Raw genomic sequence first — 112,653 nt, 5'->3', positions numbered from 1 at the left:
GTTACACCTGCTGTAAACAGTAGGCTTAAAGCAAGTAGTGATACATGTCCTGAGTAGCTTCATAGCCAGGAAAAGAATAATAATACATACTATGACAATCATAATCATTTGTAAGCAAAACGGGAAAAAAATGTCTGATCTTGTAGCCATTTCACCCTTTTGGGAAATTGTGTGTGTGTGTGCCTCTACTTCTCCAGAGCTGTTGATATAAGTGCAGCAAGTAGTGCGAGCAATAACATAAATGCTTCCTTGTTTAACCAACAAAAATATGAGGCAATTCTGTTATCTAATATTATATGGGCTAGGAATTTAGGGATGTCTGTTATGCTGCAATGCTTTTTTTCAGTTTCCTCAACTATTTGACCAATGGTGAGTGATAGATTTCTAATCATATCTCTGTTTACACATACTCCTGCATTAGGAACCAAGATTGCCAAAAGATTTTGTCATGAGATATCTTGGTATCTTGCTAACATGGATCTCTTGACTCTGTAATGAAGAGAGAAAGGAGGTTCATCTACTTACTTATGTATAGACAATGGAGTAACATATTATCCTAGTAAAAATAAACCTTCTATTTGCCAGCTAGTAAGACTATGTGCCCATCTTTAGGAAAGTGGATCAATTCCAATACCACATGAAGACAAAACATGGGGGAGCACAAGTGATCCCTCCTAGAGTGCTCTCATTGATAGCTTCATCAGTTGGAAGTTTTGTTAATGCGGTATTAAACCATGGGTCATTTCTCTTGTAGGCTTTCCAAAACCTATGTGTATGGTATTTGATGTAAGGGAGTTGCTGGCATAATTTTCTTGCGTTTTTCTCTTTAAGACATTTGTTAATTAAGTAAGGAACAGAGTGAGGTGTCCTAGGGTAAGTTGTGTCAGGTCTCTAAGGATCATGGATAGTATCAAACAAAGGATAGACAAATTAATATGTTAAAGAATTTGAACCTGAAAGGTTAGGCCAGAGGGAGGTCAGTCAAGGTGGGTGGTAATGTTAGAAACATCTGAAAAGTCATAATATAGGTGTTAGGAGGGGCCAAATTGGTCTTGTACTGATGGAGGAATTTGATGACAAATCCAACAGTCAGTTAGATTGCCTCCAGGAGCTATACTCTGTGACAACTTTACTAAAGAATTTTCTTTCCATTTTGAACATTGCATCAAAAGTATAGCTAGAAGTAAAACAATAACTTTCAATTTTGATAGGGAGATGAGTATTTGGTAAACAGTACAATTGAATTAATAGGATGAGTCTTACAGGCCCAGTCCAGATTCTTGGGTCAGCTGTCTACCATTGATGTCATCTTTTTGTCCTGGTGTGGATGTCATCTGAGGTCAGAAGTCTTTTCTATAGAACAGTCAGGTGCAGAGGCTTTCTTAAGTCAGAAATATTAATTCAAGAGTCAATTCCCATAAATTTCACTGTACATGAGCTACTTAAGAATACCTGATAAGGATCCTTTCATCTAGGTTGGAGAGTCCTTTATATGATGTCTTTTCCAGTAAGCATGATCTCCTGGATGCAGGTCATGTGTCATCTGATCTTCATCCAAAGATAGATTACTGTGATCAGCTTCAGAAGCAAGCTTAGAATATCCTTTCAATAATTCAATAAACTTTACAATAATGTAACATAGCAACAAAGAGGCATCTTGGATGTAGGTAGTAAATAGAAAACCTCGGTATATACAAAACTTCAATATCCACAAAGATATATTATGGAAAAATAATTTTTCTCTCTAAATTATCTTCATTTTTCACCAAATATAGTCAAATTAAGACTGATTTTTTTTTTTTTTTGTTGCTTATTTATTTATTTATTTATTTATTTATTTTTTTTTTTTTTAAACATCTTTATTGGGGTATAATTGCTTTACAATGGTGTGTTAGTTTCTGCTTTACAACAAAGTGAATCAGCTATACATATACATATGTTCCCATATGTCTTCCCTCTTGCGTCTCCCTCCCTCCCACTCTCCCCATCCCACCCTTCCAGGCTGTCACAAAGCACCGAGCTAATATCCCTGTGCCTTGCGGCTGCTTCCCCCCAGCTATCTACCTTACTACGTTTGTTAGTGTGTATATGTCCATGACTCTCTCTCGCCCTGTCAAAACTCACCCTTCCCCCTCCCCATATCCTTAAGTCCGTTCTCCAGTAGGTCTGCGTCTTTATTCCTATCTTACCCCTAGGTTCTTCATGACATTTTTTTCCCTTAAATTCCATATATATGTGTTAGCATACGGTATTTGTCTTTGTCTTTCTGACTTACTTCACTCTGTATGACAGATTCTAGGTCTATCCATCTCATTACAAATAGCTCAATTTCATTTCTTTTTAAGGCTGAGTAATATTCCATTGTGTATATGTGCCACATCTTCTTTATCCATTCATCCGATGATGGGCGCTTAGGTTGTTTCCATGTCCTGGCTATTGTAAATAGAGCTGCAATGAACATTTTGGTACATGACTCTCTTTGAATTTTGGTTTTCTCAGGGTATATGCCAAGTAGTGGGATTGCTGGGTCATATGGTAATTCTATTTGTAGTTTTTTAAGGAACCTCCATACTGTTCTCCACAGTGGCTGAACCAATTCACATTCCCACCAGCAGTGCAAGAGTGTCCCCTTTTCTCCACACCCTCTCCAGCATTTATTGTTTCTTGATTTTTTGATGATGGCCATTCTGACTGGTGTGAGATGATATCTCATTGTAGTTTTGATTTGCATTTCTCTAATGATTAATGATGTTGAGCATTCTTTCATGTGTTTGTTGGCATTCTGTATATCTTCTTTGGAGAAATGTCTATTTAGGTCTTCTGCCCATTTTTGGATGGGGTTGTTTGTTTTTTTGTTATTGAGCTGCATGAGCTGCTTGTAAATTTTGGAGATTAATCCTTTGTCAGTTGCTTCATTTGCAAATGTTTTCTCCCATTCTGAGGGTTGTCTTTTGGTCTTGGTTATGGTTTCCTTTGCTGTGCAAAAGCTTTGAAGTTTCATTAGGTCCCATTTGTTTATTTTTGTTTTTATTTCCATTACTCTAGGAGGTGGGTCAGAAAGGATCTTGCTGTGATTTATGTCATAGAGTGTTCTTCCTATGTTTTCTTCTAAGAGTTTGATAGTTTCTGGCCTTACATTTAGGTCTTTAATCCATTTTGAGCTTATTTTTGTGTATGGTGTTAGGGAGTGATCTAATCTCATACTTTTACATGTACCTGTCCAGTTTTCCCAGCACCATTTATTGAAGAGGCTGTCCTTTCTCCACTGTACATTCCTGCCTCCTTTATCAAAGATAAGGTGTCCATATGTGCGTGGGTTTATCTCTGGGCTTTCTATCCTGTTCCACTGATCTGTCTTTCTGTTTTTGTGCCAGTACCATACTGTCTTGATTACTGTTGCTTTGTAATATAGTCTGAAGTCAGGGAGCCTGATTCCTCCAGCTCCTTTTTTCGTTCTCAAGATTGCTTTGGCTATTCGGGGTCTTTTGTGTTTCCATACAAATTGCGAAATTTTTTGTTCTAGTTCTGTGAAAAATGCCAGTGGTAGTTTGATAGGGATTGCATTGAATCTGTAGATTGCTTTGGGTAGTAGAGTCATTTTCACAATGTTGATTCTTCCCATCCAAGAACATGGTATATCTCTCCATCTATTTGTATCATCTTTAATTTCTTTCATCAGTGTCTTATAATTTTCTGCATACAGGTCTTTCGTATCCTTAGGTAGGTTTATTCCTAGATATTTTATTCTTTTTGTTGCAATGGTAAATGGGAGTGTTTTCTTGATTTCACTTTCAGATTTTTCATCATTAGTATATAGGAATGCCAGAGATTTCTGTGCATTAATTTTGTATCCTGCTACTTTACCAAATTCATTGATTAGCTCTAGTAGTTTTCTGGTAGCATCTTTAGGATTCTCTATGTATAGTATCATGTCATCTGCAAACAGTGACAGCTTTACTTCTTCTTGTCCAATTTGGATTCCTTTTATTTCCTTTTCTTCTCTGATTGCTGTGGCTAAAACTTCCAAAACTATGTTGAATAAGAGTGGTGAGAGTGGGCAACCTTGTCTTGTTCCTGATCTTAGTGGAAATGCTTTCAGTTTTTCACCATTGAGGATGATGTTTGCTGTGGGCTTGTCATATATGGCTTTTATTATGTTTAGGAAAGTTCCCTCTATGCCTACTTTCTGGAGGGTTTTTATCATAAATGGTGTTGAATTTTGTCGAAAGCTTTCTCTGCATCTATTGAGATGATCATATGGTTTTTCTCCTTCAATTTGTTAATATAGTTTATCACATTGATAGATTTGCGTATATTGAAGAATCCTTGCATTCCTGGAATAAACCCCACTTGATCATGGTGTATGATCCTTTTAATGTGCTGTTGGATTCTGTTTGCTAGTATTTTGTTGAGGATTTTTGCATCTATGTTCATCAGTGATATTGGCCTGTAGTTTTCTTTCTTTGTGACATCCTTGTCTGGTTTTGGTATCAAGGTGATGGTGGCTTCGTAGAAGGAATTTGGGAGTGTTCCTCCCTCTGCTATATTTTGGAAGAGTTTGAGAAGGATAGGTGTTAGCTCTTCTCTAAACGTTTGATAGAATTCACCTGTGAAGCCATCTGGTCCTGGGCTTTTGTTTGTTGGAAGGTTTTTAATCACAGTTTCAATTTCAGTGCTTGTGATTGGTCTGTTCATATTTTCTATTTCTTCCTGATTCAGTCTTGGCAGGTTGTGCATTTCTAAGAATTTGTCCATTTCTTCCATATTGTCCATTTTATTGGCATAGAGTTGCTTGTAGTAATCTCTCATGATTTTTTTTATTTCTGCAGTGTCAGTTGTTACTTCTCCTTTTTCATTTCTAATTCTATTGATTTGAGTCTTCTCCCTTTTTTTCTTGATGAGTCTGGCTAGTGGTTTATCTATTTTGTTTATCTTCTCAAAGAACCAGCTTTTAGTTTTATTGATCTTTGCTATTGTTTCCTTCATTTCTTTTTCATTTATTTCTGATCTGATTTTTATGATTTCTTTCCTTCTGCTAGCTTTGGGGTTTTTTTGTTCTTCTTTCTCTAATTGCTTGAGGTGCAAGGTTAGGTTGTTTATTCGAGATGTTTCCTGCTTCTTAAGGTGGGCTTGTATTGCTATAAACTTCCCCCTTAGAACTGCTTTTGCTGCATCCCATAGGTTTTGGGTCGTTGTGTCTCCATTGTCATTTGTTTCTAGGTATTTTTTTATTTCCTCTTTGATTTCTTCAGTGATCACTTCATTATTAAGTAGTGTATTGTTTAGCCTCCATGTGTTTGTATTTTTTACAGATCTTTTCCTGTAATTGATATCTAGTCTCATGGCGTTGTGGTCGGAAAAGATACTTGATACAATTTCAGTTTTCTTAAATTTACCAAGGCTTGATTTGTGACCCAAGATATGATCTATCCTGGAGAATGTTCCATGAGCACTTGAGAAAAATGTGTATTCTGTTGTTTTTGGATGGAGTGTCCTATAAATATCAATTAAGTCCATCTTGTTTAATGTATCATTTAAAGCTTGTGTTTCCTTATTTATTTTCATTTTGGATGATCTGTCCATGGGTGAAAGTGGGGTGTTAAAGTCCCCTACTATGAATGTGTTACTGTTGATCTCCCCTTTTATGGTTGTTAGTATTTGCCTTATGTATTGAGGTGCTCCTATGTTGGGTGCATAAATATTTACAATTGTTATATCTTCTTCTTGGATCGATCCCTTGATCATTATGTAGTGTCCTTCTTTGTCCCTTTTAATAGTCCTTATTTTAAAGTCTATTTTGTCTGATATGAGAATTGCTACTCCAGCTTTCTTTTGGTTTCCATTTGCATGGAATATCTTTTTCCATCCCCTTACTTTCAGTCTGTATGTGTCTCTAGTTCTGAAGTGGGTCTCTTGTAGACAGCATATATAAGGGTCTTGTTTTTGTATCCATTCAGCCAATCTGTGTCTTTTGGTGGGAGCATTTAGTCCATTTACATTTAAGGTAATTATTGATATGTATGTTCCTATTTCCATTTTATATATTGTTTTGGGTTCGCTACTATAGGTCATTTCCTTCTCTTGTGTTTCGTGTCTAGAGAAGTTCCTTTACCATTTGTTGTAAAGCTGGTTTGGTGGTGCTGAACTCTCTCAGCTTTTGCTTGTCTGTAAAGGTTTTAATTTCTCCATCAAATGTGAATGAGATCCTTGCTGGGTAGAGTAGTCTTGGTTTCAGGCTATTCTCCTTCATCACTTTCAGTATGTCCTGCCACTCCCTTCTGGCTTGTAGGGTTTCTGCTGAGAGATCAGCTGTTAACCTTATGGGGATTCCCTTGTGTGTTATTTGTTGTTTTTCCCTTGCTGCTTTTAATATGCTTTCTTTGTATTTAATTTTTGACAGTTTGATTAATATGTGTCTTGGCGTGTTTCTCCTTGTATTTATCCTGTATGGGACCCTCTGTGCTTCCTGGACTTGATTAACTATTTCCTTTCCCATATTAGGGAAGTTTTCAACTATGATCTCTTCAAATATTTTCTCAGTCCCTTTCTTTCTTTCTTCTTCTTCTGGAACCCCTATAATTCGAATGTTGGTGCGTTTCATGTTGTCCCAGAGGTCTCTGAGACTGTCCTCAGTTCTTTTCATTCTTTTTTCTTTATTCTGCTCTGCAGTAGTTATTTCCACTACTTTATCTTCCAGGTCACTTATCCGTTCTTCTGCCTCAGTTATTCTGCTATTGATCCTATCTAGAGTGATTTTAATTTCATTTATTGCATTGTTCATCGTTGCTTGTTTCATCTTTAGTTCTTGTAGGTCCTTGTTAACTGTTTCTTGCATTTTGTCCATTCTACTTCCAAGATTTCGGATCATCCTTACTATCATTATTCTGAATTCTTTTTCAGGTAGATTGCCTATTTCCTCTTCATTTGTTAGGTCTGGTGGGTTTTTATCCTGCTCCTTCATCTGCTGTGTGTTTTTCTGTCTTCTCATTTTGCTTATCTTACTGTGTTTGGGGTCTCCTTTTTGCAGGCTGCACTTTCGTAGTTCCCGTTGTTTTTGATGTCTGTCTCCAGTGGCTAAGGTTGTTTCAGTGGGTTGTGTAGGCTTCCTGGTGGAGGGGACTAGTGCCTGTGTTGTGCTGGATGAGGCTGGATCTTGTCTCTCTAGTGGGCAGGTTCACGTCTGGTGGTGTGTTTTGGGGTGTCTGTGGCCTTATTATGATTTTAGGCAGCCTCTCTGCTAAAGGGTGGGGTTGTGTTCCTGTTTTGCTAGTTGTTTGGCATAGGTTGTCCAGCACTGTGGCTTGCTGGTCGTTGAGTGAAGCTGGGTGCTGGTGTTAAGATGGAGGTCTCTGGGATATTTCCACCGTTTAATATTATGTGGAGCTGGGAGGTCTCTTGTTGACCAGTGTCCTGAAGTTGGCTCTCCTACCTCAGAGGCAGAGCCCTGACTCCTGGCTGGAGCACCAAGAGCCTTTCATCCACACAGCTCAGAATAAAAGGGAGAAAAAGTAGGGAGAATTAGTAGAAGTATGAGTAAAGAAAGAAGGAAAGGAGGAAAGGAAGGAAGGAAGAAAGAAGCAAAGAAGGAAAGAAAGGAGGGAGGGAGGGAGGGAGGGAGGAAGGAAGGAAGGAGGGAAAGAAGGAAAAAAGACAGAAAGGAAGATGATACAGTAAAAATAAAATAAAGTATAATATAGTTATTGAATTAAAAAATATTTAGAAAAAAAAAAAAAAAGGGACGGATAGAACCTTAGGACAAATGTTGGAAGCAAAGCTATACAGAGAAAATCTTACACAGAAGCATACACATACACCTTCACAAAAAGAGGTAAAGGGGGAAAAATCATAAATCCTGCTCCCTGAGACCACCTCCTCAATTTGGGGTGATTCGTTGTCTAAAGGAGGGAGGGAAGGAAGGAAAGAAAGAAAGAACGAAGGTAAAGTATAATAAAGTTATTACAATTAAACTTAATTATTAAGAAAAAGAATTTTTTAAAAAAAGTCATGGACGGATAGAGCCCTAGGACAAATGGTGGAAGCTAGAGTATACAGACTAGATGTCACACAGGAGCATACACGTACACCTTCACAAAAAGAGGAAAAGGGAAAAAAATCATAGATTTCGCTCCTAAATTCCACCTCTTCAATTTGGGATCATTCCTTGTCTATTCAGGTATTCCACAGATGCAGGGTATATCAAGTTGATTGTGGAGCTTTAATCCGCTGCTTCTGTGGCTGCTGGGAGAGATTTCCCTTTCTCTTCTTTGTTTTCACAGCTCACAGGAGCTCAGCTTTGGATTTGGCCCTGCCTCTGCGTGTAGGTCGCTGGAGGGCGTCTGTTTTTTCGCTCAGACAGGACGGGGTTAAAGGAGCCGCTGATTCGGGGCCTCCGGCTCACTCAGGCCGGGGGTTGGGGGATGGGGGAAGGAGGGGCACTGCGTGCGGGGCCGGCCTGCGGCGGCAGAGGCAGCGTGACGTTGCGGCAGAGGCCGGCGTGACGTTGCACCAGCCTGAGGCCCGCCGTGCGCTGTCCCGGGGAAGTTGTCCCTGGATCCCGGGAACCTGGCAGTGGCGGGCTGCACAGGCTCCGCGGAAGAGGGGTGTGGAGAGTGACCTGTGCTCGCACACAGGCCCCTTGGTGGCGGCAGCAGCAGCCTTAGCGTCTCCCGCCCGTCTCTGGGGTCCGCGGTTTTAGCCGCGGCTCGCGCCCGTCTCTGGGGTTTGCGCTTTCAGCCGCGGCTTGCGCCCGTCTCGGGGGCTTGCGCCCTCAGCCGCGGCTCGCGCCCGTCTCTGGGGTTTGTGCTTTCAGCCGCGGCTCGCGCCCGTCTCGGGGGCTCGCGCCCTCAGCCGCGGCTCGCGCCCGTCTCTGGGGTTCGCGCTTTTAGCCGCGGCTCGCGCCCGTCTCTGGAGTTCCTTTAAGCAGCGCTCTTAGACCCCTCTCCTCGCGCACCAGGAGACAAAGAGGGAAGAAAAAGTCTCTTGCCTCTTCGGCCGGTGCAGGCTTTTCCCCGAACTCCCTCCCGGCTAGTCGTGGTGCACTAACCCCTTCAGGCTATGTTCAAGCCGCCAACCCCAGTCCTCTCCCTGAGCTCCGTCCAAAACCAAAACCCTAGCCTCAGCTCGCAGCCCCGCCCGCCCCGGTGGGTGAGCAGCAAGCCTCTCGGGTTGGTGAGTGCTGGTCGGCACCGATCTTCTGTGCAGGAATCTCCCCGCTTTGCCCTCCGCACCCGTCGCTGTGCACTACTCCGCGGTCCCGAAACTCCCCCCTCTGCCTCCCGCAGTCTCCGCCCGCGGAGGGGCTTCCTAGTGTGTGGAAACTTTTCCTCCTTCACAGCTCCCTCCCACTGGTGCAGGTGCCGTCCTTATTCTTTTGTCTCTGTTTTTTTCTTTTGCCCTACCCAGTTACGTGGGGAGTTTCTTGCCTTTTGGGAGGTCTGAGGTCTTCTGCCAGCCTTCAGTAGGAGTTCTATAGGAGTTGTTCCACGTGTGGATGTATTTCTGGTGTATCCGTGGGGAGTGAGGCGATCTCCGCGTCTTACTCTTCCGCCATCTTCAAGGTCCCCCAAGACTGATTTATTTTCAAAAATAAGTCTGATTTCAATAAACTTGGCCTGATTATTTACATAAGTGGAATTGATCGTATAGGTTCTTTTAAATTTGGCTTTGCTGGAACTTTACAAGAGGAATCTCAAATTGAACTTTAAAAGTCCTCTCAAGACGAGGAAAGCCATGCCAAGAACTTGCCATCAGATTCTGCCTGCAATACCTACAGGTTTAGGTGTATACCTCTCTTCTTGAAGTCTAAAATATCTTGAGGTTCCTGCACCTGCCTGGAAGTGGTCTTACTTATTCACCTGGAAATGCTGCTGGGAACCTAAGGATTTCCAATCTCTGGAGGGATCAAGTAGAGAGGAAAGATAAATGCTTCAATCTGCTTATAAAGATATAATTGCTGTAAGTTGTAATTAGCTTAAGAGGAAAGGTTCCCTTATGTCTGGAAGACAAAAATTAAAAGCCAGTAATATTTCAGACAAAAAGTCATAAAAATTGTATTTACCAGTTCATTCAATCCCATGTAATTAATTTTCGTTCTGCTCAAGTCCAGTTTTTCCATTAGTTTTATTGACCTTGCCTGAAGATTGAAGGTGACAGTGACAGTGATAATTTCAAGAAATTTTCAAGTTTTTTTTTTTAAGACTCATATGATTTGCCCAATGAAGTGAGTGTCTTGATCACTGGGGATTGTGGAAAATATTCTCCAAGTGGAAAATACATTTTCTAACAGTTTCTTTACCATTGTGACATCATCAGCCTTGCAGAAAGAGAAGGCTTTAACCCATCACATGAAAAATGGGGTTCGTCAGAGAACTGGGAAGAATCCAGTAGCCATCTTGGGTTTCCCATAACCCTGACTGTTTAATTCACAGGTATTGCTTACCCACCTTAATATCTCTCATTTAGGAACAGACTGTTGCCTTGTTACAAGGACATCAGGGTGGCAAAATCCTGACAATAAGGGGTCAATTTTCTTGCAGAATTGGAATGGATTTTATCTATACAGATTCTGTTATTGTTGCCTTTGCATGAAAGTCATCTAGGGCATTCTCCTGATACTTGGGTTCAGTCCCTTTAGTATAAGCCTCAATTTTGATGACAACATAACATTTTATGTCAGGACATATAAGACTTCCAGGAATTTCATATAATTTCTGGAACTCATAATATACACTTATGTAGATATAACATGAAGAAGACTTAACATTACCTTTTATTTGACAATGCTTCCCACATAATTTAACATACTGAATAAACCTAATTAGTTTAATATCTCTCTTTGAGATGCTTCAGGACAAAAATCACTTTCTTTTCCCTTAACAAAATGCATTTTCATTCTTCATAATTTCTTTTACTGAAAACACACATCTTATTTTCATTGTATACTGAAATATTTCTCTTATTATTTCTAATATCTTTAATTACTTATACATTATCAATTTTAACCTTTAAAAAAAACCTTAATCTCTGGCAAAAACCAAGATGCAAGCAATTGTGAGCAGCATTTCCTGATTGGCAAACTTGTGAACATATTCCATAATCTCTAAAAACATACATTCTCTCATAACCCAATTTCTTCCCTCAATGGGGTACAAGACGTCTTTCCAACATACTCAAGCATCTTTAGTTTTTCTCTAATAAGGAGACAAAAGTAGGTAAATTTAGACTTTCTTAGCAATTAATGTTTTAGTATTTTACCTTAATTGGAAGTGATCTGTATATTCAATGAACTCTTATCATTTAGCTTAATCTAGGAAAATTCTAAAGTTTCAAGTCTGGAGAAACTATTTTTAGGTAGACATACCACAAAACAATCATTCTTAAAGAGTTCACTTAAAAACTTTTATCCCATTTATCCTCTATTTATTACTTACAAAAATATCATCTTACCAAGTTAATTTTCTTGTTGACAAATTTTGTAACAGAGATAATATGAGCTTATTGACTTTTAGTAAACCTAGGTAAAAGTATTATACTTAATGTTTATGACTCTAAAGACATGTCTGTATTAATCAAACCAAAAACTTATACTTGTTTTCATTCATTAAAGATTAATCCTAGATCATATGATCTTTTAAAGATTTGAGGATAGTTTTTTGTTATATTTGGAAATATTTGATTTGGGGGTAGAGTTAAGATGGTGGAGTAGGAGGATGTGGAGTTTGTGTCTCCTCACAAGTACAAGAATGCATCAGAGCAATTCTCCCAGAGCACCTACTGAGCACTAATGAGGGACCTCAGACACCTAAGGGGACGGGAGGAATCCCCGCACAACTGGGTAGGATGTGAGAGAGAAGGAAGGTGTAAAGAAAAGTGGAGGCGGGATGGGACCAGCACCCCTGAGGTGGGGCTGGGAGAGAAGAGAGGGGATCACCAGGGACAGAGAGGGACCTTCAGGGGATAGGGGGTTTGGAGGGGAATGCAGCAGTCAGTCAGTGGAGGGTAGGACAGAGTGGGACCTATGTACATGGTCCATGCCACAGCCCTGCACACCCCAGCCTGAGCTGTGTTCCCTGGTAGGGAGGGAGGCTGGGTGCCAGAGAGTGGAATTTGGAGGGTGGACCCAGGCAGAGGATGGCTGTTGGTGGTGGGGAGGCAGCATGGGGCAGCAGGAAGTGAGGCACCATTGATGAGTGGAGCACAATTGGCAGGGCCTCCATTGTGGCACCCTTCTCCACCTGCTGGCCCAACCTCCTTGGGCAGTGGCACAGGTGCACACCTGATCTGGCTCATCCTCCCCTCAAGCCAGGTTCTCCTCTGCCTGCTCAGGCCCTGGTGAGCCTGCTAGTGTCCTGGGCCTGAGCCCCACACCAGCCAAAGCCTCTGCAGACCACATGGGTACTGGAGCTGAGCCCTGCTACCACCAAGGTCTCCTCTGGCCATGGGGGTCCCAGTGGACCCAAGCACCGCACACCCCACAAAGCCTCAACAGGCTGCATGGGTCCTGGTGGCCCATGTGTGTCCCCTGATGGGGCCTCCTCTGGCCTTATGGGTCCAGGCAGACTGAGCACTGCCCACCTTCAAGGCCTCCTCTGGCTTCGCAAGCCCCTGCAGGCACACACATGGAAGCCTGCACCCCAGCTGGTTTACACAGGCACGTGTGCTCTGGGCCAGCTTCAGGAGCAGATGCTGGTTGAAAGGAATTCACGCAGAGGTGAGGCTGACACAGCAGGTCCAGAGACCTACCTAGAGGTCTTGGAGGGCCAGCTGGGGAGGCAGAGTTGCATGCACTTCACCGTGGGAACAAGGACACTCATAGTGGAGGTACCAGGGAATTGTTTAAAATTAATTAATTAATTATTTTTGCTGTTGTTGTGTTTTGTTTTTTTGTTTCATTTTCATTTCTATTTTTTCTAATATATTTTTAACTTTTTAAATTTTATTTTATTCTTTGTTATTGTTCTGTTCTTTTTTTGTTGTCTGTTTTTTGTTGTTTTGGTTTTTGTTTTCTGTTGGTTTGTTCTTTGGATATTTGTGTGTTGTTTTCTTTCATTGTGTTTTTTATTTTCTTTTCTTTTTATGTTCTTTTATTAATTCTTTTTTATTTTTGTTTTTGTCATCTTTATGTGTTTGTCTTTTGTTCTCTTAGCTTTTCTTTTATTTTCTTTTTAATTTTCTTTTATTTTTTGTATTCTGTTTATGTTAGTTTTGTTTTTATTATTGGTTTTGGTTTTGAACTCTCTTGTTTGTTTGGGTGTCTTCTGGTTTTATGCTTTCTTTGTGATTTTTTTTTCTTGTTGTTGTTGTTTGCTTGTTGCTTTGCTTTTTGTTTGCTTGGATTTGTTTTTCTAATTTGTTTTGGGTTTTATTTGTCTGTTTGTTTTCTTTTCTTTTTTGTTTGTGTGTTTGTTCGGTTTTGTTTTTATTATTTGCATTGGTCTTTGTCTGTTTGCTGTTTGTTTTTTACTTGCCATGCCATGCAACCTGTGGGGTCTTGGTTCCCAGGCCAAGGGTCAGGTCTGAGCCCCTGTGGTGGGAGCGCCAAGTCCAAGACACTAGACTAACAGAGAACTTCAGGCACCTGGGAATACAAATCGGTGTGAGCTCTCCCAGAGGTCCTCATCTCAGCACCAAGACCTGACTCCACCCAACAGCCTACAAGCTCCTGTGCAGGAAGCCTCAGGCTGAACTACCAGCAAAACAGGAACACAGCTCCACCCATCAACAAAAATGAGACAATAGAAAAATATGTCACAGATGAAGGAACAAGGTAAAAATCCACAAGACCAAATAAATGAAGAAGAAATAGGTAATCTACCTAAAAAAGAATTCAGAGTAATGATAGTAAAGATGATCCAAAATCTCAGAAATAGAATGGAGGCACAGATCAAGAAAATACAAGAAATGTTTAACAAGGACCCAGAAGAACTAAAGAACAAACGGTGATGAACAACACTATAAGTGAAATGAAAAATACACTAGAAGGAATCAATAGCAGAATAACTGAGGCAGAAGAACAAATAAGTGAGCTGGAAGATAGAATTGTGGAAATAACTGCCACAGAGCAGAATAAAGAAAAAGGAATAAAAAGAAATGAGGAGAGTTTCAGAGACCTCTGAGACAACATTAAGCTCACCAACATTCAAATTATAGGGGTCCCAGAAGAGGAAGAGAAAGAAAAATGGTCTGAGAAAATATTTGAAGAGATTATAGTCAAAAACTTCCCTAAAAAGGGAAAGGAAATAGTCAATCAAGTCCAAGAAACGCAGAGAGTCTCATACAAGATAAACCCAAGGAGAAACACACCAAGACATATATTAATCAAATTATCAAAAGTTAAATACAAAGAAAAAATATTAAAAGCAACAAGGGAAAACAAAAATTAACATACAAAGGAATTCCCATAAGGTTATCAGCTGATTTTTCAGCAGAAACTCCACAGACCAGAAGGGAGTCACAGGTTATATTTAAAGTGATGAAAGGGAAAAACTACAAGCAACATTAATCTACCCAGCAAGGATATCACTCAGATTCAACAGAGAAATCAAAAGCTTTTCAGACAAGCAAAAGCTAAGAGAATTCAGCACCACCAGACCAGCTTTACAACAAATGCTAAAGGAAATTCTCTAGGTGAGAAACACAAGAGAAGAAAAAGACCTTCAAAACCAAACCCAAAGCAATTAAGAAAATGGTAATAGGAACATACATATTGATAATTACCTTAAATGTAAATGGACTAAATGCTCCAACCCAAAGATACAGACTGGCTGAATGGATACAAAAACAAGACCCATAAATATGCTGTCTACAAGAGACCCACTTCAGACCTAGGGACACATGCAGACTGAAAGTGAGGGGATGGGAAAAGATATTCCATGCAAATGGAAAGCAAAAGAAAGCTGCAGTAGCAATACTCATATCAGACAAAATAGACTTTAAAATAAAGTCTGTTACAAGAGACAAGGAAGGACACTACATAATGATCAAGGGATCAATCCAAGAAGAGGACATAACAACTATAAATATTTATGCACCTAACATAGGAGCACCACAATACATAAGACAAATGTTAACAGCCATAAAAGGTGAAATCAAGAGTAACACATTAATAGTGGGGGACTTTAGCAGCACACTTACACCAATGGATAGATTATCCAGACAGAAAATTAATAAGGAAACACAAGCTTTAAGTGGCATAATATACCAGATAGGTTTAATTGATATTTATAGAACATTCCACCCAAAAGTGGCAGAATACACTTTCTTCTCAAGTGCACGTGAAACATTCTCCAGGATAGATCACATCTTGGGTCACAAGTCAAGCCTCAGTAAATTTAAGAAAATAGAAATTGTATCAAGCATCTTTACTGACCACGACATTATGAGATTAGAAATCAATTACAGGAAAAAAAAACTGTAAAAATCACAAACACATGGAGGCTAAACAATAGCTACTAAATAACCAAGATCACTGAAGAAATCAAAAAGGAAATTTAAAAAATGCCTAGAAAAAAATGACAATGAGTACACAATGACCCAAAACCTATGAGATGTAGCAAAAGCAGTTCTAAGAGGGAAGTTTATAGCCATACAATTCTATCTCAAGAAACAAGAAAAAATCTCATATAAACAACCTAACCTTACACCTAAAGCAACTAGAAAAAGAAGAACAAAGAAAACCCAAAGATAGTAGAAGGAAAGAAATCATAAAAATCAGAGCAGAAATAAGTGAAACAGAAATGAAGAAAACAATAGCAAAGATCAATGAAACTAAAAGCTTGTTCTTTGAGAAGATAAACAAAACTGAAAAACCTGTATCCAGACTCATCAAGAAAAAGAGGGGTGAGGACTCAAATCAATCAAGTTAGAAATGAAAAAGGAGAAATTACAATTGACACCACAGAAATATAAAGGATCATAAGAGACTATTATAAGAAACTATACACCAATAAAATGGAAAACATGAAAGAAATGGACAATTTCTTAGAAAAGTACCACCTTCTAAGACTGAACCAGGAAGAAATAGAAAATATAAACAGATCAATCATAAGTAATGAAATTGAAACTGTGATTAAAAATCTTCCAACAAACAAAAGTCCAGGACCAGGTGGCTTCACAGGTGAAATCTATCAAAATTTAGAGAAGAGCTAACACTGATACTTCTCAAACTCTTCCAAAACATTGCAGAGGAGGGAACACTCCCAAGCTCATTCTACAAGGCCACCATCACCGTGACACCAAAACCAGATAACGATACTACAAAAATAGAATATTATAGACAAATATCACTGATGAACTTAGACACAAAAATCCTCAACAGAATACTAGGAAACAGAATCCAACAACACATTAAAAGAATCATACACCATAATTAAATGAGACTAATCCAAGGGATGCAAGGATTCTTGAAAATGCACAAATCAATCAATGTGACACACCATATTAACAAATTAAAGAATAAAACCCATATGATCATCTCAATCGATGCAGAAAAGATATTGACAAAACTCAACACCCATTTATGATAAAAAAATAAAAACAACTCTCCAGAAAGTGGGCACACAGGGAACCTACCTCAACATAATAAAGGTCATATACGACAAACCCACAGCAAACATCATTCTGAATGGTGAAAAACTGAAACCATACTAAGATCAGGAACAAGACAAGGATGTCCACGTTCACTACTGTTATTCAACATAGTTTTGGTAGTCCTCGCCAAGGCAATCAGAGAAGAAAAAGAAATAAAAGGAAAACAAATTGGAAAAGAAGAAGTAAAACTGTCACTGTTTGCAGATAACATGATACTATACACAGAGAATCCTAAAGATGCCTCCAGAAAACTATTAGAACTAATCAGTGAATTTGGTAAGGTTGCAAGAAACCAAATTAATGCACAGAAATCTCTTCCATTCATATACACTAACAATGAAAGATCAGAAAGAGAAATTAAGGAAACACTCCAATTTACCATTGTGACCAAAAAAATAAAATACCTAGGAATAAACCTACCAAAGGAAGGAAAAGACCTGTACTCAGAAAACTATAAGATACTGTTGAAAGAAATCAAAGACAACACAAACAGATGGAGAAATATACCATGTTCTTGGATTAGAAGAATCAATATTGTCAAAATGACTATACTACCCAAAGCAATCTACAGATTCAATGCAATCCCTATCAAATTACCAATAGCATCTTTCTCAGAATTAGAAAAAAATTTTTTACAATTTGTATGGAAACACAAAAGACCTCGAATAGCCAAGGCAATCTTGAGAAAGAAAAACAGCTGCAGGAATCAGGCTCCCTGACTTCAGACTATATTACAAAGCCACAGTAATCAAGACAATATGGTACTGGCACAAAAACAGAAAAATAGATTAATGGAACAGGTTAGAAAGCCAAGAGATAAATCCACTCACCTATGGTCACCTAATCTATGACAAAGGATGCAAGAATAGACAATGGAGTAAAGACAGTCTCTTCAATAAGTGATGCTGGGAAAACTGGACAGATACATGTAAAAGAATAGAATTAGAACACTCCCTAACACCATACACAAAAGTAAACTCAAAATGGATTAAAGACCTAAATATGACTGGACACTATAAAACTCTTAGAGGAAAATATAGGCAGAACACTCTATGACATAAATCACAGCAAGATCTTTTTTGACCTACCTCCTAGAGTAATGAAAATTAAAACAAAAATAAACAAATGGGACCTAATTAAACTTAAAAGCTTTTTCACAGCAAAGGAAACCACAAACAAGACAAAAAGACAACCCTGGAATGGGAGAAAATATTTGCAAACAAAGCAACTGACAAGGGATTAAGCTCCAAAATATACAAACAGCTCATGCAGCTCAATATCAAAAAAACAAACAACCCAATCCAAAAATGGGCTGAAGACCTAAACAGACATTTCTCCAAAGACATACAGATGGCCAACAAACATGTGAAAAGATGCTCAACATCATTAATTATTAGAGAAATGAAAATCAAAACTACAATGAGGTATCACCTCACACCAGTCAGCACGAACATCATCAAAAAAAACTACAAAGAGTAAGTGCTGGAGATGGTGTGGAGAAAAGGGAACCCTCCTGGACTGTTGGTGGGTATGTAAATTGATACAGCCACTATGGAGAACAGTGTGGAGGTTCCTCAAAAAACTACAAATAGAACTACCATATGACACAGCAATCCCACTACTGGGCATATACCCTGAGTAAACCATAATTCAAAAAGAGTCATGTACCAAAATGTTCATTGCAGCTCTATTTACAATAGCCAGGAGATGGAAACAACCTAAGTGTCCATCATCGGATGAATGGATAAAGAAGATGTGGCACATATATACAATGGAATATTACTCAGCCATAAAAAGAAACAAAATTGAGTTATTTATAGTGAGGTGGATGGACCTAGAGTCTGTCATACAGAGTGAAGTAAGTCAGAAAGAGAAAGACAAATACCGTATGCTAACACATATATATGGAATCTAAGAAAAAAAAATGTCATGAAGAACCTAGGGGTAAGACAGGAATAAAGACACAGACCTACTAAAGAATGGACTTGAGGATATGGGGAGGGGGAAGGTTAAGCTGTGAGAAAGTGAGACAGTGGCATGGACATATATACACTACCAAATGTAAAATAGATAGCTAGTGGGAAGCAGCTGCAAAGCACAGGTAGATCAGCTCAGTGCTCTGTGACCACCTAGAGTGGTGGGATAGGGAGGGTAGGAGGGAGGGAGATGCAAGAGGGAAGAGATATGGGAACATATGTATATGTATAACTGATTCCCTTTGTTATAAAGCAGAAACTAACACACGATTGTAAAGTAATTATACCCCAATAAAGATGTTAAAATGAAAAATACTAGATGGAAAGTGCTTCAGTCATATTTGTCTTAAAAAAATAAAAAATAAGAAAAAAATAAAGCAGAAACAAACACACCATTGTTAAGCAATTATACCCCAATAAAGATGTTAAAAAAACTACAAACAGTAAGTGCTGGAGATGGTGTGGAGAAAAGGGAACCCTCCCGGACTGTTGGTGGGAATGTAAATTGATACAGCCACTATGTAGAACAGTATGGATGTTCCTTAAAAAACTAAAAATAGAACTACCGTAGGAGCCAGCAACCCCACTCCTGGGCATATACCCAGAGAAAATCATAATTCCAGAAGATACACACACCCCAATGTTCATTGCAGCTCTATTTACAATAGCCAGGACATGGAAACCACCTAAATATCCATCAGCAGAGGAATGGCTAAAGAAGGTATGGTACATATACAATGGAATGTTACTCAGCCATAAAAATGAAAGAAATTGTGCCATTTGCAGAGACATGGATGGACCTAGAGACTGTCATACAGAGTGAAGTAAGTCAGAAAGAGAAAATCAAATATCCTATATTAATGCATATATGTGGAATCTAGAAAAATGGTATATATGAACCTATTTGCAAAGCAGAAATAGAGACACATGTATGAAATAAATGTATGGACACCAAGGGGGAAAAGGGGGTGGGATGAATTGGGAGATTGGGATTGACATATATCCACTATTGATACTAAGTATAAAATACATAACTAATGAGAACCTACTGTATAGCACAGGGAACTCTACTCAGTGCTCTCTGGTGACCTAAATGGGAAGGAAATCCAAAAAAGAGGGGTTATATGTATACATATAGCTGATTCATTTCTCTGTACAGCAGAAACTAACACAACATTGTAAAACAACTATACCCTAATAAAAAGTTTTAAAAATAAAAAGTAAAAAGAAATATTTGATTTAGGAATTCTCTGACAGTCCAGTGGTTAGGACACCATGCTCCACTGCAGGGAGCATGAGTTTGATCCCTGGCTGGGGAAATAAGATCCCACATGCTGCGCAGAGCGGCCAAAAAAAAAAGAAATATTGATCTGTAAGTGCCAATATTTAAGTCAACTAGTAGAGCTCTTTTAAAAATTAATTTTTATATCATCTGGAGGTAGAAACATCATATTTATAATGTGCACACAGACATACATACATCCAGCTAGACACAGAGATCTCATAGTTTTCCTGCTTGAGTTTTAAAAGGCCTCTTTTCCCTTTTTTTTTTTTTTTTTTTTTTTAAGTTTTAGGTTCTACTAATTGAGCCAGGGCTACGTAGTCTCAGGCAATGTGGGCTATGTTTACATTTCAAGGACATGATACGAGTTATAATTTCCAATATTCTCCTAGGTGTGCTTTTGTTCTCTCAGGGTCAGAATTTTAAAAAGATGTTTTATCAAGGCAGCTTATTCTAACTGTGCGCACAAAAGAACAGTTTTGGAATTTCAAAAGTGTCCCATCCTGGCCATTGTAGGGCTAGTAAGTACTTGCAAGTATTAGCTCTGTACCAATTGTACATGAACCTAACTGGAGTTCCAGTGGGTGGCTTCCTGTCCAGGAGCTGGTAGGCATTAAAAGCACAATTTCCCACCCTTAGTTTTGTTTTTTTTAGTTTCATTTTACTATAAAGGACAAATATTTCCAATATGCCACTTTTTAAAAAGAGGTCAGCCAACTCAGTTCACTCCAAAGTTCCTTCTAGGCTTTTTCTGCCTAGAAATTCCCTCTAGGTTCTCTGCCTAGTAACTTTCCCCTAGGTTCCTTCCACTAGGAAATGTACTGGTTTGTTATCTTAAGACTCCAAGTCTTAAGATAACAAACAGCTCAAATAAAATTCATGGACTGTCACTTAATGCAAGGAGACCCAGATACCAGGAAAAACTCACTGAAGCACCTGAAAGGTGCTATGAAGCTGGAGGGGCTCACGGGGCCCGTTCTTTGTACCAAGCGCTGGTCCAAAGTAGACTCCAGGCAATTTCAGGTGGGTTTCTCTGACATGCTACGGGCTATGCCAAGCAATGTCATTGGAAATAATCAATAAACAATCTATAATAGGAATAGAAAAGTGTTTTATTTGGCCCAAATTGAGGACTATAGTTGGGGAGATAACCTCTCCAATAACTCTGAGAAACCACTCTGGAGAAGCATGGTTTTCAGCACTTTTACATCTTGTCAGAACAAAGAACATCAAACAAGTCAGGCATACATTCTTTCAAGGTTTCAAAACTAAACAGATCAGCACAGCACATACACAGCGAATCAATAAGTCCTTGGCACCTGGGAAGGGCATCTTATAATCGAAGGAATACCAGCACTGCCATCCCAGGAAAGGAGGCATTTAATCTTTATTTTTAATATGGACATTCTTCTAATCAATGCACCCTTTAATGATTAAAGCAGATGTTTGATAGACCACAAACAGGCTGTTTTATCGATAGTTTAGCATAAAGTTTAAGCTAAATCATTTATAAGCCAGAATGATTTCCCCGTACTTCAATATGTGAAAATTTCTTCCATTCCAGAGATGACAAGAGGATGGAGATCAGTGGGCAGTGCAGTGTCCTGCAAAGAGCTCCAGCTCTGGGGTCACTTGGATGTAGTATGAATCCCAACTCTGGCATCTATTAGTGGAGCAGCCTAGGGTTAGTCACTTAACACTTCTGAACTTCAGAAAAATTTTAAAAATAGGATCTACAAGGCTGAGATGTTTTTAAATTTAAGATTATGATCTATGTGAGATATGTGTGTGTGTGTGTGTGTGTGTGTGTGTCTGCACATATTTTCCCTAGGAGCAATGGTTCGTTATTGGCTAATTCAGTGTTCATGGCAACTTTATAGAACATAATTCCCATGAATAATAAGAATCAACTGTATATGATATGTTTCTACTACTAATTCTCAATTTACCAATTTTAGACATCATCTGTGGACTTCCACGTGTAATAGATGAGTATTAAGTTCTCTTATAAAACTCCCACCTCCCAATACAGGTATATTTAGACTTATTTTTATTTTAGTTCTTCTCTTGGTTACTTTTGTTACTTCAAGTAATATAATAAAACCTTGATTACTTGCTTATCAACCATATCTTTGGCATCTCACAATGTAACATGAGCCTTTTAGCACCTCTAACATTTGCCTTCATCTATTCTTTCTTTCTTCTACCCTCAAATTCTGTCACCTGTGCCTTTATTTTTGCATTGTTGATGTTGACTGGAGGGCTTTTACCCCAACTACTTCTCTAAACTCTCTGACATAAATTGGGTGTTGTTCAAGTCAGTACAATTCTGACACTGGCCACCTGGAGTAGCAGCAGACCCCACAGGTTTAAGAACTCAGTCCCACAAGACTGCCCTCACTTCAGATGGCAGTTCCAAGAATTGCATCCCCAAGTTGCCTGTACTCTGTGACTTGGTTACAAAGTCATGGTTTCCCACAATCCCCCTCCCTCAGTGCCCAATAATTTGCTAGAAAGACTCAGAGAACTCAGAAAAAACGCTGTACTTACTACTCCAGTTAATAAGGAAGCATACAAATGAACAGGCAGATGAAGAAGTACGGAGCATGAGGTCCAGAAGGATGGCAAGTGCAGGGGCCTCTGTCCCTGTGGAGTTGGGGTGCACCACCCTCCTAGCATGTGGATGTGTTCACCAATTCAGAAGTTCTCCAAAACCCATCACTGAAGGGTTTTTATGGAGGTTTCAATATATAGGCATGATTGTGGCAGTTGGTGATTAACTCAAACTCCGGCTCCTAATGATTAGAGGGTAGTAGTGAAAGTTCCAAGATTTTAATCAAGGCCTGGTCTTTCTGGCAAGCAGCCCCCAGCCTGCAGCTATCCAAGGCCCTGCCAAGAGCCACCAGTTACAATGAAAGACACTCCTGTCACCCTTATCACTCAGGAAATTCCAAGGGTTTTAATAACTGTGTGTCAGGAACCGGATAAAGACCAAATATCTTTCTTATTATATCACACTGACAATGTTTACATTCTGTTTCATAGCTATAATTAAGTCTTATTTGCTTTGTTCATAGATTAATTTTTTAAATTGCAAAAGTTATATTTCCTTTTTCACGTCCATTTGCTTTCCTGAATTTTCTAAATGAGTTTATTTTTTTTTGCCCTACTTTTCTTTACCATATCCCAAATCTTTTTCCGAATTTCTCATAACATCAGATATTCTACGATGTCTTCTTTTGCCCCAGAGAACTCCTCCCAGGGCAGTCAATTCTCCTTCGCTTTTCTGGATTGGATCTACTGTTTCCTGCATCCTAGGTCTTCCTCTCTCTTGATTCACTTCCTTGTTTTCTAGAGCTCATTTTGAGAATGTTTCTAAGACAGGTTTTGTGAGAATTAAATTTTCTTAGTCCCAGCATGTCTGAAGCATATTTGATTGTTGGTCTGACTGGGTATAGAGTGTTCATTTGGGTTCTTTTGTAGATAAGCTGTTTTTTCTTCCTAAAAGCTTTTAGGTTTTTTATATTTCCACAGTGATCTTCATTTCACAATGCTGTACTTTGGTGTAGCTATCTCATTTATTTGATGGGTATCCAGTAAACTCTTTAAACTGGAGGTTCATGTTCCACATTTCTGGGCAGTTTCTCACATTATTTCTGTGAGAATTTACCCCACTGTATTTTTGCTCTTCTCTTGTATTGACCCTCTAGGTTTCTTATCCTTTTACTCATTTTTTGTGTTAAATTTTCTCATGTCAATTATTTCAATAAAACTGGAAAAAATAATAAAATAAAATAAAATAAGGATTTTTTAAAGTTTGTTTCTCTCTTATATTGGAGGATTTCCTTAAATGTTTGATAGCATTTGAGAATGAGGATATAGTTTTTTGATCTATTTGGGAGGTTTCACTGATACGCTTTGCTTTAGGGTAATTGAGTGGGGAGTTGGCCTTAATACCAAGTAACGTTTTCAAAGGAAACATTTAACTTTTTTTTTAATAAATTTATTTATTTTATTTTTGGCTGCCTTGGGTCTTTGTTGCTGCACGTGGGCTTTTCTCTAGTTGCGGCGAGCGGGAGCTCCTCTTCGCTGTGGTGTGCGGGCTTCTCATTGGGTAGCTTCTCTTGTTGCAGAGCACAGGCTCTAGGTGCGCGGGCTTCAGTAGTTGTGGCACTCGGGCTCAGTAGTTGTGTCTCGCGGGCTCTAGAACACAGGCTCAGTAGTTGTGGCGCATGGGCTTAGTTGCTCCACTTCATGTGAGATCTTCCCAGAGCAGGGCTCGAACCTATGTCCCCTGCATTGGCAGGTGGATTCTTAATCACTGCACCACCAGGGAATCCCAGAAACATTTAACTTCTAAGGACCAGAGCCCTCTGGATTTGGGCCCACAGGGTGTAGATCTGGCAGCCATATATTCACCCTGAATGTGACAGTGAGGGGACTGACTATTCTTTATAGAGACTTTCTATTCATTCCCTTGTTTTTGACAACACATTTCGTATCCACTGTCTGTCACACCTGATATTTCCAGGACTTGAGTTTCTCTGAGAATATTCTGGAAAGCCTCAGTTACATTCCCATTTTCACTCCTAGACTATGAATTTCACTACTCTGCTTCATTACTAACCATTTCTTCTTCAATTTTCTATCTTCTAGGAAATCTTGAAATCTCTTATTGGCTGATGGCCTTTCTCCTGTTAACCTTTGTCATTGTAGGTTTATACATTTTTATTCTTATACTATAATTTTAGCAGGGAGTCAATAGGAAGGAAAGATAAGTATGAGTTTTCAATCAACTATCTTTAACCAAAAATCAAAATATGAAATTATATTTAGAAAAATAAAGGACCAAGACCGTTCTCACACTCAGCATTCTGGATTTTTCAAAATCATACCTGCTACTATAATAATAGCTAGTGTTTATTGAACATATATTACAAGAAAGCAGGACAGAAATCATTCCAATATTTCCAGACCACCTTACACCTGCATTGGGATTTGGAAAGAGCTCACTGTGAACCTTTTCCTAACCTGGGTGTAAACTGTCACATTTTCCCTGTGGTGCAGTCTGAAAAAGATAATAAATTCCTACGGGTTCACCTAAATGACAATTCCTCCCCTTCTTTGGTCCCTTACCTCTGAGCAAGAAAGGAGGAGAGGTGAGCACAGTCTTACCTCACTGGGATGAGATGCAACAGCCTCAGAGTCTCCAATTCCTCCTCTTTCCCAGAGAACACCCCCACTCTTTCTTATTTACTTATTACTCTAGTAATAAATAAAGTTATTGAACATTTTCCATGTTTCAGGTTCTGTGCTCTGTGCTTCAGGAACATTCTCTCATTTCACAGCACCTTACGAGATGGGTATTATTACTCCCATTTTACAGAACCAGAAACTGAGATCAGACAGATCTCTGTTTCGTCAGAGATCCAGATTAAAACATGCCCAAGCCCTCTGATCTGTTGTGTCAGCAGTACCAACAGGTGAACCCAAATTTGTCAGTTTTTAAGTCCTTAACCATCATGCTATAAATTCACTGCTGGGGTAAAAATACCAGACATGGGCTCCAAACCCCAAGCCAGTTTGAAAACTCTGGGTTACAACAAACAACCATCTGTACGTGGACTTTTCTCCCCCTGCTCACTGGAGGTCATAGCTGAATCCAGAACCCTGAACCCTCCTTATCCTCTTAGTGAGTTGCTGCAGGGTCAGAGCATGTTCCTGCCACCACCTTCCTCCTCTTCCTCACTTTGAATAATTTTAGACTTATAGTAAAGTTGCAGAAATGGTACACAGAGAACTTGTCTACCCTTGTACATAACCACAATACACTTATGGAAACCAGGAAATTAGTATTGAAATAATACTATTAACTAACCTACTGCCCTGTTCACATTTCACAGGCCTTCCCCACCGCTGTCCACTCTCCATTCCAGGACTAAATCCAGGATCTCACATGGCATTTAGTTGTCACTTGAGTCTCCTCTGATCTGACACAGTCTCTCAGTTTTTCTGTCTCTCATTCTCACTTCTGAAGAATATTAACTACTTATTTCATAAACTATCTTCCAATTTGGGTTTGACATTTTCTCATGATTAAATTGAGGTTTATATTTTGGGCAAGAACACTACAGAAGTGATGCTGTGTCTTCTCAGGTGTGTGAGGTCAATATGCATCATTACAGATGATGTTCATTTTGATCACTTGATTAAGGTGATAACTGCCAGTTTTCTCCACTCTGAAGTTACTAGGTATCTTTCCCTATGTAATTGACAAATGCTTTGTAGGGAGATATTCTGAGACTACAAATATCCTGTTTCTCAACATAATTTTACTCATTTATTTTATAATCCATCAATGATTCTTGCCTATGATTATCAGGTGGAAACCTCAGGTACATCTTGTCTTTGCATCTCACTCACTTCCAAATTAAAGTGTCTATGTGCGCCCGAGGGAAAGGGTCTAGGTCATAGGCCTGTGCCCTAGCCGCAAGAGAGGTTGAGAATTTGAGCTCTGATTTCTAGACTGAAATAATAACATAAGAATTTCTACAAATATGTAAAGATGACTTTCCAAGGGTGGTAGGCAGCCATGAATATGAATGATGTCCACTACGATAACTAAGATATTTTAAAGTGAGAAAACAAAACACAGAAAAATATATGTATAGAATACTACCATATAAAATTAAATAGTCTATGCACAAAAACTATCTCTGGAAGGTTCAAGAGGAAATAGTAACAGTTTTCTCCGGGGAAGGGAACTTCATTATCAGAAGAGGACGAAGACTTAATTATCAGTGTATATTCTTTTGTACCCTTTGATTGAGATGGATGCTAAGGAAGGAAGAAGAAAGAAAGAAGGGGGGAAGGGAGGGAGGGAGGCACCATCTTTCTTGCTCCTCTCACTCTCAACAGCAAGGAGCAAGGCCTCCTTTGCTCTTCCTCACACTTCTTCATCCGGTGCCTGTCGATACATCAAGACACACCTCTTTATCCTGTCAGGGAGAACATTTTAGAACTTGCCTGGGCATAGAAAGTGCTCATTATTTGTACAGCTGGAAAGGAGGGTATAGCTATAATAGGCACATTCTGCTTCTTTGCACTCAATAGAACACGTTGTCCACAAACGTGAACACAACTGCTGAGTCCCAAGGACTCAGTGCAAACAAAAATACATTTTCGGTGACTCTTGTCATTTCTTAGTTGCCAGACTTGCAGAATGTTTATAAGCTGAATGCACAACACAGAAGTTTACACTGGGTAATGGCCTATTTGTTTTGTCAAATAAAAGCATCAATCCAGAAAAAACACCTCTTTTCTCCTTCTAGCAGCTTTCTCATTCTCTCTAAGTTAATTATAAAGAATTTTTTAAACTTTGAGGGCTCATGTGGTGGAAGTAGAAAGGTGTTAGAGGAAGAAAGTCACTTGTGCTTCACAGGTTGAAGTAGCCAGGATGGTCAAAGGCCCTCTACTGCTGTATTTCCCTTTTCTGTTCAGTGATTAAGAACATGGACACATCTCTCATCCATTCCAATGTATTTATTACCAAGCTCATACTGCTCGCCACATGACAGGCCAATAAATCGAGAAACAAGCTATTGGTGCAAGGAATAGCGAATTTACTTAGAAATCCAGCAGACTAAGAAGATGGTATACTAGTGTCCCAAAGAACCATCTTCCTGGAGTTAGAATTCAGGCTTCTTTTACAGTAAAAGAGGAGCAGTGTGGCTGGTTGTTTCAAACTTCTTGGTGCTGGAATCCTTTGTGCTTGCAGCTATCCATGTAGGTCAGGTCACCATGTTCCTGTAAACCTCCAACAAGGTTCCTGTAAACCTCTGTTCCAGAACATTTTATCTCTACATGAATGAGACGTGTTATATCTTTAAAGGGAGGCAGAGCCTTGAGAATGGGCTATCATGTACATTTCAGGTTTGTTCTTTTCTGTTACACACTCATATCCCACATGATAATGCAAACATGACTAACTTACCTATTCAGGGTAATGATTCTCAGGCCAGCTTTGCCATATATAAGTATCTGATAATAGTTATTGTTTCAATATTTGCACCATGAACATGGAAATTTTTAAGATCAGGAAATACATCTCTTGAAGTGCAATAACTATCTGCTAACTAAAAAATACCTTAAAACATTTTTCTAGAGACTACAGGTTATTGTAGGCAAATAAATCTTCCAATTCCATCTCAAAACGCATCTCCTCTCTGAAGCCTTTTCTCATACTCCCCACCACACCACACAACTGGGAGAGGTACACACCTGGGAGAGGTACACATCCCTCCTCTGTATTCCTTCGTATCATATTATGATATGAAGATAAAGTCTGTGCCTAATCTGAGCATTCTCAGCACTTGTTTTGGTGTCTAGCTCACAGTTATACAGTGGCTGAATGAATAAATAAGCTTATTCATTGCTTGATGAGTATGTATGGATTAAATAACAGACTCAAAATGTTGATTCTGCTTGTTTTTTAAGAGGGATTAAGGTGAATATTGCTTGTTTATATATGTATGAAATTTTGAAGTCGAGAATATACTTTTTAATACACTTCTAAACTAGAACCTTAGGGGATGAGTTGGACCTGCATCACAATAATAACTAGGTAGTAAAAAAAAAAAAAAAAAAAGCCTAGGACATTCAATATGGATGAAACTAAAAAATATAATGCTGGACAAAAAAAACCAGACACAAAATAGCATGCATCATCCAACTCCATTTATATATGGTACAAACATCAGCAAAACCCATCTGAGGATTAGAAGTCAGGATAGTGGTTACTCTTGGTGAGGGGTCGTAGTAACTAAAAGGTGGGATTAGGGGACTTCTGGGGACTGGCAATGTCCTGTTTCTTGATCGGAATTTCATTACAACACAGGTGTGTTCAATATGTGACAATTCATCAGCTGTATATTTATGATTTGTGTTCTTGCGTATAAATATATAATATTTCCATTAAAAAGCTTAAAAAAGAATTTAGGCCAAGCAGAAAGCTTAAAACCAGTTAAATTCTTTAGCGCAATCCAGATATTTTCAACTAAAATGGAAAACCAATTTGGCATAAAGAAAACTGTTACTGCTTCCTGATCATATCCAAGATCCTGAAGACAGTCTATGGTCTAGTCAACCATGCACAGTCTCCAGAAAGCAAGTCTTAGACACTTTCTGCCCCAAATAAGTGCATATTTGCTCAGTCGGTATTAGGCATGTGGGGAAGTCAGATCAGAAGACAGCTGACCACTTTCCTATAGCTGACAAACTCTACCAAATTAGGAAATTCAGTTTCAAATTTTTTAATCATTTTAATTATAAAATCCCATATTTGCTGACGGTTGTTCAACTGACCTTTTAAAATTAAATGTAAAGTACTTTCAAAACCATAATAATGGCTGAATATGGTAATGTCCAAGCAAAACAAAGATTCCATTTCTAAATTTTACACCATCTTAAATTAATATTTAAGTTATCAAAAGCTTTATGTACTTGACAAAAATCGCTAAAGACTATTATACTGCATAAAACTCCTCCATGGACTGAATGCAGTTCTGGTGGTGGGAATTCCATCCCTTTACCCATTTTACAGATGAGAAAACTATAATTTCCAGTCTATTTTATAACCACTGTATCCTCAAAGCTCAACCCCAGGCCTGGTGCACAGTAAACACTCAACAAAAGTGTGTAATTTGGGCGAAGGAGGCTTGGAGAGGTTGTGTAACTTCCCCAAGGTCACCCACCCTTCCTGCTCTCTTCGGATGAATCCCACAGGAGGGTGAGCGGAGCGCTGGGTGGTGAATGTGAGGTGAGCCACCCAGACTTCCGCGAGGGGCGGGGCCTTGGGTTCCCCCAGGGTTTTCCATCGTGCATGTTTGGGGTGCCTCACCCTTCTCAGGGGTTTACACCACCCTCTTACTCAGAGATGAACCTCTTTTGTTTCTTCCACCTGGCGACCACAGGTCCTCCAGGCTCTCTAGAGGGGAGGCGGTTGTTCCCGCCTGAAGCCGGGGCTCCTGGCGCGTGGACGCACCCCGGGGTGTGAGTGACTGGTACACCCTGAGGGCGGGGAAGTAGCAGGATCTTAATCACCGGGCTAGTACTGGGCGGGCCTCGGGGAACCGGGAAACTGGAGGCGGTCTAAGGGAGGGTGGGCAGGATGAGAGGTCGCAAGAGGGGCACGGGGCTGAGCCTCCGCCGGATTCTCCCCGCCCTCTCGCCGCGCGGTAGCCGGGCGACCACCCTTTGCCCGTAAAGTCTGCGGAGCGCCTCCTCCTCGGGCAGCGGGACCTGGCAGGCGGGGGCTGGGCGTGCAGCCGCCTGCACGCTGTGCTGGCCGGCCTTGCCCCGGGGGCCGCGCGGGGCGGAGACTGGGCGGCGGGGGCGGGTGCCTGTCTAGGTGGCAGGTCCGCGCGCAGCCCTCGCCAGCCGAACCTCGCGGAGCAGCTGCCGCCACCGCGCGCCCCTGGCTCGGCCGCAGTGGCCTCTGGCCGGGTCTCCAGGGGACAGCGACTCCGCACGCCGCAGGCTCCGGAAAGGAGGTGGGTGGCGAGGGGCCGGGACCAGGCTGGGAGGGGAGGCTGCGATGGGCACCGCTGGTTCCCGAGACCCCCGCCCCTGCCTTTCTACAGCCCCTTGCACTTAAATGGCTGGTGGATTAAAAACCGCGTCCTTGGCTTGTGACCACCTTCTCCGTCCTTGCGTATCTGGCTGCGCAAAATAAACTGTCCGTCCAGCCGCGGGGGTGGGGGGTAGGGGCAGGTTTATGCCCACCCACCACACTCCCCTGGGCCCCAGGACCCTGCAGAGCTGGCAAAAGACAGGCCAGAGGCCTTTATGGGGGTAGGGGGCAGGTTTTTACCCACCCATCACACTCCCCTGGGCCCCAGGACCCTGCAGAGCTGGCAAAAGACAGGCCAGAGGCCTTCGGACCCACTCACTCTCTGATCTTCCAGGGGAAGCGTTGGGTCTATTTCCCGCATCATTCTCTCTGTCTGCCTGCCTGCGTCTGTCTGTCTTTCTTGATTGAGTTTTCTATAAAGGACCCGAGGAAGTGGGCAACTGGGCTTCCCCAGAGGAAGGCAGGTCTGGTGGTGCGCTTTGCTTCTTGTTCTGGTCTTTAACTTAGATGTGCTTTCCTCAACAAGTAACAGCTTGCTGAACGTGAGAAGTTCGCTCAAAAAGGCGCAGAAAAGATAGGAGAGGAATGTGGGGAAACCAGATTGCCTAATTTTAGCCAGAATTTCGTTGTAAGGGAATCACCATTTATTGCCTAAATGAGAAGTGTTTTGATTGCCCAGGTTAGGAAAAGAAAAAACCCTCTGTCTGATTGCTCACGAAACAAGCAGTAAGGAGTCATCTTAAAAGTAAGGTTATTTTCTTTGTGTACAAAACATTTTAAATAACAAAACCTCAAATCATAGCATTTTAGAAATTGTAAGGATCTTAAAGTCAAATACTTCAATGGCGTGTTATGAGTTTGTCTATGAAAGAGTTATCTTTATTGTGTCCTCACTGGGAAAGATTTATGTTAGTAGGAATGCTTAGTGAAGGTACTGAGAGTTTAGCTAAGAGTTTTAAGAGTTGTACAATAGATCCTTGTAGCTTATTTTATTTTTTAAAAATTTTTTTTATTGGAGTAAAATTGCTTTACAATGTTGTGTTAGTTTTGGCTGCTTATTTATTTTATACATAATAGTTTGTACCTCAATTTCCTACCCCTATCTTGCCCCTCCCCCCTTTCCTCTCCCCACTGGTAACCACTAGTTTGTTCTCTATATCTGTGAGTCTGTTTCCTTTTTGTTATATTCACTAGTTTGTTTTATTTTTTTAGATTCCACATATAAGTGATATTGTACAGTATTTGTATTTCTCTGTCTGACTTATTTCACTCAGCATAATACCCTCCAAGTCCATCCATGCTGTTGCAAACAGCAAAATTTCATTATTTTTTTATGGCTAATATTCCATTCCACATCTTCTTTGTCCACTCATCTGTTGATGGACACTTAAGTTGCTTCCATATCTATTGTAAATAATGCTGCTGCGAACATTGGAGTGCATGTATCTTTTCTAATTGGTGTTTTCAGTTGTTTTGTTTTGTTTTGTTTTGTTTCTGATATATACACAGGAGTGTTATTGCTGGGTCATGTGGTAGTTCTATTTTTAGTTTTTCGAGAAACCGCCATACTGTTTTCCACAGTGGCTACACCAATTTACATTCCCACCAACTGTGTAGGAGGGTTCCCTTTTCTCCACATCCTTGCCAACATTTGTTATATGTAGTCTTTTTGATAATAGCCATTCTGACAGGTATGAGGCAATATCTCACTGTGGTTTTAATTTGCATTTTCCTGATGATTAACATGTGGAGCATCTTTTCCTGTGCCTGTTGGCCATCTATATGTCTACTTTGGAGAAATGTCTATTTAGGTCTTCTGCCCATTTTTTTAATGGGCTGTGTTGTTTTTGCTTTTGTTTTTGTTTTTTACTTGAGCTGTATAAGCTGTTTGTATATTTTGGAAATTAACCCCTTGTCTTTCGCATCTTTTACAAATATTTTCTTCCATTCCATAGGTTGTCTTTTAATTTTGTTTATGGTTTCCTTTGCCATACAAAAGCTTTTAAGTCTAATTAGGTCCCATTTGTTTATTTTTGCTTTTATTTCATTTGCTTTAGGAGACAGATCAAAAAAAATATTGCTACAATTCAAGTCAAGGAGTGGTCTGCCTATGGTTTCTTCTAGGAGTTTTATGGTTTCTGATTATATTTAGGTCTTTAATCCATTTTGAGTTTATTTTTGTATGTTATTAGAGAGTGTTCTAATTTCATTCTTTTACATGTAGCTGTCCAGTTTTCCCAGCACCACTTATTGAAGAGACTGTTTTTTCTCCATTGTATATTCTTGTCTCCCTTGTTGTGGATTAATTGACAAGTGTGTGGGTTTATTTTTGGGCTCTCTGTTCTATTCCATTGATCTATGTGTATGTTTTTGTGCCAGTCCCATACTGTTTCAATTACTATAACTTTGTAGTATAGTCTGAAGTCAGAGAGCATGATTCCTCCAGCTCTCTTCTTTTTCAAGATCATTTTGGCTATTCGGGGTCTTTCATGTTTCCATACAAATTTTAAAATTATTTGTTCTAGTTCTGTGAAAAATGCTGTTGCTATTTTGACAGAGATTGCATTGACTCTGTAGATTGCCTTGGGTAGTATGGTCATTTTAACAATATTAATTCTTCTAATCCATGAATATGGTATATCTTTCCATCTATTTGTGTTGTCTTCAATTTCTTTCTTCAGTGTCTTATAGTTTTCCAAGTATAGATCTTTTACCTCCTTAGGTTGGTTTATTACTAGGTATTTCATTCTTTTTGATGTAGTGGTAAATATTATTGTTTCCTTAATTTCTCTGATAATTCATTGTTCGTGTATAGAAGTGCAGCAGATTACTCTCTATATATTTTGTGGTCTGCAACATTACTGAATTCATTGATGAGCTCTAGTAGTTTTCTGGTGGCATCTTTAGGATTTTTTATGTATAGTGTCATGTCATCTGCAAACAGTGACAGTTTTATTGCTTCCTTTCCAATTTAGCTTCCTTTTATTTCTTTATCTTGTCTGATTGCTGTGGCTAGGTCTTCCAATACTGTGTTGTATAAAAGTGGCTAGAGTGGGCATCCTTGTCTTGTTCCTGATCTTAGAGGGAAATACTTTCAGCTTTTCACCATTGGGTATGATTTTAGCTGTGGGTTCATCATATATGGCCTTTATTATGTTAAGGTACGTTCCCTCTATGCCCACTTTCTGCAGACCTTCTCAGAGGTCACCATAGTCCTGGCTTAATAAGTGATCTAGTTAATTTGAAGGGAGGAAATGAGTCCTGGAGCTAATTTTTCAAGTAGCTATTGCAATTTGAGGGTATGAGAGGAAGACCAGCATTAGCTGGAGCTTGTTATGAATGCAGGGTTTCCACATCCACCCCAGACCTGCTGACTAGAACCTGCATGTTAATAAGATCCTGCTGAATAGGATCTGCACATTAATAAGGTTCTCAGGGTTCATGTGCACCTTCCATTAGAGAAGCCCTTTCCTGGGCCGTTTGCATGCACAGATGTTTCTCAAAAACAGGCCTTATGAAAACATAGATTTCTCATAAGCTGTCTTTACCTGGAAAAATGAAAAATACTTGTTATCACTTAAATGACTTATTTTTATTTTAAATCTTAAGATAGCCAAGAGAGGTAGTATCATTTGCTTTCTATTTAAGAGAGAGCTGACATTTTTAAGTTCTGCCAATTTGGAATCCCAGTGTTCCTATTACCCCCACAACACTCAGTTCTTATACTGCTTAGCTTCTTTCATCATAGTTCCTCCAACGAGGAGAACACTATGGGTTTGAAGTTCTCACCCCTAACTGTACTTTGAAGAGTGGGTTTGTATGTCTGTCACGCCTGTTTTAAATCTGTTGCTAAAGGTGTGTCCAAAAACTTAATTGATGCACTTGTTTATCAACCTCTATATGATATAAAACAGTTATTCAAGTAAATCAAATATGTGGCAATAACTAATGACCTGCATCTCTATGTGCTTAAGATAAAACTACGCTATATGACTAAAAAAGAAACGGTTTTGCTCTATTTTTATTTTTTGAATTTTCATACCAGAAGATGTCATCAGTATTTATGGGAGGAATGTAATAATACATATGTATATACATTAGAGATAAATTTTTTTTAATATTTATTTATTTGGTTATGCTGGGTCTTAGTTGTAGCAGGCAGGCTCCTTAGTTGTGGCTCAAGGGCTCCTTAGTTACAGCTTGCTGGCTCCTTAGTTGTAGCATACAAACTCATTGTGGCTTGCATGTGAGATCTAGTTCCCTGACCAGGGATCGAACCCTGGCCCCCTGCATTGGGAGCACTGAGTCTTAACCACTGCACCACCAGGGAAGTACCAAGATAAAGATTTTAATTTCCTTTTTTTAAATCAGTTCTACTGAGATATAATTTTCAAACAGCAAAATACATCAAAGTGTACATTTAAATTCAATGCATTTTATTGTATACAAATTATACTTCAATAAAGTTGACTTTTTTTAAGTGTCAAGGATTGCCATGATTTGTTACCTATTGCTAAAATAGTTCAGAGAAGGTCAAGAAGAGTCAGTAGAGAGGGATGGATGCACTGGGCAGGCACAGAAAATAGCCAGGTGGACCTGGGAGGGTGGAAAAGTGAAGTACATAAATTTAGAAGGCCTGAGATGATTTTTATAAGACTTTTTGTCTTTAAAGTTAAGATGCTGAATTTAATATCAGGAGCCCTGTGGCATTTTTGAAGAGGGGGCTAAAATGGGGGAAAAAAAGTTTTGCTCTGCAAGGTCTGCTTGGCGAGTCCCAGCCTCCTTCTGATCTATCTGCCTTTTTACGCAAAGACACCTGCATTTGCCACAATGCTCTCATCCAGTGACTTTGCGTCTGCTTCTTGGGAGCTCGTGATCCAAGTTGACCATCCAAATGAAGAGGAGCAGAAGGATGTCACACTGAGAGTGTCTGGAGACCTGCACATTGGGGGAGTGATGCTCAAGTTAGTGGAACAGATCAGTAAGTTGCTGCTTCTTTATGGTTTCTCTACATTTGAAACCCTCTCTGTTGCATCACCACTAAATGGCTGAACTGGATTATCTGACCATCTAAATTTTTTTGATCATCCATCTTGTAATGGTCCCTGCCTGCAAGAGGAAGAGAAATGGGAAGCCCTGAAGGAGCCCAAACCACCCCCTGACCCCCAATGTGAAAATTTGAGTCTTTGGTGGCAAACGAAAGCTACCCAGTAGGTGTAAAAACCTATTTGCACAAGAACAGGACCCCTTCCATGGTGACTTTAGACCACACCTGGGGCCTTAGATTATTGTGTGATTCTCTGTTAATGCTTGATTGCTCCGAGATGCAGGCGGCCTGGTGCCAATATGTCTTTTAATATTGTCCACCATTTGCTACTCACCCTGTTTAAAACAAGGAAAGAAGTCTTCAGGGTCAGAGTCTTCACATCACGAGTCAACATGAGGTACCTAGAATTTAATAATGTTCTATTTTCTTTGTATTTATTTTTTGTCTTCTACTTAAGACCACAGATGTTAGCTTATCATTTACACTAGTGATATAAAGTATTTTTAAGTAAGCGTTCATTGGAGTATCATATACGTACAGAAAAGTGCACTTATTATAAGTGTACAGTTCAGTGAATTTTCACAAAGTCATATAACCACCACCCAGATCAAGAAAGAGAACATTACCTGTTCCCCCACCCAAGTCCCGCACCTAACCCCTCCCAGCCACTGCCCCACCAAGGGTAACCACTATCCTGAATTCTTACTCCATAGGAGTAAACTGTACAGTAAACTGTATATAAGTGGAATTATACAGGATAATATACTCTTAGGCATCTGCTTTCTTTCCTGCCACATTATGTCTGTGAGATTTAACCATGCTATTGCATATAGTTTGGGTTCATTGATTCTCATTGCAGTATAATATTCCATTGTATGACTATGCCACAATTTATCCATTTACCTGTTGATAGATATTTGGATTGTTTCCATTTGGGGGCTTTTACAGATAGTACCATCTTTTGGTCTATATAGTACACGCATTTCTAATGGGTATATAGCTCAGAGAAAAGTTACTGAATAGGACTTTCCAAAATAGTTATAGCATTTATACTTCTAATAGCACTGAGAGAAACATTTTCTAATTTAAATAGAGAGAAAGAAAGAGGGAGAAACTATTTTTTAAGTAAATAAAAATACCGGTGGCTCTTAATTTAGCAAAATAAAAGATTGAATATTGACTCTAACATTGGCAAAGGGGAAAGATTCAACCTAGATACCAAGGGGCATTGAAGAAGGGGAAGAATTCAATGTTGATGCTACCATTAAGAGAGAAAATATTCAGCTCTGATTTCAGTGTAAACACTTTGGAAATTGGGAATATGGTGGAGCTAATAAGAGATGGACATTCCTGAGAAGAGTGAAATGTCAGCTTCCCAGTACTTCTGCGTGCAGTTTGATTGGGAGCTGTTGATATTCCCTTGTGGAAAGATTCATTTCTATTAGAGAAATAATCTTGATTAAACAGAGGTGATGCTCCTGGCCTTCCCAGAAAGGACCATGGCACCAAGGGACTTGGGAGAAGATAACTTTAGTATTTCATCAGGAACAAAAATTGTATGTCTCTCTTCCTTCCATAGTATTTAAATATAAAGAAGGTAAGGTTCAGTCTGTCTTCTACCTGCCCCGCCTTAGGGACTTTGACAAGAAGCCAAGAATGATGAAACCTTGGACTGTAAGAGGAGGTGGGAGCTGAAGACCAGCGTTGGCTTCAGTTTTGCACACAAGGAACTTGACTCTGGGGTGCGAGTGCTCACTCTCACTTTACTGCACTGTGTTCTCCGTTCTTGCAGACATAGCCCAGGACTGGTCAGACTTTGCCCTTTGGTGGGAACAGAAGCACTGCTGGCTTCTGAAAACGCACTGGACCCTGGACAAATGTGGGGTCCAGGCAGATGCAAAGCTTCTCTTCACCCCTCAGCATAAAATGCTTCGCCTCCGCCTGCCCAACGTGAAGACAGTGCGACTGCGAGTCAGCTTCTCGGCCGTGGTCTTCAGAGCGGTCAGCGACATCTGCAGAGCCCTGAGTGAGTTTCCGCAGGCGCCTGCGCCCTCTGGACTCTCAGCAGAGGAGAACGGGAAAACGCGTGCACTTCTGTCCACAAGCAGTTGGCTTTACAGAACATGTGCCTTATTAGGAGCATACTTTTCGAGCGCAGTTCTGGAGACTTTAGCCATTTAAGTGAAGTTAAACCAAACGGAAAATTATTGGAATAAATCAGATTCACTTCCACAAAGCTTAAAACTATTTCAAAGAGATTTGTAAACAGAAGAGACAACTCCATTAAGATTTCCCCCCCAAAACTCATTTCTCTAAGCCATACTGAAATCATCATTATATTTAAGACAAAAAAAGAGTTCCATTAAATTATTATCACCATAGAGCCAATGTGTCTTTATTGTTTTTGAGATAATGGTGATGCAATGTCTTAATTGCTTCCCTAATATTTGGCTCCAGTAAATAACTCTGTCCACAAACATCATTTGTGGAGTTTATTTTAAGCAGGAAAGTACACTTAATTATGGATCAGAAACTTTAACAGCCATTAGAGACAACACTGTCCAAACCATTGCTTCTTCCTGGGACTTCCATAATAGGAGCAAACCCTGGGTCAGGAAGGTGTTCTTATTTTATATTTTTTGAAAGTGTGTAGGTATATTCTTGAGTTCCAAGGCAAAGATTTAGTATTTGAACACAGTATATACAGTATGTGAGTGAGTGATCTATCTCCCCATTAAACTGTAAACTGCTCATTCATTCCTTCAACAAATATATACGTATTGGTTTGGCAGGCACTAGGATGAGTGCTAGGGATGGGTTAAGCAAAAAAACAGACCAAAATCTCTGCCCTCCTTGAGCTTACGGTGTAACATACAGAGACAGAAAATAAATCATGTAAAAAAATAAGATGTTAAAAGGAGATAGGTAGTGGAGAAAAAAAGGAAAAAGTATATAGTGTACACAGGATTGAGACTGCCACTGTTGGGTAGGGCAGGTTGGTATAGTATTAAATAAGGTGAAGACAGAACCATTTCTTGAACATGGCTGTGTTCCTAACACCTAGGAGAATGTCTGGCACCCATCAACTGCTTAGTAACTGCTTGTTTGTTTGTTTGTTTTTTTGCTTGTTTGTTTTTTAACACCTTCATTGGAGTATAATTGCTTTAAAATGGTGTGTTAGTTTCTGCTTTATAACAAAGTGAATCAGTTATACATATACATATGTTCCCATATCTCTTCCCTCTTGCGTCTCCCTCCCTCCCACCCTCGCTATCCCACCCCTCTAGGTGGTCACAAACCACCTAGCTGATCTCCCCGTGCTATGTGGCTGCTTCCCACTAGCTATCTATTTTACATTTGGTAGTGTATATATGTCCATGCCACTTTCTTACTTTGTCACAGCTTACCCTTCGCCCTCGCCATATCCTCAAGTCCATGCTCTAGTAGGTCTGTGTCTTTATTCCCGTCTTACCACTAGGTACTTCATGACCTTTCCTTTTTCTTTTTTTTTTCCTTATATTCCATGTAAGTGTGTTAACATACAGTATTTGTTTTTCTCTTTCTGACTTATTTCATGCTGTATGACACTCTAGCTCCATCCACCTCACTACAAATAACTCAATTTCGTTTCTCTTCATGGCTGAGTAATATTCCATTGTATATATCTTCCACATCTGCTTTATCCATTCATCTGTTGATGGACACTTAGGTTGCTTCCATGTCCTGGCTATTGTAAATAGAGCTGCAGTGAACATTTTGGAACATGACTCTTTTTGAATTATGGTTTTCTCAGGGTGTATGCCCAGTAGTGGGATTGCTGGGTCATATGGAACTTCTATTTGTAGTTTTTTAAGGAACCTCCATACTGTTCTCCATAGTGGCTGTACCAATTTATATTCCCACCAACAGTGCAAGAGTGTTCCCTTTTCTCCACACCCTCTCCAACATTGATTGTTTCTAGATCTTTTGATGATGGCCATTCTAACTGATGTGAGATGATATCTCATTGTAGTTTTGATTTGCATTTCTCTAATGATTAATGATGTTGACCATTCTTTCATGTGCTTGCGTGCAGTCTCTATATCTTCTTTGGAGAAATGTCTATTTAGGTCTTCTGCCCATTTTTGGATTGGGTTGTTTGTTTTTCTGTTATTGAGCTGCATGAGCTGCTTGTAAACTTTGGAGATTAATCCTTTGTCAGTTGCTTCATTAGCAAATATTTTCTCCCATTCTGAGGGTTGTCTTTTGGTCTTGTTTATGGTTTCCTTTGCTGTGCAAAAGCTTTGAAGTTCCATTCGTCCCATTTGTTTATTTTTGTTTTTATTTCCATGTCTCTAGGAGGTGGGTCAAAAAGGATCTTGCTGTGACTTATGTCATAGAGCATTCTGCCCATGTTTTCCTCTAAGAGTTTGATAGTTTCTGGCCTTACATTTAGGTCTTTAATCCATTTTGAGCTTATTTTTATGTATGGTGTTAGGGAGTCTTCTAATTTCATACTTTTACATGTATCTGTCCAGTTTTCCCAGCACCACTTATTGAAGAGGCTGTCTTTTCTCCACTGTATATTCTTGCCTCCTTTATCAAAGATAAGGTGACCATATGTGCATGGGTTTACTATGGGCTTTCTATCCTGTTCCATTGATCTATATTTCTGTTTTTGTGCCAGTACCATACTGTCTTCATTACTGTAGCTTTGTAGTATAGTCTAAAGTCAGGAAACGTGATTCCTCCAGCTCCATTTTTCGTTCTCAAGATTGCTTTGGCTATTTGGGGTCTTTTGTGTTTCCATACAAATTGTGAAATTTTTTGTTCTAGTTCTGTGAAAAATGTCAGTGGTAGTTTGATAGGGATTGCATTGAATCTGTAGATTGCTTTGGGAATTGAGTCATTTTCACAATGTTGATTTTTTCCAATCCAAGAACATGGTATATCTCTCCATCTATTTGTATCATCTTTAATTTCTTTCATCAGTGTCTTACAATTTTCTGCATACAGGTCTCTTGTCTCCTTAGGTAGGCTTATTTCTAGATATTTTATTCTTTTTGTTGCAATGTTTAATGGGAGTGTTTTCTTGATTTCACTTTCAGATTTTTCATCATTAGTGTATAAGAATGCCAGAGATTTCTGTGCATTAATTTTGTATCCTGCTACTTTACCAATTCATTGATTAGCTCTAGTAGTTTTCTGATAGAATCTTTAGGATTCTCTAAGTAGAGTATCATGTCATTTGCAAACAGTGACAGCTTTACTTCTTCTTTTCCGATTTGGATTCCTTTTATTTCTTTTTCTGCTCTGATTGCTGTGGCTAAAACTTCCAAAACTATGTTGAATAAGAGTGGTGAGAGTGGGCAACTTTGTCTGGTTCCTGATCTTAGTGGAAACGCTTTCAGTTTTTTACCATTGAGGAAAATTGTTGGCTGTGGGTTTGTTATATATGGCCTTTATTATGTTGAGGAAAGTTCCCACTGTGCCTACTTTCTACAGGATTTTTATCATAAATGGGTGTTGAATTTTGTTGAAAGCTTTCTCTGCATCTTTTGAGATGATCATATGGTTTTTCTCTTTCAATTTGTTAATATGGTGTATCCCGTTGATTGATTTGTGTATATTAAAGAATCCTTGCATTCCTGGAATAAACCCCACTTGATTATGGTGTATGATCCTTTTAATGTGCTGTTGGATTCTGTTTGCTAGTATTTTGTTGAGGATTTTTGCATCTATGTTCATCAGTGATATTGGCCTGTAGTTTTCTTTCTTTGTGACATCTTTGTCTGGTTTCGGTATCAGGGTGATGGTGGCCTCGTAGAATGACTTTGGCAGTGTTCCTCCCTCTGCTATATTTTGGAAGAGTTTGAGAAGGATAGGTGTTAGCTCTCCTCTAAATGTTTGATGGAATTTGCCTGTGAAGCCATCTGGTCCTGGGCTTTTGTTTGTTGGAAGATTTTTAATCACAGTTTCAATTTCAGTGCTTGTGATTGGTCTGTTTATATTTTCTATTTCTTCCTGATTCAGTCTTGGAAGGTTGTGCTTTTCTAAGGATTTGTCCACTTCTTCCAGGTTGTCCATTTTATTGGCATATATTTGATTGTAGTAATGTTTCATGATCTTTTGTATTTCTGCAGTGACAGTTGTTACTTCTCCTTTTTCATTTCTAATTCTATTGATTTGAGTCTTCTCCCTTTTTTTCTTGATGAGTCTGGCTAATGGTTTATCAATTTTTGTTATCTTCTCAAAGAACCAGTTTTTAGTTTTATTGATCTTTGCTATCATTTCCTTCATTTCTTTTTCATTTATTTCTGATCTGATCTTTATGATTTCTTTCCTTCTGCTAAATTTGGGGTTTTGTTTGTTCTTCTTTCTCTAATTTCTTTAGGTGCAAGGTTGGGTTGTTTATTTGAGATGTTTCCTGTTTCTTAAGGTAGGATTGTATTGCTATAAACTTCCCTCTTAGAACTGCTTTTGCTGCATTCCATAGGTTTTGGGTTGCCATGTCTCCATTGTCATTTGTTTCCAGGTTTTTTTTATTTCCTCTTTGATTTCTTCAGTGATCACTCCATTATTAAGTAGTGTATTGTTTAGCCTCCATGTGTTTGTATTTTTTACAGATCTTTTCCTGTAATTGATATCTAGCTTCATAGCATTGTGGTCGGAAAAGATTCTTCATACAATTTCAATTTTCTCAAATTTACCAAGGCTTGATTTGTGACCCAAGATATGATCTATCCTGGAGAATATTCCATGAGCACATGAGAAAAATGTCTATTCCGTTGTTTTGGGATGGAACGTCCTATAAATATCAATGAAGTCCATCTTGTTTAATGTATCATTTAAAGCTTGTGTTTCCTTATTTATTTTCATTTTGGATGATCTGTCCATTGGTGAAATTGGGGTGTTAAAGTCCCCTACTATGATCATGTTACTGTCGATTTCCCCCTTTGTGGCTGTTAGCATTTTCCTTATGTATTTAGGTGCTCCTATGTGGGTGCATAAATATTTACAATTGTTATATCTTCTTCTTTGATTGATCCCTTGATCATTATGTACTGCCGTTCTTTGTCTCTTGTAACAGTCTTTATTTTAAAGTCTATTTTGTCTGATATGAAAACTGCTACTCCAGCTTTCTTTTGATTTCCATTTGCATGGAATATCTTTTTCCATCCCCTCACTTTCAGTCTGTATGTGTCCCTTGGTCTGAAGTGGGTCTCTTGTAGACAGCATATATATATGGTTCTTGTTCTTGTATCCATTCAGCCAGTCTGTGTCTTTTGGTGGGAACATTTAATCCATTTACATTTAAGGTAATTATCGGTATGTTGGTTCCTGTTCCCATTTTCTTAATTGTTTTGGGTTTGTTATTGTAGGTCTTTTCCTTCTCTGTGTTTCTTGCCTAGAGAAGTTCCTTTAGCATTTGTTGTAAAGCTGGTTTAGTGGTGCTGAACTCTCTCAGCTTTTGCTTGTCTGTAAAAATTTTAATTGCTCCATCAAATCTGAATGAGATCCTTGCTGGATAGAGTAATCTTGGTTGTAGTTTTTTCTCCTTCAACACTTTAAATATGCCCTGTCACTCCCTCCTGGCTTGCAGAGTTCCTGCAAAAGATCAGCTGTCAACCTTATGGGGATTCCCTTGTGTGTTATTTGTTGTTATTCCCTTGCTGCTTTTAATATATTTTCTTTGCAGTTAATTTTTGATAGTTTGATTAATATGTGTCTTGGGTGTTTCTCCTTGGATTTATCCTGTATGGGACTCTCTGTGCTTCCTGGACTTGATTAATTATTTCCTTTCCCACATTAGGGAAGTTTTCAACTATAATCTCTTCAAATATTTTCTCAGTCCCTTTCTTTTTCTCTTCTTCTTCTGAGAACCCTATAATTTGAATGTTGGTGCGTTTAATGTTGTCTCAGAGGTCTCTGAGACTGTCCTCAGTTCTCTCATTCTTTTTTCTTTATTCTGCTCTGCAGTAGTTATTTCCACTATTTTATCTTCCAGGTCACTTATCTGTTCTTCTGCCTCAGTTATTCTGCCATGGATCCCTTCTAGAGTATTTTTCATTTCATTTATTGTGTTGTTCATCGTTGCTTGTTTCCTCTTTAGTTCTTCTAGATCCTTGTTAAATGTTTCTTGCATTTTCTCTATTCTATTTCCAAGATTTTGGATCATATTTACTATCATTATTCTGAATTCTTTTTCAGGTAGACTGCCTGTTTCCTCTTCATTTTTTCGGTCTGATGGGTTTTTACCTTGTTCCTTTATCTGCTGTGTGATTTTCTGTCTTCTCATTTTGCTTATCTTACTGTGTTTGGGGTCTCCTTTTTGCAGGCTGCAGGATAGTAGTTCCTGTTGTTTTTGGTGTCTGTCCCCAGTGGTTAAGGTTGGTTCAGTGTGTTGTGTTGGCTTCCTGGTGGAGGGGACTAGTGCCTGTGTTCTGGTGGATGAGGCTGGATCTTGTCTTTCTGGTGGGCAGGTCCACGTCTGGGGCTGTGTTTTGGGGTGTCTGTGGCCTTATTATGATTTTAGGCAGCCTCTCTGCTAATGCATGCAGTTGTGTTCCTGCCTTGCTAGTTGTTTGGCATAGGGTGTCCAACACTGTTTCTTGCTGGTTGTTGAGTGAAGCTGGGTCTTGTTGTTGAGATGGAGATATTTGGGAGATTTTCACTGTTTGATATTTCGTGGAGCTGGGAGGTCTCTTGTGGACCAGTGTCCTGAAGTTGGCTCTCCCACCTCAGAGGCACAGCGCTGATGCCTGGCTGGGGCACCAAGAGCCTTTCATCCACACGGCTCAGAATAAAAGGGAGAAAAACTGTGCTTCCCTGGTGGTGCAGTGGTTGAGAGTCCACCTGCCAATGCAGGGGACACAGGTTCATGCCCCAGTCCGGGAAGATCCCACATGCCACAGAGCAGCTGGGTTCGTGAGCCATGGCCACTGAGCCTGCACGTCTGGGGCCTGTGCTCCACAACGGGAGAGGCCACAACAGTGAGAGGCCCGTGTTCTGCAAAAAAAAATTTAAAAAAGAAAGGAGAAAAAGAAGAAAGAAAGAACGAGGATAAAATAAAAGTAAGATAAATAAAATAAAATTATTAAAATAAGAATAATTATTAAGAAAAAAAATTTTTTCAGTAAAAAAAACGGAAGGACAGAACCCTAGGACAAATGGTGAAAGTAAACTTTTACAGACAAAATCTCACACAGAAGCATACACATACACACTCACAAAAAGAGGAAAAGGGGAAAAAATAATATATCTTGCTCCCAAAGTCCACCTCAATTGGGATGATTCATTTTCTACTCAGGTATTCCACAGATGCAGGGTACATCAAGTTGATTTTGGAGATTTAATCCGCTGCTCCTGAGGCTGCTGGGAGAGATTTCCCTTTCTCTTCTTTGTTCCCACAGCTTCCGGGGTTCAGCTTTGGATTTGGCCCCGCTTCTGCATGTAGGTCACTTGAGGGTGACTGTTCTTCGCTCAGAGAGGATGGGGTAAAGGAGCAGCTGATTCAGGGGCTCTGGCTCACTCAGGCCGGGAGTAGGGAGGGGTACGGAGGCGGGTTGAGCCTGCGGTGGCAGAGGCCAGCATGATGTTGCACGAGCCTGAGGTGCGCTGTACATTCTCCCAGGGAATTTGTCCCTGGATCACGGGACCCTGACAGTGGCGGGCTGCACAGGCTCCTGGGTGGGGAGGTGTGGATAGTGACCTGTGCTTGCTCACAAGGCTTCTTGGTGGCAGCAGCAGGAGCCTTATCATCCCATGCCCGTCTCTGGGGTCCATGCTTTTAGCCGCGGTTTACACCCGTTTCTGGAGCTCCTTTAAGCGGCGCTGTTAATCCCCTCTCTTCGCGCACCAGGAAACAAAGAGGCAAGAAAAAGTCTCTTGCCTCTTTGGCAGGTCCAGACTTTTTCCCAGACTCCCTCCCTGCTAGCAGTGGTGCACTATCCCCTTCAGGCTGTGTTCACGCCGCCAACCCCAGTCCTCTCCCTGGGATCCAACCAAAGCCCGAGACAGCTCCCAGTCCCCGCCTGTCCCGGCGGGTGAGCAGACAAGCCTCTCAAGCTGGTGAGTGCTGGTAGGCACCGGCCCTCTATGCGGGAATCTCTCCGTTTTGTCCTCCACACCCCTATTGCTCCGTTCTCCTCCGCAGCCCCAAAGCTTCCCCCTACGCCACATGCAGTCTCCGCCCGCGAAGGGGCTTCCTAGTTTGTGGAAACCTTTCCTTCTTCACAGCTCCCTCCTACTGGTGCAGATCCCGTCCCTATTCTTTTGTCTCTGTTTTTTCTTTTTTCTTTTGCCCTACCCACGTAAGCGGGGAGTTTCTTGCCTTTTGGGAGGTCTGAGGTTTTCTGCCAGTGTTCAGTGGGTGTTCTATAAGAGCAGTTCCACGTGTAGATGTATTTCTGACGTATCTGTGGGGAGGAAGGTGATCTCTGCGTTTTATTCTTCCGCCATCTTCCTCAACTCCAGTAACTGGTTGTTGACTGAGCAAATGAATGGAAGCTTCCATTACAAAACATAAGTTCCAGAATTGTCCCTGATGCATGGTGAGCAAATGACAAGCACAGGGCACCTTGCTTTCAGGAATATTCTATAGAAAATTTGAAAACAGAGTAAATGAGTAAATAAAATTCTACATACCACAGTGGACTGGAAGCACACATTGTAGCTGGGGCCGAAAACTTGGAAGTTTTGAAATAAACAGAAACATTCATACATTCTTTTCTTTTCCAGATTACACCTTCATGGTAGTTCTAAAGGACTCAACTTGGCATTTCTAATAAATCCTTTTTTTTTCTTTTTGACCATGCCACATAGCTTGCGGGATCTCAGTTCCCCAACCAGAGATTACGCAGTCCACAGCAGTGAAAGGGCCGAGTCCTAACCACTGGACCACCAGGGAATTCCCTAATAATCACTTTCTATATGTGACCAATTGAAACTAAATCAAATTTAGCAATAGGATTTTTTTCCCTCGAAGAAAAGACAAGACACAAATCTTGGGCTTGGAGATATCGGTGTTTTGTTTTGTTTTGTTTGTTGGTAAAGTTTCAAAATTTTGATTCATTTCCAGGTTTTGTGTATAAATTATGCATTTGGAATGGTCACAGGTGTGTGTTGCAACCTGATAGTCAGGCTTGGTTAAAGGGAGGGAATCGAGCCCAGTTGCCAGCCTCAGCCTCAGCACCAAGCAGTGTTTGAACTAAGAGGTAGGAGGACCTATGGAATCAGTGCATTTACCTCCAGGAAAGCTGCCCAGAAACTCTAATATCCACATTCCTTGGCTTTTACCTAGGATCCTAGCAGCACAGTGTGTTTATAAAGTTATCAGTTCTGATTGGAAATGGCAGTTATAAGTATATTTGATTAATGGAGGAAAATGGGGACTATCTTCTTAGTTTGAGTACTCCAGAAGCAGACCTGAGATAAGAATTCAAGTACAAATATTATTTATTTGGAAGGTGATGCCAGGAAACACTGGCTGGGAGTGGGAAAACGAGACTGGGAAAAGAAGGCCACTAATGAGCAAGTATCACTGATCAAGTCACACTTTGGGCAACTGGGGACCTCTGGGAGGCAGTGTGGACATGTCTTGGAGCTGTGCCACCCAAGGGGCAAGGGAGCTGGGGTGTTAATACACCATTCTCATCAGTCATTGAGTCATCAAGGGCTGTTCTTGGGGACCGTTAATTCACTGAACTTATGTGGCCTGTTGCATCTGTATCTGAGCAGTGTGGACTCTGGCATCCAGAGCAAGCCCTTGGGTAGAGAGACACATCCTAGCTGCCATTGGAAGGGGGTCAGAGCTCACTGAAATGGTGATGGCCAAGGGGTGGGTGGGGCACCTACCATGTCTGCCTCGGGGATGAAAGTAGCTGTTGGGCAGAGAAAGGCTCTGAAGACCGCTGGTCCATAAAGGAAAAAAGATGGGGTCTTTTGTTGTTGCTTAAAAACCTAAAAACAGAAAAGGAAGGAAGGGAGGGAGGAAGGAAAGAAGCAAGGAGGGAGGGGAAAACGTAGTCAATAGATGACACAAGCATAGGAAAATGCTGAGAGCAGTTTAAGCAGAGTGACGATCACAGGAAGGAGCCACTATACTATTCCCTTCACATTGGATATGTTTGAAATATTTTCACAGTAGATTAAAAAACAAACTAGAAATTTTCCTAGACTGAATCTCCCTCCACTATCTGACCCACACACACACCCATTTTGGGAGTCACTTATCCCCTTCAATTTCTTCAAAAGGAATGCGATTTAGTTCCATTTATCTCTCAGGAATTTCCTGAGAAATGGTTTCAGATGCCCAACATGACTCTTGAGTCTTAGAAGGAATTTTCTTTTTACTTTTTGCATGTTTTCTTTCTTTTTTATATATTTTTTATTTTTTAGATATTAGAAGAGCAGAAGAAGTTTCCTTGTTAAAGCCTTCTGGTGAATATTTTAAAAAGAAGAAAAGAAAAGAAAAAAATAATAAGGAGCCCATAATTGAAGATATTTTAAGCCTGGAGTGTTCTCCAACAAATTCAGGTCCGCCAGGTAAGATTTATGATAGGTGTTTTGTTGTTTTAATTCATTATTAAATCCAAGCATTTCTTAAATTCTTAAGTCCCAAGAACTCTCCTCCCCTCTGGTCACCTTTCTTCTCTCCCCCAAACAAAGAAGGACTAAAATTGAAGATTCCAGTGATGAGGATAGAATATCCAACTAATTTTAGAACTAACAGAAATTTTTTGACAAGGTATGTTGTATGGCTCATTATTTTAATTGTATGTATTAGGTCACGGATGAATGTAAAACTTTAGTAGAATTGGCCATGAATTTGTGGGATAAAGGAAATTTGTTAGATCACTCGGATATACTTCTCTTCCTGATTCTACCTTCATATGACTCTTTCCTGAACTCAATTTAAATTTTGAGTTGGGCATGTAACAGGAGGGGCAGTAAAAATTCTGTAAAAGACATCATCCTTTTATTTTTACAGTCGTACATCAGAGCTGTTGCAGACCACAGCAATAAAGAAAGTCACACGAATTTTTTTTGTTTCCCAGCTCATATAAAAGTTTACACTCTAGGACTTCCCTGGTGGCGCAGTGGTTGAGAGTCTGCCTGCTGATGCAGGGGACATGGGTTCGTGCCCTGGTCCAGGAAGATCCCACATGCTGCAGAGCAGCTGGGCCCGTGAGCCATGGTCGCTGAGCCTGCGCGTCTAGAGCCTCTGCTCCACAGCAGGACAGGCCACAACAGTGAGAGGCCCACGTACGCAAAAAAAAAAAAAGCTAAAAGTTTACACTCTACTGTTACTATTAAGTGTGCAATAGCATTATGTCTTTAAAAAATGTACATACCTTAATTAAAAAATACTTTATTTATAAAAATGCTAACATAATCTGAGCCTTCAGCAAGTCATAGCAGTAACATCAAAGATCACTGATCACTGACCCCCATGACAAACATAATAATAATGGAAAAGCTTAAAATATTAGAATTACCAAAATGTGACACAGAGACACGAAGTGAGCAAATGCCATTGGAAAAATGGCTCCAATAGACTTGCTCAACACACAGTTGCCACAAACCTTTAATTTCTAAAAAAACAAAAAACCAGTATCTGCAAAGCACAATAAAATAAGATATGCCTATATATAAGAATTAATCCCGGTCGGAGGAAGATGGCGGAAGAGTAAGACGCAGAGATCACCTTCCTCCCCACAGATACACCAGAAATACATCTACACGTGGAACTGCTCCTATAGAACACCCACTGAACACTGGCAGAAAACCTCATCTCCCAAAAGGCAAGAAGCTCCCCACATACCTGGGTAGGGCAAAAGAAAAAAGAAAAAACAGAGAGAAAAGAATTGGGACAGGACCTGCACCAGTGGGAGGGAGCTGTGAAGGAGGAAAGGTTTCCACACACGAGGAAGCCCCTTCGCGGGCAGAGACTGCAGGTGGCGAAGGGGGGAAGCTTCAGAGCCGCAGAGGAGAGCACAGCAACAGGGGGGTGGAGGGCAAAGCGGGGAGATTCTCACACAGAGGATCAGAGCTGACTGGCACTCACCAGCCCGAGAGGTTTGTCTGCTCACCTGCTGGGGCGGGCAAGGCTGGGAGCTGAGGCTCAGGCTTCAGTTGGAGCGCAGGGAGAGGACTGGGGTTTGCGGCATGAACACAGCCTGCAGGGGGTTAGTAGTGCACCACGGCTAGCCGGGAGGGAGCCCGGGAAAAGTCTGGACCTGCCAAAGAGTCAAGAGACTTTTTCTTCCCTCTTTGTTTCCTGGTGCACGAGGAGAGGGGATTAAGAGCACTGCTTAAAGGAGCTCCAGAGACGGGTGGGAGCCGCGTCTAACAGCGCGGAACCCAGAGACAGGCATGAGATGCTAAGGCTGCTGCTGCCGCCACCAAGAAGCCTCTGTGCGAGCACAGATCACTCTCCACACCTCCCTTCCGGAGAGCCTGTGCAGCCCAACACTGCCAGGGTCCCAGGATCCAGGGACAACTTCCCTGGGAGAACGCACGGCACACCTCAGGCTGGTGCAACGTCCCACCCTCCTCTACCGCTGCAGGCTCACCCCACATCGTACCCCTCCCTCCTCCTGGCCTGAGTGAGTCAAGAGGTCCCGAGTCAGCTGCTCCTTTAACCCTGTCTTGTCTGAGTGAAGAACAGACACCCTCCGGTGACCTACACGCAGAGGCAGGGCCAAATCCAAAGCTGAGCCCCGGGAGCTGTGCGAACAAAGAAGAGAAAGGGAAATCTCTCCCAGCAGCCTCAGGAGTAGCATACTAAATCTCCACAATCAACTTGATGTACCCTGCATCTGTGGAATACAAGAATAGGCAACGAATCATCCCAAATTGAGGAGGTGGACTTTGAGAGCCAGATTTATTACTTTTTCCCCTTTTCCTCTTTTTGCGAGTGTGTATGTGTATTCTTCTGTGTAAGATTTTGTCTCTATAGCTTTGCTTTCACCATTTCTCCTAGGGTTCTATAGTTCTGTAGTTTTGTTGTTGTTGTTGTTTTGGTACTTTTTAAAAAATTTTTTTTCTTAATAATTATTTTTTATTTTAATAACTTTTTTTTTTTTTTTTGCGGTATGCCCACCTCTCACTGTTGTGGCCTCTCCCATTGCGGAGCACAGGCTCAGGATGCGCAGGCTCAGCGGCCATGGCTCAGGGGCCCAGCCACTCCGCAGCATGTGGGATCTTCCCAGACCGGGGCATGAACCCATGTCCCCTGCATCGGCAGGCGGACTCTCAACCACTGCGCCACCAAGGAAGCCCTTATTTTATTTTATCTTACTTTATTTTATATTACATTCTTTCTTTCTTTCTTTCTTTCTTTCTAATTTTTCTCCCTTTTATTCTGAGCCATGTGGATGAAAGCCTCTTGATGCTGCAGCCAGGAGTCAGTGCTGTGCCTCTGAGGTGGGAGAGCCAACTTCAGGACACTCGTCCACATGAAACCTCCCAGCTCCACATAATATCAAATGGCAAAAATCTCCCCGAGATCTCCATCTCAACACCAGCACCCAGCTTCATTCAACAACCAGCAAGCTACAGTGCTATACACCCTATGCCAAACAACTAGCGACACAGGACCACAACCCCACCCATTAGCAGAGAGGCTGTCTAAACTCATAGCAAGCCCACAGACACCCCAAAACACACCCACAGACGTGGACCTGCCCACTAGAAAGAAAAGATCAAGGCTCATTCACCAGAACACAGGCACTAGTCCCCTCCACCAGGAAGCCTACACAACATACTGAACCCACTTTAGCCACTGGGGACAAACACCAAAAACAACGGGAACTATGAACCTGCAGCCTGCAAAAAGGAGACCCCAAACACAGTAAGATGAGCAAAATGAGAAGACAGAAAATCACACAGCAGATGAAGGAGCAAGATAAAATCCACCAGACAGAATAAATGAAGAGGAAATAGGCAGTCTACCTGAAAAAGAATTCAGAATAGTGATAATAAATATGATCCAAAATCTTGGAAGTAGAATAGAGAAAATGCAAGAAACATTTAACAAGGACTTAGAAGAACTAAAGAGGATATAAGCAATGATGAACAACACAATAAATGAAATGAAAAATACTCTAGATGGGATCAATAGCAGAATAACTGAGGCAGAAGAACAGATAAGTGACCTGGAAGATAAAATAGTGGAAATAACTACTGCAGAGCTGAATAAAGCAAATAGAATAAAAACAACAGAGAACAGTCTCAGAGACCTCTGGGACAACATTAAATGCACCAACATTCGAATTATAGGGGTGCCAGAAGAAGAAGAGAAAAAGAAAGGACTGAGAAAATATTTGAAGAGATTATAGTTGAAAACTTCCCTAATATGGGAAGGAAAATAATTAATCAAGTCCAGGAAGCACAGAGAGTTCCATACAGGATAAATCCAAGGAGAAACACACCAAGACACATATTAATCAAACTGTCAAAAATTAAATACAAAGAAGACATATTAAAAGCAGCAAGGGAAAAGCAACAAATAACACACAAGGGAATCCCCATAAGGTTAACAGCTGATCTTTCAGCAGAAACTCTGCAAGCCAGAAGGGACTGGTAGGACAAATTTAAAGTGATGCAGGAGAGAAACCTACAACCAAGATTACTCTACCCAGCAAGGATCTCATTCAGATTTGATGGAGAAATTAAAACCTTTACAGACAAGCAAAAGCTGAGAGAGTTCAGCACCACCAAACCAGCTTTACAGCAAATGCTAAAGGAACTTCTCTAGGCAAGAAACACAAGAGAAGGAAAAGACCTACAATAACAAACCCAAAACAATTAAGAAAATGGGAACAGGAACCAACATACCGATAATTACCTTAAATGTAAATGGATTAAATGCTCCCACCAAAAGACACAGACTGGCTGAATGGATACAAAAACAAGAACCATATCTATGCTGTCTACAAGAGACCCACTTCAGACCTAGGGACACATACAGACTGAAAGTGAGGGGATAGAAAAAGATATTCCATGCAAATGGAAACCAAAAGAAAGCTGGAGTAGCAATTCTCATATCAGACAAAATAGACTTTAAGGTAAAGACTATTAGAAGAGACAAAGAAGGACACCACATAATGATCAAGGGATCGATCCACGAAGAAGATATAACAATTGTAAATATTTATGCACCCAACATAGGAGCATCTCAATACATAAGGCAAATACTAACAGCCATAGAGGGGGAAATCGACAGTAACACATTCATAGTAGGGGACTTTAACACCCCACTTTCACCAATAGACAGATCATCCAAAGTGAAAAAAAATAAGGAAACACAAGCTTTAAATGATACATTAAACGAGATGGACTTAATTGATATCTATAGGACATTCCATCCGAAAACAACAGAATACACGTTTTTCTCAAGTGCTCATGGATCATTCTACAGAATACATCATATCTTGGGTCACAAATCAAGCCTTGGTAAATTTAAGAAAATTGAAATCGTATCTGGTATGTTTTCTGACCACAATGCTATGAGACTAGATATCAATTACAGGAATAGATCTGTGAAAAATACAAACATATGGAGGCTAAACAATACACTACTGAATAATGAAGTGATCACAGAAGAAATCAAAGAGAAAATAAAATAATACCTAGAAACAAATGACAATGGAGACATGACAACCCAAAACCTATGGGATGCAGCAAAAGCAGTTCTAAGACGGAAGCTTATAGCAATACAATCCTACCTTAAGAAACAGAAAATATCTCGAATAAACAACCTAACCTTGCACCTAAAGCAATTAGAGAAATAAAAACAAAAAAATCCCACAGTTAGCAGAAGGAAAGAAATCATAAAAATCAGATCAGAAATAAATGAGAAAGAAATGAAGGAAATGATAGCAAAGCTCAATAAAACTAAAACCTGGTTCTTTGAGAAGATAAACAAAATTGATAAACTATTAGACACACTCATCAAGAAAAAAATGGAGAAGACTCAAATCAATAGAATTAGAAATGAGAAAGGAGAAGTAACAACTGACACTGCTGAAATACAAAAGATCATGAGAGATTACTACAAGCAACTCTATGCCAATAAAATGGACAACCTGGAAGAAATGGACAAATTCTTAGAAATGCACAACCTGCCAAGACTGAATCAGGAAGAAATAGAAAATATGAACAGACCAATCACAAGCACTGAAATTGAAACTGTGATTAAAAATCTGCCAACAAACAAAAGCCCAGGACCAGATGGTTTCACAGGCAAATTCTATCAAACATTTAGAGAAGATCTAACACCTATCCTTCTCAAACTCTTCCAAAATACAGCAGAGGGAGGAACACTGCCAAAGTCATTCTACGAGGCCACCATCACCTTGATACCAAAACCAGACAAGGATGTCACAAAGAAAGAAAACTACAGGCCAATATCACTGATGAACATAGATGCAAAAATCCTCAACAAAATACTAGCAAACAGAATCCAACAGCACATTAAAAGGATCATACACCATGATCAAGTGGGGTTAATTCCAGGCATGCAAGGATTCTTCAATATACGCAAATCAATCAACGTGATACACCATATTAACAAATTGAAGGAGAAAACCATATGATCATCTCAATAGATGCAGAGAAAGCTTTTGGCAAAATTCGTCACCCATTTATAATAAAATCCCTGTAGAATGTAAGCTTAGAGGGAACTTTTCTCAACATAATAAAGGCCATATATGACAAACCCACAGCCAACATTGTCCTCAATGGTGAAAAACTGAAAGCATTTCCGCTAAGATCAGGAACAAGACAAGGTAGCTCACTCTCACCAGTCTTATTCAACATAGGTTTGGAAGTTTTACCCATAGCACAGAGAAGAAAAGGAAATAAAAGGAATCCAAAATGGAAATGAAGACGTAAAGCTGTCACTGTTTGCAAATGACATGATACTATACATAGAGAATCCTAAAGATGCTACCAGAAAACTACTAGAGCTCATCAATGCATTTGGTAAAGTAGCAGGATACAAAATTAATGCACAGAAATCTCTGGCATTCCTATACACTAATGATGAAAAATCTGTAAGTGAAATCAAAAAAACACTCCCATTTACCATTGCAACAAAAAGAATAAAATATCTAGGAATAAACCTACCTATGAAGACAACAGATCTGTATGCAGAAAATTATAAGACACTGATGAAATAAATTAAAGGTGATACAAATAGATGGAGAGTTATACCATGTTCTTGGATTGGAAGAATCAACATTGTGAAAATGACTCTACTACCCAAAGTAATCTACAGATTCAGTGCAATCCCTATCAAACTAACACTGGCATTTTTAACAGAACTAGAGCAAAAAAATTCACAGTTTGTGTGGAAACAGAAAAGACCCTGAATAGCCAAAACTATCTTGAGAACGAAAAAAGGAGCTGGAGGAAGCAGGCTCCCTGACGTCAGGCTATACTACAAAGCTACAGTAATCAAGACAGTATGGTGTTGGCACAAAAACAGAAATATAGAATCAATGGAACAGGATAGAATGCCCAGAGATAAACCCACACACATATTGTCACCTTATCTTTGATAAAGGAGGCAGGAATGTACAGTGGAGAAAGGACAGCCTCTTCAGTAAGTGGTGATAGGGAAACTGGTCAGGTACATGTAAAAGTATGAGATTAGAACAATCCCTAACACCATACACAAAAATAAGTTTAAAATGGATTAAAGACCTAAATGTAAGGCCAGAAACTATCAAACTCTTAGTGGAAAACATCGGCAGAACACTCTATGACATAAATCACAGCAAGATCCTTTTTGACCCACCTCCTAGAGAAAAGGAAATAAAAACAAAGATAAACAAATGGGACCTAATGAAACTTCAAAGCTTTTGCACAGCAAAGGAAACCATAAACAAGACCGAAAGACAACCCTTAGAATGGGAGAAAATATTTGCAAAGGAAGCAACTGACAAAGGATTAATCTCCAAAATTTACAAGCAGCTCATGCAGCTCAATAACAAAAAAACAAACAACCCAATCCAAAAATGGGCAGAAGACCTAAATAGACATTTCTCCAAAGAAGACACACAGATGGCCAACAAACACATGAATGAATGCTCAACATCATTAATCATTAGAGAAATGCAAATCAAAACTACAATGAGATATCATCTCACACCGGTCAGAATGGCCATCATCAAAAAATCTAGAAATAATAAATGCTGGAGAGTGTGTGGAGAAAAGGGAACACTCTTGCACTGCTGGTGAGAATGTGAATTGGTACAGCCACTATGAAGCACAGTATGGAGGTTCCTCAAAAAACTGCAAATAGTACTACCATATGACCCAGCAATCCCACTACTGGGCATACACCCTGAGAAAACCATAATTCAAAAAGAGTCATGTACCAAAATGTTCATTGCAGCTCTATTTACAATAGCCAGGAGATGGAAACAACCTAAGTGTCCATCATCGGATGAATGGATAAAGAAGATGTGGCTCATATATACAATGGAATATTACTCAGGCATAAAAAGAAACGAAATTTAGTTATTTGTAGTGAGGTGGATGGACGTAGAGTCTGTCATACAGAGTGAAATAAGTCATAAAGAGAAAGACAAATACCATATGCTAACACATATATATGGAATCTAAGAAAAAAAATGTCATGAAGAACCTAGGGGTAAGATGGGAATAAAGACACAGACCTACTAGAGAATGGACTTGAGGATATGCAGAGGAGAAGGGTAAGCTGTGACAAAGTGAGAGAGAGGCATGGACATATATACACTACCAAATGTAAAATAGATAGCTAGTGGGAAGCAGCTGCATAGCACATGGAGATCAGCTCGGTGCTTTGTGACCACCTGGATGGGTGGGATAAGGAGGGTGGGAGGGTGGGTGACGCAAGAGGGAGGAGATATGGGAACATATATGTATGTATAACTGATTCACTTTGTTATAAAGCAGAAACTAACACACCATTGTAAAGCAATTATACTCCAATAAAGATGTAAAAAAACGAAAAAATAATCTCTAGCTTGCTTGCAACTCTGAGGGCTTCTTGCATAGTATATTGCAATGCAAAGAATGAAAAGGATTATTTATGCTTTCCTTATGCAAATTAGAGTCAGATGATTTATAAACCGTCAACTAGCTGGTTTCTTAAAATTTTAAATACTGTGATTTGTTTAGGGGATTTCCCAAAAAAATATAGTGTATTCATGCATTCTGCGAGAGCTCCAGTTTTCTAATAGTGCCAGAACTCACTACTGAAATAGGAGAATTTTGAATTATTGAGGAGATAGTCCCACATCTGTCTGGGTTGATTTTGGAAGTTTTTACAGCCTATGAGTTCCCAAGCTTCCCAGGAGCTAAATATTCAGACAGGAGTTTTACCTATGTTTAACTTCTCTCCCCATCACTCATGACTTATCTGATTATTTTCAATGTTAACAAACATTTAACTTCAAAATCCATTTTAGTACAAGCAATATTGGTAATTATTTTTCTAAAGATTCCTACCCCAAATCTCATATCCTAGTTCATTCTCTCCTTTGCTTTGCAGTAAGTCCTGGCTTATACAGTAGAACCATGACCCCCACATATGACCCCATCAACGGAACGCCAGCATCATCCACAATGACTTGGTTCAGTGACAGCCCTTTGACTGAACAAAACTGCAGTATCCTCGCATTCAGCCAGCCCCCTCAGGCACCAGAAGCTCTTGCTGACATGTACCAGCCTCGGTCTCTGGTTGACAAAGCCAAGCTTAACGCAGGGTAAGGACATGACTTGGTTTTGCGTCTCTGTGAACTGATGTTGATATAGTAAGAGAGATGCTGCAGGGATGGGGGAAGGGGTGTTTCATTTTTAAGTTAGCATGCCTAGGGATTGTATACTATTCACAAAAGTCAGTGCTGATTTTAGCAACAAAAGGGAAAAATGCAGCCTTTCATCATTTCAATACATTTAAAGTGTAACAACATTTACTCACTGGGTTAATTCAACGGTTTACCGTATGTGAATACTAATTCTTTGACCATACACGTGTGCAAAGTGTATTTTATGGAATGTAGAACAGCTTATAAGTGGGTTGGTCCCCATGGAGCAGCAGGGGAGACCCAAGGTGACCTCACTGTCTTTTGTAGAGCACTCCTCCATTCTGTGATCCAACAAGTGAGTCCTTCAGCTTTTGTATGAAGTGGTCTCAGAAAACACAATTTATTTCTCAAACCACCATCTATTTCACTCCCTGTTGTCAACCAAGTCAAGTCAAGTTTGTTAACAGCATTCCACTCCCTGTGAGATCTGGCCCTGAAGATGTCCATCTGTCCGTCCTGCTGTGCTGTCATGCACCCCATCCCCCCACGTGCATGCTCACTCTTGTGTCACCGCCTCACCTCCAGCTTTTCCCCTGCTCCAGAACCCTCTCCTTCCCTCCTCCTCTACCAGCCCATCCCTGTTTGTCCTTTAAAGCCCAGCCGCATACAGTCTTCTTCTGAGATGTCACCATTCAAGATCAGTCACTTCCCTTGAGTTCTGTTCTTTGGCTCCAGTGTTACCTTGTTCCTTTAGTATAAGCCTTGGTTACCCCACAGGACTGTCAATTCCTTTAGGTTGGAGACTGCATCTTGGTTATTCTTATTCTCCCAAAAGGGAATATATAATATGTAATAGAATATTACATATATGAGTATATATAATCAATATATGTAAACATATATAAAATACTTGATAGAATTTCAAACCATTTTCCTTCAGTGGTATTGGATGCCCTTCATTCCCACCTTGTTTTGTTGTTAACTTTTCATCACACCTCACCATTGCCAGTATTTATCTTTCAAACACTAGAATTGTGCTACCCAGTACAGGAGTCACTAGCCGCATATGGACATTTACATTTATGTTTGAATATAATTAAAATTAAAATGTGGCACTAGCCACATTTAAACCTTCAGTAACCACATGTGGCTAATGACTACTCAGTTGGGCAGGGCAATATAGAATATTTCCATCGTTACAGAAAGTTCTACATAGAACTTTCTGTAAGATAGAGCCAGTTCTGGGTTGGACCACCTAGTGTAGAAGTGGTCAGCAGTCAGCAAATACATGCAGAACAAGTACATACAATAGTCACCAAGCGCAGATTCTAATTCTGGCTCCACCACGAGGCATGTGACCTTGAACATATCACTTAATGCTGCTGAGGCTCATTTTCCTCATCCGTAAAACTGAGAAAATAAGAACTGCCCTGGGGGACTTCCCTGGTGGTCCAGTGGGTGAGACTCTGTGCTCCCAATGCAGGGGGCCCTGGTTCAATCCCTGGTCAGAGAACTAGATCCCGCATGCTGCAACTAAGAGCCCGCATGCCGCAACTAAAGATCCCACATGCTGCAACTGAGTCCACATGCCACCACTAAAGATCCCACATGCCGCAACTAAGACCTGGTGCAGCCAAAATAAATAAAACTAAATTGTAAAAAATTAACTCAAAAAAAAATAAAAATAAGAACTGCCCTGGCTCCTTCATTTGGTTACTTTAAAGTGTCAGTGAGAAAATATATACAAACAAAAAAGCAGTTGGAAAGCTGTATGATAAAATGGAGATATAAGCTATTATCAAGTCATCTCCCTTACTGAGTTTTGGTTATATTACTAACCCGGACTTTGTTCAAGGGTGTATATATACACACATATACATTTAGATATACATGTATATGTATATAAAAACACATTGTATAATACTATAATTATGTATGTAAAATTGATTGACTTTTAAAACTCATCCTGTTGTTTTCCAGTTGGCTAGACTCCTCACGTTCCCTTATGGAGCAAGGCATCCAGGAGGATGAGCAGCTGCTGTTACGATTTAAATACTACACTTTCTTTGACTTGAATCCCAAAGTAAGATACTTTTTCTGTATTCTGTCTCTCCCTTTTTTTTTTAATGTGAATGCATGAAAGTGTAAAATTGAGTTATTTAGTTTTCAAAATTAGGATTAATTTATGTAACCTTCTGTTTAGCTCTGTAGGGTTAGACCAATAAATGTATACTGGTCTCTGGATTTTCATCTGTTTGTCTCTAGCGAGCATGGTAGGCTACCCCTGAGTTAGGGGAGTCGCTAAGGGTCTTCACTCATGGCATGTGCTGTCCCTCTCCATTCACGGTGAAGCAGGAACAAAAAGAGAGTGACTCACAGAGTTGGAGCCCTTCATGCTTAGGAAGGAGGGAGTTGTCAAGGCCCAGGTTAAAAGGGAAGGGGTTTTGGCAAAGAAGCCAGGACCTCATGATAGCACACACCTGGCTCCCCACTGCGGTGCTGAATGAGTCTTGGGTGATGAGACAGAGGGATTATCTGGATAAATAAAGACCCCCAGCTGGTTTCCAACTCTCATTTTAAGTGCACATCTCCCACCTGAAGTTTCCTAGGACAGCTGAATGGTGAAATAAGTCCTCTGAACATCTGCCCCTTCCTTGTCCCAATTCTCCCTTTTGTAGAGTTGTGAATCGGCACTTAAAGTGGCCCAAAGTAGAAAACACACACTGGGTCACCAGTCCTCTGAGTGCACAGCATGATGGTATCCTTCCCATCCCAGTTCCGAGCTGACTGCTAATTCTTCAATTATCACCGGGCACTTGTTCAAGGGGCCTGCCTCGGGTCACCTTTTCTGCACCCATTCCTTCCTCATCCACGGCAGTGTTTCCGCCTCTTGTGTCACTGTCTTCTGCTTGGTCCTCATTTTGTCTGGTTTCCAGAGGCCCATCTGGACTCCCACTGCTTACCTAACTGGCATCTGCTTCAAAATAAGCCCTCTTCCTTGTTTCTGTGGAGCTCTTGCTCAGTCTTTGACTGAGATCCAACTTACTGCCCATGGGCCTAGCTTGCATCTGGAGTACATCACTTCCAGTGAATCATGGTAAGAAAGCAAACTTTAGGTCTTCTTTGATAAAATCTTCAGGAGAAATTACTGTTACGGCTTCTCTTAACCAATTGTTTTGATTTTCTTAAGGGCAATGTGAATTATACAATTATTCAGGTTTTCCTTTTTGTGTTGCCTGCTAGAACCAAATATTTACACTTTCTGTAACCTCACTTTTTAGCCTCATTCCTGACTCAGCTTTACTCTTTCCTTGCCTAGTTCCTAGGTAACTTAATCTACCTTATTGTATGCTATCTATTCTAATAAACTGCCTTAAATTTTTTTCTGAAACTAGATAACACATAAATAAAACATACTTATGCATTTTCTAATTGCTAAGTCAGGAATGTGGCCCCAACTTATCTCTTCAGACTTGTGCCCCTGTTGTTTTATTTATTCAATTATTTATCGAACAACTACGGTGTGCCAAGAACTAAAATAGAAGTTGAGGGCCCAAAACAGCTGGACGTTAGAATAACGTTTTCAAATTTATGAAATAAAATACATAGGATTACAAAATGGAACTATATTGAACTATAGTAACCAAAATATTTTTCAAAATGGATATAAGTAACATATCTGTTTAATTAGTTGATATCAAAGTGATAATGAATGTGAGCATTGTTTGAAAATAGCAACTGTGATACAATATGAAAAATCTGTGATTCTGGTAGTCATGAAGTCACAAGTGCTCTGTAGTACTGTGGTTTGTGGCCTACATTCACCATGGAAGGAAATGCTAAATTTCCATTAAAAGCCGGTGCAAATGGAGGTGTAGTTTTTTCTAATCCAGGCTTATGGACCACCTGATTTAGACTCCCAAATCCAAGAATCGCAGGTTCAGAAACCCTGCCCTAAGATCGCATTCTGGTCTTATTCCTTCCAGAAAGGAGCTTTTCTCTACTCTTGGTCACACTGGCCCATCTCTTCTCTGAGCCACAACTGAGTGTAATTTCAGGACTCACACCTCTAATTGTACCAAATTCATGGATTTTCTCTACAAATAAGCTTCAAACTCCTTGGAGTTATGGAACACTTCTGATATTTCCTTTACCCTCAACCCCTACGTGCTGCAAGGATGCTGGGAGAGTCAGACTTTCCTAGTCGCCTCCTCTAGGATGGGATCAGCTGGTCCTTGGAGACCCTCCTATCAATTTCCTTGCCAAGAGATTCCCCATTAAAACCCTTGCTTTGGCAATTGAGCTCAATGTTAAAAGTAAACTCAGTCATCTACTGCTTAAAATAATAGTCAGGAACATGTAAGTGACATCACAGTCAAGGAATTCAGACATGGCAGATCATCAGCATAAATATCAAACATGGAGGGGCAGTGTTAAAAATGTGTTGTCTAAAAAGTGGAAGATTAAAAGGAATCATTCTTCCAGAAGGAGACAAGAACCCGGAAGGCAAATGTTACTGGGGCTGTTGTCCTAGGCTCTTTGCCACCAGCCCCTGCTTGCTTAATTGGTAAGGAGTTCTGTGTCCATAGCCTATGAACAAAATGTTTCTGAATCTAACAGCCAAATAGCAGCTGTCAACCCAAAGGTGACAGGAAAACTCAAGCTGGTGGGATAGGACTTTGGGGTGCAGGATGATTCCCCAACCACTCTAGAGTTGTGGCAGCCCTCCCTTCTCTGCCCTCCTAAAGTACAGAGTGCTATAAATGAAACCAAGTTTAAGGCTCCTGGGTAGAGGGATATAGAAACTTAAGATAGAGTTTGTGCTTTCAAAGAATCTACAATCAAATCAAGAAGAGCAAAGATAGCACCCATGAAACCACTGCAAACATACAAGGTATCCTACATTTAGGAGTTAAATCATATAATAGGACCAGGGAGCTTCTCTTCTCTGGCTTTCAGAGGAGAGATCCAAGCAAGCTGTAGAGCTGAGGCAACAGGCACTGATTAAAATCTCAGATGTATGAAAGTACTAGAATACATTTCAAATATGATATACTTTAAAAATGCAAAATCCAGAATCCATAAAGAGAATATTGGTACATTTTAATTAAAAAATGAAAATTTTATGCATGACAAAAAAACTATAAATGAAGTTAAAAAAAAGTCATTGCAACACATACTACAAACAAAAGGCCAGTCTCTAATATATCAAGAGCTCTTCCAAATCAATAATAAAATACCAACAACCCAGTAGACTAATGAGCAAAGGATGTGAACACATAGTTCATAGAAAAGGAACTACAATGGCTCTTATAAGGTCTTATACTGGCAAAGATCAAAAAGTTTCATGCACTATCTTAGTTAGCAAGAGTATGGGGAAATAGACTCTCTCATACATACACTGCTTGTAGGTCAAATTATGAATTAATCTAGCCTCTGTGGAAGGCAATTTGGCAATATCTATCAGAATTACCATTCTGCATGGCTTTGACCCAGAAAATCCACCCCTTGATATTTATACCACAGTTATACTCAAATATGTGAGTTGATATGTCTGTACACAAGAACAGTTATTACATTATTTGTTTTAGGGAAAAATTGGAAACACCTAAACATCCATCAATAGGGAACTGGTTAAATACGTTATGGTCCATTCATATAGTGTTTTGATTAGGAGGAATGAATCAGCTTTCTTTTGATGGGGAGCATATTCAGGGAATATTACTGAATGAAAAAGAACAAGGTACAAAACAATCGGTAGAGAAACTACACTTTGTGGGGAACAAGGAAGGGAAAGAGACTGACTTTTTATTGTACACCCCTTGTCCCTTTTGAATTCATTCAAAATGAATTCCATCATTATATACTCTTTTGCCCAATTTAAGTGCATTTTAAAATGTGTGCATTTAAAAAAAACAAAAAAACTTTTGTGACTCCAGTAGTTTATAGTATTTTTTTAAATGTTCACTAGAGAAAAGGTACATCAGTCTTAATAAGAGGCCTAGAAGATACTAAAACTTGCTATCCAACTGGGGACTTCCCTGGTGGTCCAGTGATTAAGAATCCACCTTCCAATGCAGGGGACACAGGTTTGAGCCCTGGTCCGGGAAGATCCCACATGCTGCAGAACAACTAAGCTCGTGCACCACGACTACTGAGCCTGCGTGCCGCAACTACTGAGCCCACATGTCACAACTACTGATGCCCGCACACCTAGAGCCCATGCTCTGCAACAAGAGAAGCCACCGTGATGAGAAGCCCGCACACCTAAACGAAGAGTAGCCCACGCTTGCAGCAACTAGAGAAAACCTGTGCACAGAAATGAAGATCCAGCACAGCCAAAATAATTAATTAATTTAAAAAACTTGCTACCCAAGTTTTTAGGGAATCACTTAAGAGTGATTAGATCCAAATAGTAATCCTTTCCTGAGAGCATGAAAACTATGGGAGGTAGGTTTTGTTCTTTTTTATATTGTTGGTTGGTGGAAGGATGGAAGGGTTTACTGAATTGACTAGATAGGGAGAAACAGGGATTCAAGCAGTGGAGTTGGCAGAAACCACGTGCTTTGGTGGTTTCTATTTTCAATTAACCAGGAGACAAAGGAAATTGAGGGCCAAGGAGAGGGCAGCAGTAGCCAGTTCCCACCAGGGAAAAATTTGTTTCTGAGTAGCTGAAACCACTGAAAGAGTTCAAAGGAAAAAAGCTTTTGGGACACCTGTTAATGAATGAACCTGTGAAGACCCAGGACCTTGTGCTGTCTCAGAGCCTCAGTGGGAATGTGAACAAGCCTCCAAAGAGGAAAATCCAGAGCTCTGTGGATGCCGCAGAGGAATCCAGGTTCCTCAGCAGGAGCCAGGCTGGCCCGGCCTCTTCTCTTGATGTTAGTCTGTAAATGCAGGCAACTCTTGTTTAACCAATATTCTGTCAAAGAGGTTTTTTTTAATCTGGCTTGGGGTGGAGGTTAAGTATTTTTAGGTGAGAAAGCTCTTATTAAATTTTTTAAATCTTTACTGACTGCATTTGAGAGAGAAGCCTTACAGGGTGATTTAACTTACTCTCACTAAAACCCCTACAGCAGACAGAGAGGGAGAAATAGATGATTGACTGATAGATAGATAGATAGACAAATATGACAGTTTGTTAGTCCAATTCAGATTTCGGCAACCACACATACTATTTAGATTTTGTGTTTCAGCTGTGAATTAAAGGCAGGGGCCTCTGGGGGAGTGGGTTGGGGGTTGCTTGCCTGGTTTTGGTGTGCACTGTGTGTGTGGTTTGTTTAGTTGTCATGTCTTTGGATTACAGTATAATTGACATGCCATAATATTTACCCATTGTAAGTGTACAATGTGATTTTCAGTGAATTTATATAGTTGTGCAACCATCACCACAATCTAGTTTTAAAACACTTGTGTCACCCAAAAATGTTTCCTCATACCCATTTGTGGTCAGTCCCTGCCCCCAGCCCCAGCCTGCACCTGGTCTGCTTTCTGTCTTGAGTTTTGCCTTTTCTAGAAATTTCACATATGGAATCATACAGTGTGTAATCTTGTATCTGGACTCTCAGCATGATGACTTTGAAGGTTATCTGTGTTTTTGCTGGAGTGGTGTCCTATCATGTGGATGGACACATTTGGATACACTTGTTTATCCATTTTCCAGTTGAGGGACATTGGGTTGTTTCTGGTTTGGAGCTGTTATGAATGATGCTACCATGAATGTTTTTATGCGTGTCATATTTTAGTTTGTTTTTGGAGGATTCTGGGGCAAATTCCTGAGGGTTTCTATGACACCTGTCGAAGTTCACAAAACAAGGACAGACTTTCTTAAGATTCTTATTATTCCAGCCTCCTGAGAACCACACCCCTGGATCTGCATTTGCCCTCCTTTCCAAGCAGCTTTAGAAATGCTGAGAAGGAGGGAGCCTGTGGACAGGTCATGATCCCACTGGCCTAAGAGCAGCACCGCTTGCCAGGCTCGGGCTCACTGCGGATTTTGACCTTCCCTGTCACCTTTTTCCCTAGTGTGCATAAAGTTAATGCAAAACAAAAAACAAACTCATGCCAACCAACCCGTGATAAACCTGTTTAGATACTCTTATCTTTCTATTTCTCCCCCATGTTATCTTTAACATTTTATCTTTTTTAAAGGATACAGTAAAGTATAGCCTCAATATGAAAAAAAGAAAAAGAAAAGAAAATCAAACATAGGAGAGTTATTGTTTTATTGGTACAGAATTCCAGTTTTGTAAGATGAAATGAGTTCTGGAGACAGATGGTGGTAATGGTTGCACAGCAACGCAAGTGTACTTAATGCCACTGAACCATACACTTAAAAATGGCTAATACTAAAAAGGAATTATTTAGAGTAAAAATGGAAAATAGTCCTTTACCATGACCTTTCCCCTGAGAACTAGCCACAGTTAACAGCTTAATGATTAATCATTCATGCAGAGTTTTTCACATACATTTATAAACGTATTTTTGAACAGATTTTTAGGATGTTTTCTTCCTACATAAATAGGATCATGTATTTGCTGTGTAGCTCACTTCTTTTTATTTTTTTATTTTTATTTTTTTTTTTGCGGTACGCGGGCCTCTCACTGTTGTGGCCTCTCCCGTTGCAGAGCACAGGCTCCGGACACGCAGGCCCAGCGGCCATGGCCCACGGGCCCAGCCGCCACGCGGCCTGTGGGATCTTCCCGGACCGGGGCACGAACCCACATCCCCTGCATCAGCAGGCGGACTCTCAACCACTGCACCACCAGGGAAGCCCTCACTTCTTTTTATTTCATAATATATCACAGCCATCTTTTCATGTCAGCATATGTGTCTGACTCACTTTTTTTAACTAGTACAAAATAATCAGAGGAAAGGCTATAGTTTATCAGGACCTGTGGGTTGCTTGAAATTTTTCCTGTTTCAAAAACTGTGAACATTCTTGTACAAGTGTCTTTGATGAGTGCTTTGCATTTCTTTAGAATAGTAACTGATGTTTGAACATGCTCATGAAAGGGCAAAAAAAACATTTAAATATCCCACCAAAGTTCTTCCTACTGATCTCATGTGTGTAAGTGCCCGTTTGCACCACATCCTCACCAATACCAGCCATTACCAGTACTTACAGCCTGGGTAAATCTCATAAGAAAATAGAAATTATGTCATCTTGTTTTTTGGGGTTTTTTCTAATAAATTTATTTATTTACTTTTGGTTGTGTTGGGTCTTCGTTGCTGTGTGCAGGCTTTCTCTAGTTGCGGTGAGTGGGGGCTACTCTTCGTTGTGGTGTGCGGACTTCCCATTGCAGTGGCTTCTCTTGTTGTGGAGCATGGACTGTAGGCGCACGGGCTTCAGTAACTGCAGCACGTAGGCTCAGTAGTTGTGGCGCACAGGCTTAGTTGCTCCACGGCATGTGGGATCTTCCCAGACCAGGGCTCGAACCTGTGTCCCCTGCGTTGGCAGGTGGATTCTTAACCACTATGCCACCAGGGAAGCCCTATGTCTTCTTGTTTTAATTTTAATTCTCTGATTACTAGTGAGGTTGAGAATCTTTTCTAATGTTTATGTGGCCATTTTGGTTTCTTCTGTGAATTGCCTGTTGATATATATATTTGCCCCATCTTCTATTGAACTCTTTATATTTTTCGTATTTATTTATAGGAGCACTTTGTGTGTAATGGATATTACCTTTTTTTATTGCAGATATTTCCTTTCAATCTATACCTTATAAACATATAATCTTATTCAGGGGATTTTTCACTTTAAAATGTTTAGTTATTGGGCTTCCCTGGTAGCGCAGTGGTTGAGAGTCCACCTGCCGATGCAGGGGACACGGGTTCGTGCCCCGGTCTGGGAAGATCCCAAATGCTGGGGAGAGGCTGGTCCCGTGAGCCATGGCCGCTGAGCCTGCGCGTCCGGAGCCTGTGCTCCGCAATGGGAAAGGGCACAACAGTGAGAGGCCCGCGTACCGCAAAAAAAAAAAAAAAAAGATTAGTTATTGATTGTCAAGTCAGCCTTATACAGCATAACCTAAAGTTTTCCTGTCTTGCTTAGAAAGGGCTTCCTTGCTGAAAAATTACAAAAAGTTTTCTCTCATGTTTCCTTCTAATAGTTTCGATTGTTATCTTTAGATTTTTTACAACTGCTTTTAGATATATAATTCACATAATACCATGCATTTCACATACCAACATTTCACCCATTTAATATGTACAAATCAATGGTTTTTAGTATATTCACAGAGTTGTGCAACCAACACCACTATCTAATTTCAGAGCATTTTCATCATCCCACCAAGAAGTCCATCACCCATTTGGAGTCTCTTCCCATTTCCCTCCAACCCTCCTAATCCTAAGCAACCATCAGTCTACTTTCTGTCTCTATGGATTTGCTTATTCTGGACATTTCATGTAAATGGAGTTATACAATATACAAACTATGTGGTACTTTGTGACAGTTTCTTTCACTTAGCCTAGTATTTTCAAGGTCTATTCATATTGTAGCATGTATCAGTATTTCATTTCTTTTCATTGCCAAATAATATTCCATTATATATATATGTATTTATGCATTTGTCAGCTGACAGACATCTGGATTATTTCTACTTTTTCGCTATTATGAAAAATACTGCTGTAAACATTCATGTACAAGTCTGGGTTTTGTTTTGTTTTTTTGACTTTTTAAAATTAATGTAAAATATACAAAACATAACATTTGCCATTTTAACCATTTTTAGGTCTACAATTCAGTGGCATTAAGTACATTCACAGTGTTGTGCAACTATCACCACTATTTTCAGAACTATTTTATCATCCTGTACAGAAACGCTGTACCCATTAAACAAAGCTCCCCATTCTCCCCTTCCTCCAGCCCCTAGTAACCTCTATCCTACTTTCCGTCTGTATGAATTTGCCTAGTCTAGGTACTTCATGTAAGTGGAACCATACAATAATTGTCCTTTTGTGTCTGTCTGATTTCACTGAGCATAATGTCTTCAAGGTTCATTTATGTTATAGCATGTATCAGAATTCCTTTCCTTTTCAAGGCTGAATAATACTCCATTGTATTCCATTGTATGTATTGGATATACATTACATTTTGTTTATTCAATCATCTATTGATAGATACTTTGGTTGTTTCTAGCTTTTGACAATTGTGAATAATGCTACTATGAACATTGGTGTAATAGTATTTGTTTGAGTCCCGGTTTTCAATTTTTTTTCAGTATATACTTATGAGTGGAATTGCTGGATCATATTCTATGTTCAGCTTTTTCAGAAACTGCCAAACTGTTTCCCATGGAGGCTACACCATTTTACATTCCCACCAGCAATGCACAGGGGTTCCAATTTGTCCACATTCTCACCAATATTTGTTATTATCTGTCCTTTAGATTAGATTCATCCTAGTGAATGTGAAGTGGTATCTCATTGTGGTTTTGCATGTTTAGATTCTTTAATCTATCTGTAATTTATGTATTTTGGATGTGTAAGATTGTTTTGTGATTTTCGATTTTTGTTCTCCAAATTGCTTGGCATTTTTAACACTGTTATAGTGCTGAATTCTTTCTTCCCCTGCTGATAAAATGCCATTTTCTTTTATATTAAATTATATACATACATAGGTCTGTTGCTGGATATTGATTTACTGACATTTTGTGAATTGCTATACCAATACCACACTATTTTAGTTGCTGCCACTTTATTATATATTTTAATATCTGGGAGGACAAGTGTCTCCCCAGCATTGTTCGTTTTCAAAATGTTCTTGGAGATATTTGAACATTGTCTCTTCCAGCCCAACTTGATCAGCTTGCATGAAGTTCCACTAAAATCCCCTGTCAGATTCTGATTAGATTTACAGAGTCTACAGATCAGCCTGGGGACCCCTTCTCCTTATACTTCTTATCACATAAACCATTTCACTACCTGTGTTTCCCAACAATAGAAGTGTGATAAGAAAGGGAAAATACTGGAATCTAAGATGGGTCAGTTTGGCCCCTTCAAGAAGCTCTGGAAAATATTTTGAGAAAGAAAGTTCTTAATTCTGAAGTAAAATGAGCTGGGGCAGTGGAAAGATAGAGGGGTTTCTTTCCGTTACCTGAACTAAAGTTTATTGCATCTGATTAACAAGGATTGGCCTCAGTTATTCTAGATCTTTTGTACTGTGGAATGTAAATATGCCCCCTCATACATACACACACATATATCTCTTTCTTTCTCTAGTACGATGCTGTCCGAATAAACCAACTTTATGAACAAGCCAGGTGGGCCATTCTCTTAGAAGAAATTGACTGCACGGAGGAAGAAATGTTGATCTTTGCAGCACTACAGGTATGGGAACCTCGGTACCTTTCTCTGAAAGGAGACAAAGCAAATTTGTTCTCCTTAAAGTTTCATTTTCTTCATACTGATTGTTTTTCTTTGAAAAAGAGCTGAAAATGAGGGTAGTAAATTATTTAAAATATTCCTCATAACCCATCCACATGCACATCTTATGAGGCATCAGTCTTGCCGTCCTCATCTCTTCTGCACTACAAGGTCAACCAGTGATGGGAAAGAACTGAGTTGGAACATGACTAACCATAAATCTCAAAATAATTTAAATTATATTTCATTTTCCTTACATAGCTGGGGGATCTCCTTCCAGGAGATGTTCAGTATTACAGGGGAATTGTCTTCAAAGAAGAAATGGCCGATGGATTCCCTTGTGTTTATAACATTCCTAAAACCTCTGTTTTTGTTGTAGTATCACATTAGCAAACTGTCGTTGTCTACTGAAATACAGGATTTTACAAATGAGTCTGAGGTCGACGAAGTAGAAGCAGCACTTTCTAATTTGGAAGTGACCCTGGAAGGTGGAAAAGCAGACAACACTTTGGTATGAATTTTTCTGATAACTCGGAATTGTGGCTTTGCTCTGATTGACAAACATAGATGAGTTTTTTTATTATTATAAATAAGGGAATATTTTGTCTGATTTTGAAAAATAGAAAATACTCTCTTCATCTGACAAACTTAAACCTAGCAAGAACTGACTAGCTTTTCTCAGGTCGCTCTGTAAGAGACGGTAAGGTATTTTCATCACTCTCAATGACGATTGTTTTATATTGTATTTCTTCTTAAAGATAAGCTAGCTTGTATGAGGGAAAGACTGCTGAGGGCTCCATTTCACTAGTGTGGAACATGAATTGGCCCTTTAACTTAAGTCTAGAAGAATGAGGTAGCCGTGAAAGTAGAGAAACCATATGATCTGTTGACTTAGTCATACATTTCAACTGGGCAAGGTTGGACATTGTAAAAAGTTCCTGAACATTTTGACTTTAGTAAATAAAGAAAAACTCTCCAGTAAAACAAAGAAATAACACTGTTTTATCATCTTTATTGCTCCTTACCCAAGAAATGTGGCTGAATGTCAGCTTTATAATTGCAATGCCCCTCCTTGTTTGATTCATTCATTGGGAGCCACTCTTTTGTATAATTTCTTCAGTCATTAGTTTAATCACATTGAATCAGAGAGGTAGAGTCATTGTAATTGGCTATAAATAGTAATAGATAAAAATGAGTCATTATATAGTTTTGTATTTAATGTGTGTTCTATTATGGTTAAATTCCTTAAAATAGGAAATTGGTATCATGCCAAAGCAAATACTTCATACAAACTGAATTCCCAGGTTCTGTAGAGATTCAGGCCCTGAATCACATTTATTAGAGACATGGGCCCCATGAAACTGGACTTCTCTTTTGTCTACATCCTCCACTAAATACTTACAATGGAAAAGTCATCCTTCTTAGAATAAATAAAAAATTCCCTTCTTACCTCCCTCAGTATTTTTATTTGATGCCAAACAATAGTCTTTTCAGTTTGAAAAAAGGCACCAACCTACACTGCAGAATGAACTTTGAACGAGATTCCTTCTGAGAGTTTAATCAGTGAACTAGATATAGCAAGACTTATCCACTCTGATGTAAACATTGTAAAATATTTTGTTAATACATAAAAGTAGTAGTTTTTTTATAAATTTATTTCTTTTATTTATTTCTTTTTGGCTGCATTGGGTCTTTGTTGCTGCACGTGGGCTTTCTCTAGTTGCAGCTATCAGGGGCTACTCTCCATTGCGGTATGCAGGCTTCTTATTGTGGTGGCTTCTCTTGTTGAGTAGCATGGGCTCTAGGCACGCGGGCTTCAGTAGTTGTGGCACGTGGGCTCAGTAGTTGTGGTGCACGGGCTTAGTTGCTCTGCGGCATGCGGGATCTTCCCAGACCAGAGCTCGAACCCGTGTCCCCTGCATTGGCAGGTGGATTCTTAACCACTGCACAACCAGGGAAGCCCCAAATTAGTAGTTTCTAACTCAAATTTTTAACTTGAGTGATAGTGTGTGGTAGTTTTTAAAATCTTTTTTCATTTGTGTAATATATGACACAGAAAAGTAAAAAATACAAAAACGTACAGCTTAACAAATTAGTATTAATTTATCACCCAAGTCACCACCCAAATCAAGAACTAGAACTTTACCAATCACTCCAGAAGTCCCACATGTGCCCGATCCTAGTCCTAACCCTCCCCCACCTCACCCCCAAGGTAACAACTGGAAATGTAGCTGGTGTGACTGAGGAACTGAGTTTTTCAATTTATTTAATTTTAATTAATTCTAATGTAAATAGCTACACATGGCGGGTGGCTAAAGTGTGGGACAGTGCAGGTACAGAGTATCAGCACCACCTGTCTAATTACTGCTTGTCAAATGTTATCTGCTTTTCCTCAGGAGGACATTACTGATATCCCTAAACTTGCAGATAATCTCAGATTATTTAGGTAAGTCACCCTTGAAGAGGAAAGAAGTTACACAAAATCTTGCAGGTAAAGAGTCTAGGAGTTTAAATTGAACATCCATTAGGCAGGTTCATTGTTCAAAGGTAAGAGCATGAGCTTTGGCATCAGGCAATGGATGGAGTCCTAGCTCCACTATGCATATCAGCTGGGTGACCTCAGGTATTGTCCTTATGTCCCTGAGCCTCAGTTTCCTGATCTATAAAGTGGGGATATACCTTCCCTTAGGCTTGTTGGGAGAATTAAATTAGATGATGCATATGAAGCATTGAGCATGGTGCCTGGCTCATTAAATGGTAGTGTAAACACGGCTGGTGTCAGTGATACTGAACACATATGCCAGACTGGAATTCTTTCTATGGTCCACCTGCTCAGGACTCTCACACTATTTGAAAGCTCTTTCATGGTTTAAAAATCAGTTGTCTCTAGAACTTTGATCCTGGGCTTATAGAGAGTAGTCACCTTAGTTTATCTACCTTCACCTGTTAAAGTATTTCTGATAAACTCCCCAGTCACCTCAGGTCAATCTGAAACTGTTAAAAAGGCAGAGAAGTTTTTTACCTTCTTCATGGGAAGAAAGGGCTGCCACATTTGTGATGGTGCCAAGGTGGGTTAGGATGAAAAGAGTAGGGTCCTTTTGAAGTTCTATCAGTTACTTTATGGTTTGTTGACTTTTCTTAACAAGCTGACACTTCACTGAGTCAGTTGGCTTGAAAAGAAACACAAGTCGCTTTTTTTAACATATGATGCAAAGAAAGACTTGGAAAGAATGAACAATGAATCAGCTATAAATGAGAAACAAGCGTCTGAAGGTAACAATATTTGTCACTGGATTTCTACAAGGTTTTTTTTTTTAGTGTGATTTTAGCAGATGGTTCCAAACAATAGGGTCATTCATTTAACTTCCGTGGCATAAATAGTTGCAACCATGCATATTGTTATAGTCAGAGCTACAGAAAAAAAATAAGGATTTGAATCCACAAATATATCTTAATAAATTATTAATAATTGTTCTTAAAAGAAATTCATTTGCCGTTTTCTCTATATAGAGCAAATTGAGCTCTTCACAAACCAAATAATGACAATATTCTTCCTATAGATGTTTTTGATGAAGGAAGCGATATCCTGAAACTAAGCCCTGAATCCGTATCACTTTAGGGTGATTATTATGCTAAAACTCACAAAGTTGTCCTCATATTTCACCAGTGGCTACTTTATCTACCAAAGGTTTCAAGGCACTGAATGTATAATATAATATGGTTTCTGGAAGAAAATAATAAAGGAGGAAGGGGGGGGGATGAAACAGAAAAGGAGAAGGGAAGGGAGGAAAGATGTTGGAGAGTGGAGCTCTTCTGCTAGTGGGTGTGTGACCCTTATAGACCCTTCATTTCTCTGGGCCTCCTTTCCTCAGCAGGAGAAGAGCATTGAACTAACCCTTTGATTTTTAATTTTTTTTTTCTTTGACAGTGAATCTTTTTTTTTCCCCCTAAACACATCTATTGAACCACTATATAAATAGTGAACTTCACTTCCTAGCAACATGGCCTCTGATCTGGTGCAAATCTCAGTCTCACTATAAATTCATTTGAATGTTGGGTAAGATAAAAAGAATTGTCAATACAAAGTTGATCTTGAAGTGAGACTGGGAAATCTCAGCTTGCAGGAAACAAAGAGGGAACTAGTTCTACAAATGAAGCTTCAGCTGCACAGGGGGATTTGGCCATGAACATTGATTCTCATGGCTCAGGGCTGGAATTTTAATCCCCATACAGGATTCAAGGTGGGGTTGCCTCCTGTAAAGTTATGAGCCAGGACTGAAGCTGCTGCCTAAAGCCAGAAACTTGCAAGAGCTGCCTTCTCTGCTTAACAGGGAGTAGAAAAACTGCCATCAGTCAAAGGAAGAGTAAGTTCATCCTTGCATAGAGTGCTGTGTGGGGAGATGAAATGTCTCTTGAAAAGTCAGAGCCAAGGTCTGTGCCACACACAGATGTAGATCTAAATTTAAATGTCTTATATGATAAGAGAATTCTGAAAAATAAAACACAAACTGGTCCAGAACCACAAAAGCTATGAAACCCTAGCAAATGTAATTGCAAAAATACTTGGAGGGAAATATTCACAATCTAGCATGCGTGGACCTTCTACAGAAAACAGCAACACCCCCAAAACAAACAAACAAACAACCTCCCAATAAAAATTACTAACCATGTGAGTTCATGAACCACCATAAAGAAAAGTCAGTAGGCCCAGTAAATAAGAGGATTAGCCATTTTAATAATTTTAGGTAATAGAACAATTTGAAGAAACCATAAAATGAGTATGTTTAGAATCATTAAGTACATTGAAAGGTAAAAATTGTAATGAAAGGCAGTATTAGAAACTCTAAAAAAGAAAAATATAGTCATAGAAATTAAGAATTGAATACATGTATTAAACATCAAGTTCAAAACACAAAGAGGGACTTAGAAAGGTAGAATTGGAAGATATGGTATAGATAGAATGAGAAGGTTCAACTAGGAGTTTCAGAAGGAAAAAAAGGGGAGAAGCAAACATTCCAAAGAGAATGCTTATTTTCCATAATTGTTGAAGACAAACTCCTTAAATTCAAGAATCATAAATCCCAACAAAATAAATCAGTATAAACATACATCTTGGTGTGGCCAACCATTGGTAAGAGAAAGTCTTTAAAGTCAAAGAGAAGAGATAGATTTCCTATAAAGGAAAAACTGTTCTTGTTGGCTGGAAGATATCTTGAAAGGGCTAAGAGAAGATAACAATCAATCTAGAACTTTATGTCCAATCTCTCAACATTTTACTTGCTACAAACCCTTAAATATAAATCAGGCAAGATACAATCCTAATAGTCAATTACATATTTAATAAAAACAATGATTTATCCCCAAACTGTAAGGTGTAACCACTGTTGGAGAGACTACCTTGGAATAAATGGCTCCACAGCAGGGTTATAGGGAGAGGTTACAAATAAAACTCATTCATGGAGTCATTCATAATCAAGTTACTGTAGCAAAGAAGTTCCAGTCAGACATACCCAATGTGCTATAGAAGACTGTCAGTGTGATTTAGTTCATAAATAAGAGACTCTTAAATTTGGTAGAATCTTTACAGTATTTTTAAAGAGATGGAGGGTGACTACGAAAATCTTTGGTCCTACTCTAAGGCTCACTGGTTATCACATGCAAAATTACCTGTAAGAGTTATACTTAAAAAAAAAAAAAGAGGGACTTGCCTGGTGGCTCACTGGTTAAAAACCCACCTGCCACTGCAGGGGACACAGGTTCGATCCCTGGTCTGGGAATATCCCACATGCCACGGAGCAACTAAGTCCAAGAGCCACAACTACTGGGCCCACGTGCTGCAACTACTGAAGCCCATGCGCCTAGAACCCGTGTTCTGCAATGAGAAGTCACTGCAATGTGAAGCCTGCTACCGCAACGAAGAGTAGCCCCTGCTCACTGCAACTAGAGAAAGCCTGCGCACAGGAACGAAGACCCAACGCAGCCAAAAAAAAAAAAAGAAGTTCCAAATCTATGACCTCTCTGTGATGATAAGTGGCCATCAGTAGTGAGCCTCCAGATACTTTCAAAATAATAAATGCACTTAATCTGTCATTTAGGAAAAGGTGATTGTAAAATGAGTGAGAAAATAACCAGTTTTTGAAAGATATTAATGCTGTGAAGAGAACATTTTGGGTTTTGGGGGGGGATTTTTTGCTTTTGCTTTTTTTAACATCTTTATTGGAGTAAAATTGCTTTACAATGGTGTGTTAGTTTCTGCTTTATAACAAAGTGAATCAGTTATACATATACATATGTTCCCATATCTCTTCCCTCTTGCGTCTCCCTCCCTCCCACCCTCGCTATCCCACCCCTCTAGGTGGTCACAAACCACCTAGCTGATCTCCCTGTGCTATGCGGCTGCTTCCCACTAGCTATCTATTTTGTTTGGTAGTGTATATATGTCAATGCCACTCTCTCACTTTCTCAGAGCTTACCCTGCCCCCTCCCCATATCCTCAAGTCCAGGCTCTAGTAGGTCTGTGTCTTTATTCCCGTCTTACCCCTAGGTTCTTCATGACCTTTTCTTTTTTTCTTAGATTCCATATATATGAGTTAGCATACAGCGTTTGTTTTTCTCTTTCTGACTTACTTCACTCTGTATGAAAGACTCTAGGTCCATCCACCTCACTACAAATCTCTCAATTTCGTTTCTTTTTTGGCTGTGTAATATTCCATTGTATATATGTGCCACATCTTCTTTATCCATTCATCTGTTGATGGACACTTAGGTTGCTTCCATGTCCTGGCTATTGTAAATAGAGCTGCAATGAACATTTTGGAACATGACTCTTTTTGAATTATGGTTTTCTCAGGGTATATGCCCAGTAGTGGGATTGCTGGGTCATATGGTAGTTCTATTTTAGTTTTTTAAGGAACCTCCACACTGTTCTCCATAGTGGCTGTATCAATTTATATTCCCACCAACAGTGCAAGAGTGTTTCCTTTTCTCCACACCCTCTCCAGCATTTACTGTTTGCAGATTTTCTGATGATGGCCATTCTGACCGGTGTGAGGTGATACCTCAATGTAGTTTTGATATGCATTTCTCTAATGATTAGTGATGTTGAGAATTCTTTCATGTGTCTGTTGGCAATCTGTATATCTTCTTTGGGAAAATGTCTATTTAGCTCGTCTGCCCCTTTGTGGATTAGGTTGTTTGACTTTTTGTCATTGAGCTGCATGAGCTGCTTGTAAATCTTGGAGATTAATCCTTTGTCAGTTGCTTCATTTGCAAATATTTTCTCCCATTCTGAGGGTTACCTTTTTGTCTTGTTTGTGGTTTCCTTTACTGTGCAAAAGCTTTGAAGTTTCATTAGATCCCATTTGTTTGTTTTTATTTCCATTTTCCTAGGAGGTGAATCAAAAAGGATCTTGCTGTGATTTCTGTCATAGAGTGTTCTACCTATGTTTTCCTATAAGAGTTTGATAGTTTCTGGCCTTACATTTAGGTCTTTAATCCATTTTGAGTTTATTTTTGTGTATGGTGTTAGGAAATTTTCTAATTTCATACTTTTACATGTACCTATCCAGTTTTCCCAGCACCACTTATTGAAGAGGCTGTCTTTTCTCCACTGTATATTCTTGCCTCCTTTATCAAAGATAAGGTGACCATATGTGCGTGGGTTTATCTCTGGGCTTTCTATCCTGTTCCATTGATCTATATGTCTGTTTTTGTGTCAGTACCATACTGTCTTGATTACTGTAGCTTTGTAGAATAGTCTGAAGTCAGGGAGCCTGATTCTTCCAGCTCCATTTTTCGTTCTCAAGATTGCTTTGGCTATTTGGGGTCTTCTGTGTTTCCATACAAATTGTGAAATTTTTTGTTCTAGTTTTGTGAAAAATGCCATTGGTAGTTTGATAGGAATTGCATTGAATCTGTAGATTACTTTGGGTAGTAGAGTCATTTTCACAATGTTGATTCTTCCAATCCAAGAACATGGTATATCTCTCCATCTATTTGTATCATCTTTAATTTCTTTCATCGGTGTCTTATAATTTTCCGCATACAGGTCTTTTGTCTACTTAGTTTATTCCTAGATATTTTATTCTTTTTGTTGCAATGGGAAATGGGAGTGTTTTCTTAATTTCACTTCCAGATTTTTCATCATTAGGAATGACAGAGATTTCTTTGCATTAATGTATCCTGCTACTTTACCAAATTCATTGATTAGCTCTCGAAGTTTCCTGTCATCATCTTTAGGATTCTCTATGTAGAGTATCATGTCATCTGCAAACAGTAACAGCTTTACTTCTTTTTTTCCAATTTGGATTCCTTTTATTTCCTTTTCTTCTCTGATTGCTGTGGCTAAAACCTCCAAAACGATGTTGAATAAGAGTGCTGAGAGTGGGCAACCTTGTCTTGTTCCTGATCTTAGTGGAAATGGTTTCAGTTTTTCATCATTGAGGACAATGTGGGCTGTGGGTTTGTTATATATGGCCTTTATTATGGTGAGAAAAGTTTACTCTAGGCCTACTTTCTGCAGGGTTTTTATCATAAATGGGTGTTGAATTTTGTCGAAAGCTTTCTCTGCATCTATTGAGATGATCATATGGTTTTTTTCCTTCAGTTTGTTAATATGATGTATCACGTTGATTGATTTGTGTATATTGAAGAATCCTTGCATTCCTGGAATAAACCCCACTTGATCATGGTGTATGATCCTTTTAATGTACTGTTGGATTCTGTTTGCTTGTATTTTGTTGAAAATTTTTGCATCTATGTTCATCAGTGATATTGGCCTATAGTTTTCTTTCTTTGTGACATCTTTGTCTGGTTTTGGTATCAGGGTGATAGTGACCTTGTAGAATGAGTTTGGGAGTGTTCCTCCCTCTGCCATATTTTGGAAGAGTTTGAGGATAGGTGTTAGCTCTTTTCTAAATGTTTGATAGAATTTGCCTGTGAAGCCATCTGGTCCTGGGCTTTTGTTGTTGGAAGATTTTTAATCACAGTTTCAATTTCAGTGCTTGTGATTGGTCTGTTCATATTTTCTATTTCTTCCTGGTTCAGTCTCGGCAGGTGCTGTCTACAAGAGACCCACTTCAGACCTAGGGACACATACAGACTGAAAGTGAGAGGATGGAAAAAGATATTCTATGCAAATGGAAATCAAAAGGAAGCCAGAGTAGCAATTCTCATATCAGACAAAATAGACTTTAAAATAAAGACTATTACAAGAGACAAAGAATGACACCACATAATGATCAAGAGATCGATCCAAGAAGAAGATATAACAATTGTAAATATTTATACACCCACATAGGAGCACCTCAATACATAAGGCAAATGCTAACAGCCATAATAGGGGAAATCGACAGTACCGCAATCATAGTAGGGGACTTTAACACCCCACTTTCACCAATGGACAGATCATCCAAAATGAAAGTAAATAAGGAAACACCAGCTTTAAATGAAACATTAAACAAGATGGACTGAATTGATATTTATAGGACATTCCTTCCAAAAACAACAGAATAGACATTTTTCTCAAGTGCTCATGGAATATTCTCCAGGATAGATCATATCTTGGGTCATAAATCAAGCCTTGGTAAATTTAAGAAAATTGAAATTGTATCAAGTATCTTTTCCAACCACAATGCTATGAGACTAGATATCAATTACAGGAAAAGATCTGTAAAAAGTACAAACACATGGAGGCTAAGCAATACACTACTTAATAACCAAGTGATCACTGAAGAAATCAAAGAGGAAATCAAAAAATAACTAGAAACAAATGACAATGGAGACACAACGACCCAAAACCCATGGGATGCAGCAATAGCAGTTCTAAGAGGGAAGTTTATAGCAATACAGTTCTACCTTAAGAAACAGGAAACATCTCAAATAAAGCAATTAGAGAAAGAAGAACAAAAAGCCCCCAAATTTAGCAGAAGGAAAGAAATCATAAAGATCGGATCAGAAATAAATGAAAAAGAAATGAAGGAAATGATAGCAAAGATCAATAAAACTAAAAGCTGGTTCTTTGAGCAGATAAACAAAATTGATAAACCGCTAGCCAGACTCATCAAGGAAAAAAAGGGAGAAGACTCAAATCAATAGAATTAGAAATGAAAAAGGAGAAGAAACAACTGACACTGCAGAAATACAAAGGATCATGAGAGATTACTACAAGCAACTCTATGCCATGAAAATGGACAACCTGCAAGAAATGGACAAATTTTTTGAAATGCACAACCTGCTGAGACTGAACCAGGGAGAAATAGAAAATATGAACAGACCAGTCACAAGCACTGAGATTGAAACTGTGATTAAATATCTTCCAACAGACAAAAGCCCAGGACCAGGTGGCTTCACAGGTGAATTCTATCAAACATTTAGAGAAGAGCTAACGCCTATCCTTCTCAAACTCTTCCAAAGTAAAGCAGAGGGAGGAACACTCCCAAACTCATTCTACGAGGCCACCATCACCCTGATACCAAAACCAGACAAAGATGTCACAAAGAAAGAAAACTACAGGCCAATATCACTGATGAAATACTAGCAAACAGAATCCAACAGCACATTAAAAGGATCATACACCATGATCAAGTGGGGTTTATTCCAGGAATGCAAGGATTCTTCAATATACGCAAATCAATCAATGTGATAAACCATATTAACAAACTGAAAGAGAAAAACCATATGATCATCTCAATAGATACAGAAAAACCTTTCGACAAAATTCAACACCCATTTATGATAAAAACCCTGCAGAAAGTAGGCATAGAGGGAACTTTCTTCAACATAATAAAGGCCATATGTGACAAACCCACAGCCAACTTTGTCCTTAATGGTGAAAAACTGAAACCATTTCCACTAAGATCAGGAAAAAGACAAGGTTGCCCACTCTCACCACTCTTATTCAACATAGTTTGGGAAGTTTTAGCCACAGCAATCAGAGAAGAAAAAGAAATAAAAGGAATCCAAATCAGAAAAGAAGAAGTAAAGCTGTCACTGTTTGCAGATGACATGATACTCTACATAGAGAATCCTAAAGATGCTGCCAGAAAACTACGAAAGCTCATCAGTGAATTTGGTAAAGTAGCAGGATACAAAATTAATGCACAGAAATCTCTGGCATTCCTATACACTAATGATGAAAAATCTGAAAGTGAAATTAAGAAAACACTCCCATTTACCATTGCAACAGAAAGAATAAAATATCTCGGAATAAACCTACCTAAAAGACCTGTATGCAGAAAATTATAAGACACTGATGAAGAGAACATTTTGAAACAATTATTTGGAAATGTTTCCATTGCCACAGTGTTGCCAATAATGATACTGCCTATTAAAACAATATTATCTGCTCATCTTTAAAACCTGGAAACAGAATTTTTCTATGTTAAAGCATCCAAATTAAGAGTGATAGTGTATTTTAAACCCACTTATTAAAAATATTAAAGAGCAACATATCCTGATCAATTTGCATATGTGAATTATTGGCATCAGCGAAGAGGAAATTAGCAGCCTTGTTTCAACAAAAACCTTCACAAACAGGTAGACGGCATTAAAATATGAATAGTGTGATTTAGTAAACACGGCCAACAGTGTGCTTCCTCCACTGGGGTTTGTATAACTGAGCAATAACCTCCCTTCTTGAAACAAACCAAACTTTTCACATATATTTATTTTTAATTTAGGATTATATAAGTTTTGTAATGTATGTATTGTAATATATTACAAATAAATAATTGTAAATATGTTAGGGGGTAGGTATTCAAAATATTTTACGGATTGAGTGTGCCACATTTTAGTTTGGAGATCACTGGTCTGGAGTTGTGTTTCTCAAATGAGGGAACCATGTTAGGAAAGGTTACTTAAAATGAAGATGGCTGGGCCCTAAACTGAACCTGCTGAATAGGAAGGATTCTCTGGGACTGGGCCCAGGCTTGTATATCTTCAACAAGTTCCCTCCCAATTCTGATGAACACCAGAATTTGAGAACCATTTTTCTGGAAAATAAAGCCCAGCTCCTTAGGTGGACATTCAGAGTCCCACCGTGGCCCTCGTCTGCTTGCTGTTCTGGTCCCCATCAGCCCCACACATGGAAATGCTGTAACCTCAGAAACTGCCTCTTTGCCCATTTCCATGGCTCAGCCCAGCACCCAGCATGAGGCAGATGTCCAAGAAGTGTTGACCCAACTCCTACCAGCAAGGTGCCAGGCTCTGACTCGTCTCTGCATTTTGCACATGCAGTTGCCTGAACTCTTTTTTTTTTTTTTAATTTTATTTATTTTTGGCTGTGTTGGGTTTTTGTTGCTGCATGTGAGCTTCCTCTAGTTGTGGTGAGTGGGGGCTACGCTTCGTTGCGGTGTGCGGGCTTCTCATTGCTGTGGCTTCTCTTGTTGAGGAACACGGGCCCTAGGCACATGGGCTTCAGTAGTTGCAGCACGCAGGCTCAGTAGTTGTGGCACACGGGCTTAGCTGCTCCATGACATGTGAGATCTTCCCAGACCAGGGATCAAACCCATGTCCCCTGCATTGGCAGGTGGATTCTTAACCACTGTGCCACCAGGGAAGTCCCTGAACTTTTCTTTTTGAAATTTCTTTTCCCTGTTCCTCCCATCAAATTCTTATTGATCCTTCATTCTATGTTTAAATGTTGTGTACTCTGTTACTCGCCACTCCTATGTCCTTGTGGTATGACTTACCACGTTTTATTATATTTATTTACTTATACATTTCCCTCTTTTAATTACAAGCTCCATGAGTATTTGACACTGTCTCTTTTCTTTTTTTTTTTTTTTGTCATACTTCAGGTAACATTTATTGATTGCTTGTTTTGTTTTTTGGTTTTCTGAAATTTATTTTTATTGAGATAACATTGATTTATAACATTATATGTTTCATATGTACAACGTTATATTTCTACTCCTGTATACCCTACAGTGTGCTCACCACCAAAAATTTAGTTTCTATCCATCACCATACAGTTGATCCCCTTTACCCATTTTGCCACCCCTGCCCCACCCCTACCCCTCTAGTAACTACTACTCTGATCTCTGTTATCTAGGTGTTTGTTTTGGTTTGTTCATTTATTTTGTCTTTTGTTTTTTTATTAGTTCTTTGTATTCCACACATGAGTGAAATCATATGGTATTTGTCTTTCTCTGTCTGACTTATTTCACTTAACATAATACCCTCAAAGTCCATCCATGTGGCCATAAATGGCAAGATTTCATTCTATTTTGTGGCTAATATTCCATTGTGAATATGTATGTATATATTCATATACATATACATACCACATCTTCTTTATCTGTTCATTTATCAATGGACGCTTTGGTTGTTTCCATATCTTGGCAATAAATAATGCCACAGTGAACATAAAGGTGTATACATCTTTCCAAATTAGTGTTCTCGTATTCTATGGATAAAAACCCAGAAATGAAATTGCTGGGTTATGTGGTAGTTCTATTCTTAATTTTTTGAGGAATCTCCATATTTTTTTCCATGGTGGCTACACTGGTTTGCATTCCTACCAACAGCGTATGAGGGTTCCCTTTTCTCCACAACCTCACCAATACTTGTTATTTCTTGTGTTTTTTATAATAGCCAATCTAACAGGCATGAGATGATTTTAACCTTGTAGTTTTGATTTGCATTTCCCTAATAATTAGTGATGTTGAACATCTTTTCATGTACCTGTTGGCCATCTGTATGTCTTTGGGAAAATGTCTATTCAGCTCCTCTGCCCGGTTTTTAATTGGGTTGTTTGTTTTTTGTTGTTGTTGAGTTGTATGAGCTCTTTATATATTTTGGATATTAATGCCTTATTGGATATACCATTTGCAAACATCTTCTCCCATTCAGTAGGTTGTCTGTTCATTTTGTTGATGGTTTCCTTTGCTGTGCAGAAGCTTCTCAGTTTTATGTTATCCAATTTTTAAATGTTTGCTTTTTTTTCCCTTGTCTGAGGAGATTTATCTAGAAAGATATTGCTAAGACCAATGTCTTAGCAATGCTAGCAAACATAGGCATACTGCCTATGTTTTCTTCTAGTGGTTTATGGTTTTAGGCATGGTTAAGACTTACATTCAAGTCTTTAATCCATTTTGAGTTGTTTTTTGTGTATGGTGTGAGATGGTGATCTCGTTTCATTTTTTGCCTGTAGCAGTCCAGTTTTTCCAACACCATTTGTTGAAGAGACTATTCTTTCTCCATTGTATGTACTTTGCACCTTTGTCATAAATTAATTGTCCATAACCGCATGGGTTTTTCTGCCAATACCATGCTGTTTTGATTACTATGGCTTTGTGATTTAGTTTAAAATCAGGGTGGGTGGTACCTCCAGCTTTGTTTTTTCATTTGTTTGTTTTTTGTTTTGTTTCATTTCATTTTGTTTTGTTTTGTTTTGTTTTGTTTTCCCCCTTAGGATTGCTTTTGCTATTCAGAGTTTTTTGTGGTTTCATACAGACTTTAGAATTCTTTATTCTATTTCTGTGAAAAATGTCTTTGGGATTGCATATAATCTGTAGATTTCTTTAAGTAAAATGGACATTTTAACAATGTTAATTCTTCCAATTCATGAGCATGGAATATCTTTCCATTTATTTGTGTCTTCTCCAATTTCTTTCAACAGCGTCATCTAGTTGTCAGTGTACAAAAAACTATCTCATTCTTGTGTGCACCATTCCCCACCCAGCCACCTTCTCCACTCCTCCTTCCCTGCCCTGCCTCAGCCTCTGGAACATCATTAGTTTTGGGGATATGCAAAAGCAGCTGGAGGATGAACCAACCTGGAAGAAAATAGTAGAGGGAATTTAAGATCTTTTGATACTCTTAAAGTCCAGTTAAAATAGAGAAGCAGAATTTCATTCTTAATTCTGAATAGAAATATTTAGATGCCTAGGACTAAACTGAGACTTCACTGTCTTTTGGTTGTAGGCTGTGTCTTTAGATTTTATTTTGAAAATACTAACTTTTAGAGACTCTGATTCTTAGACAAGTAATCTTTTAAATATGTTCCTTAGAATTATACTACCTACAACTCTCAACATGATAAATACTATTTTAAGGTAGTGATTTTCTAAATCCTAGAAATATTAACTCCGTATAATGTTTTTCAATTTTATTGTGTGATTGTTATATAATAATCTCCTGTAATACATTGGTTTTTTAATGAACATATTCTCCCTTATCCTGGTGTTAAGGATAGCACATTTTTAGCTAATGAAAGACTAGTACTGACATGTTAAAAGACTTACCCCAAATTATATATGAGTGCAGTTAAGCCCAAGCTTCCTCTCTTCCTCTGTTCTTGAATGCAGAAATCTACCCCTCAGACATGAGATACCCTGATGCACCCCCAAGGCTGGGATTGTTCCATTGAACCACATACAATTCCTATTACCTTTTCTCTGTCCATCTGTATCCCCTTCCCTACTCCCCAGCTCGATCTCTTGTTTTCTATTTTGAATGACCCAGCTGAGGCCTGCCATTGGCATTGCCAACCTTATCTAGCCCAGAGTACAAAGTTTTCTGGCCCCAATGGATATCATGGTTGGAGGTCTTCCCCAAAAATATTTTTAAATTGAAGTATAGTTGATTTACAATGTTGTGCCAAAATATTTTTTAATAAGAGTGAGTCTATGTAGATTAGCTGTAGATTTTGGTGATTTCCATGGCTCACTAGGAATTTTCTCATGGTTTCTCTTAAGGGTCAAGAGGAAAGTACAGAAAAGTACCTTTATATCTGATTTTTATGTCTGATAATCTGAAGATTGTGTTGTCCGTATAGACAGCTTTTTCAGATTCAAGAAGTAAACTGAAATTTTAGATGTCACCAGATTCATGGATATTTCTCACATCATCATCATAGTAATAATAATAATTTGTTGAGCACTTCAGTTTGCCAGGTACCTTATAGAGATTACCTCTTTCCATCCTCACAAAAGCCCTATGAACTGGAGGCTGATACTCTCTCATCACACAGAAGCAGTACATGTGGCCCAGAAAGATGAAGTGTCTTTTCCAGGGTCACACATTTATACAGTAGCAGAGCCAGAGTGTAGCCCCAGGTGGTCTAGCTCCTGAGATTTTGCGTTAACTTCTGCATCTCATATCAAAGCCCCATTTTCAGTTTTTAGAAATGAGTTAGCAATTTGAAAATTATTTTTAAAAATACAGAGGATGTTGTTTCAAAGGGTCCCTAGAGCATCTTGATCCACTTGAATTTGCAATGTGTCCTACATTTCTGGATGCTTTTTCAAATGCTTACTGTACTTTAATTTGCAGGCCCAAGAAGCTAATATTAAAAGCTTTCAAACAATATTGGTTCGTCTTTAAAGACACGTCTATAGCCTACTTTAAAAATAAGGAACTTGAACAAGGAGAACCAGTAGAAAAACTAAATCTTAGAGGTAAGAGGGTCCAATATCTTGGTATGACTTGTCACGGCCCAGCAAGTGGATGAAAGCCAAGACTCCCACCAGTGAAGCAGGTTCACTCCCAGAGGAACCTCTTATGTCACAGGTTGTCAGTGACCGCCTGCCTGCAGCTCCTCCTCCCTGTGAAACATGGACCTGAAATGCAAACCAGTGAATGGTTATTTGTGTTATGCTGTCCCTTCTTTCCCAGTGTGTCCAAGTCTCTGAAGTGGTGGTAATTAGTGTCATAAACATAGTACATTAGACATCGTTGGATCCTGAAAAACACTCTGAATTCCAAAACAATTATGTCTAATTCAGTATCACTTTTGTGCCTGATTTCTGAAAGTGGCCGTGAGTGTACTGGTAACTCCATTAACTAAAAATTTATTTAACTAGTGCACTCAATTCCCTTATCATTGTGACAATCAGAGGATTCCCTCTGCTTTAATTCATTTCAAAGCTTATATTCAATAACTGATTATATGAGTTAGAATAGCCAAATCAACCTGAAAAATGAATTCAACTGATGATTATTTAAGAAATCCATAAAAGAAATATTTTTATTTATCCATGTTATGTTCATAACTTATCTAGTTATCCTTTAATTAATGTTATCAGCCTGCTCCTCAGTTTTTCAGAAGAGAACCAAATCTGAGGAGCTTATGTTCAAAGTCTTTATTTTAGATGCACATCTGATATTTGTCTAAGAGATCTCTCAGAACTCAGTTCTGTCCTTGCCTTTTATCACTCAGGCTGTGAAGTTGTGCCAGATGTAAATGTAGCAGGGAGAAAATTTGGAATCAAGTTACTAATCCCGGTTGCTGATGGTATGAATGAAGTATATCTGAGATGTGACCACGTAAGTAAAACCACAAAAATGGTAAGTCACTTCACCTTTATTAAGCCTCAGGACAAACCATCTCAGGTGTTTTCTCAAATGAGGGCACTCATCAGTCAGCTATTGCTTTGTAACAAACAATCACAAAAATCACACAGACACATACGAATAAACGTTCTGCAGGTGGGCTGGGGATTGAGTGATCCAGGCTGAGGGCATCTGGGCAGATCTGCTTCAAGCCATCCACCTGGCTCGGCTGGCTCCTTATCGCAGGCTGAGCTCATGGGATTTATTCTGGGTCCCAGGCTGCCTGGGGAGGAGGCTCTTCTCATAGTGATGGCAAAAGTGCCAGAGGGGAACTGGGAACGTGTGAGACCTCCTAAATCTTAAGCTTGCAGTCAATCAGTAGGTACACTGTCATTTCCCCCCATGCTCCATTGACTAAAGCACATCCATGGCCAGGCCCAAAGTCAAGATATGGGAAATTACACTCTAGCTCTGGTGGGAGGGACTGTAAAATTACATGGCAAGAGGTGTGGATACTAGGAGGGTGAAGATTGAGGCCAGTGATTCAGTGAACCACACCTACTGTTGCCCTGAAGAATTAATTTGATTCTTCACCTGCATCCCCTCAGCTTCTGGGACCACTCCCCTTTGCTCCCTGAGGTAACAAATGAGCACAGACATTAAAGAACAATAGGAGCCACCACTAACTGGTTCAGCACCACCAATGGACCTGATTCCTGCTATGGGATTAGAGTCTTTACTAAGGATAGGCCAGGGGAGAAATAATATGAGAAGTCAGTTAATGATTTTTCCTCATTTTCTTCTGTCATAGAGATAAGATGTGATATGAAAATGGAAATATGTGTCAAGGAGGCTATCGGGTAGTTTGGGTTTTCACCTGTCTGTGCCCCATGGAGCTCCTTTTTGTCCTTGGTTCATCTTTTTTTTTTTTTTAATTTATTTGGTTGCATCGGGTCTTAGTTGCGGCAGGTGGGCTCCTTAGTTGCAGCTCATCAGCTCCTTAGTTACAGCACACGGTCTCCTTACCTGTGGCTCGCAGGCTCCTTAGTTGTGGCATGCAAACTCTTAGTTGCAGCATGCATGTGGGATCTAGTTCCCTGACCAGGATTCGAACCCAGGACCCTGCATTGGGAGCATGGAGTTTTATCCACTGCACCACCAGGGAAGTCCCTCCTTGGTTCGTCTTTAAATGCAAAGTTCTCCACATGGAATTTCTTAAAGTTGACATTCGTATTCTCTAGCCCCGTGGTATCTAGAAATTCAACACAGGACTCAAAAGCTCTCATTGGACTTTAAATTACGTGGTTAACAGTCAGTCTGAATGTGTGCCACTTCATATCTTTCCTTGCTGGGAAGGTGACGGTTTTGTATCATAGAGATGAAAGCCCAGGTCCTGCTCTGTTCCCAGCATGGCTGCTTTGCATTTGAACTTACTTCTCAGCTCTCTGGTGTTTGCTGCAGGAGAGTCAGTATGCCCAGTGGATGGCTGCCTGCATCTTGGCATCAAAGGGCAAAACCATGGCGGACAGCTCCTACCAGCCAGAGGTCCTTAACATCCTTTCATTTCTGAGGATGAAAAACCGGAACTCAGCATCTCAGGTGGCTTCCGGTCTTGAAAACATGGATATGAACCCGGAATGTTTTGTGTCACCTAGGTGTGCAAAAAAGCACAAGTCTAAACAGGTACTGCTAATCTGGTTGGGGTGATTGTCTGCAGCAAATTCTGTATTTTCTGAAATAAAATAAATAATTTAAATGACTGAGATCATCATCATGAAAAATCAGCTGATAGGGAAATTTGACTATGAACTGGGTATTAGACGATATTAAGAAATTTTTGTGAATTTTGTTAGCAGTGACTATACTGCTAACTGAACATGGCAATATTCTCAGAATAAACCTAATTTAAAAATAATGATTTAGTCCCCACAAATTAAAATTTTAAGTTATGCTTCCATAAGAGTGGGGTTGAAAGTTACACAGATAAACTGATTCAAGTAGAACCATTGTCCCTGGAGACCACAGACCCCAGAAAGAACTCAGGACTCTTCATCTACATAAAGCTTAGATATTTATGTGTTGGTCCATCTTCCTGTTTCTCCACAGTGATTTGCATGTATTATAGAAAGAGAGAGAGAGAGTGAATGAATGAATGGGAGGAATTGTCTTTGTGGAGCTGTAGTTGGGCCTTGCATTCATTCTTCTCGTTGGGGACCCGGGGCCAACAGGATGATTGCTGTAGAGAGTCAGTGCCTGCTAAGGAGAATTTGACATCTCCCACTTCTGCTTAGCTGGCAGCCCGCATCCTGGAAGCCCATCAGAACGTGGCCCAGATGCCCCTGGTCGAAGCCAAGCTGCAGTTCATTCAGGCATGGCAGTCTCTACCTGAATTTGGCCTCACCTACTACCTTGTCAGGTGATTACAATGCTCACTTGCCTCTCTCACTTTCTGTTCAATTTTAAGTGGTTTCATGGAGCCCAGTTTATTCTCATTTGGTCTAGAATGTAGAACTCTTTCTTTTTTTTTTTTTTTTAATTTTAGAATACTGTCCTTTCACAAATGGCCCAAACACTTTTGGCTGCTCATGACAATCTTCCATACCTCTGTTCACAGTGCCTACCAGATCTCTCTGCTTCTCCTGGGTCCCCTAAGTTTTCAACTTAGCAGCAAGAGTGATCCTTTTAAGATCTCAGTCAAACCACGTCAGGCCTCTGCTCACCACCACTGAAAGCATTGTGTCACACTCAGAGTAAGAGCCAAATCCTTACAGTGGCCCTGCAAGACCTTAGTGCTGGAATTTCACATCCTCTCCCCTCCTTCACTGTGCCCAGCCACACTGGCCTCCTAGCAGGGCCTTGAGCCTGAGGAAAAAAAAAAGACTCTGGCTTTCACACTGGCTGTGCCCTCTGCCTAAGATACTTTTTCCCCAGATATCCACACGGCTCACTCCCTCACAGACATTAGTTCTTTGATCAAATCTCCCTTCTCACTGAGATCTTCCCGCTCGATTTAAAATTGTAACAACCTCATTGCCAGTATTCCCTGTCCCACTTCTGTGCCTTATCCTCCTTTATGACCTTATCTGGCATGTATATTTCACTTATTCATGACCCTCTCCCCCAACTAGAACACAAGCTGCATGAGGTCAGGAATCTTCTGTCTGTTTAGGTCACTGCTGTATTCCCAGTGCCTAGAAGGGTACCTAGCATACACAGTTGGTGCTACTTTGAATTCACTGACTTGACTGCCTCTTATTTTGCTTTCCTCTGATGTCAGTTTCACTTAAATAATATCTGCAGGACAGCCTACTCTCCAGCCTTCATATTCTATCCTAATAAAAATGCCCTTCTATAGAAAGTTAATCCCTCATTGTCTGTTCTTCAGAAATGATTTGAAATGTTGGTATTCTCTTTAAGAAGTTGTATGTGAATGAACATCATGTTACAGGAAGCAGTTTCATATTTTAATTATTTTTTTTTCAGATTTAAAGGAAGCAAGAAAGATGACATTCTGGGAGTTTCATATAATAGGTTGATTAGAATCGATGCAGCCACTGGGATTCCAATTACAACATGGAGATTTACAAATATGAAACAGTGGAATGTAAACTGGGAAATCCGGCAGGTAAAGTGAAAGTTTTTGGTACATTCAGCATTGAGCCTATAAATGTGTGTTCCCTCAGAACTGCAGCTTATTTTGATTTTAAGAAGGTGTTATTATACTTAGAAACCACAAGCATGTGGTAATTGTCTGCTAAAATAATCACATGCAGTTCTGAGCAGTTTCCTAGCAAGCACAGACCAAATGCTTTTGAATTAACACAAGTTGGCTTAGTCTCCATACAGACAGACTCTAAAATTGCTGAGCAGTTTGATTAATTTCTTTCAACTCAGTGTATGATTATGTAAGATTTAGGCTGACAATTACTTAGCTGAAACTACCTGAGATGTAAATATCATACAAAATAAATACAAAACAGGCGTCATCTGACTGGCTGCCAAGAGGTGTCACTGGTTGAGAACTCAGAGGCTCAACTGCCCACCTGGAGAGCATTCCAGTCCCAAAGGGGAAAAGTATCAGAGAAGCCAGCGAGGTACACAGGGGTCATGGAGGAAACTTAGCCTCTGAGTTCAGGAGCCCTCAGCCCCCATCGTCCCCGCCCTGGGAACCAGGTCAGGCCATGCCTGCATCACAGGACGTGCTAGACCAAGTCAGACACACCTGAGTGTCCTGATGATTTAAAACATTCTGCTGTTGCTGATATAGGATCTTTATCGCATTCCTTTGGCATTCCCATTTTTCCAGTATAAAGCTGTCAATGTAGAGCGAGGATAAGTGACTCACATTTTTCTTTTTTTAAGAACCATGGATTCCTCTCAGCAGGGCTGTTGACCATCTGGACTCATTTGCAGAACAATGTTCTGAGACTCTATAAATAACAAATGCAGGAGAGGATGTGGAGAAAAGGGAACCCTCCTACACTGTTAGTGGGAATGTAAGTTGGTACAGCCACTATGGAAAACAGTATGGAGGTTCCTCAGAAAACTAAAAATAGAATTACCATATGATCCAGTATCATATGATTACCATATGATCATTACCATATGATCCAGCAATCCCACTCCTAGGAATATATCCTGACAAAACTCTTAATTCAAAAAGATATATGCACCCCTATGTTCATAGCAGCACTATTCACAATAGTCAAGACATGGAAACAACCTAAATGTCCATCAACAGATGAATGGACAAAGAAGATATGGTACATAGGTACAAAGGAATACTACTCAGCTATAAAAAAAGAACAAAATAATGCCTTTTGCAGCAACATGGATGCAGCCTGAGATTATCATACTAAGTGAAGTAAGTCAGAAAGAGAAAAACAGGGCTTCCCTGGTGGCGCAGTGGTTGAGAGTCCGCCTGCCGATGCACAGGACATGGGTTTGTGCCCCGGTCCGGGAAGATCCCACATGCCACGGAGTGGCTGGGCCCGTGAGCCATGGCCGCTGAGCCTGCACGTCCGGAGCCTGTACTCTGCAACGGGAGAGGCCACAACAGTGAGAGGCCCGTGTACCGCAAAAAGAAAAAAAAAAAAGAGAAAAACAAACACCATATGATATCACTTATATGTGGAATCTAAAATATGACACAGATGAACCTATCTACAAAACAGAAACAGACTCAGGAACATAGAGAACAGACTGGTGGTTGCCAAGGGGGAGAGGATTGGGGGAGGGATGGAGTGGGAGGTTGGGGTTACAGATGTAAGCTTTTATATATAGAATGGATAAACAAGGTCCTACTGTATAGGATATAGAGAACTATATTCAATATCTTATGGTAAACCATAATGGAAAAGAATATTTTAAAAAGAATGTATATGTGTATAACTGAATCACTTTGCTGTACAGCAGAAGTTAACACAACATTGTAAATCAACTACAATTTTAAAAAAATGATCCAACTGTGCACCTTAAATAGGTCTGTTTATTATACATTTGTTATACCTCAATAACACAGTTTGGAAAAAAAATCTGACTCTGGGAATTACTGAGATCAGTGATTCTTTGTTTGTTTGTTTTTAAAATAACATTTATTTTTTAAAAGTTAACATGTGCGTAATAGGAAACCAAAAAACAAAAGAAGCAAAAAGCAAAGTCATCCATAATCATAAGCAGTTTACCGTTTGATGTGTCCTTCTAGGTCTCATTTGTGTATCTATACAACTAAGCATCCATTTTCATATAAGTAAGATCATACAGTTATGTACTGTGCTTTTTCAGACATCAGGAATATTTACCATTTCAACGTCCCAAAGCTATTTGAGTATTTTGGTAACCAAGAATACACTACACCAACTCAATCTACAAGGAAAAAAATGTAATCCTGCCTTGCTTGGCAACAAAAATTTCATAAAAGACAAAAATGGCAACAGGCCTCTAGATAAAGATATTGGTAGAGTTATGATTAAAATACCACATTTCCTTAATGTTCCATTAAAAATGAGACAGAAAGCAAAATATAAATACAAACACATCCACATACATGCCTCCCTTTATACTTCCTTCTGCCCCTCTGCTGCTAACCTAATGAGCTAGTCCTGACGTACATTTCTCAGAGACGGTTTAACAATTCCATATCCAAGATGCTCCTTTTTTTTAATCAGTTGTAGCAAAGATATTTACCAATTGGTTAATTCACTAGCTCTACTTTTTATCATACATTGTCACCTCAGGATATCTAAAAGCTTAGATGTTGCAAAATAAAAAATGAGCCTTGCAAAAGACTTTTGCTGGTGTGTACTATTGAACATTTCAACTTATCCATTGCTCTATATGTTACATGCCTTTGGTTTAACTTTACTGTATATATTATGTACATACTGGACAAATGGGTCCTAATTTTATAATATCTAGTCTCTAGATATTAAAGGGGTTGCCAATGTATGACAAAAGTAGAGTTGGTAAACTAACACATTTTGTACACTTTCGTGTTAAAATTCATTGAAAGGCCATCTTTTGAAAAGGACCTTTGGAAATGAAATTGTAAATCACATCTAAGTGACACATGTGCCTGTACTCACCCACTGTTGGATGATGGAAAGAAGTAATTGGGAGAAATGAAGGGTTCTAGACTAGAATGTTTCTGTGTAGATCAGTGATTCTTAAAGGTTCCCAGCTGATTCCACTGGGCAGCCAAGGTGGAGAACAGGTGAAGCTTCAGTTTCTTCCAGTGTTAGAGTTTATGACTTCCAGCTGGGAAGGAGTGAGGGCCGTGGCTGTAGGAAAATTCACGTGGGCCTTTTTCTCTCCACTAAAAAATCTGCAAAGCACTCTTCCCCTCCACACAGGGAGTGCTTAGACAGTTCTTTCATCTAAACAAGAGCCAGACAGGAAATATCTTTTGTGTTGAGCGTTAGAATGTTTTGCCAGGTGTGCAGCAAAGCTGACACCACAAGAGGGCGCCCAGAGAGCAGAGACGTTTTCTGTAAGCTTTGATGCAAGCAGTGGGTTTTGCAGGGTTTGGGGAAACCCATCTGTCAGCACCTCAGCAGTCCTCAGCTCTGGGACCATCTCCAGCCAAGCGGCTTCTTTCTCATTCATCTTTGTCAGAGCTTAAGTATACCTGTGCCTTCCTCTTCCAGGTGGCGATCGAATTTGACCAGAACGTCTCCATCGCATTCACCTGCCTGAGCGCGGATTGCAAAGTCGTGCATGAGTACATCGGGGGCTACATTTTCCTGTCCACCCGCTCCAAGGACCAGAATGAAACTCTCGACGAGGAGCTGTTCCACAAGTTGACCGGGGGCCAGGAGTGAACAAAGCAGGCCTGCTGGACCTACACAGAGGGCAGGCCTACCCGGACGTTGGGTCAACAGCCTGCACCATGTGTACATTCCAGGCTGACAGCATATATTCACCACCGGACACCCAGACCCTCGCCTCATTTCCAGCACCCTGCCTAGCACATCCCTCTCCTCACTCTGCCCTCTGCTACCCGCTGTGGACGGGGCCTCAGTTAACCTCTTCTGTAATGCGGGGCGGGAGAGAGGACACTGCTCGGCATTACTCCAAGGCTCCACGTGTAGCTATGACCTGCAGAACCTGCAAGTGCATGGCTAGAAGCTGTCCGTGTGCTTATCTGCTTTTTTGCTAAGTCAAAGGAAAGACAGGTTAAAAGCACATGTAGCAAGGACAAATCTTATTCCCCAAACTCAGGTATGAAAAGAAATGTCTTTCCTTAACAGAAGTGCCTTTAACTACCATCTTGTGAAAATGGCAGAGGGAGCCCCCGCATACACTTTTGTCCCGTAGGTCAAAGTCTGGGGGTGAAGGTCTGGGGAAAGGTGGAGTTACCTGGTACCAGTTGGTGACAAGGGGTCAGAGTAGTGGCCCTCAGTGTCATCAGTCCCGAGTGACATCTGCCAAGGTGACCACTGACCCATCTGGTCTTGGACATCGGTTACTGCCCCACCTGCAAGTCCCATTCCATTCCTGGGGAGCCTTCAGCCACAATTAAAGGGGATCCCTTAAGTCCTTCTAAAGACACAGTGACACAAGGGTTCAGGGAAACCCATTTCTCAAACCCACTCCATGTCTCAACAGCTTCTACTCTGGGTTGGGGCTCAGGAAAATGGGCTCAGTTCTCTCTTCATAAAAACCACCTCCCAGCATCAAGGTTTCCAGTGAGGTCTCCATCCCAACCAGTCAGGGAGAGAAGAACAGGACACAGGGCAGCCCCGTACCCAAAGACCACCAACTTAAGGGCTCTCAGCTTCCCCAGGGGCTTCTGTCTACTTAGGGCCTTTGGCTGGTCTGTGGGGTAGGGAAGCCTTGCTCTTATCACTACCCAGTGTTCTGGATTTGTGTCTGTTTATATGACTCACAGCCTTTCCCCTGAAGGCCTTTGGCTTTGTAAATCAAAAGCAGATAATGGACTTTTTTTTTTCTCTACTTTTTGCTCTGTTGTCTCTGCCTTGAGACATGAATGTGGGCCAGTTAACAGCTGCCTCAATTGTCATTTTCTATTTTGGTTCATCAGTGTTGGGAGGATTGAGTTTTAAGAAGGTAAAAGGCAGTACTGGGGTTAGAGGGAAATATCAGATGTATTTTAGTATGTTTTTATAAATATTCTCCTGTCACACAGAGGATGTGGGTTGCAAGGGTAAGGCTGAGGCTCTGTTTCCATTTTGAAGTTCTTTTAGGATGCAAACCTCAGGGGGCCTGGCTGGACTTCAGATGCCCAAAAACATTGGCTGTTGCTTTATTTTCTAACAAAACTGTTTGAGAAGAGAGATCTCTGCAATTCTGGGGGCCACCTCAAGACAGCCTTGGCTGGGGACCCTTGGGCCCTGAGCCAGAAGCTGTCACTGGAAATTCCTCTTTCACCCTCTCCTCAGAGGTGAATGTTATTGAAGAATCTTCAGGCAACTGAACTTCTGAGGCCTAGCTTAAAGCCTGGATGTGGCTTGGGCACTTGGAAAATCTGGTCCATGTCAAAAAGAACTGAGTTTGAAACGTTTCGTACAGAAACCAGTGCCAAATGAACTGCGTTGAACTTGGTGGTCATTTCTCCATAGTCCTGGGCTCCATTATTTTAGAGGCTAGCTGGGTCCGACATTAAAGTAATGTTCCTTGATGTCACAGTTTCCCTGTCTGCTGTCAAATGCAGTTCTGCCTAATTTACCAAAGCTAAACCTTTGGTTCAACCTTCTGCCTTAGCTTTTCCTGGTTGTCTGACATTTCCATGAAAACACTCAGAAGAGCTGACGAGTTTAACCAGACTTTCAGGGGAGCATTTCTTCCACAACTCCACAGCCACATCCCAGAGGAATAAACAAGCATGGCAGGAAAACCTTAAACACTGCTATTCCAAAGAGCAACTTAAGGACTTTTTTTTACATTGGGTGCGAAGGTCACCTGATTTCCTATGATGAAACTTGAAATTAATGTGTGCCTTTCAACCCTGTTTGATTTCTTATCTACAGTACATGGGGAAGTCTGCATTTTTTTGTGTGTTATTTTATGTGACTTTTTAAATTAAAAGGTTTATATGGATTTGAATATGGTCTAGTTGCATCTTCTCCAGTCTGTTGCCTCTAAAAAGGCGAATATTTTCTCCATTATGAAAAAGGAGTGCAACTTTCAGGTTTAACATTTGCTTTCCCTCACAATTCCAATATCTGAGCTATTCTCTGCAGTGAGATTGACTTAGAAACCTCACTTAACCATTGGTTTCAACTCTTTTCTCATTGACTGTCACTAGATTTCCTGACATATCGTGAGCTCTTTTTATCCGGGTCCACCTTTTAGAAAAAGCACGATAGAGCAAAAAAGTAGCCAGAGGCAGAGGGACATCAGAGGGCCTCTGATTTGATGACCCAATGTCATGGGCATATCTTTGATTTAGTGATAGATGGTCCATAAGGGTTAGGAATGTGTAGTTTTTAGATATCCCTTCATGCAATTCTTTTTTTTTAATTTAACTACAGTTGATTTACAATATTGTATTAGCTTCAGGTGTACAGATTCTTATCCATTATAGGTTATTACAAGACACTGAATATAGTTCCATGTGCTATATAACCCTTTGTTCAATTCTCACATCAACCCACAGGGAGCAGAAATGGCTTGCCTTCTCATTTCACAAAGGAGAAACCAGGCTCCGAAGGTGAAGTAACGTGCCCAAGGTCACACCAAGAGTAAGCAGTGGAACCAAGATTCAGAGCCAGGTCTTAACTCCAGAGACTACTGAGCTTAACCCAGCAAACCCCACCCTTCCATTTCCAGCCCTGCTCAGCCTTGAACTGCCTGCCCCACTCCCGGCCCCAAGGCAGGCCTCTCCTGAGCTCAGTGTCCCCATGTCACACACCGGTGGGGGAGGGCCAGGGAAGTCAGAGGATTGGCTGCACCAGAGGAGCTGGGGAGGTACAGGTGGATCAAAAAGGTCTGGAAGGGACTTCCCGGGTGGCACAGTGGTTAAGAATCTGCCTGACAATGCAGGCGACATGGGTCCAAGCCCTGGTCTGGGAAGATCCCACATGCCGTGGAGCAAGCAAGCCCGTGCACCACAACTACTGAGCCTGCGCTCGAGAGCCCATGAGCCACAACTACTGAGCCCATGTGCCACAACTACTGAAGCCCGCGTGCCTAGAGCCCGTGCTCTGCAACAAAGAGTAGCGCTCACTTGCCACAACTAGAGAAAGCCCACGTGCAGCAATGAAGACCCAACGCAGCCAAAAATAAATTAATTAATTTTTTTAAAAAAAGGTCTGGGAGCCAGAGAAGTGAGTATTTTGATTCTGGGCAAGTTTCATTTTCAGTCCCATGGTAGAAAGATAAACAAATGAGTCTTTCATTTCAAAACTCATCTTTGAGTTGTAGGCACTTGAAGCCAAGACATCCTGCAATATTTGTTTTCTGAAATTGCTAAAAAGAAAAAATGTAATTCACTTGTAAGTAAAGACTTCTTTTTCACTTCAGTACATTCAGTAAAGAGTAAAATAGAAAGGGAGGCTCCCTTCCACACCTCCAACCTCCCTGAGAGATTCTGCGGTGACAGGAGGAAGGGGAAAAGGCAGGAAAATCATGTGAAATAATGAAATACATACGAGCTATATTCTTTCATTATTTTCCCACACAAACACATGATTTTTATGAAATCACAGGAGATATGATCATGTGAAATAATGCTATATATATGAATTTTTTTCATTATTTTCCCACACAAACGTGGTTTTCCTGCTTCCTCCTCTCCCTGCTGCCCCACTATCACCCGAGAATCTCTCTGGATGGCAGGGGTGGGAGGGAGCCGCCTCCTCTTCTGTTTCACCCCTTTTTCCCCTTCATGCCCCCTTCCTTCGAGAGCCATTGAACCCTGGAAATCCTGGAAAATCTGAAGGTCAGCACGTGGCCCTTTCTTGTGTTCAAGTTTTCCTGTCCCCTTTCTCAACAGTAGGTACCTTCCTGAAGCCGAGTGGAGTTACTGAGCTCCATCAAAGAGAACAAAACCAGCCTGCACATTCTCCCTCCTCACAAATGCCTGTGCTGCCCTGGAGCTCCCACCGGCCTTGGGGTGATGGGTTCTCAGACTTCTTCAGAGCTGAACCCTTTTACTGAGTAAAAGGTCGGATCCCAATGAATTAAGCCACCCTTGAGCCCAGAGCTCCATGGGAGCCACTTCACATAACACCAGATCGGACGATTTAGAAACAGCCTCTGGGAGCCTACCCACATTTGCCCAAACATCCGTGTTGCATGAAGACCCAGTTCCCTCAGAAGAGCCCCTATGAACGCACGTAAGCAGAATGGGAACGTGAGGCTTCTCTTCAGGCTCACTAATGCTCCTCACTAACAACTGTTGAAGAGATTTTCAACTAAATGAATTTACTTCCTTCTGACTTGTCATGTGACCTTGAAGACCCATAATTCCCCAGCAGGCCTCAGTTTCTCCAGTCGTTACAGAGGAAAAATCCCACAGCCCCTCCTTCTCAGGGGACCCCCACTGATGGTGCTTTCCTGTCCGGGAACCCAGCAGGATGTTGTTTCTCTTCTTGGGCCAGTGAGTTGGGAGGCGGGGCTCCTGGCTGCTCTCTGAGATCCCTAGGATGCGGGAACTGCCCAGGGAAGAGGCGAAGCCCTTTGTGAGGTGACCCAGGGCCTCAGGGGAGGGGAGGGTCCAAAGCCCAAGCCTGTGTCCTCTGACTCAAAGGATGTGTCATCAGGGTCCTTGATGACCCCAAGCAGGGCCCATGACAGGGAAGCAGGGGAGGCAAATGAGGTTCCAGAAGGGAAAAAATTTATGTATATATATCTCCTTGAGAAAAGAGGGGGCGGGGAATGCAACAGAGCCTGGGGGGCCCGGGCTCAACAGTAGGGGTTGGTGATGGGATGGCTGGTTTGAGCCCACCACCTGGCTGGTAAAGGAAGCCTCCACTTGTGCCCACTGTGGCTATCGGGAGAGAACAAGGATGCTCTTGCAGGCAACACAATGGAAAGTGGGGGAGCCAGCTCTGGAATAGTCAGGTATCCCAGGAACCAGTCAGGCTTTGGGATGGAGGTCTGATGAGGGACTTACAAAGGGGCCCTAGATATCCATGCTACCACTTAACTCCCTGCAGTGTTCCCAAAGCACCAATATTGGCAGGCAGGTCAGCCCACAAGACCCAGCATTAAAAACATAGCAGAACCAGTGTCCTTTTCTACGACTTACAAAGCCCACGCACCCAGCTTCAAAATGGAAAGCATCCTCTTTACTATTGAGGGTCAGATACCGAGCATTAAACCCACATAGACTGTAACTTGAGACCTTGCTACTCAAAGTGTGTTGCTTGAATCCACAGCATTGGTCAGAAGTGCTGAATCTCACAGGGCCGGGACCAGCAAGTTACCCAGGGCGCAACATTTAAGGAGATCCTACCATCAGGGCCTCCTTACCTCACCCTAGTCCCAGCTCCAAGGCCCACCCCAAACTTCTGAATCAGACTCTGCATTTTAACAAGACTCTCAGGTGCTATGTGTACACAATTAAGTTTGAGAAGCTCTGGCCTAAGACACGTGGCGTGGATTTGGTGGGGAGGACACCAAACACTGGAGGAATTATGAGCATAAATGCCATAAACTCTGCATGCCAGTATGTGGGTTGACTAGTGTCCCCCAAAACTTCATGTTCACCCAGAGCCAGTGAATGTGACCTTAATTGGAAATAGTCTTTGCAGATGTAATCAAGTTAGGATGAGGTGTACTAAATTAAGGTGGACCCTAAATCCAGTGTCCTTATAAGAGAAGAGACACACAGAGACAAAGAGAAAGGCCATGTGATGACAGAGGCAGACATTAGTGTGGCGTAGCTGCAAGCCAAGGAATGCTGGCAACCACCAGAGCAAGGAGGTGTTCTTCCCAAGAACCTTCAGAGAGATCACAGTCCAGCTGACATCTTAATTTTAGATTTTTAGATTCCAGAACTGTAAAAGAACAAATTTCTGTTTGAAGCCACCAGGCCTATGATAATCTTTTATGGCAGTTCAAGGAAAATAACATAGCCAGAATTTTCACATCTTTAAAAATGGGGTTGTTGCTTTCCCCACCATATCACTGGGCTACTGGAAAGAATATAGGACGGAATGACAGCAAAGATGTTTTAAAAACTATAAAATGCAATACAAAGGTAAAGTATCGTTATTTTTAATAAGGACATACTTTCAGTTATAAAAGTATTTATGTACTTATTTTCAAAGAAGTTCACATGATAATTTGGATACTTGCTCCCCTCCCAGTGTGGGTAGTGCATACCTCCTGCCCCATTGCACGGGCTTGGCCATATCACTTCCTTTGGCCAATGGGATGTTAGTGGTTGATGTGAGTAGAGGCCTCCATGTGCTTGTACAATCTGACTGGCCTCTTGCACTCCTGTCACCGGCTGTGAGAACAGGCTCCCTAGGTAATCACCTGGGCCACAGAATGAGACACATGCAGCAGGTCAGAACCTAATCCACAAGTTGGACCCAAGCCTGGCCAGATCAGCTGACCCTCAGACTATTAGTACGGGAATCAATTCTTGCTATTGAAACTGAGTTTTGGGGTCATTTGTTAAGCAGCATTATTGTGGAATAGCTAACACAGAATAAAGTATCACGAAGAGTAGAAAAAGAAATCGATCCTCTATCTATCTATCCACCCTAACGCTATCCAAAGACATACTCTGTTGGCATTTTTGAGTGTCTTTCCAGTCTTTATACTATCCTGTACCCTGGTTTGTTTTTGCTTTTGTTTTGTTTTTTTATATTTCAATATAGTATCTATTAAGGTATTACAGACTCGTGGAAATTGGTTAATTAATTGATAAGAAATTCATTGGGGAAAAAAAAAGTCGCTATTTGAGTGCTGTCTGAATGCACATTGTGGGGCTATGATCCTGCCCTAAGCTTACAACTTCTGATGTGGAAACATAATGCTTCATCTTTTAAGACCTTATCTTTCTTTTTTTTTTCCCACCTTCACCAATTTCTCCCACCTTCCATTCCCCACCTCTGGCAACCACCAATTTGTTCTCTGTTTCTGTGAGTTCAGTTTTTTTAGATCCACATATAAGTGAGATTATACAGTGTTTGTCTTTTTCTGTCTGACTTACTTCACTTAGCATAAAACCCTCCAGGTCCATTCATGTTGTTACAAATGGCAGCATTTCCTTTTTTTCTATGATTAAATAATATTCCATTGTGTGGATGTACCACATTTTTTTTACCCATTCATCTGTCAATGGACATTTGAGTTTTTTCCACATCTTTGCTATTGTGAATAATGCTGCAGTGAACATGGGGGTACAGATACCTCTTCAAGAGAGTGATTTCATTTCCTTCAGATAAATACCCAGAAGTGGAATTGCTGGATCATATATGGTAACTCTATTTTTAACTTTTTGAGGAACCTCCATACTGTTTTCCACAGTGGCTGCACCAATTTACATTCCCATTTTAAGATATTTTCTCGCTTGCTTTTCTGATCCCACTCAGAAAATTCTCTTACAGATTCTGAACTTGATCTGGTTTTCACCATAATCAAAAGCTAAGAGCATCAGCCTGGTCAAAAATGAAACTGGAAAAACAACAGTAAAGGAAGATCAAGCCTCGGTCTGAGAGTGTTTGTCTCCTCAGCTGTAAGGCAAGGGTTTGACACTGTATGGTTTCTTGTAGCCCCTTACGTCCCAGCATTCAGTGATTACAGTCCATTCCTCCCCATCCCACCCCCCAAATCAGGCCAAGTTGCATCCCCTACTCTGCCGTAACACTCCGGGCCTTTCTACCACGCATTTGCTTTTCTCTCAAAGCTCTGGCATCACTCTGCCAACAGGACCCTGTTATCTGTGTCAGGCCACATAGATGACTCAAATATCAGGACAGGTTGACAGCCTGCCATGGCAGTCAAATGTGCCCCAGGGGCAAAAGGGATACTGAGGGGTTAAATGGTTGTGCCATTTTAAAGCCGCTGAAGTCAGCTCCTGCCTCCCCAAAAAACAGTCTCAACAATAATATAGCTAACAGGCCACAGCTAAAAGAATTACAAAGCTAACACGTATTAAGGGCTATCACTTGTGCTTCCCACCAGGTCTTTCAATTCATCCTCTAGGTGAGATAGGTATTATCAGCTCCATTGTACAGATCTGGAAAGTGCAGTGGAGTCCTGGTAAATCTTTAATAACTCCATGGGCAGTAGGGAGCCCTGATTTGCCAGTTTCCCTGGTATAAAGACTCCTACTACAGCCAACATGACCCCAAGAGGACATCAGTGAACACAGAGTTGGGAAGAGATTCAAACACCTGGCTCTCTGACAGGGCTGACCTGACTCCAGCACACACTGGAACTGTATACAGAGAGGTCAAGCAACTAGTCAAGATCACCCAGCTAAAATGTGGGAAGTGAGGATGTGAACCCAGACCTCTGACTTTAGCACAGCTCTTGATATTCCCAGGTGAACGACAAGGCCTTGTGAGCCAAGAGCCCTAGACTGTCTTTATACGTGATAATATACCACTGAGGTGACTTTTCCCAGAACATATTAGATCAGGACTACAAAACTCCATAGACATTTTCCCCCCAATTACATTACATCAGATTTCAAATATCAAAATGGTGAAAATTTCCTCTAAAAAAATCTTTAGACCCCAACAGCTGGTCTACCTGTCCAATACGACATTTGACTGCAAATCTGGGTCAGAGGTGGGGTTTAGGAGGGGGAAAGAGTTCTGCCTTCTTCCCAGCAGAGCAAACACCAAACCATGACAGGAGGCAACCCTTCCCACCACACAACCACCCCCCACCCCCCCCACCCCCGGCCCCGACAAAGGGTTGGCCTAGCTCCTGCCATTGCATATAAATGATTGATGACAATTCAACCAGGGAGAGGTGACTCTTCTTCACGGACTGAGCTCTATTTTCAGAGGCTGAGTGAAATGTGTTTATTCTTCCTTTTCCGCCCTTATAAATGGTTCTTTGAAACGGGTAAACATCAGGAGAACAAATGAGCAAACACTTTGCAAGCTGTTGAATAATCCATTGCTTATAACCTAGCAGAGTCCACTCTAGGCTAAGGCACTGTAAATGCAAATGCATTCAGGGGTAGGCAATGTGCATGGGCACAGTAAGTCAGCTATGAGACCACAGGGATTCGTGAGGCATGCCCAGCCTAGTATTCACATATCTTTAAAATATGTGATTATATAGCCAATATATCTGAGAACGTAATGCAGCCTATGGGCCAAGAGTTTTCAAGCCATGCTAGGGTTCAGCCAATTATAATTCAACCAATTTAGTTAAATACACACACACACACAATTTTTACACATTTCAGTTAGAATTGTTTAGCTACAAGTGACAGAAAACCCAAAATAATAGTGGCTCAAAATCAAGAAAGTTTTTTTCTCTTCCACCTAAAGCTAAGGCAAGCCTAGGCCAAAAAGACATTATATACCATGTCAGGGACCCACATCCTTTTAGCTTTTTACTCTGCCATCTCATGGTGTGACTTTGATGTCATCTCTAATGTGGCTGCTTTAGCTCCAGGCATTATGTCACATGGCTTCATTTAGCTACAAGGCAGATTGAAATATTTGGTCTTTATTCAAAGTAACATGAACTCAATTAAAAACCAGCACTCTTTTTCTGATAAAGGTGAGAATAGTTGTTGCGAGATGAGGAGCTCCCTCTGCCATAAGCTCCTGTTACATGCTACACACTATGCCAGCTGCAAAGGAGAATCTACTGAACAGAGTTTATAATCTAGCAAGAGACGGGCCTCTGAGCAAATAACTTTGTAATGCTGTATAACATGTACCATTCTTTTTTTTTTAGGTACGCGGGCTTCTCACTGCTGTGGCATCTCCCATTGCGGAGCACAGGCTCTGGACGCACAGGCTCCGGACGCACAGGCTCAGCGGCCATGGGCTCCGCGACACGTGGGTCCGCGACACGTGGGATCCTCCCGGACCGGGGCACGAACCCACTTCCCCTGCATTGGCAGGCGGACTCTCAACCACTGCGCCACCAGGGAAGCCCCTTATTCTTGATATATAAAACAGACATATGAGAAAAAAAAAGGAGAGAATAGTTTTGTTAGATCAGGAGCAAAGTAGGAAGGATTTCCCAGAGGAGGAGACATTTAGACTTGGCTTCGAAGGGAGAGTAAGAGTTTGCCAAGTGAGGTGATGGATGGGAATTAGGCCAAGCTTGCCAGAGCAGCCACTAGTAGAGAGAGCCACTGAATGTTCTTATATTTGAGGGGCCATAAGCAGATTTGCATTTTAGAAACTTAAGTCTGGCAGCTGATGGAGGATGGTTGTAGGAGGCTACATTGGAAGTTGGAGGTTCAGTTCAGAGGCTTCTGTGATGGACAGGTCAAAAGACACTGAGGACTGGAGCTAAGACAGTGGAGAGAGAGATAGGAAATGTGAGAGCTATCTCAGAACTAAAATCAGCAGACTTTGCAACTGTGACCAACACTATTATTTACCCACCAACACAGTTTTTTTACCTACCAACACAATTTTCCCTTCTTCCTTGCTAACAGAATTGGAATTTGGCTGAGGGAATGTGTCTAGCCCCAGGCATGGATCTTTATTGGTCTGGACCAATCTGACAATCTTGTTCCACACTTCCCAGTTCCCTTTGTAGGTAGGGGTGTCCATGTGACCGGTTCTGACCAATGAAGCCTAAGCGAAAGTACACTGTGGAGATTTCTGGGAAAGCTTTTTCTATCCTGATAAAAGAGATATGCAGCTGGCTTCACCTTTCCCATTTTTCCTGCCTTGAATGTGGATGTGTTGCCTGAAGGTACAGCAGCCCTCTTACAACCCAAAGGCAACAAACCTGAGGATGAAATGATCCCCTTTGATTGTGGAGCCTAAAAACAGGAGTCCATGTCATCATGGGACAACTGAAGGGACACCAACAGCTGCCTAATTCTGGACTTTCTGTTATGTGAGAAAAATAAACAAATTTGTTTAAGCCACTATTAGGTAGGTTTTCTATAACTTTCGGCTGAATGTATTCCCAGCTGATTGTAGTTAACAGTAAACAAGGGAATTCGTAGAGTAATGGAGCAGAGGGTCGAGCTTTACCTACAGTTTCTAACTTGGCTAGTTGGGTGGATGGAAACCCAGTTGATAAATATAAAGGATACCGGAGGGAAAGGAGGCATAGATAATAATCAGTGGACATAGACAATGAGTTTGTTTTGGGTGAGTCTGATATCTCTATCATTCCTGACATGATGTAATTCTATGAAGTATGTGTGGACTTTGGCAAAGGTGCATCCTCAGAACTCCCCTTTGGAAATTCTCAGCAAACCCTCATTCTCCTTATTTGGGATATCCTGGCTGTAGATGAATATTCATTACTTTCATGGGGGATACAGTTTTTGGAAATATTTAAAACTAAATAAGGTGAGTTATGAGACGGTGATAATTTTTTTTTATAAATTTATTTTATTTATTTTTGGCTGTGTTGGGTCTTCGTTGCTGCACGCGGGCTTTCTCTAGTTGCATGGAGCGGGGGCTGCTTTTCTGGTGTGTGGGTTTCTCACTGCGGTGGCTTCTCTTGCTGCAGAGCACGGGCTCTAGGCCCGCGGGCTTCAGTAGTTGTGGCTCGCAAGCTTAGTTTCTCTGCGGCATGTGGGATCTTCCTGGACCAGGGCTCAAACCCGTGTCTCCTACATTGACAGGCAGATTCTTAACCACTGCGCCACCAGGGAAGCCCCTAGAACAAGACTGTGATAAAATATTTTGGTGAATGCTCTAATAAATAAAAGTAATCCCGTTGATTGTTTTGTGCGCAAATCATAAACTCCTTCTAAAAGCAATTCCAGAACAAGAATTACAAATATATTTTCAACACTAAAAGCATCATTTGCAAAAGGATACCACCTACCAAGTAACTCTGCTCACGACCAACTCTTGCCAGAGTTTTTTAAATTAGTCTCAGGAGTTGATGATCCAAATATCCTCTCAGGTAAAACAGGCAGTTATTTTCCATGTCCTCAGTACTCCTAAAAAAAAAGAAATTATCTCAGAGTTCTAATCCTGGGTTCTTTCTCAGACTTACTTTATGAAGTTACTCTAGTTCCTCCAAGCAATAAAGCTGAAATAACAGCACATACCTCCCATCTAAAGGAGTGTGGTGAGCAAGAATTTGTCGTCAACTTCCTAGAATTTGGAGCATCTCTCATATGTTCCATAAATACTTGGCATAATTAACATTCACCAATAAACTGATTTTGTTGTTAATATACTCTTGAGGATTAATAATCATGTACTGGGCTTCCCTGGTGGCGCAGTGGTTGAGAGTCCGCCTGCCGACGCAGGGGACACGGGTTCGTGTCCCGGTCCGGGAAGATCCCACATGCCGCGGAGTGGCTGGGCCCGTGAGCCATGGCCACTGAGCCTGCGTGTCCAGAGCCTGTGCTCCACAACGGGAGAGGCCACAGTAGTGAGAAGCCCGCGTACCACAAAAAAAAAAAAAAAAAAAGAAAACATAATCATGTACTTATGATCTATATTCTTTTCAACAATAACAGAAAGCCATCACTGTTAAACTCTGTCTTTCAAACAAATACCTAATGTTCCTACTCTCTAAAATTACTATGACGTACATCTTCTTTTCTTCTTAACCCTCCTCAACACCTACCCTCAGCTGATGATTTGTAATGTAATGACCTGTACATTATTGGGCATAGTGAAATCATCAGAAGGGAACAGCCTCATCTTTTCACTCTGCATCCGTCCTCACAATGTCCTTCCCTCCTGCCCCAGGGAGAATAGTGCTCAGTCTCCAGTCTTTGAGTATTGTCCCCTCGTGACCTCTGAAGGACTTGTTGATTCCTGAAGTTTCCTCTTCTCTCTTCCACATCATTCACCTCTTTCCATCTCATGGTGCATTCCCATCCAGCCTGCAAACATGTTCTGTATCTGTAGGAGTTTAAAACATAGCTGCAAATTCTCTGACTGTCCTCCCATCAAGAGGTGGGGGCTATGTCCCCTCCCTTAAATCTGGGTGAGCTTCTGGCTGGACTGACCAATAGAATACAGCAGAAGTGATATTCTGTGATGCCTAAACGTCAGTCATAAAAGGCCATGTAGCTTCTGTCTTGTCACAGGACACTTGGAGCCCTGAAACCACCATGCTAGAGACGCCACAGGAAGGCACTCCAGTCGACAGTCCCAGTGGAGCCCAGCCTTCCAGCCATGCTCACCAAGGTGCCAGACCTATGAGTGAAGCCATCCTGAACCCTCAAAACCAGCCCGTTCAACAGCTGAATACTACCAGTGACTCCAGTTGATGCAACGTGGAGCAAAAGAATTATCCAGCCAAGCTATCACCAAATTCCTGACCCACAAAAATCATGGAAAAGAATATAATGACTATTGCTTTAAGCCACTAAGTTTTAGGGTACTTGTTAGGCAGCCATAGATAACTACAACAATATTTCCAACCTTAAAAAGTTTTGAATTCCACCTTATCCCATTTTTCTGCTCCTTCTCACAGCAAAATTTCTTCAAAGACTTAAGAAGGCTAATACTTCCCCGTTTCTCACGTCCTTAACTCCTCCTTCTCTGGCTTCTGTCCCTTCCTCCTACCCCAAACTCTGCTCTCATCCAGGTCATAAGTGTCCCCCCTTATTCAGTCTCTCAAAGCCTGGTTGGCTGTGCCTTCCTCACCGAAACTCTCATGATACAGAACTTTCCTGAGTTTTCTTCCCCCTCCCTTGCTGCTCCTTCTCAGCCAGCTAGGCTGACTCCTCCTCCTCGGCTCTACCTGCAGATGCTGGCTCAGCCCCCTCCTTTTCTCTCTCCACACTTTCCCTGGGAAGTCTCAACCAAGCTATTGGCTTTAAGTACCATCTATGTGGTGATGCCTCCCAAGTGTAGCTCTCCAGCTCCGACCTCCCCCCTCAGAATTCCACAGTCTAGTTATTTCCTCAACATCTCCTCTGAAGTCCAGCAAACATCTCAAATTTAATATGGCCTGAACAGAGCCTGTGATTTTCCTACCCTGAATCTGTTGCTCTCTGAGACTTCTCTTTCCCAGTAAATGGCATCTCAATCCATCCAGTCCACAGGCCCAAAAGCCTAGGGATCATCCTTCATACCTTCTTTTCTCTCCTCCCTCATGTATTAGTTTCCTATGGCTGCTATAACAAATTGCCACAACCTCAGTGACTTAAAACAACACATAATATTATTCAGCCATAAAAAGAAATGAGGGGCTTACCTGGTGGCGCAGTGGTTGAGAGTCTGCCTGCCGAGGCAGGAGACACGGGTTCGAGCCCCGGTTCGGGAAGATCCCACATGCCACGGAGCGGCTGGGCCCGTGAGCCATGGCTGCTGAGCCTGCGGGTCCGGAGCCTGTGCTCCGCAACAGGAGAGGCCACAACAGTGAGAGGCCCACGTACCGCAAAAAAAAAAAAAAAAAAGAAATGAAAACTTGATATATGTTACAACTCAGTGGACCTTGAAAACATTATGCTTAGTGAAATAAGCCAGACATAGAAGGGTAAATATTATATGACTTCACTTATAGGAAGTATCTAGAATAGACAAATATAGAGACAGAAAGTAGAATAGAGGTTACCAGGAGTTGGAGATAGGGGGGAAGGAGGGGTTATTAATGGGTTCAGCATTTTTATTGCAGATGATAAAGTCTTTAAGGCAAAAATAATGGTAATAGTTACACAACATTGTGAATGTGTTTAATGTCACTGGCTTGAACACTTAATGAATGGTTAAAATGTTAAATATTATGTTATGTATATTTTACCACAATAAAAACAACAATAGTAGCATAGACATGTATTCTCTTAAGAGTTCTTGAGGTGAGAATTCTGAAATCAGATTCACTGGGCCAGAATCAAAGTGTCAGCTGGACCACGCTCCCTCCAGAGGGTTTAAGGGAGATTCCACATCCTTGCCTTTTCCAGCCTCTAAAGCTGCATTCCTCACTCCAGCAGTCGAGCCTCTTCCTTCAGTCTCCACTTTGCCTTCTTCTTCTCTGCAGTAAAATCTCCCTCTGCCTCCCTCTTCTAAAGATACTTGTGATTACATCCAGATAATCCACGATAATGTCCCCATCTCAAGATCATCAACTTAATCACACATGCAAAGTTCCTTTTGCTATATAAAGTAGCATCTACAGGTCCCAGGGATTAAGACATGGATATCTTCGGGGGCCATTATTTAGCCTACGATACCTCACTTTTAATCCATTGACAAATTCTGTGGATTCTACTTTCAAAACATATTTCAAATGTGTATACTTGTCTCATCTTTTATTGTCATCACTCTCAAGCCAATATCATCACCTCCCCCTTGGACACATTCAACAGCTCCCTAATATAACTCTCTAGCTTTGCTCTTGCCTACAACAGACATAGAAAAAGAGTGACCTTTTAACACATCAAGCAGGCCATGCACAACTTACTTGCAAGATAGCGTCCCTAAAAAAAAAAAAAAGATAGCATACCTGCCTCTGCCTCTGCTCCCCCACATTCCTCTAGACACAAAGATCTGCTTTCTGTGACTCAAACACAGCAGGCCCTTCCCTGCAGGCTCTTCGCTGATGTTCCCTGGGACATTATTCCCATGCTCTTGGCATGACAGCTCCATCCCCCACTTGTGTCTCAGTTCAAATGAAGCAACCTCTCTTGATGACCATCTTCTCTCCTCCCCAATTCCTTTACATCATATCAGCCTGCTTATTTCCTTTATAACTCTTACTGCAATCTGTAAGTCAGCTTGTGAATTATTCATGTGTTTGCATGTTGTCTGTATTCCCCGACAGAATGAAAGCTTCTGAAAGAAAAAATTAAATCTGCTCCAGCATTTAGAACACTGGTTAGTGCAGAGCAGAAGCTCAGTGTGTTGAATGAATTAATGAATGAATGAATGAATTAGTGAGTGAATGAATAAATGAATAAATGAACTTGACACCATAATCAAGACCTGTATCAACCCGAATAGACAAGGATATGCTGCAGTAACAAGCAACCTAAAACTACAAGGTTTATTTCTCACACTATGTATGCCTGTGTTCAGCCTCAGGGGAGTTCTGGTCTTCCTAGGGACCAGGCTGATGGAGCAGCCACCATCCCAAACAGTGCCAATTGCAAGAGGGGAAGAGAGACCCCTGAAGGGTCTCATACAGCAATTAAATGCATTGCCTGGAAGTGGCACACACCACTTCCTGTTACAAGTTATTGGCTGGAACAAAACATGGAAACATGGTCCCACTCAACCACAAAGGGCCAGGAGTACAGTCTCACCAAGTGGCCAGAGGGAAAGAACCTGAAATATGCAGCAAATAGCACAAATGACGACCACAGGGTCTTTTACAGAATGGCCCAAGAAACCTTCCCATTCTCTCTCCCTCCACCCCTCCTCCATGGCTCCTGCAATCTTTGAATAAAGCTGTTATAAACATTCTTTTGGTGGATATATGCACTCATTTCTCTTGAGAAGAAACCCAAGAGTGCAATTGCTGGGTCACTAGGTAGATGTATGCTTGGCATTCATGGATCGATACTGCCAGTTTTCCAAAGTAGTTGTACCCCCTGACACTCTCATCTGCAGAGTATAAGAGTTCTAGCTGCTCCACATCTTCCCCAAAACATGGCACTGTCAGTCTTTTTCATTTTGGCCATTCTGGTGGGTGCATATTAGCATCCTACTGTGGTTTAAATTTGCATTTCCATGGTGAGTATTGACATTGAGCACATGCTTGTATGCCTATTGGATGGCATGCATTCCTTCATCCCACAAAATGTTATCGAACGTCCACATTGCATGTGCATGTGGCTATAGCAATGGGAATAAATAACATTCAAGCTCCATGAAATTCCAAATCATTGCCCTTTTTGTGCAACTCAAACTGTTGATTTTGGAAGAATTTTATTCAACATATTAAAAATCTAAATAAATATACAAGCAAACCCTGACTGTTCTTCTATGTAAAATCCCAAATTAGGAAATATAACTGATCAGAAACATAAGGGGAGGACACAGTTAATAGACACTTATTCATTCAGCAAATATTTCTTAAGCACGTACTGTATGCAGGTACAGCCAGACCCTGGAAACAGCAGTGCATGGGCTAGACGCCCCCTGGGGTTAACAGAGCTCACAGTTCAGCCCTTTGTAACGCAACAATACACTCACACTGTGTGGGATTGTCTTCTGTCTTCTGCCCCTTCTAGACTGGGAAATGCTTGAGGACGGGGTCCCTCTTTTATATACTGAGAACCTGGGGCAGGTGCTGGCATGTTCTGAGGATACATGTGCTCAATTGCTAAGTCTGAACCAATTCATTTACTTAAAAATATGAGACAGATAGAAGTTTAAGGATACATTGTACCCAATAAAATACTAGCACTGTTAGGATGCGAATTTAAGGAATTTAAATTCCTTAAATTTAAGGAAATTTTCCAAAATTTAAGGAAATTCCCAATTTAAGGAAATTTTCACTTGTACGCTGCCTCTGGGCTGTGGTAAATTCGAGAATGTAGTTTATAAGAACAGCCTATATGGTATCTTATCCCACTCCCTACAGCCACATGCAGAATAAAGTGGCATATTCTGACTTTTCAGTTTTAATATTTTCCCTACAGATTTTAACAAGACCCCAAATGGTATATATATATTTTTATTTCTAAGCATCCTACAAATCCTCATGCTAAAATTTTACTGCCACTGAGTGACGCCTCAATAGAAAAATAAGTGAGTCTCAACCCGTTACTATTTCATTCCCTCAAGGTCATTCCCTCACAGGCAGATTGGCCACACCAGTGGAGCCCACTCAGATGTCTTGGGCCCCACCTCTGCTCTTCATACCATTCCATGAGAGCTGCTGCCCGGAGACTTGACAACCTGGTACCATCTCCTCCCACAATCACCCTCCCAATTCCTCCAGCTTATCTCTGGTGTCAGAGAAGAATGAGCCTTCAAGTTTGTACATTCCAGTTCCAGCACTTGGGGGAAGAACCCTCAGCACAGTTATCTGGCATCTGGACAGCAGAGCAGGGGAGCTGGCTGCCCAGTCACCTGTCATCTAGGCCAGGCCCCTCACCCCACTCAGGCTGCCAGAACTGTGAACAGAGCCAGACAGGACCCCCTTGGAAAGCACAAATTCTGGGTCTCTGGGGCAACCTGTATTAGGGGTATTTATTT

General features: G+C 40.4%; 1 protein-coding gene and 1 long non-coding RNA gene across 3 annotated transcripts; one reads left to right on the top strand and one right to left on the bottom strand.

Moving 5' to 3' along the window:
* The first annotated feature begins 29,984 nt into the window (after positions 1-29,984).
* Positions 29,985-96,511, top strand: FERMT1 (fermitin family member 1). 2 transcript variants are annotated; one of them, XM_032606569.1, is made up of 15 exons: positions 29,985-30,395; positions 35,288-35,456; positions 37,315-37,548; positions 47,901-48,047; positions 57,052-57,265; positions 59,288-59,390; positions 69,530-69,637; positions 70,053-70,184; positions 72,070-72,119; positions 85,949-86,073; positions 86,835-86,941; positions 88,409-88,630; positions 89,239-89,363; positions 90,431-90,572; positions 94,093-96,511. In XM_032606569.1, exons 2-15 carry the CDS (start codon positions 35,306-35,308, stop codon positions 94,264-94,266), a joined length of 2,034 nt encoding a protein of 677 aa, XP_032462460.1. In that variant the 5' UTR covers positions 29,985-30,395; positions 35,288-35,305; the 3' UTR covers positions 94,267-96,511. The 2 variants fall into 2 exon arrangements, with proteins under 2 accessions (XP_032462460.1, XP_032462461.1); XM_032606570.1 differs by lacking the exons at positions 35,288-35,456; positions 37,315-37,548 and having other exon boundaries at positions 30,283-30,395.
* A 9,643-nt stretch (positions 96,512-106,154) lies between these two features.
* On the bottom strand, positions 106,155-108,762 carry LOC116740541. Its single transcript, XR_004345892.1, has 4 exons — positions 108,707-108,762; positions 107,152-107,403; positions 106,367-106,484; positions 106,155-106,206 (listed from the first exon to the last, which is right to left on the bottom strand). It is a non-coding gene; the product is annotated as an uncharacterized LOC116740541 (long non-coding RNA).
* Between the last annotated feature and the right edge of the window lie 3,891 nt (positions 108,763-112,653).

This window comes from Phocoena sinus, chromosome 15 (assembly GCF_008692025.1).
Source record: "Phocoena sinus isolate mPhoSin1 chromosome 15, mPhoSin1.pri, whole genome shotgun sequence".
In the NCBI taxonomy this organism is placed as follows: Eukaryota; Metazoa; Chordata; class Mammalia; order Artiodactyla; family Phocoenidae; genus Phocoena; species Phocoena sinus.
This window is presented reverse-complemented; position numbering and strand designations above follow the sequence as displayed.

Bases quoted from the DNA above. Each gene is read 5' to 3' on its own strand.
- FERMT1 (XM_032606569.1), top strand. From the start codon at position 35,306: ATGCTCTCATCCAGTGACTTTGCGTCTGCTTCTTGGGAGCTCGTGATC. The intron at 70,185-72,069 runs GTATGAATTTTT...GCTTTTCCTCAG, and splicing joins GAAAAGCAGACAACACTTTG to GAGGACATTACTGATATCCC. The intron at 90,573-94,092 runs GTAAAGTGAAAG...TTCCTCTTCCAG, and splicing joins TAAACTGGGAAATCCGGCAG to GTGGCGATCGAATTTGACCA.